Source organism: Heptranchias perlo, chromosome 25 (assembly GCF_035084215.1).
Source record: "Heptranchias perlo isolate sHepPer1 chromosome 25, sHepPer1.hap1, whole genome shotgun sequence".
Classification (NCBI taxonomy): Eukaryota; Metazoa; Chordata; class Chondrichthyes; order Hexanchiformes; family Hexanchidae; genus Heptranchias; species Heptranchias perlo.
Genome location: NC_090349.1, coordinates 39,947,289 through 40,091,467, shown reverse-complemented (window position 1 = coordinate 40,091,467; position 144,179 = coordinate 39,947,289). Strand labels below are relative to the sequence as shown.

Genomic DNA, 144,179 nt, shown 5'->3' with positions numbered 1-144,179 from the left:
CTGCTCAGCAGGGGTGTAGTCGAGGGCATATATAGATGCGTGTACCTCCTTTAAATTTTTGGAGGCAAGGACATGCTAACATTCTGGCTGTTATAATCACAGTTATTTGCCTGTCACAAAGTCCTTTGTCTTCTATTCCTAATCAGTGCTGAGTTAGCTGCTCTCAGATGGGCAGCAAGACAGCTGGCCTCAGTGTCCCCATGCTAAGGAAAAGAATCAGCCAAGATTCACACCGTACTTGATCACAGACCGCAGGGGAGGACAAGATCAGGTTTGGCCGAGATAACCCCCCCATGGTCAAGTATCCTGCCAGCATTGTTAAGGTTTGAATATAATTCCAACCGTCCTCTCATTGAAACATACAAAATTCTTACAGGGCTCGACAGGGTAGATGCAAGGAGGATGTTTCCCCTGGCTGGGGAGTCGAGAACCAAGGGTCACAGTCTCAGAATAAAGGGTAGGCCATCTAGGACTGAGATGAGGAGAAATTTCCTCACTCAGAGGGTGGTGAATCTTTGGAATGCTCTACCCCAGAGGGCCGTGGAGGGTCAGTCGTTGAGTACATTCAAAACAGCGATCGATAGATTTCTAGATATTAAAGGCATCAAGGGATATGGGGATGGTGCGTTGAGGTAGAAGATCAGCCCTGATCTTGTCGAATGGCGGAGCAGGCTCGAGGGGCCGGATGGCCTACTCCTGCTCCTATTTCTTATGTTCTTATGTCCTATGTCCTGAATGCGACACAACGGAAACCTGACAATGAACAAAGTTAAAGCTAAGAGCGTCTCAAAAAACGAAACACATCTTGTCATTAGAAGGTACAGATGTTTCCTGAATATAGCTGCCACATAGCTAACGGAAACACCTTATTCAGTAAGTTCAGTTGACACCACATCAGAAACTGTAGTGGAGCGAATTCAAAAACAGCTGAGCCTAATGGCTTCACACTGTTGCAGTTTCCTCTGCACCTTTGCATGCTACATACATGGATGCACATAGACACATGCATGTACATATACATACATGCACACATGCATGCGCAGTCAAAATAATAATGGAGGTGCATAACAAGTTTGCATATATTAAGTACAGTATGTCAGTGGTAATGCTTTTTACAATTTTGAACCAATGTGGGACCCATGGGACCGATATTCAGCTGACGTCCACTCTATTCCTGAGATTGTTGTGGCCCCTCAGTTCCCTGCTTGTAGCATGCTGGGAAACTGTCCACCCCATCCTGCATTAAAATTAGTGGTGAGAAAGTCACATCCCAGTGGGCAGGTCGGGGGGGGGCAGGGGGCGCTGAGCAGGGAAGTCTCGGCGACTTTCGGGCCGGGTAAAGGCAGGTCGAGGGGACGAAGAGTGCTCCTGCTCCTCGTGGCCCCACAAGGAAAATCGCGGCCTCCCCTTCCCCAGAGTCCCCACCCCCCTCCCCCTTCACTCCTATGAGATCGTCCTGAAACCCCCTCCCCTTAACTTACCTGCTTGATGGCGAGTTTGCCTTGGGTGTCCGTAGGGCAGGCTCTGGCCAACCAAACTTACACTCCCGCCCGACGGCCGGCTGCCCCTTTCCAGCTGTTTCGGGCGGGCAGTTGACCAGCAGCATGTAGATGAGGAGTTAAAATACCCCTGGCCTCAAACTGCCAGCGCCTTTTCCACTCGACCCCCGGGTCCCCCCACCTGCCTGAAACCTGTTGAGGGGGTTAAAATCCCCCCCCCCCTCATTGTAAAGAAATTTCCCCATGTCCCTCTCCTTGTTCCCTCAGTGACAACGTTAAATTGATGACCCTCGACGCTCACTTCCCATCCAGATGTGATAGTCTTTCCCTATCCACTCTCATCAAATTCCTTCCTAATTTTATTTTCAAAAAGCGTATTAAACCAGATGTCAGCCTTGGCTCACAGGCAGCAGTCTTTCCCCTGAGATAACTGGTCAGGGGTTCCAGTCCCACCCCAGACGCAATGAAACGGGCACAGGTTTGGCGGAGTTGGACGTGCTGCCCGCCCAAAGCCCGCGTCAAGAAGCCCGAGCCATTATGTGCCAAGCGACAGCCCTGATGCAGCTCGCTGGTAGTGGGAGGGCAGGAAACCGCCTGGCTCTCACGCTGAGCTGAGGAGAGTGTGAAGCCTGGTTATGAATATATATTTAAGAAGGAGCTGGATAGATTTCTGGACGCAAAAGGCATCAAGGGGTATGGGGAGAGAGCGGGAATATGGGATTGAGATAGAGGATCAGCCTTGATCATATTGAATGGCGGAGCAGGCTCGAAGGGCCGAATGGCCTACTCCTGCTCCTATTTTCTAAGTTTCTATGGGCTGGGGTTATTTTGTTGGAGCAGGAGGAATACTCTTGCTCCTCCTGGCCCGACAAAAATAAAAAATAAAAAATAAAAATTCCCTGGGCCTGACTTTTGAGCAGCCTCTGCCCATTTGCACCTGGAAATTGCAAACGGAACAGGACCCCGATTTGCATATTTAAACAGCCTTCCACCGGAAACAGGCATGGGGGGGCTGCTCGCCCACTTACTGGCCCCCCCTGAAAATGCAATCAGGCTGGCCTTGGGCATCAATGGAGTATCTGAGATGCCCCCCACCACCCCTCCCGTTTAGACTGGCGCCCACAAAAGGGGGCGGGATTCTCATGGAGAAAGGCGGTTCCAATGATACAGCATAATGGAACCATTTAAAGATGCACTTGGGAAATCTCCCGATTTCCCATTTGCCCCTGCACCTCCACCCCCCACTTCCCCCACCCCCCCGCCCCGATTTTCAACAGCTGGCCGCCCATTTATCAGGAGAGAAACGAGAGGCTGGCAGTTGAAAATCTCCTCCATAATCTCAGATGACACCTCAGTGCAGTAGTGAGGGAGTGCAGCACTGTCAGAGGTGCCGTCTTTAGGATGAGCCGTTTAACCGAGGCCCCATCTGCCCTCTCGGCTGGACGTAAAACATCCCATAGCACTATTTCAAGAAGAGCAGGAGAGCTCTCCCCGGTGTCCTGGCCAATATTTATCCCTCAAACAGTATCACTAAAACAGATTATCTGGTCATTATCACATTGCTGTTCGTGGGACTTTGCTGTGTGCAAATTGGCTGCCACACTTCCCGACATTACAACAGTGACTGCACTTCAAAAAATACTTTATTGGCTGTAGAGTGCTTTGGGACATCCTAAGGTCATGAAAGGTGCTATATAAATCCAAGTGCTTTCTTTAAATCTTCTCAGAGTTTTCTGTTCCAGAGGAACATCAATGACCTTCCCTCTATCATAAGGTCAGAAATGGGGATGTTCGCTGATGATTGCACAGTGTTCAGTTCCATTCGCAACCCCTCAGATAATGAAGCAGTCCGTACCCACATGCAGCAAGACCTGGACAACATCCAGCCTTGGGATGATAAGTGGCAAGTAACATTCGCGCCAGGCAAGTGCCAGGCAATGACCATCTCCAACAAGAGAGAGTCTAACCACCTCCCCTTGACATTCAACAGCATTACCATCGCCGAATCCCCCACCATCAACATTCTGGAGGTCACCATTGACCAGAAACTTAACTGGACCAGCCATAAAAATAATGCGGTTACAAGAGCAGGTCAGAGGCTGGGTATTCTGCGGCGAGTGGCTTACCTCTTGAATCCCCAAAGCCTTTCCACCATCAACAAGGCACAAGTCAGGAGTGTGATGGAATACTTTCCACTTGCCTGGATGTGTGCAGCTCCAACAACACTCAAGATGCTCGACACCATTCACGACAAAGCAGCCCGCTTGATTGGCACCCCATCCACCACCCTAAACATTCACTCCCTTCACCACCCGCTGTGGCTGCAGTGTGTACCATCCACAGGATGCACTGCAGCAAATCGCCAAGGCTTCTTCGACAGCACCTCCCAAACCCACGACCTCTACCACCTAGAAAGACAAGAGCAGCAGGCACATGGGAACAACACCACCTGCATGTTCCCCTCCAAGTCACACACTATCCCGACCTGGAATTATATCGCTGTTCCTTCATCGTCGCTGGGTCAAAATCCTGGATCTCCCCTCCTAACAGCACTGTGGGAGAACCTTCACCACACGGACTGCAGCAGTTCAAGAAGGCGGCTCACCACTACCTTCTCAAGGGCAATTAGGGATGGGCAATAAATGCTGGCCTTGCCAGCGACGCCCACATCCCATGAACGAATAAAAAAAAATTCCTAGGATCGCAAATGAAATCCCAGTATCTCAGGACTAATCTGCCCTCATGGCTTTCCCTCACTGTGGGAAAGTACTGAATTTCCACTTGGCGTTTCCCCGCAAAACACTTGCCAGTGGGGAATCATGCTGGCAGAGTGGCATCCTACCTCTCCATGCAAGGCATGCTGGAACTCCAGCGAGCTGTGCCATTGTGTCACTCACTATTACTTTTCTGAAATGTAATTTTCCGAGCAGACTGCATATGCAAACATCTGGAGATAATAAATAAGCCTCAAGGTGATAAACGAGTTGTGACAAGGGTTCATTTGTATTATCAATAATCAATTTGCTTGCTGTTCATGTATAAGCAGTATCCAAGTGCAAGGTTAGACTATTACAAACTGATAACAGTGAAACAACAGAATTGTCAAGGTGCAATTTTCAAAGGTTTATCAATCAAATTAGTTGATGCTGTTCTGAAGGTATAGTTATACAAACACTGAATAACATGGGTAAAAACGACTGTAGTTTGACCACAGGATTAGATCTCACGCACATTTCAAATGCCTCGAATTTAAAATTCTCAGCCTTGTTTTCAAATCCCTCCATGGCCTCGCGCCTCCCTATTTCTGAAACCACCCCCCGCCCCCCACCAGCCCTACAACCCTCTGAGATCTTTGCGTTCCCCCAACTCTGGCCTCTTGCGCATCCCCGATTTCCTTCACTCCGTGTCTTCAGCGGTCTGGGGCCTAAGCTCTGGAATTCCCTCCCTAAACCTCTCTACCTCTCTCTTCTCCATTTAAGGCGCTCCTTAAAACCTACCTCTTTGACCAAGTTTTGGTCACATGTCCTAATAAACTAAAAGTGCTATCTAAATGCAAGTTGTTGTTTGAGCACAAGCCAATATATAATAGTTTAAGCACGAGCTTTGATGTGACATGATGCTCTTTGACCAAATTCTACGCTTACTGTGTGCAGCTCGACATGCTGCCCAAGTATTGCAATTCTGCATTACAAGCTCCCAGAGGCAGTGAAGATACCAGTTGACTGGGACTCAGCAACAGCAAATCACTCGCCCTAGCGGTAGTGTGCCAGACTTGGATCGTTCTGAAGTAATTGGAAACAGATATCAGCAACATTTTGCTAACAGTCTTCACAATGTTGTGGGGGGTCCCTGAGGAACGCATCATGATTTGAAACTATTCTGTCGTGAAGTTACAATGAGTTAAGAGTTCAGTGTCAAAGTGGCTCGATACTTGTTTAAGGATGGAACGTAAAGCTGTTTGCAAATTATAATCTAGTGACTCACAGTTACGTCATCGTTCCTGTGTGCATGGTAAAGCAGGACAACAATGTTGCTTCTGCTGCTCATCGATGATTTACAGACTTAAGGGAACAGTGTATCAGCATCCTGTTTGTATCCCACACACAGATGGGGTGATGCTGTCATCATGACTCGTTATGTGATTAACAAGAAAAACTGAGTGTTTTTTCTGTTCAGAGAATCAAACTGTTCAGCTCCTTATATGTTTAATATGCAATAGAACTGAAGGGATTTTCCCCTCCTGTTGTTCTGTGGACTCCTGGCTTAGTGAGTGTGCAGTAAATCCTTAGATTCAAATTCCTCCATGGCCTCGCCCCTCTTTATTTCTGCAATCTCCTCCAGCCCTACAACCCTCTGAGATCTCTGTGTTCCTCCAACTCTGGCCTCTTGCGCTCGCCCCTCTTCCCTCGCCCCACCATTGGAGACCATGCTTTCTGCTGACTGGGTCCTAAGCTCTGGAATTTCCTCCATAAACCTCTCCACCTCTCTCTCCTCCTTAAAGATATTCCTTATAACCTTAAAAATTCTTAAAGACCTCGATCAGGTCAACCCTCAGTCTTCTCTTTTCTATAGAGAAAAGCCCCAGCCTGCTCAATCTTTCCTGATAGATAAAATCTTTCAGTTCTGGTATCACCCTGGTAAAGCATCTTTTCACCTTTTGCACCAACTGTGTGTTACAATAAACAACCTTATTCAGCTAAACTTCCAAAAGCTATGTTAAACTTGTACGAACCTTGGTTAGACCACACTTCAAGAGTACCTTGCACAGCTCTGGTCTCCACATTATAGAAAGGATATAGAGGCACTGGCGAAGGTGCAAAAAAGATTTACAAGGATGATACCAGAACTGAGAGGCTATGACTTTCAGGAAAGATTGAACAGGCTGGGGCTCCTTTCTCTAGAAAAGAGAAATCTTTAAGATTATGAAAGGCTTTGATAGAGTTGATGTCGAGAAGATGTTTCCACTTGTGGGGGAGAACAAAACTAGGGGTCATAAATGTAAGATAGTCACTAATAAATCCAATAGGGAATTCAGGAGAAACTTCTCTACCCAGAAAATGGTTAAATGTGGAACGCCATGTCACACGGAGTAGCTGAGGCGACTAGCACAGATGCATATAAGGGGAAACTACATATGTACACGAGGGAGAAAGGAATAAAAGGTTCTGCTGATAGGGTTAAATGAAGAGGGGAGGGAGGAGGCTCGTGTGGAGCATAAACACTGGCACGGACCAGTTGGGCCGAATGGCCTGTTTCTGTGCTGTACATTCGATGTAATTCTATGAAATTTTTGCTTTTAATAGTTTTGAATATGGTTCAACTTTAATCTGACAGTTAAAGACATAAATTCCTTGGTTATAGCTTCTTGATCCTTCCTGCAAGTGCTGGAAACTGTTCTGCTTTCTGCTCATGTTCAACAACTTTTGAGTAATGTGACTGAAGAGACGGAGCTCGAGGCTGCCCCCTTGTGTACAGTATGTTCATTACACATTGTCTTGTCTGGAAATCTACAGAATCCAAACATATGTATCAAATTATTCAGAATAAGTTTTTTTCTGTCTTTCAGAGTTAGATTGTCATATCTAAACCGTTGGGCCTGGTTGTCAAATTGCAGATAGAAGTTGCTGTTGCTGTAAGTGTCTCAGCGACAGTATTACCAGTGTCATTATTATAGGTGGAATATTATGCAGCACTGGGGGAGCGCTGCACGGTCGGAGGTGCTGTCTTTCGGATGAGATGTTAAACCAAGACTCGTCTGCCCTCTCAGGTGGACGTAAAACATCCAATGACACTATTCGAAGAAGAGCAGGGGAGTTCTCCCCAGTGTCCTGGCCAATATTTATCCCTCAACCAACATCACTAAAACAGATGATCTGGTCATTATCACATTGCTGTTTGTGGGACCTTGCTGCATGAAAATTGGCTGCCGCATTTCCCTCATTGCAACATAAGCAAAAATACTGTGGATGCTGGAAATCTGAACTAAAAACAGAAAATGCTGGAAACGCTCATTTGGTCAGGCAGCATCGGTGGAGAGAGCAACAAGGGGAAACATTTCAGGTCGATGGTCTTTCATTAGAACTCAAATAAAAAAGAGTTCTGATGTGAGAGAGCGGGATTGACTGGAGTTGCCAACCCTCCCAGGTTGTCGGGGAGTCTCCCGGAATGGAAGATGCACCTGTCGGGCATTGCTGCTAGTGATCGAGGAGAAAAATAGAGCTTCTTTGCACCCTTGCACTTTCTTTGCCTGCTCGCCAGCGGCCATGTGGTTCTCTGAACTTCTTGCTCGACAGCTGCTGGCAAAGAAACCACGAGCAAAGACATCCGACTGCAGGGGAACCTGATTGGACATCACGTGATCGGACGTCACGTGATCGGACCTCACATGGTCAGATGGCATGTGATCAGACCTCCAGGAACACGTTCAACGAAAGTTGGCAACCCTAGGGTCAGATGCCGGGATTATCCTGGGCATAATCCTGATGGGATCGGAAACAGCGTTTTGTAAAACTGTAGTAAATTAAGAGTAAGAAATTACAAACAGTAACAATAACAAATTGCATTTATATAGCGTCTTTAACAGAGTAAAACTTCCCAAGGCGCCTCACAGGAGTGATTATTTGACACCGAGCCGCATAAGGAGATATTAGGGCAGGTGACCAAAGGTTTGATCAAAGAGGTAGGTTTTAAGGAGCATCTTATAGGTGGGCCTCCATGCATGTGTGACAAGTGAAGTGTTCTCATTGTTTAATGTCCATACATTTTGTAAGGTTTGATAAATGGCTGCAGCAGTTGCTTTGTACATGCAAAATCAAAAGCAAAATACTGTGGACGCTGGAAATCTGAAATATTTCATTGTAATTGCTTTAGACGTGCGTGTGGGTATCTGAAAGGGAAGAGGAAAGCAACCTAGAAACAGGGTTAATGGAAAATTAGCAAATTCTGGAAGTCCTGAATGTTAGTGCATTCCTTTAAGCAGAAACTTCGAGTTAAACTAAGGACTATTGCAAAAATATTCAGAGAAGAAAGATCGTACTATATATATATATTTTTAACGTTTTATCTTTCTTGGTCTTCACTATAAAGAAAAAAGGAAGACTTGCATTTATACAGCGCCTTTCATGACCTTAGGATGTCCCAAAACGCTTTACAGCCAATAAAGTACTTTTGAAGTGCAGTCACTGTTGTAATGTAGGAAATGTAGCGGCCAATTTGCGCACAGCAAGATCCCACAAACAGCAACGTGATTACGACCAGACAATCAAAAATCCAAACCCTAAATGAAAGAGAAATTACACCCATCTGATATTCTAGGGATGAGCTGTGTTCAGTCTCCACTGAAAACTTTTGAGAGGAAATTATTCTGCATTGTTTTTGCTCAGAGCATTGTATTATACAACTCTAATCATGAGGAACAGGAAGGAGAAATATTCACATTTGAAACTGTATTTGAACTTGAAAGAAAAACTGTTGATTTAGAGAGAGCTGTAACATGGTTTGCATATTTTAGTTTGGCCGACACAAGTCAGATAAATTGTAGATTTTTGTCTTCAATTTGTGATTTCCTGAGAAAACATTTATATTCTGAATGTGACAGCTGCTTGTTGTTTATTCTAGATGATGATGTTTACCTGTGGTTGAATAAAGTAATTGCCATGATCATACCTAGCTGACTTCTGATCTTGATGGAGAGGGAGAGAGTGAGAGATGCACTTGTGTGCTAAAAAATAATGACAGAGTTGCCAAATAGTCTAGACCCTGAGCATGTGGAGGGAGTAGCCCCCTGATTTCATAGAATTACATAGAATTAGAGTATAGAATCAGGCCATTCGGCCCAACTGGTCTATGCTGGTGTTTATGCTCCACACGAGCCTCCTCCCTCCCTTCTTCATCTAACCCCATCAGCATATCCTTCTATTCCTTTCTCCCTCATGTACCTATCCAGCTTCCCCTTAAATGCATCTATGCTATTCGCCTCAACTACTCCATGTGGTAGTGAGTTCCACATTCTAACCATTCTCTGAGTAAAGAAGTTTCTCCTAAATTCCTTATGGGATTTATTAGTGACGATGTTATATTTTTTGCCCGTAGTTTTGGTCTCCCCCACAAGTGGGAACATTTTCTCTACGTCAACCCTATCAAACCCCTTCAGAATTTTAAAAATCTCTATCAGGTCACCCCACAGCCTTCTCTTTTCTAGGGAAAAGAGCCTCAGCCTGTTCAGTCTTTTCTTATGGTTATAGCCTCTCAGTTCTGGTATCGTTCTTAGAAGTTCCATAACAGGATGGAGTGCTGCCTCCTCCACGTGACACATTCATCAATGTGCAACAAAGTACTGCATTTACCGCTGGGCATTCTATGACACTACAGTGAGAATGAGCCAGCTAGTGTAGACAGATATACTACACACAGTGCAAGAGCCTCTGTGTTCTGGCTCCAGATATCTGGATTTTATTAAAAGATGTTGGGTAAAGGTTCTTAATTTCTGTTTGGATAAGAACAATTTTCATTTTTGAGAGTTGCTTCCTCCCGTTTTAATTACTGCATAGAATCATACAGCACAGAAGGAAGCCATTCGGCCCATTGTGCCTGTGCTGGCTCTTTGAAAGAGCTATCCAATTAGTCCAACTCCCCTGATCTTTCCCCATAGCTCTGCAAATTTTTCCTTTCCAAGTATATATCCAATTCCTTTTTGAAAGTTACGATTGAATCTGCTTCCACCTCCCTTTCAGGCAGTGCATTCCAGATAATAACAACTCACTGCATAAAAAAATGTCTTCTCATATCCCCTCTGGTTCTTTTGCCAATTATCTTAAATCTGTGTCCTCCGGTTGTCGACCCTCCTGCCAGTCGAAACTGTTTCTCCTAACTTAGTTCATCAAACCCTTTCACAATTTTGAACGCCTCTATTAAATCTTCCCTTAACCTTCTCTGATCTAAGGAGAACAATCCTAGCTTCTCCAGTCTCTCCACATAACTGGAGTCCTTCATCCCTGGTACCATTCCTGCAAATCTCCTCTGCACCCTCTCCAAGACCGATAGTCAAGGGGAAAAAAATGTATTTTTCTGAATCTTTAATATTTTTGAAGTAGTGATCCGTGGGAAAACAAAGCAACATTTAAATTATAAATGAAACAAACATAAAAATCCTGACAGAATCGATACACTGCTCACCGCATAGCTTCATGTTATGTTATTGTTTCGACACATAAAGATCACAAAATTCAAAGTGTGTCTATTTTTTTATTTGTTCATGGGATGTGGGCATCGCTGGTGAGGCCAACATTTATTGCCCATCCCTAATTGCCCTTGAGAAGGTGGTGGTGAGCCGCCTTCTTGAACCGCTGCAGTCTGTGTGGTGAAGGTTCTCCCACAGTGCTGTTAGGAAGGGAGTTCCAGGATTTTGACCCAGCGACGATGAAGGAATGGCGATATATTTCCAAGTCGGGATGGTATTTGACTTGGAGGTGGTGTTGTTCCCATGTACCTGCTGCTTTTGTCCTTCTAGGTGGTAGAGGTCGTGGGTTTGGGAGGTGCTGTCGAAGAAGCCTTGGCGAGTTGCTGCAGTGCATCCTGTGGATGGTTCACACTGCAGCCACAATGCGCCGGTGGTGAAGGAAGTGAATATTTAGGATGGTGGATGGGGAGCTAATCAAGCGGGCTGCTTTGTCCTGGATGGTGTCGAGCTTCTTGAGTGTTGTTGGAGCTGCACTCATCCAGGTAAGCGAAGAGTATTCCATCACACTCCTGACTTGTGCCTCGTAGATGGTGGAAAGGCTTTGGGGAGTCAGGAGGTGAGTCACTCGCTGCAGAATACCCAGCCTCTGACCTGCTCTTGTAGCCACAGTATTTATGTGGCTGTCCAGTTAAGTTTCTGGTCAATGGTGACCCCCAGGATGTTGATGGTGGGGGATTCGGCGATGGTAATGCCTTTGAACGTCAAGGTGAGGTGGTTAGACTCTCTCTTGTTGGAGATGGTCATTGCCTGGCACTTGTCTGGCGCAAATGTTACTTGCCACTTATAAGCCCAAGCCTGGATGTTGTCCAAGTCTTGCTGCATGTGGGCACGGACTGCTTCATTATCTGAGCAATTGCGAATGGAACTGAACACTGTGCAATCATCAGCGAACATCCCCATTTCTGACCTTATGATGGAGGGAAGGTCATTGATGAAGCAGCTGAAGATGGTTGGGCCTCGGACACTGCCCTGAGGAACTCCTGCAGCAATGTCCTGGGGCTGAGATGATTGGCCTCCAACAACCACTACCATCTTCCTTTGTGCTAGGTATGACTCCAGCCACTGGAGAATTTTCCCCCTGATTCCCATTGACTTCAATTTTACTAGGGCTCCTTGGTGCCGCACTCAGTCAAATGCTGCCTTGATATCAAGGGCAGTCACTCTCACCCCACCTCTGGAATTCAGCTCTTTTGTCCATGTTTGGACCAAGGCTGTAATGAGGTCTGGAGCCGAGTGGTCCTGGCGGAACCCAAACTGAGCATCGGTGAGCAGGTTATTTGTGAGTAAGTGTCGCTTGATAGCACTGTCGACGACAACTTCCATCACTTTGCTGATGATTGAGATAGACTGATGGGGCAGTAATTGGCCGGATTGGATTTGTCCTGCTTTTTGTGGACAGGACATATCTGGGCAATTTTCCACATTGTCGGGTAGATGCCAGTGTTGTAGCTGTACTGGAACAGTTTGGCTGGAGGCACGGCTAGTTCTGGAGCACAAGTCTTCAGCACTACAGCCGGGATGTTGTCAGGGCCCATAGCCTTTGCTCTATCCAGTGCACTCAGCTGTTTCTTGATATCACATGGAGTGAATCAAATTGGCCGAAGACTGGCTTCTGTGTTGGTGGGGATATCGGGAGGAGGCCGAGATGGATCATCTACTCGGCACTTCTGGCTGAAGATGGTTGCAAACGCTTCAGCCTTGTCTTTTACACTCACATGCTGGACTCCGCCATCATTGAGGATGGGGATGTTTACGGAGCATCCTCCTCCCGTTAAATTGTTTAATTGTCCACCACCATTCATGACTGGATGTGGCAGGACTGCAGAGTTTTGATTTGATCCGTTGGTTGTGGAATCTCTTAGCTCTGTCTATAGCATGTTGCTTCCGCTGTTTAGCATGCATGTAGTCCTGAGTTGTAGCTTCACCAGATTGGCACCTCATTTCTAGGTACGCCTGGTGCTGCTCCTGGCATGCTCTTCTACACTCCTCATTGAACCAGGGTTGATCCCCTGGCTTGTTGGTAATGGTAGAGTGAGGAATATTCCAGGCCATGAGGTTACAGATCGTGCTGGAATATAATTCTGCTGCTGCTGATGGCTCACAGCACCTCATGGATGCCCAGTTTTGAGCTGCGAGATATGTTTTGAATCTATCCCATTTAGCACGGTGATAGTGCCACACAACACGTTGGATGGTGTGAGGACGGGACTTCATTTCCACGAGGACTGTGCGGTGGTCACTCCTACCAATACTGTCATGGACAGATGCATCTGCGACAGGTAGATTGGTGAGGATGAGGTCAAGCAGGTTTTTCCCTCGTGTTGGTTCGCTCACCACCTGCCGCAGGCCCAGTCTGGCAGCTATGTCCTTCAGGACTCGGCCAGCTCGGTCAGTAGTGGTGCTACTGATGGACATTGAAGTCCCCCACCCAGAGTACATTCTGTGCCCTTGCTACCTCTCAGTGCTTCCTCCAAGTGATGTTCAACATGGAGGAGGACTGATTCATTAGCTGAGGTAGGGCAGTAGGTGGTAATCAGCAGGAGGTTTCCTTGCCCATGTTTGACCTGATGCCATGAGATTTTATGGGGTCCAGAGTCAATGTTGAGGACTCCCAGGGCCACTCCCTCCTGACTGTATATCACTGTACCGCCACCTCTGGTGGGTCTGTCCTGCTGGTGGGACAAGACATACCCAGGGATGGTGATGGAAGAGTCTGGGACGTTGGCTGAAAGGCATGATTCTGTGAGTATCGCTATGTCAGGCTGTTGCTTGACTCATCTGTGGGACAGCTCTCCCAATTTTGGCACAAGTCCCCAGATGTTTGTGAGGAGGACTTTGCAGGGTCGAATGGGCTTGGTTTGCCTTCGTCGTGTCCGGTGCCTGGTGGTCCGTCCGGTTTTATTCTTATTATGACTTTTTCGAAGTGAGATTTTACAACTGAGTGGTTTGCTGGACCATTTCAGAGGGCAATTAAGAATCAACCACATTGCTGTGGGTCTGGAGTCACATGTCGGCCAGACCGGGTCAGGGCGGCAGGTTTCCTTCCCTAAAGGGCATTAGTGAACCAGATGGGTTTTTATGACAATCCGGTCGTTTCATGGCCACCATTACTGACACTAATTTTTTTAATTCCAGATTTTATTTAATTAATTGAATTTAAATTCCCCAGCTGCCATGGCAGGATTTGAACTCATGACTCCGAATTATTAGTTTGGGCTTCATGGATTACTAGTCCAGTAACATAACCACCATGCTACCATACCCATAAGTATCACAAAGGTCAAAGTGTATCTATTGTAGCCAGGCTGGAGTCAGCAACCTTACTTGGAACACAGTTGCTTCATTCACCATTTAGGGGAACTGTGGAGATAAACTGTTGATAGCTGAAATACACAGAGGGAAACACAAAAAATCCAGGGAACACCAGTAAATTATTGGAATAGCGCCATGGTCTGAAATCCAGTTAGACCCACAAATCGCAAACCAACTGTGATAAGGGTTAGTGAATATTGTCGAATGCAAGCTGCAAGCTTTTCATTTCTGTGTGTTCCTAAACCATGCCACAAAGAACCATTGTTTCTTCATATTCAAGGCATAGATCAGATTAAACAACCAATGCAAAATTAGCCACCAAAATAGGACACTCTGCTGATTATTGCCTCCCAAATACAACTGGAGTTTTCAGGTTCAGTCTATCAGTCATAAAAAAAAGAGAAAAAGAACAGCTAATAATTATTTATTATTTATAATTATAATGATTTAATAATTACCTGATTCCAATATGACAGGACATATGTTGCAGTATTTTTTTATTATAAATTTCTACATCCTGTATTTTAAACATGTTTGCTCAAGTTTCTATGTTTAGCACCTGTCAGATAAAACACCTTAGATAGGGACTACCAGTAATGTACATACCAGCTAATATATAGTCTGATGTTACTGTTACACTCAATGGGTAACACTTGCGCCTACACGCATATTCTGAAGTGTTTTACTCATAAGCAGGAAATGAACAAAGGGAAAATTTCATTCACTCAGTTAATATTTACACTGAGAAGCTTAGACTCTAATAATAAATTGTTTCAGCCTAAAAACCTGTGATGATAATCTTAGTGCAGCAGTGTAAATTGCAACCAAATCAGTGCCAACCTGTTAGCTCCCAGACTCCGTGCGTAACAATGGCAAAATACACCGATGGCAATGAAGTGGATTTTTCAACCCTGCTTTCTGGTTGTTATTTAAAACAGGCGGGAAAAAGCCAAACAAACTACCAAAGTTAACACACATATGCACGAGATTGGACATTGTTAAAATTCCCGTTATAAGTGCCGGGAGATGGGCTTATCCTGTTGACTAACAGAATGAACTGGGAGAAATACATGAGCTGCATTGTAATGGTGAGTGTTACTGCTGGTCAGTGACACAATAGGTTTATTACTGGAAGCCAGTGGGGGTTGGGATGTAGTCAATGCCCAGCTGCTACACATTGGCTCCTCTGCCCATACAATGGGTTTGGAGGCAGGAGATTTCCTTCGGTCACTGTGTGTGTGTGTTAGCAGAGACTTGAACACTGTGGGAAGATTTCCTTCGATGACAATTTCATTGCCAAATGACAAACCCCATTCTTTCAGAATTTAGCTAGAAATGGGGAAACAAAGGAACTCTCCCCGCACTAGTTTGATGATATTCAACATCTATAGGGAGCAGTGGAAATCCAAACCTTCAGACAGACTCCAATTGCACTAGGCAAATATTCCCAAAAATGACAGGGACCAAGGCAATTTAAATAACTGTTCAACTAAACAAAAAAAGTTACCAAAAATAATTGAAATCAATCCCACAGGATGTTTGTATTTGAATTGATTGGCTTGCCCCCCCCCCTCCTTCAAAAACCTGGCTAAGACAAAATGACTAATTGTTAAAACTATTGTATGAAAAATAAATGAGGGGGTGTGTTTTGTGAGTGAAACTGGTTTTGAGACCTCTTATGTAATATGACAGAAAGAAAAAAGTCAACACCATGATATGTGCACAACAAGATCCCACAAACAGAAATTAAATGAATGACTAGCTAATCTGGTGGCCTTGCTTGAGGGAAGAATGTTGGCTGGGAAACTGGGAGAACTTCCAGCTCTTCTCTGACTTTGCCATGGAATCTTTAATATCCAATGGAACCCCAGGAACAGGCAGATGGGACCTTAGTTTAACATCTTACCCAAAGGACGGGCAATACAGGATTCCCTCGGTAATGCATTGTAGTACCAGCCTAGGCTATGTGCTCAAGTCCTAGACTGGGGCGTGAACCCACCAACGTCTGATTCAAGTAGCTCTTGAACTATTATTTCTATCCAAATGGCTAGGGTAGGCATCCTCTGGAGATGAATTGACCTATAATACAATGTTTGGAGAGTAGGAACGGTGGAGAATATGGGGAAGGGAATGTGCGGCGAAATCCTAAACCCATTCTTTATAAACAAATTTATGGTTTTGCGAAACGTGGCGCACAGAGCAAATCTTCCCCCAAAGTGACAAAAGCCTTCTATGGCCATATTTAAAGCTGAAGCACACAACTATAATTGCCCCATTGAGATTATTTCAAGTCACCGACAGTCTCACGTAAGGATGTTCACTAATTATTAATTCCACTGACACCAAAGTGCAGCAAATTTGATTAAAAATAGATCAGAATGTGTATAAGACCTGGGAACATTGGAGAGCACTTGTTCCACACTTAGTTGACGAAATGCCTGTTGCATTAATACTCAAGTTTGGGGGTGTGGGCTACATCGTTCTCTTCGTATTCCACATCAGTTTAGCCACAACCATTGTGGTGCTCAATGCATCTGTCCTGCTGGGTCTCTCGATAAGGAAGTTTTTCCTGAAGGAAAACAGGTTCTTGTTCATGCTGAGTACATGTATAAGTGATTTTGGGACAGGCGTTTCCTGGTACTACTCTGGCCTTTTCGATGCATTGGATGCGTTCCCTCCAAGGAACGGGACTTATTACATCGGGCCCACTTTCATGGGACTCTCCTACCTGGTCACCTTGGCAGCCCAAGCCGACCGTTACCACGCCATCAGCTCGCCCTTCCGATACTCCCAGAGAATGACCCGCACCAAAACAGGGATTGTCATTGGCTGTCTATGGGCCTACGCCTACACGGTCACTGGTGCACAGAACCTGGTCACTTCTGCAATTGGCATCAAAATCAGTGGGATCGGTTCACTCATCTGCAACCTGATTACATACTTCATTATGATAGGACTGAACATCAAGCTCTACCTGATCGCCAAGTATCAGCTGGAAAGAGAACCCCCCTCACCAGAGAGAGAGGTCAAGAGGACCTCGCTCTACCTCATTATAGTTGTGGCGAGTTGTTTCCTCGCCTTTTGGTTGCCCATCTTTATCAACGTTGTGGCCTGTTCGTTTTCGCGAAACTTCTGCCTGAGGTTTGAAGCAGATGCGTTAGATCCTCTGAAAATCCTGCCCAGAATTAATGCAGCAGTCACCCCTGCCTTGTACGTCCGAGGTTGCGCCCCTTTGAAAGAGACTGTAATGACCAGAGTGTGGAAATGCTGCAGAATCGGCGGTCGGTGAGTAAATGGTTAATCGTGGGCTCAGTGTACTTCTGAACCAATAAAAAAAAGTGACGACGAAACACGGACAGAAAAGTATTTTGTATCAGCGGGGTTATTTTTCACTGTCCACAGCATTGATGCGTTTGTCAAGATAACTTCTGTTTGTTATTTCTAACGGAATTGTAAAACAAAGGGACCAAAGGAAGTTTTCCTAAACGCATTTGGGATGTAGCTACACACCAGTGAGCAGAGAGATCCTTACCTCATTATCTCTGGCCCTGAAATGATATTGTGGGATCCTAGTGTACTAACATTTAATCTGTTCACCTCAAATTCACTGCTGGACTTTTTCACCTGAAATAATTTAATCCCCCCACAAGAATAGAAGAGGAATTTCAAATGAGTGCTTGTTAATATTCCAGAGTCTAATTTCATAGCCAATGCTTTTACCAAGACATTGGAAGATAGAAAGTAAAATACAGCAGATTCTGGAAATCTGAAATAAAAACAGAACATGCTGGAAATACACTCAGTCGGTCAGGCAGCATCATCGGAGAGAGAAACAAGTGTTAACGTTTCAGGTCAATGACCTTTCATCAGAACCGATCGGAAGACGGATATTTGCACCCAAAAGCTGCGTAACACCAATAATCTCCATTGTTTGTGAACAACTATTTTCCCTCTCTAATGCCTGCGTTACAAAGAGCACAGCAGAGAATCATAGGATGTTACAGCAGAGAAACAGACTGTGTGCCCTGTCACAGGTGTTTTTCTCTACCTGAGACCCCCCGAGTCTGACCCCACCCTCCTGCTCACCTCCCCAGCCCTTCATCTTTTTTAAGCAGATTATCTAACTTCCCTTTAAAAGAATTTATGATGTGGAGATGCCGGTGATGGACTGGGGTGGACAAATGTAAGGAATCTTACGACACCAGGTTATAGTCCAACAATTTTATTTTAAAATCACAAGCTTTCGGAGATTATCCCCTTCGTCGGGTTTCACCTGACGAAGGGGATAATCTCCGAAAGCTTGTGATTTTAAAATAAAATTGTTGGACTATAACCTGGTGTTGTAAGATTCTTTACATTAAAAGAATTTAAGTTTTTAAAGGGTTGGAACAGGTTGTGAAATTTGGCCCTATAAGAGCATTAAACTGAAAATCAAGGGCTAAAAGGAAGCTATTTGACCTCCTGAAGCTTATTTTTCATGTAACCGAACTCTCCCATATAGCACCTAGTTCCATTTTAAATGTCCCTAACCATTCTCATTTTATTACCCTGCCTGGCAGATTATTCCAAACGTTTATTATTCTTTGAGCAGAAAAAGTTCTGCCTAAGTTTACTATTCACACATTTAAATTTATGTTTCCTGGCTCTGCTCCCCTGGCTTGCTTTAAAATCATATTCTAGCTTTATATTGTTTATAACCAATTGACATTTTCCATACTGCGGTGAGATGTTCCCTCCTCCACCGCCTTCTCCCTAAGCTGCAGAGCTCGAGTTTTTCGAGTATTTCCTCATTGCTCAGTCACATTACAATTGAGATCAGTCTTGTTGTTCTTTTCCGAACCCTCTCCAATGATTGTATACGTCTTTTGTAATATTGTGACTAGCGTTGAATATAGTTTTAGAAGTGGAGTCTGACTAGTGTACCCTAAAGCCATAGGATAACCTCTGGAGACTCATACTCTACTGTTCCAACTATATAGCCCATCATTCTATTTGCTCTTCAAGTGCTCCTCTCCATTATCTACATATTGAAACTAATGGAGATAATTTTGACTTTTGGACAATAGTTTAAAACGGGTGATATCAGACCAGCTGCCAGTACACATCTCTCCCGATTTTAATTTACATTGACTTTGGTGGAGATGTGTATCGAGCAGCTGATCCAATACAACCCGTTTTACACGATCATCCCAAGTCAAAATTACCCCCAATGAGTCTACCAGTACGTCCATATCCCTTTGTACTTCTCTATCTGCCAATTCAATTCCATTCATTCTATGTTTATCAGGCACATTTTTGGACAATGTGTAAAACTCTACATTTATCAGTGTTAAATTTAATTTGCCATTTGTCTACTCTTCGTACACAGCTGATCAAAATCCTTCTGCAGATCTTCTGCTGCATCCTCCATCTCTAACATTAGCCCTGTTTCATGGTCCAGTAACCCGTGGACACTCACTGTGTAGGCTCACACATGGAGAGTGGCCACTTTGAGTGAGAGGCAGTGCAGCAGACATCATATCACGAGGCGCCGTTTCCAGGAGAGGTGGGAAGAATGTAGAAAATTGTCAGGTTTGTTTTACCTTTCCCATTCCCTTGTGCATCAACACAGCGAGAGTTCCTATGTACAAGGTGGCAGCAATCAGTTTGGCGTCCATCAGAAAGAGTATTGACCTCTATGAAAACTGATGGTACTTTACCTATATTTTATCTGTTTGTGGTCCACTGTGCTTATTTATCACATTTGATAATTTGGCATATTTCAAAATGAAAAAGAGGCACTACTATGCCTTATTATAAAACTCTGCTGCCCATATCCTAGCTCACTCTAAGTCCCGTTCATCCATCACCTCATGCTCACTGACCTATATTGGATCCGGGTCGACCAATGCCTCAATTTTAAAATTCTCATTCAAATTCCTCCATGGCCTCGCCCCTCCATATCTCTATAACCTCCTCTAGCCCTAGAAACCTCCAACGACTCTGCATTCCTCCAAGTCTGGCCTCCTGTGCACCCCCACTCCCTTCACTCCACCGTTGGCGGCCGTGCCTTCAGCCGTCTAGGCCCTCGGCTCTGGAATTCCTTCCCCAAACCTCTCCACCTCTCCACCACTCTCCCCTCCTTTAAAGCCCTCGCTAAGGCCTACCTCTTTCGCCAAGCTTTTGGTCACCTCTCCTAACGTCTCCTTCTTTATGTCGGTGTCAATTTTTGTCCGATTACAATCCTGTGAAGAGGCTTGGGGCGTTTTACTGGGTTAAAGGCACTATATAATTACAAGTTCTTCTTATTGTTATATCCTTTGGAATTGTGCCATGTCTCTGTTGAAACTCAGGTTCTCACAGTTAATATTTTGTGTCTCTTGCAATCTGTCAATAGAATCAATCCTGATGCAGCAGAACGCATTGAGAAGAATGAGGAAAGTGTGACACCAGAAATTACAGGATAAGGACTTGAAAAAAAATTCACCTCAACAAACTCACTTTCATTTTATTGCTCTTTATTAAATTACGTTCATTTTTTAACTTTTCAAGTATGTTATTTACAAAAAATGTAAACCTTGTTTGAAAAGGCAGAAAACCTGTGTGAGAAGGTTGTAGGTTAGATGTTTTGGATTGTATTATTGCAAAAGTATGAGTGACTGGATTGGAAAATGCTTATCGCTAGCTGAGGGCAAATACAAATTTGATATCCCAATGATTGCATTTCAAAAGTATTTTATTGTAAAGCACTTTGAAACAAGCTGAGGATGTGATATGGTGCGATATAAATGCAAGTTCATTCTTTCTTTCTCTCATTCTTTCTAGTAAGTCAGGTTGAAAGTTAGCAAATATATGTAAACGCACAATAAAGTTAGGTCTAATTCTGCATCAACTAATGCTATTTAATGAATAATAATTTTAAATTGTTAAAAAACTAACCAACAACAGTAGTCACTTTTAAAAGACCATTTACAGTAATTTATAAAATAATAAATGGGAATAGAATAATTGGTTTGAGAGTTTATACCAATTTGCCTGAAAAGAAAGAAACTGAGTGGGTATTTTTTTCTGCTCTTTTAACACCCAAGAAAGTTCATGTTTAAACCATTGGAAAACTAGGAAAACAGCACTAGTCACATCAGGTGGCAGTTTTAGGGCTATCCGAGTTTTCTATTCGGTGAAAAAAGAACTTACTCGCACTAAAGTCCTGTCATTATTTTAACACAACGGGCCAGAATTTGTCGTCAAAATAACAGGAAGGCTAATGGCACTCGCCGTTACTTATGCGCAAATCGTACAGCAACTTCAAGTGAGGGGCAGATGCGCGGTTCAACGAGGAAATCCGGAAGCTGCTGTCCGAGGTGCGCCGTCTGCCGTTAGCTTCGCGGAAACAGCATCTCACTGTCTGACTCACCATTGACATGCACTGAATGGCGTGAAGTTGCTGTATTTGTGCGGTAGATATGATCTAAACTCACCACAGAAAGTTAAGTCTTGTCCCTTCCAGCCTAAGTACCCTTTTAACGACATGATCATTGTTAATAACTGCCAATGAACCTCTCTGGCACTTAAAATTAACTATTACAAGTGTGGAGTCTCATTCCTTCAGGTATTAATTGTCGTTGTAGATTTTTTAAATGTTAAATTTAAATTTTTTTTTTACTTTTCCTTTCTGTCTCTTTTTTCTCTCTCTCATAACCCAATCTTTCTTTCCTTCTCTTTATTTCTCTTTCTGAAACTTCTTTACTCAGAGAGCGGTTAAAATGTGGAACTCGTTACCACAAGGAGTAGTTGAGGCGACCAGCACAGATGCATTTAAGGGGAAGCTAGATAAACACATGAGGGAGAAAGGAATAGAAGGGTATGTTGATGGGGTTAGTGGGGTAGGAGGAGCATAAAGACTGGCATGGACCTGTTGGGCCAAATGGCCTGTTTCTGTGCTGTACATTCTATGTAATTCTATGTAATGAAGATGGACAGGATGAAGTGCCATTTTTACTGGGCTACCTCTCGATGACGTCAGACAGGCGGGTGTAATACCAGGCAGCCCTCATGCAGAAGTCGCTGGCACTCATGTTCAACACATACAGGAAATGCTTGTCCTTCCAGAGAGTCCTGGTGGCCACAGTAGAAACGAGGAATGAGGAGTTGAGCACCACGATGGCCGTGGCAAGAAAGACGTGGAACAGGAGGTGGGCGATGTTGGCGGTGCTGTTCAACTCCACGAACAGTCAGACAGAAATTGGATGGTTTTTGTTTTGCCCCTTCCTGTGCCCGAGAAGTTCTCTTGGTTGAACCTTCAAGCTATTTATATGTAAAGTTGTTAAGGGAGGCACCACGTGGAGAGGTTCACTTAACTCTCAGCGTAACTAAATGTCATGGTTAAAATGCTGATTTCAGCTGAAGGTCCCATGGCAAATTCTTGTATAGCGTTGTCCCTGGACCTGAATGAGTCAGCGATATATATACATTATATATCTAATAATTAGTCTCAAGGAGCACATGATGCCAGGGAGCAGAAAGCCACTGCAATCGTGGCCTAACGATATGTAGGGGGAGGGGGAGAATCACAATTGTTGGCCAACCGTTCCAGCAGCAAATTCCCCAACTCGGTCCCTTAATTTAAACAGGGTCCTTAATTTAGAAACTCGTCCAGAAGCTACTTGTCGTTATTCTAATCCCAAAGAGACTCTTTCACCCACAACTGCATGTGCTAATCAGTGCTAGTCAATGCAAAAACAAATGTGACATCCTCGGCTTCTGGTGGGAACTGCACGAGTGGAGACAATCAGCAACACCTTTCCCCAATTTATTTTTTGTCAAACGTCTGATCACGAATGGAGAGCTTCCCTAAGATCTAACACATTGCCAGCAACATCAGAAGGAAGAGCAAAGGCATGGACAGTCATTCATCGAAAATGGGGAGCAGAGCGTTCCTGCTTTCTTGAACTGCACAAGATGATGGGAAAAATCAACTGTCTGAAACAACTTGGGAGAGGCACAATTAAGTTCAATGTTGAAAGAACAAATCTTTGCGGCGTCATGCCACTGATGAGAGTCTAATTTAGCGCGTGAAACAGATTACACAAATCTTCAACTTTGTTCATGACATGGAGACACCCAAATGTCTGGCAAGACATTTCAAATCTCTCCTTCAAATCAATCTCCCAATACAGTTTGGACAGTTGACAAAGCATAAATATAATGAAATATGGTGCCAATATGTGGTCAGTTGGGGATAATTAGTGGGCCCAGCGATTTCCTCCTCTTGGACACTCAGTGGAACAGAACACTTGTCGGTAAGACATACCTTGAAAGGGGAGATTTGATAGAGGTATTCAAAATCATGAATGATATGATGGAGTAAATAGGGAGAAACTGTTTCCACTGGCAGGAGGGTTGGTAACCAGAGGACACAGATTTAAGGTGATTGGCAATAGAACCAGAGGGGAGATGAAGAGAATTTTTTTTATGCAGCGAGTTGTTATGATCTGGAATGCGCTGTCTAAACGGGTGGTGGAAGCAGATTCAACAGTAACTTTCAAAAAGGAATTGGATAAATATTTGAAAAGGAAAAATTTGCAGGGCTATGGGGGAAGAGCACGGGGAGTGGGATTAATTGGATAGTTCTTTCAAAGAGCTGGCACAGGCACGATGGGCCGAATGGCCTCCTTCTGTGCTGTATGATTCTATGACTCTACCCGGGGCAGCCTTCCCATCTCAAACTGCATGAATTAGCATCTCTGGTGCTTGGTCGTCAAAGCCTTGTCGTTCTCACTTTCTCGGCCAGCGTTGTGCAGAACAAACAGTTTGATGCTGAGCTGCCTCCATCGCAGTGGCAGGTTATGAGAGTACACTTTGTGGCATGCATTCCTGGGCAGGCCTTGGCTGTGAATGCTGCACTTTAACCTTTAACCCTAGCACCTTTCTTCAGGTTCGCCATCCTGCACACAACAGACAGCAGTCTGCCCCTGAGCTGGCTGGACGAATCCGCCTGGAATTTCCGCAGGGGATTCTCCCAATCCTCTGCCGTAACCCTGGAAAGAGAGACGGCACAACATAACACTTACACTGTCTCTCTGAGATTACCGTTAATTGTCCGCCGAAATTGCGGTGGGAAATTGAGGAATCCGCCACAGAAATTCTAACCCTGCTTGATTTAAGAAGGGAGCACTGGAAGTGGACTTCCTGGAATCAATTTGATGCTCCAATACAGGAACTATATGTCAGTGTCAGCTGTGGCTCAGTGGTCTCACTCATGTCTCTGAGTTCGAAGGTTGTGGGTTCAAGGCCCACTCTAGTGATTTGAGCACCTAATCCAGCCTGACACTCCCAGTGCAGTACTGTGGGAGTGCTGCACTGTTGGAGGTGCTGTCTTTCAGATGAGATGCTAAATTGAGTCCCCCTCAGTTAGGCCTAAAAAATTACACGGCACTATTTCAAAGAAGAGCATGGGAGTTCTCCCAGTTTCCTGGGCCAATATTTGTCCCTCAACCAACATCACTGAATCTGGTTATTCTCACATTGCTGTTTGTGGGATCTTGCTGTGTGTAAATTGGCTGCTGCATTTTCTGACATTACAACAGTGACTGCACTCCAAAAGTACTTCATTGGTTGTAAAACACTGTGGGTACATTCTGAGGTCATGAAAGGCACTGTATAAATGCAAGCCTTTCATTTTTTCTTTTTTTTTCTGGATGGAAGGACTGAGATCTTGAGATTATATATGTGGCCACTGCCTTGAGTTAAAACATATTGAAGCCCATTTGTGAGCAGCAACAGCTAAATGCTGCCGAACCCAGAACAGAAGAAAATGAAAATGCTTTCAACTTGGACATGAAATTATAGTTTTAATTCACTCAAAATCACACGTTAGTTAAGGCCCAGAGTTCAAACGTTGGACGAGCTAATCTGAATTGCAAGTAAACATGCCTTTACTTGGCTATATTTTGTGATGTTTATCGGATTGTAGTTAATTGGGACAGTATGGGGGCGAGCACACACTCTGAGGTCCAAAGCTCCGTTCTCCCTCAGAGCTTCTCCTGATCTATTCATGTTACCAGCGCGCCACCTTGTGGTCAAACTTCGAGCCACCTGCCACCTGGCGAAGAGCTTGATTTCTGAACGGGACCATCTGTACCTCGTTTTTATCTCGATGTAATTCCATGACCCCAAATAACAAGTTGGTTAAAACTCATAGTTGTGAAGCCAAGGGAATCCATTCAAATTGGGGTCAAACCGGAACCTTTCAAATGTAACTTTATAAAAATCATACTGTGAATATTTAATTTTTCTTCAGCACTCAGCTATTTTTAAGATATTTGTCATTTTGAAACATTGAAGGAAGAGATATTTTCAGTTGCTCCTGCTGGTAAATATTTTGCTTTCACAGGATTTTGGATGAAATTCTTCCATTTTTTAAACTTTATTTTGTGAAAAACACATTGAAGCAGAGCTTTCAAAACTCCCGAGTGAAGAATGGTTTTATCTTCATGTCTGAAATTCTTATCCTTGTGTTCAAATCCCTCCATGGCCTTGCACCTCCCTATCTCTGTAACTTCCTCCAGCCCTACAACCCTCCGAGATCTCTGAGCTCCTCCAATTCTGGCCTCTTGCGCATCCCCGATTTTAATCACTCCACCATTGGCGGCCGTGCCTTCAGCTGCCTGGGCCCTAAGCTCTGGAATTCCCTCCCTTTCTGCCTCTCTACCTCTCTGTCCTTTAAGGTGCTCCTTAAAATCTACCTCGTTGACCAAGCTTTCGGTCACCTGTCTTAAAATCTCCTTATGTGCCTTAGCGTCAAATTTTGTTTGATAATCGTTCTTGTGAAGCGCCTTGGAATGTTTTACTACGTTAAAGGTGCAATATAAATGCAAGATGTTGTTGTATTATTAACTGCAGCTTGCATATCTTCAGATGGGACCTCCAATTGTTGACTCTTCTCTATAATTAATTTGCTCTCTATGCTGTTGTATAACACCCTGGGGCCACCAAAATATATCAAAATTAAACATGAATTCTGGTGCATTAAAACTTCAACTTTATCACTGCTGTAAAATCAGTTTCTGTTTGACAGTGCACCAAAGTGATAGTGTAACTCCAGATCAGGATTGGGATCTGACTCCAGAGAGAAGCAGTGTGAACCCCATAGAGGTGGCAGTCCCACACCACTTGGGTTTGATTCCACAAAGGGAGTGCAAAATGGCTGCCACGTTGGCCTACATAACAGCAGTCACAGCAATTCACAGAGCCCGATCATCCCGAGAGCAGAGATAAGATGCAAATCTTCTTCAGATTATTTTCTTTTTGGGGTACCTAAAATAGACTGCTTCGAAATACCCCTCCCTTTCTCTTGAAGGCAATGACTCTGCAAGGGGAAGAGTTCCAGTGACTCAGCCATGGTTGAGTGGGTAGCACTTTTGCCTCTGAGTCAGAAGGTTGTAGGTTCAAGTCCCATTCTAGAGACTTAAGCACATAATCTAGGCTGACACTCCAGGGCAGTACTGAAGGAGTGCACTGGAGTGCCAGCCGAGAGACGTCTGCCCTCTCAGGTGGACGTGAAAGATCCCATGTCGCTATTCGAGCATGGGAGTTCTCCCCGGTGTCCTGGCTAATATTTAAGCCTCAACCACCATCACTAAAAAAACAGATTATCTGGTCATTGCTGCTTGTGGGATCTTGCTGTGCTCAAAGTGGCAGCTGTGTTTCCTGCATTACAACAGTGACTACACTAAAGTGCCGTGGGAAGTCCTGAGGTTGTGCAAGGTGCCATATTAATGCAAGGTCTTTCTTTCAGTGGTGCCAGGAATTCTCTGGCAACTTACCCAAGTGCTCATCCTTCCTATGATTGCCTAGATAGTGAAGGTTAGCAGTCGGACTGGACCCGTGGTGGATATCAGGTTTGAACCTGGTCTTGTCCTCACCTGAGGTGCACATGATTGTACTTTCACTGATAGCAAACAGGAGCAGAAAACCTTCTCCTCATTTTTTAATGTACATGCTGCTTCTTAAAAGGAACCGGAGAACCACCCTAGACCATCAGAACTGCTCTCTAAAGCAAGTCTAAAAGATTTCCATATATATTATGATTTTGTTCGGGTTAAAATATGCAGAAGATTTTGCAGGCGACATGCATTTCCACTTCAAAATATTTTTCAGCTGTTGTCCTAGGATCCCTTCCCAGGGGGAAACCAGACCCAACCAAAGCAATGACCCTAGCGTACAGCTATTGTAAACCTACCAGTCCAAGAGGAGTATGTGTTTGAGTATGCACTGGTTGGATGGACCAGAGTTATACTGTCTCCGTGCTGAGTCTGAAAGGTGCTGCTGGCTTCCTGGATATGCGCTTATCATTAACATCAGCATGATGATCCATGGACGAGTTAATGTTCATACACATCGCAAACTTTATAGAATCATAGAATCATACAGCACAGAAGGAGGCCATTCAAATCATCATGCCTATTGGTAAAATGCAGGCTATAAACAAAAAGAGAAAAACAAAATAGAGACTTCTATGAATATGCAAGATGTACAATGCAGCAACACAGAAATGCCAGGCCCCAAAAACGGCTCAAAAATTTGACAATCACAATCAGAGTACAACCTGGCTTTAAGAACGTGTATAAAGCAGGCTGGGCCCATTTCTCTCATATGGGCGTGAGCCTCCCCGACCATGAGAAATTTAATGTGGGACCTCATTCGAACAATCGTACTATAGACATTGGAGTGAGATTTTCTTTTGCTTTCCTAAAACTACCCGTCAGGAAATTACACGTGGTAAGAATGCGGTAACACATGGTCAGAGGATCCATTTCCTGGCCCATGCCCGCTGCCAACGGACTGGGAAATTTGAGACTACGCAGTCTGCCAGCTGCCAGCTTCACCCGACTTACGCTGGCACACGGACAATCCCCTGCTAATCCGTTACTAACTCATTTCCATGCTGAATTGAGGTGTGCTCATCATAGGATCACCACCTTATCCTGTTATATCCCAACTGTTCAGGAATAATGTGATGAGACCATTGACGTATCAGAGAATCCATTACCAAAAAAAACGTGGGGACTGAAACCTATAAGTCCTTTCTCACTTTTATATATACTCATATGTGCTCATACTCATATTCCGGCATATTTTATATAAACAGTGAAACCCGTGAGTTACAGACACCTAGAGGACTGTCTTCAGCTTGCTATTTTTTGCAGGTGTCCGTATTTTCCAGATGGTCATTGTTCTGTGTGTAGTTTCAGCCAGGTTGTGCGTAGATAGTCATCAGGAGATGAATTTTACCCGGTAAATACTCACATATTCCTGCAAACAAATCGCTTATTAAATGGTATTTCTATTATACTAAAAATCAGCAATTAATAAGCGCAATCAATTACCCATTCATACAAATAAAAGACATTGGGCCGGAAATTGCTTTCAAAATAACAGTGAGCCTAACGGCGCTCACCGTTATCAGTGGCGAAATCGAAGAGCTAGTTCCGACGACTGCGCATGCGCAATCAAACACGGAAATCCAGAAGTTGCTCTTCCTGGTTTGCCGGCGATCTGACAGCTTCACCTTAAAGGGACATCGCCAGCTGCAATCAATAGAATCAATGGACCAGCACCAACTTACTCTCCTGCCCAGCTGGAAACTAACTAATATCGCCACGAAACAGGTGCGCTCAGTTTTTTAAGTCCAAGCTAAGTTTTAACAGCGTGGTGAGTCTTAATGACTGCCAAACAACCACTCTGGCACTAAAAATTAACTTTTAAAAATGTGGAGTCTCATTACTCCTGATTTTAATCGTTTTTGAACATTTAAAAAAAAATTTAAAATAAAAAATTACATTTTTAAAAAAGTTTTCCCTTCTGTCTCTTTTACCTGAGTCTTTTAATCTGATCCTCCCTGTATTTCACTCTCTGTATGTCATTTTATAATAACTTATCAAAACTAGAAGGTGTAAAGCGATTAACCCAGCTGCTGGTCAGGCTCGGGTGTGTGGCCCAACTAAGAGTTCTATATACAAATGCACGGAGTATAAGGAATAAATTAAATGAACTACAGGTTCAAATTCAAATTGGAGGGTATGATATGTTAGCTATTACTGAGACATGGCTGCAAGATGGCCAGGATTGGGAACTAAATATACCGGGTTATAAGGTCTACAGGAGAGATGGGGAAAATGGAAGATGGGGAGGAGTAGCCTTCATGATTAGAGATGAAATCACTTCAATGATAAAGGAGGATATAACGAGGGGTAAGCAGCCAGAGACCTTATGGGTTGAATTGAGAAATAGGAAAGGATCTAAGACTATAGTGGGAGTTGTGTATAGGACCCCTGGCAGCAGCTCTGAAGTGCTTGATTGTATCAATGCAGAGATTAGACAAGCGTGTAACAAAGGCATAGTGGTCTTAATGGGGGACTTTAACCTTCACATAGATTGGGAAAAGCAGACTAGCAACTGTCAGAAAGGTAGTGAATTTCTTGAGTGTGTCCGGGATAGTTTTCTACAGCAGTATGTCCAAGAGGCAACAAGGGGGCAAGCCATACTAGATTTAGTAATGAGTAATGAACTAGATTTAGTTAACAGCTTAACTGTGCGTGAACATCTATCCAAGAGCGATCATAACATGATCGAGTTCAAGGTAATGTTTGAAAGGGAAAAAAGTGAATCAGCTGCTAAGATTCTAGACTTGGGCAAGGCCGACTTCAATGGGATGAGACAGAGACTGTCCACAGTAAACTGGGTAAATCTGTTAATGGGTAAAACGACTGATGATCAGTGGGAAATGTTTAAAGAAACATTTAACGTGATACAGAATCGGTTTATACCCCTGAGGGGCAAAAACTCTACTTGCCAAAAAAAACAGCCATGGACAACTAAAGAGGTAAGGGACAGTATAAGACATAAGGAAAGGGTATACAAAAAGGCAAAAAATGGCACAGATCCTGGCGAATGGGAAAGATACAAAGATCAACAAAGGGTCACAAAACAGGTAGTAAGAGCTACAAAAAGAGAGTATGAAAAGAAACTTGCAAGGGATATCAAAACCAATACGAAGAACTTCTATAGTTATATTAGGAAAAAGAGAGTGGTCAGGAGCAGTATTGGCCCCTTAAAAACTGAAAGTGGGGATATTGTCTTTGACAATGGGGAAATGGCGGATATGTTGAACGATTACTTTGCGTCAGTATTTACAGTAGAAAAAGAGGATAGAATGCCGGAAATCCCAAGAAAACTTATATTGAATCGGGGACAGGGACTTGATAAAATTAACATAAGTAAAGCAACAGTAATGAAGAAAATAATAGCACTAAAGAGTGACAAATCCCCAGGACCAGATGGTTTCCATCCCAGGGTTTTAAAGGAAGTAGGTGAGCAGATTGCAGATGCCCTAACTATAATCTTTCAAAGTTCTCTAGATTCAGGAACTGACCCTCTGGATTGGAAAATTGCACATGTCACTCTGCTTTTTAAGAAAGGAGAGAGAGAGAAACCAAGGAATTATAGACCAGTTAGTCTAACATCTGTTGTGGGGAAAGTGCTGGAGTCTATAATTAAGGATAGGGTGACTGAACACCTCGAGAATTTTCAGTTAATCAGAGAGAGCCAGCATGGATTTGTGAAAGGTAGGTCGTGCCTGACAAACCTGATTGAATTTTTTGAAGAGGTGACTAAAGTAGTGGACAGGGGAATGTCAATGGATGTTATTTATATGGACTTCCAGAAGGCATTTGATAAGGTCCCACATAAGAGACTGTTAGCTAAGATAGAAGCCCATGGAATCGAGGGAAAAGTACGGACTTGGTTAGGAAGTTGTCTGAGCGAAAGGCGACAGAAAGTAGGGATAATGGGTAGGTACTCACATTGGCAGGATGTGACTAGTGGAGTCCCGCAGGGATCTGTCTTGGGGCCTCAATTATTCACAATACTTATTAACGACTTAGATGAAGGCATAGAAAGTCTCATATCTAAGTTTGCCGATGACACAAAGATTGGTGGCATTGTAAGCAGTGTAGATGAAAACATAAAATTACAAAGCGATATTGATAGATTAGGTGAATGGGCAAAACTGTGGCAAATGGAATTCAATGTAGACAAATGTGAGGTCATCCACTTTGGATCAAAAAAGGATAGAACAGGGTACTTTCTAAATGGTAAAAAGTTAAAAACAGTGGATGTCCAAAGGGACTTAGGGGTACAGGTACATAGATCATTGAAGTGTCATGAACAGGTGCAGAAAATAATCAATAAGGCCAATGGAATGCTGGCCTTTATATCTAGAGGTCTGGAGTACAAGGGGGCAGAAGTTATGCTGCAGCTATACAAAACCCTGGTTAGACCGCACCTGGAGTACTGTGAGCAGTTCTGGGCACCGCACCTTTGGAAGGACATATTGGCCTTGGAGGGAGTGCAGCTAGAATGATACCCGGACTTCAAGGGTTAAGTTACGAGGAGAGATTACACAAATTGGGGTTGTATTCTCTAGAGTTTAGAAGGTTAAAGGGTGATCTGATCGAAGTTTATAAGATATTAAGGGGAACAGATAGGGTGGATAGAGAGAAACTATTTCCGCTGGTTGGGGATTTTAGGAGTAGGGGGCACAGTCTAAAAATTAGAGCCAGACCTTTCAGGAGTGAGATTAGAAAACATTTCTACACACAAAGGGTGGTAGCAATTTGGAACTCTCTTCCGCAAACGGCAATTGATACTAGCTCAATTGCTAAATTTAAATCTGAGATAGATCGTTTTTTGGCAACCAAAGGTATTAAGGGATATGGGCCAAAGGCAGGTATATGGAGTTAGATCACAGATCAGCCATGATCTTATCAAATGACGGAGCAGGCACAAGGGGCTGAATGGCCTACTCCTGTTCCTATATTCCTATATTCCTACATCCGGGATTTTAGTCTGCGCAGTTTGTGAATGAACTGCACTTCCTGGTTCTCACAGCGTGGCTTGCTTCAAGCTGATTGGTTGAGGGGGCCTTAATGATCCTTTCCCTGCTCACACAGTTCAAGGAAGTTGCCGCCAAAAGGAACGCAGTAACCCAGTGGGTGAATTTAAATCTAACCAGCGGTGAGTACTGCTGGTTCACTGCTCAGAGAAATCCATTCCTCAGTAGTATAGCAACCATTTTCCCAAATCTTTCCGGAAATTGACTTAAAACATATGCCTTACGTTCCGTGGTCATCAGACACGGGGAAACTTAATTGCAAACAGCCACTGGTGACATCGCTCGTGAAAATCTTTACAGGGGCCCGTGTATTAAGGTGTAAAGTAAGCAATTAGGGCTTTTTCTATTGAAGGCTGTCTGTGGTCCGTAACTTGCGAGTGTCTGTCGTTTCAGAGTGCCTCTTGTATCTTTCATATAACCGATCTGAGCACCTGCGTGTCACAGACACCCGCATTCCTCATTGTGCAAAAATAAAATCAAACCTCAAATATGCAACTAATGTGCGTATTAAAAAGAAAGGACCTAACAAGATAATAGGGTCCAAAGGGCCAATTTTCCCCCTGCCCTGCTCCTAAATGGCACCCGAAAAACTGGTGCAATGCAGTGGAAAAAAATGGGTGCTAATCCTTGATGCTGCCATTCTGCTCCTGCATCAAACTTCCTCTGTAGCTTCTCTGGAGTACCTGGCCGTGCCTGAAGAGGGAGCAGCAGTGTAACCCACCTGCCAATTAATGACAGAGGGCTTTGATCCAGAGCCCATGTAATCACGTCGGGTGCAGTTCAGTGGCAAACTGCCCGCATTAAAAAAAAACTGGCGTTACTGATTCCTGAGCTGCTGCTTATCAGCTGCTGTTGCCAGGTTAGGTTTTTATTTTTCACTTTTTGACTACAAACTGGGACTGCTGCCTCTACCACAAGCCCCTTTCTTGACAGCTGCTGAAGTCATTTACCTGGGTCTCTCCAATGCCACTCACTACTGTTTCCCTGCACAAAGTAGAAAGCCCCTTACAACCAACCGTTCACCTGCTCCATGCCACCTGGAATGAAATGAGAAGCCTTATAGTTAAACCAGCTCCCTCCTCCTCGCCCCACACCGCCATTCTTCACACCCGGACTCGATTGCTCCTGTCTCCTCCACCTACTGCTTGGCGTCACAGTGCCACCTTCTCGCCAGTCCCCTCTGGGGCACTATGCAGGGGTGCCAGAGCTGCGGCTTGGCCACTGTTGCCACGCCAACCATAAATAAAGAGGAAGTTCGCTGACATGCAATTCACAACTTACTGGCATGCATTCGTTAATTTAAAAAACTTGAACGTAAGTTGTCCAGATAATAATCCTGCCCCATTACCCCCCTCCCCAAAATCCTTCTGGATCTTCCACGGAGCTTAAACTAGGCCTGCCCCTTTAATGGTGCTGGTGCCTTTAAGGCCCATGAAATGCCCAGACTTCATACTGTCTTCGTGGTTGCAACCAATGGTGTGCCTGTAAGTGTGTCTTCCTGGAGCTTCCTTTATCTTAATTAGGGGTGAGAGCAAGTACAGAAAGAAAGAAAGAAAGACTTGCATTTATATAGCACCTTTCATAACCTCAGGACATCCCAAAGCGCTTTACAGCCAATGAAGTACTTTTTGAAGTGTAGTCACTGTTCGAATGTAGGAAATACAGCAGCTAGTTTGCGCACAGCAAGATCCCACAAACAGCACTGTGATAATGATCAGGCAATCTGCTTAAATGGTGGTGTTGGTTGAGGGATAAATATTGGCCAGGACACCAGGGACAAATCCCCTGCTCTTCTTCAAAATAGTGCCATGGAATCTTTTATGTCCACCTGCGGGAGGAGACGGTATAATGTCTCATCCGAAAGACGGCACCTCCAGCTGTACCGCACTCTCTCAGTACTGCACTGGAGTGTCAGCCTGGATTACGTGCTCAAGACTCTGGAGTGGGAAAAAGCAACAATGCTACCAACTGAGTCACGGCTGCTAACTTTCACTTTCCATTGTGTGATTAGCTGGGGACTCAGGGAATTTTGTTTTTTTAATTCTTGCTTGGCTGATTCAAGGACAAGTCAAGTCACCTGAGCAAAACATCTTTGTCGCCTTTAAATTGCTTTCAGCACAATAACTTATGCCAGTGGCAGATGTGGGTAGCAATTAACCAAGTTACTTTTATTGCAGAGAGTTGTTATGATCTGGAATTCACTGCCTGCAGGGCTATGGGGAAAGAACAGGGGAGTGGGACTAATTGGATGGCTCTTTCAAAGAGCCGGTACAGGCACGATGGGCCGAATGGTCTCCCTCCATGCTGTATGATTCTATGATACTAGTCTAATGCACTTCCCGCCTACTGATTACCAATGCACATCCACTCAGTATTGGTACTTAAGGGAGCGTGAATTAAACTGCAGTGCGTTAATCTCAACTTTTTGAAATTTGCATTAGAGGCCTTCCAGGTTCTTACCTGTTGGTAACCCTAAACTAAACAGCAATTTGTTTTTTCTGACAGATACATTACAGTTATGGGATCTGCTTTCAGTGCTTCCCTGTCTCCTGATTTAATGAAGGAGGGTGATCAGAACTAAAGAAGGGACAGCAGGGGTGTCAGACGACACCAAAAGCGGACTCACCAATATGCCACTCACCATATCCATAGGCCCAGGCACAGCTATTACCGAGGAGCACTGCGTCTGGAGGCTTAGATATAGTGGGGGGTGGAGGGGGGGAGGTGCAATTACAGAACTGTGTCTTTTTTTTGGCAATCCAGCCCACTTTTAACAAGGTAATGTAGGGGACATCTGCAGTATCAGGCAATTTGCTGTCCACAGATGTATCAAACAGGTGACTGATGCTGCATTCAGCAGAAACCAACACCTTCATATCCTTTCCCACATCAGCAGCATTTCGGGAATGCCCAATTTCACTGGACCGCTGGATTTTTCAATGAACAGGAGATGATTGACGGTGACCATAAGGCCATCTAGTCCCCCAAGGCACAATGCAATGGCCTACCTGAACAGAAAAGGGCTCCACTCTATCAATCTACAACTGGTCATTGATCACCAACACTATGACATGCAAGTCAATGTCCATTTGCTGGGCATCGCCCACAGTGCTTTCACATTGCAACAATCATCTGTGTCATGTATGACGGGAGGTGGGAGGCGGGAAGCATGGCTCCTCAAAAACCATGGCTAGCCTCTCCATCCCTGGCTAATGAAAACCCTTGTCACAGCCACCGATAGAGTCAGAGCTTGGATACGAGGCCCGTGCAACCTCCAGGACCGTCGTTGAGCATTCCGTTGGCTTCGTATGTCTGGACAGATTAGCTGTTTAGGTGGCTGCTAAAACCGTTTAAATTTTCCTCAGCTGCTTGAGAAATGCAATTGCTGCATTGGCCAGTTTGCTACGCAGGAAGGAGCTTGTCCAAATGGTAGCTCATCAGAATTAGGGGATACTGCGGGGATGCAAAAAAGCAATCAAAAGGCTAATGGAATGTTGGCCTTGACCTCAGGGGAGCTGGATTACAAAGGGGAAGGGAGTAATGCTTCATTTGTATAGAGCCTTGGTCAGACCCCATCTGGAGATACTGCGTTCAGTTTTAGGCACCGCACCTCAGGAAAAAGCATAGAAAATAGGAGCAAGAGTAGGCCATTCGGCCCTTCGGGCCTGCTCCGCCATTCAAAATGATCATGGCTGCTCGTCTAACTCAGTACCCTGTTCCCGCTTTTTCCCCATATCCCTTGATCCCTTTTAGCATTAAGAAATATATCTATCTCCTTCTTGAATACATCTAATGACTTGGCCTCCACTGCCTTCTGTGGTAGAGAATTCCACAGGTTCACCACCCTCTGAGTGAAGAAAAGGGAAGGATATATTGTCCTTGGAGGGGGTGCAGCGCAGATTCACCAGAATGAGACTGGGGCTTAGAGGGTTAAATTATGTTGCATAAACTTGGGTTGTATTCCCTTGAGTTTAGAAGACTGAGGGGCGACCTGATCGAGGTGTTTGAAAGGATTCGATAGGGTGGATACAGAGAAACTATATCCTCCGGTGGGAGAATCCAGAACGAGGGGACATAGATCTTAAAATTGGAGCTAGGCCTTTTAGGGCGGAAATCAGGAAACACATTTTCATACCAAGTGTAGTGGAAATCTGGAATTCTCTCTTCCAAAAGGCTGTGGTTGCTAGCGGGACATTTGGAACTTTCAGTACCGAGATCAGTAGATTTTTCGTCAGGTAAGAACATCAAAAGATATGGAGCTCAGGCGGGTGAATGGTGTTGAAGTGCAGATCAGCCATGACCTAATTGATAGCAGAGCAGGCTCGAGGGGCTGAATGGCCTTCTCCTGTCCCTATGTTAACAGTCGGGCACAGCTACTGCTGACTTGGGAAGCTACATCAATTCCCAGGCTCATGTTACCAGACTGGCTGCCACCAGCTGCTGTCCAGTGTCTGGCCAAACTCACTCCATGTGGCCTGGAATTTCTGAGGCACTGGCAGCGTTCTAAAATGTTTCTCATGAAATCTTTCCTCCTGCCAGGATTCCAAATGACCTTTGCTGAAACTTTGATTTAAGTTAGCCCAGACTGCACCATGATAATGTAACACTGTGTCCCGTTAAACGAACCTGATATGAAGCTGAAGGCCAAAAAAGCCATTAACAGCTGGTTGGAAGTAAGCCTTCAGCCCATCGGGCCAGAAATTTGTTGCGGCCTGGTTTTCGAGGCGATTCCAAGCGTGAGCCTGAACCAGCAGGCCCGCAGGCACGACAGAAAAGGGGGACCTCGCTGTGATAAGCAGGCGAGCTGCGGGTCACCTGTTCCCCCTTCCAGCTCGCCCGCGGAGCCAAAGTAGGCTGATTGCCTTGCCGGGAGTGGCCCTCAGGTAAGTCCTGAGGTGAGGAGGGGAAGAGGAGAACGGGAGGGCTGGGGGGGGTGGGGTCCAAGCCCACTGTCGTGTTGTGAAGCCAGGAGGAGCCCTCTTGCTCCTCAGGAAGGTAGGTTAAAGAAAACCCAGAAAATGCTGGAAATACTCAGCAAGTCAGGCAGCATCCGCGGAGAAAGAAACAGAGTTAACGTTTCAGGTCGTTGACCTTTCATCAGGGGCCGAACAAGATTTTCGTTTTTAAGCAAGTACAGAGTCAGGGAAAAGAGTGGGGAGGAAGGGGAGGGAAGAACAAAGGGGGAAGGTCCGTGATAGGGTGGCGGGCAGGAGTGATTAAATGACAAGAGGGATGATGGTGCAAGACAAGGAGGGTGGTAACGGGACAAGTAAAGAAACAAAAGATGGGTCCAGAGGAGCTGTAAATGGCAACATCAGAACCATTACCAGCACCTACTGTCCGAAAAAACGGGAGCAATGGTTGTAATCCGAAAAAGTTTACCTACCTTTAATTTGGCCACCTCCAGTGGTCCATTTAGGTACTGGTGGTTAGGCCGCTGTGGAACTGGAAAATCGAGTCGGAGCTTGCACGGCCCATGCTCTGCCTAGTTTTTAACCAATCTCCAGGAGGGGTCTAAAACAGGCTTTCGGCCCCTGATTTGCAGATGCAAGGTGCTTAACATCTGTTTCAGGCTGACGGCACAGAAGCCTGGGATGCAGTCTTTAACAACATGGCGGCGTCTGTACCCCAGACGCCTGTACCCCAGGGACATTGCTCCCCCAAAATTGTTCCTCGTTGCCCCCATTTTATGCCCAGAAAACAAGTGTAATGAGGACAAATTCCCCCCCCCCCCCCCCCCCGCCCCATTCTCTTAGTCAGGGAAGGTGAAGAGATCTACAAAGAGGAGACGGTGAAATAAATGGGGCAAATTATTTATTGTGGCACGTGATTTGTTGTTGCTCAGATCTGTTCAGAAATTTGCAGTTTTGGTCCAATAAGTCAAAGGGAGAGATTAATTCATGGATCTACGGGACCCATGCCCATGGGCCCAGCCAAACATGGGACCCCCTCCCCGCCAGTAAAACTCACCATAAGGCAGAAAAATTGCACGCAACCACTAAATCAAAATATGCGGGCATTTAAAAATACTGTCAGAAGGGGGAGTGCAGTCTGTGGGCCTATTTCTTCATGCGTTTTACTGCAGGTTTTATGTTTTAATAAGGAAAGAAAAGAAAGAACTTGCATTTATATAGTTACTTTCACAACCTCAGGACGTCCCAAAGCACTTTACAGCCAATGAAGTACTTTTGAAGTGCAGTCACTGTTGTAATGGATCAGAGGGGGTTTGAGTGGAGGGTTTGGAGAGGCCCCTTGGTGCCTGGGACCCCAAGGCTTCTTAATCCAGCTCTGATGAATCATCTGGGAACTGTTTAAATTTGAATACCAATTAGGCAGATGTCCCGTGGACAAAAGCAAAATCCTGCAGATGCTGGAAATCTGAAATAAAAACAGAAAACACTGGAAACACTCAGCAGGTCAGGCAGCATCTGCGGAGAGAGAAACAGAGTTAACGTTTCAGGTCGATGACCTTTCATCAGAACTGGAAAGAAGTTAGAGATTTAATATGTGATTAAACTCCTGTGGAGTTGCTCACAGTAAATTGGATGATATACCGTTTTATAAGGACAGGAATGCTGCACTAGTGCACATGCATAAAGTGTTTCTTGTGGCACTTGTTTGATGCATTGGTGCACAGAGGACTGGCTGATTTGGCAGATATCTCCGGTTTTGGCTTAGAAAGATCCAATAGCGTAGAAGTTTAATGCTGTGGTGACCTTCACAGTGACAGGCAGGGCTATTCCTGTGTGGAACTTCTCTAGAGGTTGTGTAGGAGGAGATTACATAACTTGGTGACAGCCTCCTTATGAAGCGTAGATGATGAAGACAGGTCCTTTGAGATAGATCCAGATAGGACTTGATCTAAATACGTAGAGGGGGATGAGGGATGAGTGAGCACCAAATTCCTCTGGTGCAATCGTCCTTGTCTTTCTTCCCTCTAAATAAACTTCTCTTTCTCCTCACAAATCTAGAATCGTTGCATGGAATTCTGATGCTGAACAATTTGCTTGCTGCAAGTGAAATGGCAGCTGCCAGTAAGACTGTCACGGGAAAACAATTCTGGAAAAACAGCCCTGCAGTGCAAAAAATACAGCAGCAGCAGACAGGAGCAGAAAGTAATGCACCAAGAACAATGCAGATAGAAATACCCAAAAAGTGAAAAGAAAAAGAAGCAGAATTATCAGATGCAAGAATAAACAGTCAATTAAACCTTTAAGGAGGAAACTTCCAGAGGCCAGAACAATAAATCCCTGCAGCACTCATTTGGTGAAGGAGTGTGAAAAAAATCTTTGACTTCAGCGTGAGATCAATTATGAGAGTGAATGCAATTAAGAGCTATAATGAGGTTGTCGCACATTCCTTGTGAGTCCTTAAAAAAGTAGAGACATTTATCTCTGCAGCTGAATACGGCACCTCATGAATCTTGCACTCAGGCCTATTGACTAAATTTAGCAAGGCACACTCTTTAAATGTGTGGGTGTGGTCACAGAGTGCAGCATCACTGAATCAGCCCTCACATTTCAAACATTTACCTGACGAAGGAGGAAGCCTCCGAAAGCTTGTGAATTTAAAATAAAATTGCTGGACTATAACTTGGTGTTGTAAAATTGTTTACAATTGTCAACCCCAGTCCATCACCGGCATCTCCACATCATTTCAAACATAAGTCAACTACAGTGGAAGATTTGATGCATTAAATCTGCATCCTCTGGCTCCCGACCCTTCTGTCACTGGAAACATTTTCTCCTTATTTACTCTAGCAATACCGTTCATGATTTTGAACACATCTATCAAATCTCCCCTTAACCTTCTCTGCTCTAAGGGGAACAACCACAGACTCTCCACATAACTGAAGTCACATCCTTGGTACCATTCCAGTAAATCTCTTCTGTATCCTCTCTAAGGCCTTGACATCTTTCCTAAAGTGTGGTGCCCAGAAATGGCCACAATACTCCAACTGGGGCCTAACCATTTATGCATAAATGCTATATATTCATATTTGCATATTATATATACATACATATTATATACACATACAACTCATACATACATATATATACACATATACATTTATATATATATATACAAATATGTACACATATATATGCATATGTATATATACACATGTTATATGTACATACACATACACATACATATATAGATTATACATACATATCATACATGCACGTACACTATGTATGCACATATATATTGTATACATATACACATATAGACATACATATATATATATACACATATATACACATAAACATACATATTATATACACATACATGTATAGACATACATATTATATATGCACATACATATTATATACACTTACATGTATAGACATACATATTATATACACATATGAAGGTTTAGCATAACTCCCTTGCTATTGTACTCTATGCCTCTATTTATAAAGCCAACTATCCCATATGCCCTTTTAACAGCATTCTCAACTTGTCCTGCCACCTTCAAAGATTTGTGTAGGTACACCCCCAAGTCTCCCTGTTCCTGCACCCCCTTTAAAATTGTACCATTTTATATATTATATTATATTTACACACATGCATATTTTATATATATATATATACACAATTATCTACACATTATATATATACACACATTTATGCATAAATGCTATATATTCATATTTGCATATTATATATACATACATATTATATACACATACAACTCATACATACATATATACACATATACATTTTTATATATATACAAATATGCACATGTATAAATGCATATGTATATATATACATGTTATATGTACATACACATACATATATAGATTATACATACATATCATACATACACATACACTATGTATGCACATATATATTGTATACATATACACATATAGACATACATCTACACTATGTATGCACATATATATTGTATACATTTACACATATAGACATACATATATATATATATATACATACATATATACACATATATACACATAAACATACATATTATATACACATACATGTATAGACATACATATATATGCACATACATATTATATACACATACATGTATAGACATACATATAAACGCATACATATTGTATACACATACATGTATAGACATACATATTATATACACATACATGTATAGACATACATATTATATACACATACATGTATAGACATACATACATATTGTATACACATACATGTATAGACATACATATTATATACACATACATGTATAGACATACATACTATATACGCACATACATATTATATACACATACATGTATAGACATGCATACTATAGATGCACATACATATTATATGCACATACACGTATAGACATACATATTATATACACACACATGTATATATATATAGGATATATTTATTTAGTTGTTCATTAACAGGACCAATCGATCAGCCCTGTGGGTGTGTGCAGACGCCTGGCTGCGCGCGCCGCTGGCGGTGCGGAGCCTGTCATTGGTTTGCTCTTGGCCGGGGTGCAGGAAGCGCGGTGGTTGCCGGTCAGTCTAACGGCGGTCATTGTGGGAAGTGAGGATAATCAAGATGGCGGGCAGCAGGCGGCTTATGAAGGTAAACTCGCGGCTTCCATTTGTTCCTTGTGGTGTGGAGGAGACTGATGGAATAAACCCGGCTTTACAACCGAAAAATAAATAAATAATTTACCCCCCCGAGGGGTTGGGAAAATTTAAGTGGGGCGGGGGGGGGGAAATGAGTGAAAGTGGGGTGGGGGTGTGAGGTGGGAGGCGGGCGGGGGGAGAGACCCGGTGTGTCGGGGGCGGGCGGGCTGGTGGGGGGGGGGGGATAGCGGTCTCGCCGGGACTGTGCGGGGAGGGGAATCGAACGGTTGATTACGGGGGAGGGGGGGGAGAGAAAGAAAAGCCTTCGGGGCGTTGGGGAGGGGGCGGCGGCGGCGGCGGCGGCTCGATTAAAAAGAAAAAAAAAAGGGGTGAAGAAGAAGATGCGTCAAAATAATCCGGCGCGGCCTCCTCCTCTTCCTCACCCAGAGGCCTTGAACCGTTCGCCCTCCTCCCAACCGAATTCTCCGCCTGTTTGTATTTAATTTATAACGGTGATGTGGTGTTTTATTTAAGATTTTTCCACCTCCCGTTGATGAGGAGCGCGCTTCAGGCGCCGGGCCTACACGGCACCGCGATCGGGTTCCCCCCGCCCCCCCCCCCGTCCTCAATCACCCCTCCCTTAACCCCCTTTGGGGGGGGGGGGTGGGGGAATTTTTTTTTGGCTGCTGTTGCTGGTTTTATTTTAAGTTGGAAATCCCCCCCTTTTTTTTTCTAGCGGAAGTCTGTCGATATGTTGAAAGAATTAAGGAAAAAAAACGTGGTTTCTCTTGACTCAGCAGTTTGGGGCACCTGGTTCACTGCATCGAGGGGACAAGACATTTGTTTCTCACTCCTCCCATCTCGGTCTTTACCCCATCTTTTTCCAAATTAATAAGAAGTCTCCATTCTTGCCCAGCCGAATTATTTTTAAGAAAAAGAATCCGATATTTGTAGGAATGGATGTGGGTGTGCAATGTTGGATTTTTATTTTGGTGTTAAATTCCACCCCCCTCTCCATAATCTATTTGAATAACTCGATTAAAACTAGTTTTCTGTCTCTCAAAATATAAATACATTTCTGGAGATGTGGGCGTCGCCAGCATGGAAAGGCCCTCCAGCGTTACATTGGCTTGGAAATTGCTCATAAAATAACGACATTGCTAACAGCGCTCACTGTTATTTCGGGGCAAATGGAAGAGCAGGTCAAATGTGGAAATCTGGAACTTGCTCTACCGTTTGCCCCGCTCCTCCCAAAGCTGCGTGGGAAGGACAGCTCGCGGGCTGAATGAATGGGCGAGTGAGTGCGAACTTGCTGTCCTGCCTAGCTGGAAATGAACTAACCTCTCCATTTTAAAAAAGATACACTTTCTTTCGGTCTAAACCAACTTTTAACAGCGTGGTAAGTCTTAATGACTGTCAAACCACCTCTCTGGCACTGAAAATTAACTTTTAAAAATGTGGAGTCTCGTTATTTCTGATTTTAATTGTTTGACATTTATACTTTAAAAAAAATTGTTTTACATTTTCTATCTAATCTCTTAATTGGATATTTCTTATCCTCTTTATTTCGCTTTCTCTAACTGATTTTACATGGAATATACTGTTGTAGCTTACACTTCCTGGTTCTGATTGTGCGGCTTGTCAAGGATGCTTCAAGCTGATTGGTTGAGGGGACGGAGCGATCCTTTCCTCACTCACAGCTCACAGAAGCCCGGGGGACTTTCTTCAGCTCCTCACTGAAGCAAGTTTCTGCCCAAAAGCCTGCAACTAGTTTGTGGGTGAGTTTATAACCAACGAGCAATGGGTGACATTTGTTTGCCACTCAGCGCAATTTCCAGGCCATTATGTTTTATTCATTCTGGCGATGTGGGCGTCACTGGCAAGGAAAGTCCCACCAACGTTTTATTGCCCATCCCTAGTTTCCCATAGAAGATACCGTCAGCCACCTTTTTGAACAACTGCAGTTCTTTGGAGAGGTTTTGATGCAGCCCCTTGCTAGGCCACTTCAGAGGGCAAAAAGCAGAATACTTTTTTGTATTTTTATTTCAAAGTCTGAAATAAACACGCAAATGCTGGAACCGCTGAGCAGGTTAGACAGCATCACTTCAGAGGGCAGTCAGTTGGCAACCATGTTGGTGTGGGGCTGGAGTCGCAAGGGTAAGGAGGACAGGTTTCCTCTAAAGGACATTAATAAACCAGCTTTACTACAATCAGACAGCTTTGTAGCCAGTTTTGCTGACACAAGCTTTTGATTTCCAGATTTTTAAAAAGTGGAATTCAAAATCTCAAATTGCCACGTGTAACTGTTATTTTTTATCGCTGCAGTATTACCTGCTGATTTATGACCCTGTATAATTAATTAACTAATATGTAGTTCCGATTCTGTGTTTGCAAATCCTCCTAGTTGACTATTACTTTCTATCAATAGCAATTCTGGTTCTTGTACTCCATATGCATGTGTGCCTGATTAGATGCATATTCAAATGTTCAATTCTTGTGTTTAGAATAATTTCTTAAATCAAACGTATCCTGGAGGAGTCTTGATGTGTAAGTAAAATGGTGCTGCAACTTTTTACCCGATGATTTGTCTTGTGGTCCAAATCATGTATGTAGCAAAACTAGGAAATGAATATGCTGTAGTAGTGAGGTTAAAATGTAAGAAATGTATCACCTAAGCATGGGATCTAAGCAGAGCTTTTTATCCATTATTAAATAAGCTGAACTCATACTTTTTAAACTAATTTGTTCCACACTTGCTGAGTCATTTCATTTTAGAGAAAATCAATGGTGACTCGGCGTGTTCCTCACTGATCACCCCACCAAATGTCAGCAGTGTGCGTTTGATTCACCATCTCATGATTACAATAGCTGTTCTGGGCTATGTGACTATAATACCCTCATATTTCTGTAAGAATGTAGTGGAGTACAAAAATAAGTGATTATAGATTACAAGCATTCTGAAGTTTGTAGGCAAGTTTTAACCTCCATCTTGGTTTTTAAAAAAATCAGTTTAATCCTAAGACACTGTATAATAAGAAAAACTTTTTCACAACTACAGATTTAAGAAACAGGTGTGATGCGGTCTAAAACACAGCTTACTTTGCTTTGAGTGGTGTGGCACACTACCATAGTTAAACCTTTCAAAATGGATGTCGTCACTATATCACATGTTAATATCAGATGATAGCTTAGTAAATCTGTGGACTTGAACTAAAATAGTTTCTAAATATGCTATTTTAACCACTCTTTAAAATCCGATGCTTAATTCCCAAGAAGAATGAAAAGCAGCTGTAAAACAGAAAATTGCCTGTAGCGAGTGAAATCTACTAGTAGTGAAATATTTAATGTTCAAAATAATTGAGTTCTAATTAAAGGTATATATTTATCATTTTATAATTTCAGATTTTATTTGGAAATAGCATCTAAAAACATTTTTAGCAACTGAAATAAAAAATGGCTCCCTAGAAATAACCTATCTTTGTTCTACTTGGAATTGTAATAAAATTAGGATATATCATCAATTGAAGTATTTACTTATGCATAAAGCAGTTTTTTTCACTTTCCTACCCTCCTCGTGAAGGTAACGATTCCTGCTCGGTATGGTTCCAAGAATGCTGGAGGCTCGCTGGAATCTTGGCCCTGTGGCCATTCTACACATGAATCTAGACAGTGAATATTGGGTGTGCTATTTCACTTGAGTAAAGTGTGGGGGTTGGCAGAAGGAGGAGGGAAGAGAAAAACAGTCGAGTCCTGCCTTGTTCTCGCCTGATGTCCCCACGTATACATTTTCTAGCAGGGATCAGGAGCAGGAACCCAGGCTAATTGTTCTTAGCCGAGTGCATTGAGGTTAATTGTAGCACCCATACTGGTATCTCGGCTGAAATCATCTAACTAAGCACAGAGTGGGAGTCAAAGCAGGGACCTGGGGAAAGGTTCCTGCTGACTTTATCAACTGAGCCAAAAGTATAGAATTATACACCAATGTAATTTTCTATTAATGTGGCTCTTGTAGAATGTTTCAAAATCGACCTTGTGTACTCTTGCTGTATTTAGAAAAATTGTCTTAATTAAACTGACATTACCATGTATAATTTTAACAGTGCCTCTGCCAGTGGTGATTCCACTGAAACTGTGCAAGTATACATGACGTTACCAGTTGTGAATTACTATTAGAAACTTCCATGACCAGTGACCATACAATGGCAGCTTCAATTCATCTTTCACAACCTTCACACAATGTCATCTGGTGGTTGGTGCCTAATACTGCTACCTCCATAAAATTTGTGCTAACGGTACTATAAATCAGTACCAGTTTTAATTATGTGAAGTTCTAACTGAAGAGCGAAGTGTATGGATTCTTAGGGTAGATATCTCCATAAATAAAACTGGCAATCCATGAAAACTGTTCAGTCATGCACTCTCCACTACCAAGGGCCAGCTACTAAAAATGCGAGTGGCCAAAGAGTAATGAGGATGAGGTAGTACAAATGTCAGTGTTCACAATGGAATAATTTTGAGAAGGAAATATACCCATCTGTCTGTCAAACTTAATTTCAATCATAAGCCTGTCAAAAGCATAAAATTCCAGTTTACGTTGATTGTTAAATTTGATCTGGAATCATGAAATGGACAGATTGGCACCCTGTTTCATTACAATTTGTGTGCTCTTTTGATATAATTGGGTGGACTGTTCTAAAAATACATGGTTAGATTTCAGTGGGGAAACAAGTATACAACAGGCTGTTTTTAACTAAAGCTTGATTTTTGATTGATCATGCCATGCTCCAGTGCCTCTCCTCTGTTGTCTATCTCCATGGGATAGCGCTCTCATTCCATTTCTGTCTGTCCGAATGCAGTTGGTGCATCCCCACCTTTGCAGTTTCCTAAGCATTAATCCCCGGCCTCCTCTTCCTGATCTGTATGCTGATGACACCCAACTCTACCCCTCTGCTACATTCCTTGACCCTTCGATTACCTCCGTTCTCCGATTGCTTGTCTGACATCAGATCCTGGATGTGCCATAATTCCAGCTCACTATTAAGATGACCAAAGCCATTGTCTCCACTATGGACTCCACTCTCTTGATACTATCATTCTCTCTGGCCATCTCTCAGGCTGAACCGGACTGTCGTTCATTGTTTCTTGATATTTTTTCTGAGCTTTAAAACCCCACAGCCTGTCCGTCACCAAGATCGTTTACTTCTACCGTTGCAACTTTGCCGCTGCCAAAGATCTTGTACGTGCTTCGTCACTTCCAGACTTGATTATTCAAATACCCCCTCTTCATTTCTCAGACTTGTCCAAGCCGCCACTGCCGGTGTCTTGTTCTGCAATAAGTCTTATTCATCCATCGCCCCTTTCCGTGTTGACCTACACTGGCTCCCCGTTTCTTTTTTTTATTAGTTCATGGGATGTGGGCGTCGCTGGCAAGGCCAGCATTTATTACCCATCCCTAATTGCCCTTGAGAAGGTAGTGGTGAGCCACCTTCTCGAACCGCTGTAGTCCGTGTGGTGAAGGTTCTCCCACATGTATTAATGTATTAAATTTCAAATCACAGTAAGGCCATACTCCACCTTAGCTCCTCCCTTCCTTACATCCCAGTATGGAACACAACAGCTGAACTCAGTGCCATTAGATTAGGGAGAGAAAGATTGGCCTGGGACTTTGATCCCAATCTGGTGAGTCCTACCACGTGTGGATGTCAGCTGAGAATAGGGTGGTGGTAGAGCCATCAGTGATGTTTGCCATGCTGTCTGGAGCTCTCCTTGCACCTCTTCACTTCTCCATTTCTCCACCATTTTTTAATTTAAAAAATTTCCTCAAAATTCATTTTTAACTAATTACCTAACATCTACCTTTTTTCAGTTGCCACCTGTAAAGTGCCATGGGGTGTTTTTTAACCCTCATTAGAGGTGTTATATAAATTTACTATCTATAAGACTGAATTATTGAGGGTAATGCCTTTATGAAACAACAATTTAGGACTCCAATTTTTTAGTAGAAATCTTTGTTACAGGTGCAATATGATCTGTCCTAAGTTAGCTGATCTCAGTTGGGACTTCAGTATGGAACACAACAGCTGAACTCAGTGCCATTAGGTTAGGGAGAGAAAGATCGGCCTGGGACCTTGATCCCAATCTGGTGAGTCCTACCGCGTGTGGATGTCATCTGAGAATAGGGTGGTCAAAAGAGACTGCTATCTCTTGTAAAGAGGGCCTACATGTGAATAATAGCCACTTGAGCAAGATACCTGTGGAGTCATTAGTCATACAGCACAGAAGGAGGCCATTCAGCCCATCGTGCCTGCGCTGCCCCTTTGAAAGAGCTGTCCAATTAGTCCCATAGCCCTGCAAATTTTTCTTTGGCAAGTATATACTAATTCCCCATTGAAAGTTACTATTAAATCTGCTTCCACCACCCTTTCAGGCAGTACATTCCAGATCATCATAACCCGCAGCATTAAAAAAAATTCTCAGCTCCCCTTTGGTTCTTTTGCCAATTACCGTAAATCTGTCCTCTGGTTACCAAACCACATGCTGGTGGAAACGGTTTCTCCTTACTCTTAAAAACCCGTCATAATTTTGAACACCTCTTAAATCGCCCCTCAACCTGAGCAATCCCAGCTTTTCTTGTCTCTCCACGTAACTGAAGTCCCTCATCCCTGGTACCATTCTAGTAAATCTCCTCTGTACTTCTCCAAGATCTTGACATCCTTCTTAAAGTGTGGTGCCCAGAATTGCCACAATACACCAGCTGAGGCCTATATTGTAAAGATTTGTGAAGGTTTAGCATAAGAAGCAAGAAAATTTGTGATGGATAAAAGTCTGGGTTTTGTTGTTTGTAAAATACAGCTGTGATTTTGTTGGTTTAAGTGGTGGGAGAAAAAAATCTGAGTATAATATATAAAAGCTTTTTTTTCATTTAATTCTTTTCAGTATAAAATGAAATCCATCAAATGTATTGTTTGGCTCATTAAACATGGTGGCTAGTGTACATGCTTGCGAATGTTAATGTATCTTCGCCATAATGTTGGGGTAACAACAGGATGCTGTGAGGATTCAGTTTTGGGTCTTCAGATAAAAATTCAGACAAGTTTGGCCAATGTGCTGCTCTTAAAAGAAGTCTATTTTGAATTTCCATTCTCATGTGTCACCTCAAATTCTGATTCTCTGGTGTACCCTGATAATTACACCATTATAAATCCACAAATATGACTGCATATGTAACCAAAAGTTGATGTTTGGAAAATTATTGATACATGTAGGACGTTTTACATCAAATTCTGTAACTTAGCAGATGTACCATGTAACATCACGTGCCATCAGCATCTGTTGGCCACTTGAATTCAGCCACATTGTTGAAGTGCACTATTTTGCCACCCCCAGTACCCAACTGAAGGAAATATTTCAAAAATGGAGTTGCAGCAAAGTAGTTAGTCCAATGGCAAACTTTTTTATTCAAAACACAGTCTAAGAAATCTTGGAGTTTGTGTAGCAGCCGGTACTTCTCTGTATTAATCATCCTTTTTATTCAGTGTATCGCAGCTATCTTTAATACATGATAACGCAAGCTTGAGACTTGGAGTTTTTGGGTTCTTGCTTGGTAAGTTGGAGTATTTGCTTGCTGGACTCCCTGCTTCTCCACACACCTCTATTTGAAATTGCATGTAAACAGGAAATTACAGAACAACTTGCATTTATATAGCACTTTTAATGTAGTAAAACGTCCCATGGCACTTGACAGGAGCATTATCAAACCAAATTTGATACTAAGCCTCATGAGATATTGGGACAGGTGACCAAAAGCTTGGGCAAAGAGGTAAAGAGCATCTTAAAGGAGTATGGAGAGGCGGGGAGATTTAGGGGGAGAACTCCAGAGCTTGGCACCGAGGCAGCTGAAGGCATGGCCACCAATGGTGGAGTGATTAAAATCGGGGATGCGCAAGAGGCCAGAATTGGAGGAAGGCCGAGATCCCGAAGGGTTGCAGGGCTGGAGGAGGTTAGAGATGGAGCGGCAAGGCCATGGAGTAATTTGAAAACGAGGGGTGATGGGTGAACGGGACTTGGATCATTGAGTCTATTGATTCTTCTTGGAACCGAAGAAGTCTGCACCTGGAATGGCGTTGGTCAAATATGGATATGACTGTGTATTTAAGCGATTTTGTGCCTTCACAGTGCCAGCACAATATTTATGAAAACTAGGTTTTAATGCGCAGTGCTAGTTTATATTACATGTTATGTCATCTGTTTAAAATAAGTTCTATATTTGACAAAATATCAACATTGAGAGGGATGACATTTAAAGTTTTACAGTGACATTTGCAGACAATATGCAGTTTGTATGTCAATTTAGGTCTCATTTACATGAGTTTTACACAGAATGCACACAGCTATAGAACCTGATTTGTAACCCACTTGTGCTGACCATAATTCACTTGTGACTTCACTGAGTTATTAGGTTAACTCACTTGTCTGATAGCTGGGCCATGGGACACAATTTCTATCATCTTTATATCTGGTCTGACTACATTTTGAAATTATTTTGTGAAATTCCAGTTGTGACTTTTATAGAGTTTTATCAGGTTGTATTCTGGCATGTGAGCTGTTGTTAGATGAAATATGCAAAGAAGCTGTTTTGGGTACTTACACAGAAAAATTGTTCCTTCCCAGCAGTACAGTCCTGCACATTTTAGTGGCTGGAAAAATATTTTTAATGAAATCTCAAAAAACAAAATCTCAGGTTGGCAATTCTGGCTTTCCTTGTATTTCAGCTACTGAGTGGCAGAGTGGTTGCCACGTGGAAAATGTTCACCATGAAACATACTTTTACTGTTAATCCAATATTGGTTTGCAATAGAAAGTGGGAATCATGTAGTGGAGGATTGCTCCATTATAAAATAGAAATAGTTTTGAGTATGTACCATCCTTGCCTTTGCCTACAAGTGCAGGATCCATTGTTTAAGTTATTTGCATATTTGATGAGGTTCAGAGTTCTTGTATTTTGTGCGACAGCGAAGATAAGGAAACCAATCACCCTATATAAATTAAAGTTCACCTTCCCCAGTAGGTGGGGTAAACAAATTGGTTAGTGGTGTGCCTATCCAAATAGCAACAGATGTTAACCATCCTTCGCAGCAACTACAATGTCACCGCTGTTGAGCATTGATGAACATCCAGAATTGGAGCTTTTTTTGAGTACTAAGACCGATTGCTTGAAGTCCCTATTGATTGTTGACAAAACTTCAGTTGTAAATGATTGAACTGCTTGACAGATGGAAGCCAATTCTGAACTTTCAAGGGCTACATCATGTCATAAGTATTCAACCATCAAGACCACTTCCTTTCATTTGATTTCTGTTCACTTGTGTGTGAATTTTATTTTAAAGCATTTCACATAAAATCAGAGAGTAGATCTTTTCTCATTGATTCACAATTCAGAGTTGCATTAATGTACAACTGCGAACAAACCAGATTTTTAAAAAATTGAGAAACAAAAGCCTGTCAAATGTTGCATCCATTCCTGCACCTTGTGCAATGCAAGCATAATGAGAATATGACTGTACCTGTTGCCATCAGTAATGCAGGAATTGTTGTTTTTGGAAACCAGTAATAAAAAATTGAATGCTAACTGGATATTTGTTATAACTCTACTCAACAAAAAAGTATTCAATTTGCTACTCTGAAAATATCCATAATGGTATGGCTAGTAATTTTTTTAATTGGAGGCACTTTTTCTATAAGTGCCATGGACAGTTGATGGTGATTCTCTGGTTGACGGCACTCCTGAATATAAATGGTGCAACCTTCGTAGAGCTGATGACACAGCTTTCCAAGGTTCTGAGTTGTAACGTAAAAGGGCCTGAATATTTATGATTTTTTTTCCACGGACACAATTTTCTTTTTCTTAAGACGTTAAACCGAGGTCCTATCTGGTGGATATTAAAGATCTTGTGACATAATTCAAAGAACAGGGAGTTCTTTGTGTCTTGGCAAACATTCTTCTTTCAATGGCACCACCAAAAACATAGATTTAACTGGCCATTCACTTAATTGCTGTTTGTGTGAATTTGATTATAAATTTGGCTGCTGTATTTGCCCACAAGAGTGACTGCACTTTAAAGTAACTTATTGTATGTGAAATGCTTTAGGGACGTCTTCAGATTTTTTTTTTGAATCGATTAGGTGCTGAATAATGTTTGTTCTTTAGAGCAGAGAAGGTTGAGAGGAGATTTGATAGAAGTGTTCGAATTCATGAAGGACTTGGATAAAGTAAATAAAGAGAAACGGTTCCCATTGGCGGAAGGGTCGAGCACCAGAGGGGACAGATTTAACGTGATTGGTAAAAGAACCAAAGGCGACATGGGGAAAAACTTTTTTACGCAGCGAGTGGTTGTGATCTGGAATGCGCTGCCTGAAAGGATGGTGGAAACAGATTCAATCAGGGCTTCCAGAAACGTGGGAATGGGACTAACTGGATTGCTCTTATGAAGAGCTGGCATGACTGGCCTCCTGTGCTGTAACCATTCTATGATTCTAAATGCAACTTGTTCTTGTTTTGTATCAATAGGCTATCATTTGTTAGGGTTAAGATGAAAAGCAGGAAGTACAAAATTTAAAGGAATTAATTGAAAACTTTTCTGACTACATCTGCAGTATAACTTGATGTAACTAAAGGTTCTGCTTAAATAATGTGGTTATATTAAGGACTTTTATTCAGAACATTCCTTCGGATGTGCATAATGCTGCACTTCTTTCAGAATTATACTCCTTTTATACTAGCTCGTTTTCTTTTTTTGGTTGCATTTGAGTTTTCTTTCAGGTACACACAAAATACAAGCAGCTGCTCCACCCATATATAATACATTAAAAAAAATCTGTACATTTACCAATGACAAAATTTCACTTAATGTGTTGAGACTTGAATAGCAGGAGGGCAGGCTGAGCTGAACAAAAACTCCAGGAATGTAGGAAAAGTGAAGCCACTTATTTCTGAGAGGTTAATCCTCTGAGGGGAAAAATATATTCGATGGATTCCAAGAGGGCATGTTCAATTATATGGAGAAATTTGAAGATTTAAAAAAAAAAGATTTTTGTGTTATATACTCACCTTATTTTTGATGCTGCATCCTTGGGTACTAACAAAACAACATGGTGGCCAAAAGAATTTTCCAAAATTTCATTCATTGCCCCTCTCCCTCGATAGCATTTTAATTTTTATTGCTAGTTTTTATACCAGGTTGCCACTATTCCACAAGTACCCTAACAGTTCAGTGTGCCCGATGTGATTTTATTTTTATGAATATTTGAGCCAATTTAATGCAAGTGTGGCATACGTTTTGCATGAAAATAACCTCATATTGGAATTTTTTTTTTTACAAATTAGACTTGTGTAGTTTTGTCACCTGCTAAATTGAATCTCGGGTGGATCAAGCAGGTGAGCTGTGACCAAAAGGTCAATAGCCTGTGATTTATTTTCTTTCCAATCGAGGTTTCAGGCAAGTGCAAGCAGAGACCAAGCACTTCTCATAGAGAAGAATAATTTTTTTATTCGTTCATGTGATGTGGGCAAGGCCAGCATTTATTGCCCATCCCTTGTTGCCCTTGAGAAGGTGGTGGTGAGCTGCCTTCTTGAACCATGCGGTGAAGGTTCTCACACTGTGATGTTAGGTAGGGAGTTCCAGGATTTTGACCCAGCAACGATGAAGGAACAGCGATATATTTCCAAGTTGTGCCTGCTGCCTTTGTGCTTCTAGGTGGTAGAGGTCACTGGTTTGGGAGGTGCTGTCGAAGAAGCCTTGGCAAGTTGCTGCAGTGCATCCTGTGGATGGTACACACTGCAGCCGGCGATGAAGGGAGTGAATGTTTAGGGTGGTGGATGGGGTGCCAATCAAGCGGACTGCTTTGTCCTGGATGGTGTCGAGCTTCTTGAGTGTTGTTGGAGCTGCACTCATCCAGGCAAGTGGAGAGTATTCCATCACACTCCTGACTTGTGCCTTGTAGATGGTGGAAAGGCTTTGGGGAGTCAGGAGGTGAGTCACTCGTTGCAGAATACCCAGCCTCTGACCTGCTCTTTTAGCCACAGTATTTATGTGGCTGGTCCAGTTAAGTTTCTGGTCAATGGTGACCCCCAGGATGTTGATGGTGGGGGATTCGGTGATGGTAATGCCATTGAATGTAAAGGGGAGGTGGTTGGACTCTTGTCGGAGATGGTCATTGCCTGGCACTTGTCTCGCGTGAATGTTGCTTGCCACTTATCAGCCCAAGCCTGGATGTTGTCCAGGTCTCTCGTGCGGGCACAGACTGCTTCATTATCTGAGAGGTTGCGAATGGAACTGAACACTGTGCAAACATCCCCATTTCTGACCTTATGATGGAGGGAAGGTCATTGATGAAGCAGCTGAAGATGGTGGGGCCTAGGACACTGCTCTGAGGAACTCCTGCAGCAATGTCCTAGGGCTGAGATGATTGGCCTCCAACCACCACCACCTTTGTGCTAGGTATGACTCCAGCCACTGGAGAGTTTTCCCCCTGATTCCCATTGACTTCAATTTTCCTAGGGCTGCTTGGTGCTATACTCTGTCAAATGCTGCCTTGATGTCAAGTGCAGTTATTCTCACCTCACCTCTGGACTTCAGTTCTTTTGTCCATGTTTGGACCAAGGCTGGAATGAGGTCTGGAGCCGAGTGGTCCTGGCGGAATCCAAACTGAGTATCGGTGAGCGGGTTGTTGGTGAGTAAGTGCTGCTTGATAGCACTGTCGACGACACCTTCCATCACTTTGATGATTGAGGGGCGGTACTTAGCCGGATTGGATTTGTCCTTTTTGTGGCCAGGACATACCTGGGCAATTTTCCACGTTGTAAGGTAGATGCCAGTTTTGTAGCTGTACTCGAACAGTTTAGCATGAGGCGTGATACTTGAATGGATACTTGCCCAGGATTTCTTTTCCAAGCCTTCAAGTCATCACAGAGTGGCAGAGAGAAGGTGGGAAGGTGGAAGTTGCTTCTTCATCGCAAGAGTTTACGTTGCAAGAATAGGCCTGGTCTGACCTCTGACTGCAGACCTATAGCAATGTGGTTGATTCGTAACTGCCCTCTGAAGTGGCCCAGCAAGCCACTCAGTTGTACAATCCTGCTAGAAAACGACATAAGAATGAAACCGGAAGGACCACTAGGCACCGGACACGACAAAATCAAACCAAGCCCAGCTGATCATGCAAATTTCTCCTCGCTAACATCTGGGAACTTGTTCCAAAATTGGGAGAGCTGTCCCACAGACAAGCAACAGCCTGACATAGCCATATTCACAGAATCATACCTTTCAGCCAACGTCCCAGACTCCTCCATCACCATTCCTGGGGATGTCCTGTCCCACCAGCAGGACAGACCCACCAGAGATGGTGTCAAAGTGGTATACGGTCAGGAGGGAGTGGCTCTGAGAGTCCTCAACATTGACTCTGAACCCCATGACTTCTCATGGCATCAGGTCAAACATGGGCAAGGAAACCTCCTGCTGAGCACCACTTCCTCCCCTCCCTCAGCTGATGAATCTGTACTCATCCATGTTGCGCACCACTTGGAGGAAGCAATGAGGGTAGCAAGGGCACAGAACATACTCCGGATGGGGGACTTCAATGTCCATCACCAAAAGTGGCTCGGTAGCACCACTACTGACCAAGCTGACTGAGTCATGAAGGACATAGCTGCCAGACTGGGCCTGTGGCAGATAGTGAGGGAGAAACCTGCTTGACCACGCCCTCACCCATCTACCTATCGCAGATACATCTGTCCATGACAGTATTGGTAGGAGTGACCACCGCACAGTCCTTGTGGAGACGAAGTCCCGTCTTCACACTGAGGACACTTGCCATTGTGTTGTGTGGCACTACCACCGTGCTAAATGGGATAGATTCAGTACAGATCTAGCAGCTCAAAACTAGGCATCCATGAGGCACTGTGGGCCATCAGCAGCAGCAGAATTGTGTTCCATCACAATCTGTAACCTCATGGCCTGGCATATCCCTCACTCTACCTTTACCATCAGGCCAGGAGATCAACCCTGGTTCAATGAGGATCGTAGAAGAGCTTGCCAGGAGCAGCACCAGGCGTACCTAAAAATGAGGTGCCAACCTGGTGAAGCTACAACTCAGGACTACATGCATGCTATAGACAGAGCTAAGTGATCCCAAAACCAATGGATCAGATCAAAGCACTACAGTCCTTCCACACCCAGTTGTGAAGAATGGTGGACAATTAAATGACTAATGGGAGGAGGAGGCTCTGTGAACATCCCCATCCTCAATGATGACAGAGCCCAGCACGAGTGCAAAAGACAAGGCTGAAGCATTTGCAACCATCTTCTGTAAGAAGTGCCAAGTGCGTGATCTATCTCAGCCTCCTCCCGATATCCCCACCATCACAGAAGCCAGCCTTCAGCCAGTTCAATTCACTCCACTCCACGTGATATCAAGAAACGGCTGAGTGCACTGGATACAGCAAAGGCTATGGGCCCCGACAACATCCTGGCTGTAATGCTGAAGACTTGTGCTCCAGAACTAGCCACACCTCCAGCTGAGCACCATCTGCACATTCCCCTCCAAGTCACACACCATCCTGACTTGGAAATATATCATCGCTGGGTCAAAATCTTGGAACTCCCTACGTAACACCACTTTGGGAGTATATTCACATGGACTGCGGCGGCTCACCACCACCTTCTCAAGGGCAATTAGGGATGGGCAATAAATGCTGGCCTTGCCAGTGATGCCCACATCCCATGAATGAATTTTTTTTTAAAAAGTACGTGCCAGTTGGTATCAGCTAACTTGTGAGCAAGCTGCAATGCAAAAGTAAACTTGCTGGGCTTGATCACTGGCATTGTGGATTTTGGCATAAAATGAAAGTAGCTTTTAGTGTCAGTTGATATTTGCAAGAAGGTGGACAATATAAGTATCTTCCATTGGACTTCTGTTGGTGTCCTGAAGGTGTAAAGAACAAGAGGATTGAAAAGTTAACTTGCTTTTGCCTATACAGAAATCATCCATGTCAAATGTACCATTCTTTAGCATCTGTCTTTTGCTGCCTGCAGAAGTCAACCTTTGTGCATATGTCAGAAGTGGATTATAGGATAGCACCTGAGTAAATGGATCTTATTTTTCTAAATAAAAAAAATTAAATTCTAAAAGCATTGTCAATCTCTCATGGTGCTGCATATGGGAGTCAAGACCAAATGTGGTCTACAGATGAAGCAGCGGCTAACTGGACTGGGGAGCAAATGTAATTCAGTGCTCATGTTCTACCCTTTTTACAATACTTCAATAAAATATTATTTATAGTCAAATAGCAAAGCCTATGGAAATTTGTGCAAGTAGCGTTGGTTGCTGCGGAGGTGTTTCTCTGCACTACAGGCTGAGGAGCTGGCATGTGACAGCGCCACCACTAGCAGGAGGCTGTAATTAGTGTTTACATAGGCAGTTTCCATCATAAATGTGGGCATAGGAATTTTTTTATTGAAAAAGTTGACAGAAGTGTGACAAGTCTTGGTGACATTTATTAAAAATACTTAACTATAGAATGTTCAGTACAGGTACTTAAGTGTAGTGGAGAGGATGAAACTGATAAATCTATCTAAAGTATCAGTTTGACTCAACTGGTTGCACTCTCACCTCTTAGTCAGAAGGCCTGAGGTTCAAGCCCCACAATCCAGGTTGACAGATCAGTGCAATACTGACTTGAGTGCTGAATGTTGGAAGAGACGTTAAACCAATCTAATAGGCCCCATGGTATGATTTGAAGAGGAGCGGCGGAGGGGTCAACTGGTGTTTTGGCCAACACTCATTCCTCAACGAGCATCACCTGAAACATACATAGCTGGGAATTTGCTGTTTGTGGGACCTTGCTGTGTGCAAATTGGCTGCCATATTTGCCTGTGCAATGACAACATTTCTAAAGTCATTAATTGTTCGAGTCTTGTGACATTACGAGGATGAGAGGCACTATATAAATGCAAGTTTTTAGAAGATAGAGATGTGTTATTGCTCTGAAGGAACAATTGCAATGTTTGATTTGTTGATGTACTTTACCCACTGGTTGAGTATTAATGCACATGAATCTGGTCCAGAGGCCTCTATCCTGAAATGTTTTTTTAAATTTTTTTTTAAACCATCCATTACACCTTTTCTGTGAAGGAAGGGTACTATGATTTGATTTATTCAGCTACTTTTCACGAGTTGGCTCCTGGACTGTGTGGTGACTGATCGAGGGAAAGGAATTAACAAACTCTATCCTGCCATAGCACAATTTTCAGTATTTACCTGTTTTTTTGCAGGAACTTGAAGAAATCCGCAAGTCTGGAATGAAGAATTTCCGTAATATCCTAGTGGATGACACAAATGTATTCTATTGGCAAGGACTTATTGTTCCTGTAAGTAGGCTGCACACAAATTATCCAATAATAGTTTTGTAATTGATAATGATTAGGTTCTTTATCATGCTGATGCTTTTCAAATCTCTATCCACTATTAATTTGAAGTCAGTATTTTAATGCACAGAACAATTTGTCAACTTCCAGAAATTAAATACCCACTTCGATGTTGGCATTTTTTCCCAAGAAGTGAGTCTGCTGGAACTTTGAAAGAACATTCATCTCTTAATTTGGTTTACTGCATTTAGCTGAATAATGAGATTGTTAAATTGCTTTGATGTACAAACAGTGATATAATGCCAAGAAGTGTGAGCTGGCCCTGTGTTGCATTCTATAGTTACTGGCCTGAAAGCCATATGTGAAGGGGAGCTAGTCCCTTTTTCAGAACTTCACAAAGAAACTGCAGATGACCAACTTGGCTCCACTGTTTATTGCATGTAGCTGTTAGCATTCCAAGGTTAAATCTGTAATGTTGCATATGCTGCAGGGATGAAATTATTATCCAATTGTACAGTACAATTTTTTACATGTGCAAGCTGTTTAGTTTGGCAAACGTGTTGAGGCCTCGAATAGCCATGGGCTTGTGTTTTAGAGGTAGCCATGTTTAAAGTCTTCAGACACAGTAAGCGGGCTCGTAATATGCTTTTATGTTGCAAATGACTTGTTAGTGGAATTGTTGAATAGAGTAGTAACTTGCAGTAATTTTGATAAGTACCAATCAAATGTTTTGTTTGGTTTCATAAAATGTGTGAACAGTATTGTTTATCATGTGTGGAAAAATAAATTAAGCATCATATTTAGATATACCAGCTGCCTATCACAATGTACTAGGAATTGCTTGGTTTTAGATTTCTGTCCCTATCCAAGTTTCCCCGTTTGTTCAATCCTGTCCTGATTGTAGTAACTTGTATGAAGTTGAGATTCCATGCCACCACCAAACTGAAGTGGTTGTCCTTCTTGTATGAGTTTGCCCAGTGAATGTTGGCAGTCAATTCAACTGTAGGATATCACAGCTTAACCCGTTCTATTCTTCACTCAGCACCCAAGTGTGCACTATTGAGTTGGGATCACTGGGGTCCCTGGCTGCTTTTTGTTGGGGTATTATGTTGACCGGGACTATCTTTGAATGGTGCCATGGGATCTTAAACATCTATCTGAAGAGCTGACACTGGCTCGATGGGCCGAATGGCTTCCTCCTTTGCTGTATCATTCTATGATTCTAAATCAGTGAACAGGTAGGTTAGGCCTCTGTTTAATATCCTAGTCAAAGGACTGCAGCACTGTCAATGCAGCATTCACTCATTACTGCTTTGGAGTATCGGCTTAATTTACAAGGTCAGGCTTCTGCTGTTTGGCTCAGTCATAATCTTCTGACCCAAATGCGACAGTGCTGCAAGCTGAGTCAAGATGGTTCTCTCTCTCTCTCTCTCTCTCTCTCTCTCTCTCCCCTTGATTTTAGGAAAGAGAATGCTATTGACTCAATTACTTTGGTTCCTCTTCCACCCCCTCTCATTTTTGGTACATTAGTTGTTCTTTCACTTGGATCTGAATTTTAGTTCTGCCTATCTATACCTGCTGGAAATAATCTCCTGTCAGTAAGATTCCTACTGAATGAATCCAGAGTAATCTAATCTCTGTGCATGTGTATCCAGAGCACAGAACTTCCACCAAATGGACACACATTGGCAACCTTGCTCAGGATGGCATGTGGAAAAAAACATGTGGTTGTATAGAGGCTGCTATTTTGTTTAAAGCCCACTTTTAGAGAATAATGGAGAGAATATTTTGCATCTGACTCAGGCTGTACCTGAACTGCATGTGCTTGATGCCGAGAATATCATACTGACGTTCCTCAGCTTGAGTTCTTTTTTTAAAAAAAACTTCCTCCCAAAATTGTGTAAGTCAGAGCTTCCATAATCTTTATACATTATTATGAGTTCATATTTTTAGACATTCAAACTGTTTGGCATCCTAGCCGACAGATCCATTATCACTCTGTCCTTGCCAGCCTCTGGTGGCTCTGTGTTGCAATTAATTGAATTCAGAATCCTTGCCCTTGTTTGCAAGTTCCACTACGGCCTCACCCCTCTATCCCTCTGCAACCTCCTCCAGCCTTTGGTGCCAGCACATAGCCTTTGTTCTTCCGTCTCTGGCCCCCTTTGCTTTTCCCCTCGTCCACCTTTTGGTGGCAAAGCATTCAGCTGTCATGATCCCACACTCTGGAACATTTCTTGAGCCTTCTCAAAATTTGCCTCCTTCACTGCACCTTCGGTCAACTTCTGTTTATGCATCTATGAAGTAGTGGTACATTTTGCTATATTAAAGGCTCTATATATAAATGCAAACTGTCTCACTTTCAGTTGATGATTCTGTGGAACTGATGAAACTTGGCAGTGATGATTTGAGAAGCAGAGCTGTTTCTAATGACATTGTATAACTTCAGGTAAAATTTGCTGTTCTTCTGAACATTCTGGACTCTCATGACCTAAGATGTTTGAATATGCAAATAGAACTGTATTGATCAAGCAAAATCACTTTAATGTACTTGAAAAGCAGAAGTTTAACTTGAATTTGCAAAGTGGCGGAAGGACTTTCGAATAACTACATTGCATCTGTGCTTTCAGTATTCTGTATTTTCATTACTTTTGATTTGATATCATCGTATAATGTAGGTTTGGTTTCTGAAAGTATGCAAAATAGGGCAAGCTCTGATGGAAAACCAAAGGAAGATCAACTTTGTTGCATAGTTGACAAATTAATTTCAGCCTTGAGTTTCATTAGATTTTCGTACTAAGTGTACATACACAGTATTTTACAGTCTATTGTAAACAATTTTACAACACCAAGTTATAGTCCAACGATTTTATTTGAAATTTACAAGCTTTTGGAGGCTTCCTCCTTCCTCAGGTAAATGTGAGTCTATGTAGGGGCTATTCACTGTCATCCTGGAGTGTCTCATGAGTCATCAAGAAATTGTTCTTGATCACTCCTGTGGTATACAAGCTTTTTGGGATGCTCCTAGATTTTACCTAAACAATCAAAATTTGGGACTATAATTGTCTAGGCTGTGCTGGAACTGAAGAAAATAATCAGTCAAATGTTTTCACCAGACTATCTCTCCATTCCCCCCTTGTGCAATAAATATTCCATAACAATTTTGTTTACGGTACTTTAATGCACCCGAATATATTGATTTAGTTTGCATAAAAACCTAAAGCATTCATAGTGAACAGGGTAACTCAAAGCCTTTAACGGTGGTATTCATCAATTTGAGAAGTCTGCTTTCAGTTTCCAAAATTATTTTGTTGAATGGATGTGCGAGTACTTCAGAGTCTAAATTTTGATGGACTGGATAGCACTGATGAAATCTAGAATGAGATGAAATAAACCAACTTGCAGGTGGAAAGTACTGTTCTCTGAATTAGTTTCTCTTTCAGTTTTCAGTTTCACCAAAACCTACCAGGATAATTCAATTCCTTAACTGCTCTAAATAGCTTACCAGAGAGCATGCAGTTTGCTTCAGTACATTTAATATTTGTGGAGCAATGTAATTAAAATGCCTGTTGGTTTTCTATGCTCTCAACCACGTAACTGGAATTTTCAGACTTGAGTGTTCTCAAGCAAATTTTCAGTTTAAAAAAAAAAGTAACTTTTGAGATTATATACTTAAGGATTGAGTGCAGCAAGTGCTTCTGTGACCTACTTGAGGTGCTGAGGTATATCGATCTTTTTATTAAAAATTGCAGTCTGTTTAATCTTTTTGGTATTACTGATTTGTTTCAGTACTTGGAATTTTTTTAACTTGGATGACTTTGTCCTAGCCGCAGTTTAAACTAAATCTTTGTTGTCTCATTAAAAATAGTGTTTAAGTTCCCATCTAGTTGCCCTGTTCTCCAGTGCGTTCATTGTGGAAGGATAGGAGGGAAAGTATTATCATTAGTAGCTATTTCTTGTGCACTTCTGTCATTTGATTGGACATTAGTAAGATATTGTTAGAGAAGTCAGAGCCCATGGGTTTTGCTGTTAGGATCTTGCTCATTGGGCATCCGAGCACTCTGCCCTGGTCCATGCTGCACTCCAATGCATCCCAACAAAGCCTTATTGATAGTCTCCTTCCACTTCCAGCATAGAGCAACATACATGCAAGATGTGCAGTATTAACAAAAGGTGCTTAGTTCTCAAAAACCAACAACCAGCTGACTGGGAGTAAAATAAACCAGTAACACGGCAAGCACATTGAGTAGGAGTGCACGTAGCTTGCATTTGCCTCCTGTTTCCAGCAGCTCTCCTCTCCCAGCTGGTCTGGACTGCTTCAGGAGTCCACAGTACTGCTGATTTTGACTTCCTTTGCAACTGACCGTCAAACAGTACTTGCTAACATCCCTGCCTCCATGGAACACTACCAACTAGAAAACTCTTACACCTGTCTCCTCCTCCTCAAAACTTGCAATCAGCAGATGTAGACTTTTCATGTGATAAAGCAACATTGTGTCTTGCCTTGAGTATCTGCTACCTAGCCTATTCTTAAATGTTAACACGGTCTCTGCATCAGTCATTAACTCTGGCACAGCCATGCAACCCTCCGAAGGAGTTTCTCCTCTTTGTCCTAAATCTCTTGTAATCTTGTGTGTATCTGTGTCCCTTTGTTCTAGGTACTTCAACCACTGGAAACAGTCTGTTTCTATCTGTCCCGCCTCTTCATAATTTTAAACGCCTCTTTCAAATCACTCCATAAATCTCCTATCATTGAACACTTCTGTCAGATCTTCTCTTAACCTTTGTTAAATTGAAATTAGCCCCAGTTTCTCTAGTTTTGCCTCATAATTAAATCTTCTCATTCCCAGTATCATCACAGTGAACCATCTCTGCACCCTCTCAGTAGCATTGGCATCCTTCCTAAAATAGGTCATCCAAAACTGAACACAGTATTTTAACTGTGGCCTAACCAATGAATTGTATAGATTTAGGTAATACCTTTTGTGTTCTATGCCGCTATTTATAAAATCTGGAATCCCATTTTTCAACTTCATACCTCTTACAGGTTTATGCATCTGACCCCTAGGTGTCTCTGCTCCCTCTTTCCCTCCTCCCCCCTCCCCCGCCCCCCACAAAGTTTTATCATTTAGTCTAAAGGTCCTCCCAAAATGTATCTGTTCACATTTCTCCGCATCTGTGCAATCTACCAACCTGTGTGTTCTCCTGAAGTAACAGTTTTCACAGTAGACTAGTTAACCACAGTCCCCTTTTTGATGTGCCCCTCTACCAGAAACTATATCATTTTTATATAATTGAAAAGAGCAATGATCCTAACACTAGCCCCTAGGGAACACCACTGTTTACATCTCTCCGGTCTTAAAAACATCCATTAATTGCTGCATTCTCTATTGTATTGTTCAGCCAACTTCCCACCCACACTACATTCTCTTTTAATTTTAACAAACCTCCTTATCAAATGCCTTTTTAAAAATCCATATAAATGATCCCCTGTATTTCCTTTATCAGTATAGCCAGTTATTTCCTCAAAGAACTCAATTAAATTAAACTTGCATTTTACAAATCAGTGCTAGCTGTTAATTTAAGCCATGACTTTCTATGTCTTACTGCATCCTGAACTATGAGCCCTAAAAATATATGCACTATTGAAGTGAGACTGACTGTTCTACAGTTACCAGGTTGATTGCTTTTTTTTAAACAGATGTGTTAAATTGACAGTCTTCCAGTCCTCTGGCACAACCCCCATAATCCAAGGATAGTTCAAATATTGCAGTCATAGTTTCTGCAATTTCCTCTTCTGTACCTTTTCATACCCGCATTCTCACTCTCGTGATAATGGAGGCAAAACTCGTATAGCAAATAAGCCTTCCCTTCATTCGTCATAAGATTTTCTTTTTGTTCTCTGATCAGCTTTACTCTTTTTAATTGTGCTTTTGTGTGTTTATAATGTCCTTTACTATTTCCTTTGTTACCTGCCAGTTTTTCTTCATGCCCCCTCTTAGTCTTTCTGATCTTTTTGGTGCCACTCTATTTTCTATATTTGATTTTATTTTGAATTGTTAGTCTAAGATTTACCAAATGTCTAATTTCACTATTCATCCAAGGAACTTGAGCTCTTGCTGTACCCCCTGTACTTGTGACAATGTTTTGTTTGTACCATAATCATCTATTTGAAAATTTCCCATTGCTTGTCTTCTTATCATTTTTCTTTTTGATTTGCCTGAGCTAGTTCCCATTTCATAGTTTTTAAATAGCCCAGTGCAATACTTAGCTTTTGTGAAGTTAATTGTTACCAACGGATATATTAAACACATCTTACAACATAGAGGATTGGTTCTTGCATGTTATTGGTACTCCTGATGTGGCCCAGTGGTGACTGCGACAAAAATAGGCACTTATTAGTTTAGTGTAACTTAAATGGCTAATGTTTAAAATGGAGGTGCTCTTTCATTAAATACAAAATGGTGGACGCTGCATCTGTGAGAACCAAAAGGGTGGTTGATAAATTAGAAGAGATGATTCCCTTTGAGGGGAAGCAGTGATTTTTAAATTGTAACTATATGCAGCTTCAACAGATTAATGTGATTTCCAACTGTTGTCCTGTGCTAACTCAATCTGGTTGAAATGCAGGAAAGGAAATGCAACTGTAACAGATCATTATCCCATTGCCGATCAAGATGTGAAGACCGGTGACATTTTGTTTCAAAAGCAAAATACTGCGGATGCTGGAAATCTGAAATAAAAACAGAAAACACTGGAAATACTCAGCAAGTCAGGCAGCATCTGTGGAGAATGAAACAGTTAACGTTTCAGGCCGATGACCTTTTGTCAGAACGTCTGACTTCAAAGAAATTGCTGTGCTTCAAAGGAGGTCAGAGGAGTAAATCCTTGTTCTGGCTGCTAGTTTTCATTTCTGGCGCAGATGCGTCAGTCTGTGGGTGTCCGAGGCTCGTGGTCCCCGTGCAAGATCTCGTTCTGAAAGATACACTGAGACTGCATATTGTGTACCATGGAACTCGAGAAGGCACACCTAATTCATCCAAAGAAACTGTTTCATTTTAAGAAACAAAGAAAAACTGAAAGCATTTTTAACAGGGTAGATTAACCCTTGTGGATTTTTTCCAATTCTCTAATATAAGTACCATGCTCTGTTTTATTTTGCCTTTGTTTTTGGCTCTGTAAATCATTTTTAATCATAATTAAATTTAAGCAGTCGTTTAGCCTGTGTCGCGTTTTCTACCATTGCTATTTTCCACCATCCAAATTGAAAGGAGGTGTAATTTGCATCCTACATGCTCAATAGTGAGCAGTTTACTGAGATTTAGGTTCTTAATTAGACCTGGGTGATGTTAACTCATTGTACAGAGAATAAAATAGAGGTTTCAGTTCATAGGAAACAGTCTACTTAAGGAAACTCGCCAAACTGTTCATACAAGAACTGTAACAGTCGTTTGTGGCTTATCTCCCAATAACCTGTGGTCTTTTTCAAACCCCACATGCTTGAGGGTCTCCATTCATGTCTTGTGGTGAAATGTTGACATAGCTGACATACATAGCTGAAATTCAGAACCATTCTCTCCTGCTTTTGTGACTCCTACAAGGAAATACTGATAGGCAGGGTTATCCCATCATCCTTGCAGTAGCGAAAGGGCTGCATTAGAATAGACTCCTATTCCATGAATAATTGGCACACTGTTGGAGCGTTATTGAAACTGGCCCCTTTACAAGGCATTGTTTGGCAACTCAACAAAAAGTTAGTAACATTGTATACTATCTTGCTAATTAGTAACTTTTGTTCCAAAAATAAATCATCCAATAATTTCAATTAAGCAAAGGCAATAACAGCAAAGTGGGAAGTTAGTGCTTTAATAAATTTGATCAGATAATTTGAATTAAGTGACTTTGAATTAAGACAGTAAACTGTACAGGTTGAGTGCTCACTTCAAAATGATGTTTTTATATATCTAATTTTTGGCTAGACATAGTTATTTGAAGTACATGAAAGCAATATGGATATTCCAAGATTTTAGTATTTTTGTGTAAACCTTGCTAAAATCAGACACTTGCTGCTCATATTACAAAATGTGAAAATGCTATGTAAGTTATCAAAAAAAATGGATTTTTTTCCCCCCTAATTTTAACAAAGCAGAAATAAATGAAGACAAGGCCTTACTTTAGAAATCTGGTTTTAGAACGGTCGTTGATTCTTGAGCAGTAACAAGATAGCTTCTGAACATTTTGAAAAATGTGAATGTAAACCCTTGCATAAGATGGAGTGGGCGTGCGAGAGACTTGTCAGTCTGAAGCTGAGGTTGCGTAACTCGTTCTTAAATGCTAGCAAGTAGCTTTTTCAAGATGCCACTATAAAGATGGTTCTTTTTGATAATGCCATATGTTTGCTTCTGGATTGTATTGAAGTGAAATCTAGTATGTGGAAGTAACTTTTATAAAGCTACTAAGGAAAAATGTAAGCCTAGTTCTTAGTGAATAAAGTAGTCCTACCCACGTTTCCTCTGGGCGCGACACTGACCTTGAACGTGCACTGTAGCAGACTAATGTTATACTGGGTGGCTGTTGTAAGTTTTCAAGATTCTTGGACAAAGTAAGCTCTTGACCAGTGGAGGATGGACCAATCTTAATAGTAAAAGGTTTTGCTAAAAATATTGTTAAAAGCCTCCATATTGCTCAAGTACTGCTGAAAGAATATGACGAGGTGATGCACAACAGTGAGGGAATTCTTCAGATAAACCTGCTTCATATTCGTTAAAGTGGCTTAAGTGAACATAACTTGCATTTATAGGGCGCTTGTATGTAAACTTCCCAAGGCACTGATCAATCTTTGAGCAATCATGTCAATACAGTACACTGCAGAAAAGTGACATTTAGGTGCAACATTTTTGACTTGCACCAGTAGTCACACCACAGCAGATTCAGAAATAGATTCTTTTGCAACAGTCTGGCCTGAAATGCAAATTTAGATAAGCAGAAGGTGGAGGAATTCTTCAAGTAGAGATGATACCTGACACTCTTTAAAAGAAAACAAATGAACCAAGCCATAAAATTTCAGAAATGGTGGAACCTGTAGAATAAAAGTACTGCTTAATAGTGAGACAAACATTGCAATAACCTGAACAATATCTGCAGCTTGTGTCTGGCCTGCTGAAGAGAGATACTTTTTTTCTCCATTTGAAAAACAAAATGCTGCTGAAATCATTTGCTTAAAGTTTTCTGTATCTGATTGGATCTTAACTGTAGAAATACCAAACCTTAAAATTAGGATTATATGCATGTATGTGTGTACTAAAAAATAAAACTGTCCTTTATCCTACCAGTCTACCTTCCCTAATACCACTTTCCATAATCTTCATGGCCCTCCTCTATAGTACCTCTGCACCCTGGAAAGCAGCTCCATGATTCTACTTCGTGTGACCCTTTGCCCCCCTCCCCCCAATCCTAATACTACTAGACTCTGCCACCCCTCACTCGAAAATCCTAGAACTGCTTGCAGTACTTCCATCTTGAACACACCCTCTGCCAAAGCCCACATCTACTCTCATTACTGGTGATCCAGCATTCCTCTTCCACTGCTGGCGCATGGACCACTTCTCAGTGCAGAAACACTGACCCAGGCCCTCCCCAAGCCCCTACACTTCAGGACCCCACACTCACTACTATCATACCCCAGCACCCAACTCACCAGCATCATACCCTGACACACCACTCCCAACATTGGTTGCAGCCAAAGAGATTTTGGAAAAAGAAACTTGAGCGATTTGATTGGTCAAGTTCTGCTTTGTTTATTTGTTAGCAATGGAGTTGACTTTTTCAATCGCTCAAATTTGTATGATGTGATGTGACAAACAGGAAGTACAAGCTATCCTACCGTTTCTATAATATTACCAGTGAACCTTCCCTGGTGTCGTTCAGCGAATCATCGCATGTGTAGTATAACATGGCTGTAATACCAAGCAACACAATGTGTTATCAGGGCCACTGAACAAGTCAGATTTTGTTATCAAGGAGGATTCTAGGATTTTTACCAATATCTTGGGGGACAAATTCCACATCTTGGCGAGTTTTCTGTGAATCCTATAAAAGAATTATCTTGATTATATTTCTTTACTTATATTTTTAATCTCTTTTTAAAGTCTAGGATACACAGGAAGATGGTATGTAACACGTAGAAGACTGGAGATAGATGACATGGGTTTGGTTCTTAGCTCTGCCGTGAGGGTGGGTGGTCCTAGAATTTAGAAGCGGTTGGGATGGGGCAGGTTATGACAACACTGGGTAAGCAGGGGTGTAATGATCAGAGAACATTAGAGAAAGATGGGGTAACGAGGAGGATCTCAGATTAACTTTTTCTTTCACTCTGCTCGTGAGTGTCTCCTGCTGTTTCAGTCTCTGTCTCTCACTGGTTTTCTCTTTCTTTAGTAGTCTCTCTACTTTTGCTGCCTCTTTCCTGTTTCTCTGTTCTGCTGCCCTTCCCATTCTGATGAAGGGCTACACACCTGAAATGTAACGTCTTTTCTCGTTACAAGTGCTGACTGAATTGTATTTTCAGTATTTTCTGTTTTTATTTCAGATTTCCACTTTTTTCTTTTTTCTCCCCTTAATTTTTCTGTCCTCTTTGGCTTGTGGGGAGAAGAGGGATCCAGCCTTGGCCACAGGCTGGAGATGTTGAACGTGGGCAATAAGAGGTAAGAGAGAATTGGGGGATCCGAAGTGGCCATGGACACTTTCAATTTTATGCCTCTTTAAAGTCAAAAACAATTCTAAAAATGTATTGAAAAGCTATGAAAACTGGATGCTGAGCAGATTCTGGAGGGAGAGGTCTAATTTCAGTAAAGCTCAGGTGCTGTGGAGTAGATGGTCACATATCTTGCAGATGTTCTCGATCAAAAGTAGGTCTAAATTGGTACAGTTCATGCATGACAGGCGGGATTGTTAGAAATGGCATGACAGGAAGTAACTAAGGGTGTTAAACAGGATGTGGCTGCATATGCAAGACTTTTAATATATTACTGGTCAATTACAAGCTGCATTGCCCACTGAGTCGGAAGATAAAGCCGCTGCTTTCAACAAAGTGTGATGGGGGAAAATATGTATGCACTTAACAGGAGTGCAGATGTGACCTTTAATATTGCTGATGGATCGCCTGTTGTATTAATATTAACTCCATGTGTGTTGGGGTTCTCTCCCTCCCTTTCACACACCCTATCTCCCGCCTTGCCTTTGACTCTCTCTAATCTGCTTGTTTGTGCTTTTCCCCCATCTCCTTTGTGTGCAGGGTGCTACATTGCATGGAGGGAAAGGGAGCCAGTGAGGGCCGTAGCTTGCATTTGCCATTGATGGGGCTCCGGTCATGGTAGGAATCTGGCAGGCAGGTGGGGGCAGCAATCCAGACAGGACTGCATGCATACTTGGCATGCAGACCAGAAGGTGACATTTGGGGAGGATCCGCCTAAGGCCACAGAGCAATTTCAGGATGTGGGGGTGGGGGGTGGATGTGAGCAGAGCTGCAGCCATTGCAAGGGGGATTATAGGTGGTCAGGATCTGGCCAGAGCAGCAGTGGAAAGGAATGAAAGGGGGTTAGTGCTGGAGTCCCCTTGCCAGCTGTCTGCTCCCCTAGTCTCATGTGCAGTCTTGGCTGCCATGAAAGAGCGGGTCAGTCATCAGCTGCAGAACCAGAGAAAAAGATGGTGATTTAAAGTAGCAGTCACTTTTTTTAATAAAAAGTGCACAGGAAGTGTTAGCTCCTGGGGAACTGTGGCAGCAGGCTCTTTGGCTGTGGAGCTCGAGGGCGTACAGTGGGGGAAAAAGACCAGGCAAGGAGGTGTTTTGGGCAACACCTATTTATTTTAATTCAGAGCAGACTTGGTCGAAATGGAAAAGTAAAAGTTGTTTTCTTTGAATCTGATGTGCTCTGTGGTGGGTATACAAGTGTACCGTAGGTTGTAGAGCAGATGGGAGGTGCAACATCACCACATAGTGGTGGGAAGTCTGCAGTTATAGTAGGATAGATAAATGTGGACGGGGTTTTCACATTGCAAATATTGAGAAGCATTACGCAAGGTAATGTAGACTAGAAGTCTGTTATAGTTTTTGTACTTTTAGAAAAAGATTATTTTTTACTATTTTGTCGAAGATTTGGATATAAATACAGTTGTGTTTTCCTTGTTTTGAAGTTCTGAAAAACTTTGAAATGTTACGATTTAATTCACTTCTGCAAGCTGCTGTAGTATGCCGTTTATAAAATGGAAGCAGTCTTTTTTGTAATTCTGGCAATCAAAATAATGACTGCTTTGTTATCTTTTGTAGTTGTGCATGCTTCAAATTTATTATAGAAAAGAATAATCCATTTTTGTGAAGTCCCTCCAGTTGAAAATTTTTTTTTGCTGCCTTTTTTTTCAACTCTCATTGAGAAAACAGTTACTATTGAGAAATGTTTGTAGAGCTAATCAAATCATTGAGAAGACTCCATCCCAAAAAGGAGCTGCTTAAACATAACAGAGCAATGATTAAAACATTATCAATTCAGTGACTTCTATACAATACAGAATATTTTGCCATTTGGAGTTCTTGTTGAACTTTGCGCCATCCCTGTCTGGCGCAAAAATAAAACAGGAAAGGTGGCTCAACCGTGGCTTACAAAAGAAATTAGGGATAGTATTAGATCCAAAGAGGAGACATATAAAATTGCCAGAAAAAGTGGCAAGCCTGAGGATTGGGAGCAGTTCAGAATTCAGCAAAGGAGGACAAAGAGATTGATTAAGAGGGGAAAAAGAATATGAGAGTAAACTAGCAGGAAACAAAAACTGACTGTAAAAGCTTCTATAAATATGTCAAGAGAAAAAGATTAGTGAAGACAAATGTTAGGTCCCTTACAGTCAGAAATGGGGGAAATTATAATGGGGAACAAAGAAATGGCAGAACAATTAAACACATCCTTTGGTTCTGTCTTCACAAAGGAAGAAACAAATAACCTACCAGAAATGTTAGGGAACCAAGGGTCGACTGAAAGGGAGGAACAGAAGGAAATTAGCATTGGTAAAAAAATGGTGCTAGGGAAATGAATGGGGCTAAAGGCTGACAAATCCCCAGGGCTTGATAATCGACATCCCAGAGTACTAAAGGAAGTGGCCCTGGAAATAGTGCATGCATTGGTGGTGATCTTCCAAAATACTATAGAGTCTGGAACATTTCCTACAGATTGGAGGGTGGCAAATGTAACCCCACTATTTATAAAAGGAGGGAGAGAAAAAACGGAATTACAGGCCAGTTAGCCTAACATCAGTAGTGGGGAAAAATGCTAGTCGATGATAAAATATGTGATAACAGAACACTTGGAGGGCATTAACTGGATTGGACGAAGTCAGCATGGGTTTATGAAAGGGAAATCATGCTTAACAAATCTACTTGAATTTTTTGAGGATGTAACTCGTAGAATAGATAGGGGAGAACCAGTGGATGTGGTGTATTTGGATTTTCAGAAGGCTTTTGATAAGGTTCCACACAAGAGGTTAGTGTGCAAAATTAAAGCACATGGGATTGGGGGGAATATACTGGCATGGATTGAGAATTGGTTGACAGAAAGGAAACAGAGTAGGAATAAACGGGTCTTTTTCCGGGTGGCAGGCAGTGATTAGTGGGGTACCACAGGGATCAGTGCTTGGGCCCCAGCTATTCACAATATATATCAATGATTTGGATGAGGGAACTAGATGTAACATTTCCAAGTTTGCAGGCAACACAAAGCTAGGGTGGAATGTGAGCTGTGAGGAGGATGCAAAGAGGATCCAATGTAATTTTGACAAGTTGGGTGAGTGGGCAAGAACATGGCAGATGCAGTATAACTTGGATAAATGTGAGGTTATCCACTTTGGTTGTAAAACAGAAAGGCAGATTATTATCTGAATGGTGATAGATTGGGAAAAGGGGAGGTGCAACGAGACCTGGGTGTCCTTGTACACCAGTCGCTGAAAGCGAGCATTCAGGTGCAGCAAGCAGTTAGGAAGGCGAATGGTATGTTGGCCTTCATTGCAAGAGGATTTGAGTACAGGAGCAGGGATGTCTTACTGCAGTTATACAGGGCCTTGGTGAGACCACACCTGGAGTATTGTGTGCAGTTTTGGTGTCCTTATCTGAGGAAGGATGTCCTTGCCATGGAGGGAGTGCAACAAAGGTTTACCAGACTGATTCCTGGGATGGCAGGACTGACGTATGAGGAGAGATTGGGTCAACTAGGCTTATATTCACGAGTTTAGAATGAAAGGTGATCTCATCGAAACATATAATATTCTAGCAGGACTAGACGGACTAGATGCAGGGAGGATGGCTGGGGAGTCCAGAACCAGGGGTCACAGTCTCAGGATACGGGGTATGCCATTTAGAACCGAGATGAGGAGAAATTTCTTCACTCAGAGGGTGGTGAACCTGTGGAATTCTCTACCACAGAAGGCAGTGGAGGCCAAGTCATTAGATGTATTCAAAGAGGAGATAGATATATTTCTTAATGCTAAAGGGATCAAGGGATATGGGGAAAAAGCGGGAACAGGGTATTGAGTTAGACGATCAGCCATGATCGTTTTGAATGGCAGAGTAGGCCCGAAGGGCTGAATGGCCTACTCTTGCTCCTATTTTCTATGTTTCTATTTGTGTGTTTAAGATGGAATGAACTGTTGCTGAAATTGTAAATGCTGTTCGTTGACTAAATTTGTAAAGTAAGATTGTGATAATGCAGAATATCCAAATACATCCATACTGTAAATTTCTTTATTCTGGTATTGCACTATTTCTGTAATGTGCATAGAAAGCTCAGTCTCTTCTAATAAGACTAAGTACTATACTTTCAACTTGCACCGTCTGTTGTGAAGAATTAAAGAACCCAAAATATATCGTGGATAAAAATGTGTCTTGGTGATAGCACCATTAAATCGGCCTTGCTTGAAATTTTGTTAAAAATAGTTTTTGAATGACTTCCAGTTCCTTGCGATTGCTTCTGGTGCTAGTTAGAGTAACTTTTCTTTTGGGATTGATAGTAAACCAGATGCGGCTGTGACAGATCAGAGATTGGTTTGGTTTCATTTTGTAGAGATTTGCAGTCTTGCTGATGGTGACAAATGACGGAATTGATCTTATGTGGGGATAGGGAAATTGGATAGCTAGCAATTCCACCCAGTCACACTGAAGGCATGCCCCGAGTATGTTTCCATTCTAGCTGTATATCTAAGTAATTCACCCCCACTGAGTGGAAGCCTCCTTAATTATGCAGCATAAATGCAAATAATAGTCATTAGCAGGCCCTTCAATATTCCTGATGTTCAGTTGGAAGTTCCACCCAGCAGAACTGCCTCCAATGAAAAGCAGGAATAAAAAAAACAAAATCCTAGTTTAAAAGGACAGAAGCAACCAATTTTTGATGGAATTTTAGAATATATTTTAAATGTAATTGTTTTTATCCTGTATAAAGCATATTGATGTGTTGTATTGAAGAGTACAGATAATTTGAAGTACATTTATAATTTGGATTTTATAGGAAGTGTCAAAATGCATTAATTTCTTTGTTTTTGCACCTAGAGTTTCATGTATTTTTATATTGATTTTTAGATCAATATGGTGGTATGATCAATATCATGGTGGGATTGAGTGTTGCAGCAGAATGTTTGTTGCCAATACCACACAGCACCTGATTATGCAGAAACTATTTGTAAGAGTTCTGCTAGTCAGGAACATCCTTAAAGAAGTGGGAATCTGTCGAATATATCCCACAATACTAATACTGCAACTGACATTGCACCAATGTGCCTAACTAGACTAAGTGTACTGCCCTTGAGAAGTCACCGTTAACTTAATATTTGGGTTTGCTTTGAAAGCACCCCAGATATAAAATTTAAGGAGGCTAATTGAAAGAAGGCATGTGATGCGATCAGCAGGCATCAGAGCTTTTGCCATTATTCCATCAACCATATTTATGATCGACACCGGGAACTAAATATTACGGAAAGCTTAGAGGAGTATACAAAGTGCAGGGGTGAAGTTAAAAAGGAAATTAGGAAAGCAAAGAGAGGGCATGAAAAAATATTAGCAGGTAAGATCAAAGAAAACCCAAAGATGTTTTATAAATACATTAAGAGCAAGAGGATAACTAAGGAAAGAGTAGGGTCTATTAGAGACCAAAAAGGTGAACTATGTGTGGAGGTGGAAGATGGGGGTATGGTTCTTAATGAATACTTTGCATCTGTCTTCACAAAGGAGAGGGATGATGCAGGGATTGAAGTTAAGGAGGAGTGTGAAATATTAGATGGGATAAACATAGTGAGAGAGGAAGTATTAAGGGATTAGCATCTTTGAAAGTGGATAAATCACCAGGGCCAGATGAAATGGATCCCAGGCTGTTATAGGAGCCAGGGAGGAAATAGCGGAGGCTTTAGCAATCATTTTCCAAACTTTACTGGATACAGGCGTAGTGCCGGAGGATTGGCGGACTGCTAACGTTGTACTGTTGTTTAAAAAGGGAGCAAAGGATAGACCGAGTAATTACAGGCCAGTCAGCCTAACCTCGGTGGTGGGCAAATTATTGGAATCAATTCTGATGGACAGGATAAACTGTCACTTAGAAAGGCACGGACTAATCAAGGACAGTCAGCATGGATTTGTTAAGGGATGTCGTGTCTGACTAACTTGATTGAATTTTTCGGGGAGGTGACTAGGAGGATCGATGAGGGGAGTGCAATTGATGTCGTCTACATGGATTTTAGCAAGGCTTTTGACAAGGTCCCACATGGCAGATTGATCAAAAAAGTAAAGGCCCATGGGATCCAAGGGAATGTGGCAAATTGGATCCAAAATTGGCTCAGTGGCAGGAAGCAAAGGGTAATGGTTGATGGGTGTTTTTGCGACTGGAAGGCTGTTTCCAGTGGGGTGCCGCAGGGCTCGGTACTAGGTCCTTTGCTTTTTGTGGTATACATTAATGATTTGGACTTAAACGTAGGGGACATGATTAAGAAATTTGCAGATGACAAAAAGATAGGCTGCTTGGTTGATAGGAGGAAAGCTGCAGACTACAGGAAGATATCAATAGACTGGTCAGATGGGCAGAAAAGTGACAAATGGAGTTCAATCCAGAGAAGTGTGAGGTGTTGCATTTGGGGACAGCAAACAAGGCAAGGGAATACACAATAAATGGGAGGATACTGAGGGGTAGAGGAAGTGAGGGACCTTGGAGTGCATGTCCACAGATCCCTGAAGGTAACAGGACAGGTAGATAAGGTGGTTAAGAAAGCATATGGAATGCTTTCCTTTATTAGCTGAGGCATAGAATATAAAAGCAGGGATGTTATGCTGGAACTGTATAAAACACTAGTTATGCCACAGCTTGAGTACTGTGCGCAGTTCTGGTCACCACATTACAGGAAGGATATAATTGCACTAAAGAGGGTGCAGAGGAGATTTATGAGGATGTTGCCAGGACTGGAGAATTTTAGCTATGATGACACATTGAATAGGTTGGGGTTGTTTTCCTTGGAACAGAGGAGGCTGAGGGGTGATTTGATTGAGGTGTACAAAATTATGAGGGGCCTAGATAGTGGATAGGAAGGACCTATTTCCCTTAGAGGAGGAGTCAATAACCAGGGGGCATAGATTTAAAGTGATTGGTAGAAGGATTAGAGTGGAAATGAAAGTTTTTTTCACCGAGGGTGGTGAGGGTCTGGAACTCTGCCTGAAAGGGTGGTAGAGGCAGAAACCCTCAACTCATTTTAAAAAAAACCTGGATGTGCAACTGAAGAGCCGTGACCTGCATGGCTAAGGACCAAATGCGGGAAAGTGGGATTTGGCTGGGTGGCTTGTTTCTCAGCTGGCGCGGACATGATGGGCCGAATGGCCTCCTGTGCCATAAATTTTCTATGATTCTATATTTGCTTGCATTGATACTTCTATTTGGCAGTGACTGTGGGGTTCTGGGTCAGCATGGAGCCATGAGCAGTTTTGCTCCACCTGCACCACAGAGGTAGCACTGTCAGTAAGTTACCAGTGCACTCAACATTTTTGTCCTCCACCCCTTCTAGCCTATTAGAGGGATTATCAGCCAATGTGCTGGCCACAGCTGTATGAAGAAAATATGATTTATCACTTCACAATAACCAGCTGTTCCATCTCCTTTGCTATCGACGTACCAGGAGTGTAATATGGCAGCATTTCCCAAAGTGCTGGGCCTTTCCTGGAACACACACTGTTCCTGCTCCTATTGTCACCAGCAATTGCTCCCCATCACCTGTTCCCTGTGTCTCATCCACTACTACCACCTCATGTTCACCAAAGATATCCTCTTGTGCGTAGCTGTGCTTGCAAACTTGGTGAGAGGGATGCAGGTTACTGTTGGCTGCAGTCTTTTCCTGGTCTTCTGGCAGCTTCTAGTTGGCTGCTGTTCCAGGGCTACAATGACAAATGTTAGTGCTGCCTCCAAGGGACATCATCCATCGCAGCTCATGTTACAATACACTAAATGTGTGTATAGATTGTGTATATGCTGGTTGTGTGCATGCCTGTGTTCAAAGTAAGTGAGAATCATTATGGAAATTATAGCATGGAAGGAGACTATTTGACCTGTGATGTTGGCTCTTCACCTGGAGCTGTCTACTCCAATCCCCTTTTCCTGTATCCTTTTTATATTTCTCCTTTTCAAATACTTAGCTCCTTTTTAAATGATGTTGCCTCAGCCCCAGTGGCCACTGGTGGTAAAGCATTGTGTTCAATAACCTACTGAGAAATTCCTTTAATGTTCCAATGATAATCCTGAGTCTATTGCCCTTTTTGTTACCAATTTCCCACCTACTAGAAGAGATCTTTCACTCTTCTTCCTTTCAAAACCTTTCATAGTTTTGAAAATCTCTTTTAGATGCCCCCTCAACCATTTCTTCCAGTGAAAAACCCAATTTTTTATACATCTTCGTGACTATAAGCTTTCATTTCTGGTGGTATTCTACTGAATCTTCGCACCCTTTCCATAGCCCTGATATCCTCTCTATAATGGGGTGTCCAGAATTGCATGCAGTATTCCAAATGTGGGCTAACCAACATCTTGTACAAATTCAACATCACTGTTGCTTTTATATTGTGTATAAAACCCAGAATTCCATTTGCCTTTTTGAGATCCTTTTCTGCCTGTATTTCCATCTTTAAAGGGGGAAATATTTAAAAACTGGATAATGCTAGACTCCGACTTCACCATTCACGTTCTCCTCACACCATGTGGGCTGATGACCCAGCATGGTATTTCAAAGTCAGCCAAGGAATGGATGTTACATTTCCTACCTGTTATCTGCAGCCCTGTCCTGCAAATTGGAAAGAACAGCTGAAGTTCAAATTATCAGGAGGATTTGAAATGGTAGCCAAATGCCACTTTGCATCCTGCAATGGATGACATTACGCACATTTGCAGCTACATTTGGATGAAAGGATTGGTGTCGGGTGAATTCTTGTAATGATATTTGTGAAGGAAGAGTTTTCGGCACAAGTTGCTGGTCTGGTGTACTCTGTTGCTTAATAACCATACATGGTGACAATTTTGAAGTATTGCAAGTTAGTGAGATGGGAGGAAACACTACGTATCGTGCATGCTTTGAGGCACCTACTTAAGATGGTGAGTAGAGTCCTGGCATGGCTGACCAGATAAATTGTCAATGTTTTTTTCTGACTCAGCCATTTTTTCTGTCAAGCATCCTGTGCTGCTATCTTGTGAGCTCAGTGATCTAGGGTCACCTTATTTGACTCATTTGCCATAATAACACTCCCACAGAAGCATCTGAGCATATACGAGTACATGGTGTAACACAACTTCTCTCCTTCACGTGAAGATGTGTTGAAATAGTCTTTTCCTCATAAAACAGCTTCCCCTGTAGAGAAATCCTGTCCCAGGAGTAATGAGCAACTAAAATTAGACTGGCCCTTATTCAGTCAGCAGCCTTGGTACCTGTGACTGCAGACCACTGCCCAGTCCATGCAATAACTACTTGCATTTATATAGTGCCTTTAACGTAGTAAAACGTCCCAAGGCGCTTCAAGAACAAGAAAATCTTCACTCCTATGTTTTGATATTTCTTTATGGGAATTTATAGCTTGCCAGTATTGTAGCCAGTTTAAGTTGGTTACTGCTTGCTGATCGAGGTTATCTGCTGTCCATTTGTCTGCATCAGGAGGTTAGAATACACCATTACGCCTGCAGGACAATTACTACTAGACATATACATTCAGTAAACAGTTGGTGAATCCACCCAGATAAGACTCATTTAGGATTCATTATCTAGCCATTAATTGTTTACATCTGTCTGTTTACATCTGTCCATGGCCTTTGCAATTGTCACACCAGGGGTTTCTGTGAGGTCACACCAGGGGTTTCTGTGAGCAAGACTTTCACAGTCTAGCTATGCTCTGAAGAGGTGTGCAGTACTTGGCTGGCATCTGTTGGGCAGCCCGTGTGCTTTTGAAATCCGTGATTGATGGTTTTATGCAGTTGTGAAGCTTTTTGATCTTGCTTTGTTTGTGAAGACTTCAAAGCAAAGAGAGATCTGTAGCTGGTAGCAATGATTGTTTAGTATATTTCTATTTCATAAGGCAGTGAACGAGTCAGGATTTATTAGATAATTCTGTGAGCATCCCAACTTGCTGAAAACGGTATGGTTATAAACACCTGGTCTTAACTAAGAGTGTTGCTTCAAATATTTACTAAAGTGTGGAGACATGTTGGAACCAAGACTAAGTTAAGTAAAGCTTTGCAAACTAATCAAATCTCTTGTTTCTGTTTAGTTTTACTTAATAAATTTGTTTGTTGTTGTAGCCTGAGATAGGCTGTTTGATAAAATGTTACTTATCCATCATTCGGAGAGATTGAAATCATATGCTAGTAACGTTTGCCTCATTGGTAAAATGGTTCACTTGCTCTGCAGCTTGATATGCTGGATTACTTTCTGCATTCGGCAGTGCTTCAGATCATAGAGAGCTTGGGGTTGCCTTAGTTTTGCACTGGGTACAAGAAAAAAAGTATCTGGAGCATGTCCAGATTGGAACAATGGTGTCCTGCTAGCTTGAACCTACACGCTGCTGTATGAAAAATGATGAATTGGTATGCATGCTGAACTCTTCTTTCTTTTCATCTTAAGAATTTCCCCATGTTCTACACTGTGTATTCTGCAACAAAGAGCCCACCCTTTTTGTTGAAGGAAATTTTCTATCAGAATTGCCCGTTCCTGTGGGGGAAAAAATGTTTAAAACCTACTATAGTTATACAGCAGAAATGTAAATTATTTGGCAACGAACTAATTATTTGGAAAGATTATCTGTAATCACCAGGTATTGTTCTCTGACTATATATGCTGTGCTTTTATGGAACCCTGCACTCACCTGACGAAGGAGCAAAGCTCCGAAAGCTTGTGATTTAAAATAAAGCTGTTGGATTATAACCTGGTGGTGTACGACTCCTTACAACTAAAAATAAGAGAGTTGAAATTTGTGTGATACCTGTTACCTGGAATTAGTTTTGAATATTATGGTAGCAAGAATTGTTGTAGATGTTTGGAGAGCAACCTTGCTTTGTACGGTAAGACCTAAATGAAGGCACTTAATTTAGGTCTGCTGTTTGTAACAGCTAGCTATGTACTGAGGATGACTGGTCTCTTAAATGCCATTTTTCAATGATTTTGCTAAGCATATTAAAATCCTTTCTCTTGTTCTAGGATAACCCTCCATATGACAAAGGGGCTTTCAGGATTGAAATAAACTTTCCATCAGAATATCCTTTCAAACCACCTAAGATTACATTCAAGACAAAGATCTATCATCCCAACATTGATGAAAAAGGACAAGTTTGCCTTCCAGTCATTAGTGCTGAAAACTGGAAACCAGCAACCAAAACTGACCAAGGTAAGAGGGGGTTAGCAGGGAAAATGAATCCAGTTTCAAAATCACTGACAACTTTGTTTTTCTTAATTTTGCATAACTTCAGGTGCAGGATGTTTGGCAATGCTGCTTACTACTTTTGTGTCTTAGTTTTGAAGTAGTGATTACTTTCAATGAAGAATGCAAAAATATAAATGATGCACTTTCAAACCTACATTGCTCTATTTAAAATAAATGAGTTTTATCCCTAATAGTATCAGGCTACTTCATAGGCTTTCAAACTGTGATCTCCAGATCCTACGGTCATCAGCTTTATGTCCCTGTCATCAGATTTGTGAACTTATTACACCTTATTTCAACAATAACTTGCATTTGTATTACACTTTTAAGGTGGAAGAATATCCTAACATGTTCCAGAGATACATCAAAAAAATGGGTGCTGAACCAAAGGAAGAGATAATTAGGGGTTACCAGAAGCTTACCAGAGCTGTGTTTTAAGCAGGGTCATGAGGAGGGAGAGGTGGAGGAATTTAGGGAGGGAACTCCAGAGCATGGGTAGGCAGTTGCCAGGTATGGGGAACATAAAAAATAGGAGCAGGTGTAGGCCAAACGGCCCCTCAAGCCTGCTCCGCCATTCCATAAAATCATGGCTGATCTTCGACCTCAACTCCACTTTCCCATCCAATCCCCATCTCCCTTGATTCCCCTAGAGTCCAAAAATCTATCTATCTCAGCCTTGAATGCACTCAATGACTCAGCATCCACAGTCCTCTGGGATAGAGAATTCCAAAGATTCACAGCCCTCTGAGTGAAAATTCCTCTTCATCTCAGTCTTAAATGACTGACCCCCTATCCTGAGTCTATGCTGCCTAGTTCTAGACTCTCTAGCCAGGGGAAACAATCTCTCAGCATCTACCTTGTCAAGCCCCCTCAGAATCTTATGTTTCAGTGAGATCACCCCTCATTCTTCTAAACTGCAGAGAGTATAGGCCCATTCTACTCAATCTCTTCTCATAGGACAACCCTCTCATCCCAGGAATTAATCCAGTGCACCTTCGTTGCACCGCCTCTAAGGCAAGTATATCCTTCCTTAGGGAGACCGAAACTGTACACAGTATTCCAGGTGAGGTCCTACCAAAGCCCTGTACAATTGTAGCAAGACTTCCTCACTCTTGTACTTCAATCCCCTTGCAATAAAGGCCGACATGCTATTTGCCTTCCTAATTGCTTGTTGTACTTGCATGTTAACTTTGTGTTTCATGTACAGGGGTACTCGGATCTCTCTGAACAACATTTAATCGGTTCTCACCATTTAAAAATATTCTGTTGTTCTATTCTTCCTACCAAAATGAATAACCTCATTTCCCCATATTATACTTCATCCGCTATCTTCTTGCCCACTCATTTAACCGTCTATATCCCTTTGCAGACTCTGTCCGCCACACAGCTTACTTTGCCACCTAACTTTGGATTGTCAGCAAACTTGGATACATTACTCTCTGTCCTTTCATCTAAGTCATTAACATAGATTGTAAATAGCTGAGGCCCAAGCACTGATCCTTGCAGCACCCCACTAGTTACAGCCTGCCACCCTGAACTGTTTATTTCTACTCTCTTTTCTGTCCGTTAATCAATCCTCTATCCATGCTAAAATATTACCCCAACCCCATGAGCCCTTATCTTGTGTAACAACCTTTTATGTGGTACCTTACCGAATGCCTTTTGAAAATCCAAATATACTGTATCCACTGATTCCCCTTTATCTACCCTGCTAGTTACATCCTCAAAAAACTCTAATAGGCTTGTCAAACACTATTTCCTTTTCATAAAACCATGTTGACTCTGCCTAATATTTTCTAAATGCCCTGTTACCACTTCCTTAATAATGGATTCCAGCATTTTCACGATGACTGATGTCAGGCTAACTGGAATCATAGAATGATACAGCACAGAGGGAATCCATTCAGCCCATTGTGCCTGTGCCGATCTTTGAAAGCTATCCAATTAGTCCCACACCCCTGCTCTTTCCCCATAGCCTGCAAATTGTTTCCTTCAAGTCTTTGTCCAATTCCCTTTTGAAAATTATTGAATCTGCTTCCACTACTCTTTCAGGCAGTGCATTCCAAATCATAACTCGCTGCATAATGTTTTTTCCTTCACGTCGCCTCTGGCTCTTTTGCCAAATACCTTAAATCTGTGCCTTCTGGTTACCGACCCTTCTGCCACTGGAAACATTTTCTCTTTATTTACTCTATCAAAACCCTTCATGATTTTGAACACCTCTATCAAATCTCCTCTTAACCTTCTCTGCTCCAAGGAGAACAATCACATCTTCTCCAGTCTCTCCACGTAACTGAAGTCCCTCAACCCTGGTACCATTCTAGTAAATCTCCTCTACACCCTCTCTAATGCCGTGACATCCTTCCTAAAGTGTGGTGCCCAGAATTGGACACAACACTCCAGCTGGAGCCTAATCAATGTTTTATAAAGATTTAGCATAACTTCCTTGCTTTTATACACTGTGCCTCTATAAAGCCAAGGATCCCGTATGCTTTTTTTACACTCTTCTCAACTTGTCCTGCCACCTTCAAAGATTTGTGTACATACACCTCCTTGAAAATTGTACCATTTAGCTTATATTGCCTCTCCTCATTCTTGCTACAAAAGCCGAGGGAATATACAAGATGCCGGAGTTGGGAACTGTGGGTTCAGGGGGATTGTGGAGCTGGAGATGTTTATAGAGATAGGGGAGCTAGTCCATGAATGGATTTGAACATAAGGGTGAGAATTTGAAATTTGTGGTGTTGGGGATCTTCCAGCATTTTAGAAATTGATTTATAGGATAAATTTCATGATCCTGCACTCCTAGCAGGGAGCCTCATTTGCTTAGAGAGTGGCTCAGAGAATTGGGACTATGTTCTCCAATTTCTGACCCACAACCCCTGCGGTATCGTGGAATTTACCATTATATGTCCTAATGACTGAGCAGTGCGTCAGAGATTTTGCACCATCTTGCTGATCGTCTGTTTAATGAATTAACTCAAATCTGAGTAGTTTTATTACTGTTTGTTTCAACATTTGTGTGAGCTGAAAACTAAATGGTTGGCCCAGGGAGAATGGAATTTCTCTGGACCCGTCAACAATCTAAGTTACTACTTAGGACTGGATGATTGCAAATGTTACACCCCTGTTCAAAAAAAGGGAGGGGGATAAACCCGGCAATTACATGCTAGTTAGTGTAAAGGTGGTGGGGAAACTTTGAGACAATAATCTGGGACAAAATCATTTGGCATTTGGAAAAGTATGGGCTAATAAATGAAAGTCAGCATGGATTTGTTAAAGGAAAATAGTGTTTGACTAACTTGTTTGAGTTCTTTGAAGTAATGGAGAGGGTTGATGCATATATGGACTTTCAAAAGGCATTTGATAAAGTACCACATTAGACTTATTAGCAAAATTACAGCCCAAGGGATTAAAGGGACAGTGGCAGTGTGGATACAAAATTGGCTAGGGGACAGAAAGCAGAGTGTAGTGGTGAATGGTTGTTTTTCAGACTGGAGGGAAGTATACAGTGGTGTTCCCCAGAGGTCAGTGTTGGGACTGCTACTCTTTTTGATATATTAATCACCTGGACTTGGATATCGAGGGTATAATTTCAAAGTTTGCAGATGACATAAAATTCAGAACTGTACTAAACAATGAGGAGGATAGTAATGGGCAGACAATGTGGAGAAGTGTGAAGTAATGCATTTTGGTAGGAAGAATGAGAGGCAACATAAACTAAATGGTATAATTTTAAAGGGGGCCCAGGAACAGAGACACCTGGGGGTGCACATATACAAATCTTTGAAGGTGGCAGAACAAGTTGAGAAGGCTGTTTTTAAAAAAAAAAGTATATGGGATCCTGGGCTTTGTGAATAGAGTCATAGAATAGCAAGGAAGTTATGCTCAACCTTTACAAAACACTGGTTAGGCTTCAGCTGGAGTATTGTGTTCAATTCTGGGCAGCACACTTTAGGAAGGATGTCAAGGCCTTAGGATGCAGAAGAGATTCCCTAGAATGGTACCAGGGATGAGTGATTTCAATTATGTGGAGAGGCTGGGGTTGTTCTCCTTGGAACAGAGAAAATTAAGGGGCTATTTGATTGAGGTGTTCAAAATCATGAATGGTTTTGACAGAGTAAATAAGGAGAAACTGTTTCCAGTGGCAAGAGGGAGATGCAGCTTTAAGGTGATTGCCAAAAGAGCCAGAGGCAAAACTAGGAAACATTTTTTTTATGCAGCGAGTTATGATGATCTGGAATGCACTGCCTGAAAGGGCGGTAAAAGCAGATTCAATAGTAACTTTCAAAAGGGAATTGGATAAATGCTTGAAGGGAAAAAATTTACAGGGTCATTTGGAAGAGCAGGGGAGTGGGACTAATTGGATAGCTCTTTCAAAGAACCGGCACAGGCACGATGGGCTGAATGGCTGCCTCCTTTGCTGTACCTACTATGATTTTTTTTTTAAAGAGAATAAGGGAAATTAAACTGTTCTGTGGGGGAAAATAAAATATTAAATGAAGGAAAGTCAATGGCTGCACCAGAGGCAGGTTTATTTAGATGATCGTGTCTTCCCCTTTCTCCATAAATCAGTTGCAGCTGATTAATGGAGATGGTGTCGGGTGCTGATGCAGTATTTGCCTGAGACTGGTGTCATGACCAGTTAACACCTGTACTACAATTCGTATAAAATGTGAAAACCTATTAACTTTACATTTTAGGAAACCTGTAAAATATATATTAGTTGTAAATCCTACATCTGACTGGAATATTAACTTTGTAGAGTGTGATTGCATTTTTCTCTCCTCAATAGTTCCTCATTACCCCATGGCTGTACAGATTCAGTGGGGGGGCTGCTGGTGCTTGTTTTGCTCTAGTTTGTTCGCTACAAAGATTTGTGGTGACTTCTCATTTGACCTCCCTCCATCTTGCAAACAAACCATTCTAACTAACTATATTAAACCTGCAGCATTTGTGAAATTGGCTCAATGCTTTACATGCTTTCTTCTACCTATATGGCACTTCAGAAGAGCTGAATCTGCTTCCTGGAAAGCAGATTAAAATTTTGTTTTGGTTATTCAGTACTTTTGATGAAACTACAGCTTTGAAGCTTGAGGGCATGTTTGGAAAAGAGATAATAAGCTCGACTTTTATTCTTTTAAAGTTAGCTGGTGTCTATCATAAAATTCCCTTTAGTCTAAGTGAGAAGAAGAAAGGTTGAAAGAGTAGTGGGAAATTGTTCGAAACTCCGCTGTAGGATTGTAAGAAACAAGGAGCCAATTCACTATGTACGGGATATTTAAACCCAAGGACATGCAGAATGTTACTCGAATGTGATGCTTTGACTGCATTCAAAATTCAAATGGTGGCAAAAGAAAAGGCCAGGCGTAAGGGCATTTTATATAGAAATAGTGACGCTAATCCTAACTTAGCACCTGTATATAAAACACCTTCCATTAAAGATTTAATCATTTATTCCCTTTGTAGCAATCTTCACAACACTAGCTCCAAGAATAATGCATGGGAGCCGATTTGAATATGTTCCAGGAGTGGACCATTGCTTGCTGGGAGTGCATGTTGGGAAATGGCAAGCTCACCCATCATTTCCCATCTGTGGTCCCTGTGATTGCCCCATCATGGGGACCACGCCCACAATTTTCTGATATGTGGTCCAGGTGGGCAAGGCTCTCTGGGAGCGCACATTTACAAAATACATCCTTTGGTCTTCAATGTTCATCTTTTTTCATTACCACTGCGATCAGTTTATAGCTCATTACTTCAGTATTATTTCCTATTTGATGGGAAATTTCAAAAAAGTCTCTTGCGCAGCACCGTTATGATTCAGGTTCAGTCTAGAAACTTTTTTGCCTTGTCTAACAGTCTGCTTCCATCGGCAAGCTCTCCCTCCCTACGAAGTGAAATGTTCCTGTAAGTGCCAAATAACCTGGGATAGCATGCCGGATGAACATTGAATGTTATTGTTAGCAGATATTTTATAGGAATTCTACTAAGTTTCATGTCACTTCAGAAAGTGGATAATATTCACTATAAAGTGGATAATTATGTAATATAGTCGAGAGAATTTTGTGTATGGATCTAATGGTCTAATAGCTAAATGGTCTCAGTCTACCGTGAAACATGTTTTCTTTGGATGCTTGGTCAGTTTGCATTATAGCTTGTAACTCAAATTTTGACACGGCTACTCTTTGTGGAACTATTTTGTTGGTTCCCAAAAGTTTGGAAGAAAGGTAATGCTGGCTGTGTTTATACTACATCAATGAAGAAAGCAACTGAAGTAGCAGCCTATAGGAAGCTGTCCTCAATTCTGTCATGGCTGCGTATTGAAGGGGAAACTAGGAAGCTTAATTTTTAATAGATGTAACAACTTCTGATTATCTCAGGACTGTCCAAGCAAAGGAAATCCTGAATGCTAGGGCTTGGAGGTTATTTAGAGAGAGATGTCAGGTTTTTTTAATTCACTTTTTCTGTGTCTACAATTTGAGATAATTTCCAAATCTATAATATTTAATCGGTTTTAATATTAACCCTCAATTTTGTTTTGTTTTCAGTTATCCAGTCACTCATTGCACTTGTGAATGACCCACAACCCGAGCATCCTCTAAGAGCTGACCTAGCTGAAGAATACTCTAAGGACCGTAAAAAATTCTTTAAGAATGCTGAAGAGTTTACAAAGAAATATGGAGAAAAGCGACCAGTGGAATAAGACTTCTGTCGTGCTGCCTTACTGATTCCAGATTCTGGGCAGTACATTTCAAACACACCATCCAGCAGGACTCTGATGAACACATACAAGTGTCACCTTTGGTGTTTACTTGTGGCTGTTACTAACTTTCTACAGTTTTCATATAATCAGAAATGGTTTAGATAATGACTGTTCAGATGGGATTAAAACTTTAAATAAGACAGTCTAGTTCTGCTTTCTAGTTTAAAAACACAAAATCACTGCTTTAGTAAACAGCTTTTCTCACACAATTCCACGAGTTCTTTTAACAGATGGTATTCTACCCTTGAGCTCAACAAGTAGGTTGTGTTTTTTTGTTTCCCCTCCTCCCTTTATTTTCTCTGATTTTTATAAAGTTATTTTTCCAAACTGATGTCTTAGTGAAAAATGACAAAATCCTGAAGGAGATTGGTGAATGTTGAAGTGATTTGTTTACTTTTCTCTTAATGTTGCACTGTTTTGTGTGGAACTTGGATGCAAGTAGACCTGGCCTACAATGTGCTTAAAACATTGGAAGGGGAAAAACACTAATGTTGCTGGAAAAAAATCCCAGCCTAGTTCCTGTGTAATTTAGCTCATGTTACTATATAGTGATGTTGACTAAATAGGAAGCCCATGGTTTTGCATGTGATTAAATGTTATAACAGGGATTGGTTTTTTTAATTTTTTACGTGTTTCTTATATTCCCTTTCCTTAGTTACCTCTGAATTAATTGACTAACTTATAGAGGATACATACTTATTACGTTGTTAGGCTTGTGACCCTAAACACTGATATTGCACCACTTTTCATCTGCCATGAGCCCCACGTCCACGCAAACACACATAAGTTAAAAGTAATGCAAGGGATCTCACAATGGGAATTGGTCACATTTTAAACCAGTATCAAGTTTTTTTTGAGCTGTTTGTGGCTAGGTGGTCTGTTTAATCGTACAGGAATTTAAAATTAGCGATAGGAATTTAAGTTCAATGAAGTGACTGCATGAGCAGATCGATACACCTGTATTCTCCTTCTGGCTGCTGTTCAGAGCTTTGTGCTATGACTGACATTTGTTCTTTCTACAGTTCCCTTATGATTTATTTTACTAATTTAATTTTAACGAGATTCAGAAACTCCCTGCACTCCTGTGGAATAGATCCTGTGCATTCTGCTTCACTAGTTTAGGTATGGTGGTTACTTCACATTAGCATTTGTAGAAATGGTTGGATTTTTAAAAAAATTTTGCATCCAGCTTGGCTAAGTTTTGGAAAATTTGAGCCAAATCAACTTGCTTTTATGCAAATTTACATTGGCCGATCCGACTTCTGAAAAGTGTTCACATTTAGCTCATTCAGTAGAGAGCCAAAAAAGTAATTGACATCATAGCTTAGTTAAACAAGTAAAGGTCAGGGTGTTTAATTTCTGGACATTGTCACACTTAATGAAGAGTATTCAATCATCTTTAAATTAGGAAACAGGAAATGAGTTGAAAATGTCTATTTCTGTCCAGTCTTGGACAATAACCTGACTACTGGCGAAACTACTGCTAGTATAAGGTCTCATTAGGGCAGTGTTGCCCAAAGAAAGTGTTCACATGCTAATTATCCTGGATGGTTTTTTTTTCTTATCCATATTTCCATGTTTTAATATAGGAAGGAATAGAAAATAGAATGGAATTTGAGCATTAAGATAAAGGTATTTGGAAGAGTATTTACACTGCTGAAATGTCAGTTGATTTTGAGGTTAGTCAAAATACATATTTTGGGCTATATTTTAACCATTTAAAGTGGATTATTAGCTCTGAAATTGTATCCTATTTTGACTCGTGTACATTTTAACACTGTTAATCTACAGTACTGTCTGTAAAACGGGAACAACTACCCTTTCTTTAAACTTAAGTACCCAAAATCATTTTTTTAAGCAGTCAACATTAAAATTAGTCTGGATAAAGCTTAATTGTCTCAATTGGGTTTGTAAAGAAAATTGTGAATGATGCTGGATTTGACAAACTTTCAGGCACTTTGGGATTCAAATAAAACTTCATGCAGTGTATTACTGAACATCTGAGCGCTCTCTCTTTTCTCACCTCTCTCTTCCCTCCCCAGTCTATTCATCCTCCCCAAAACAAGATGGTCTTTTAATAGGTCCACCATTCTTAGAAAATGGAGCCATTCAGGAAATCCAATTTGGATGATGTTTCCAGAAAACATAATCCTAAACTTTTTAGTGGTACCACAAAATTCAAAAATACTCTAGCAGGAGAGAAAATAAGTGCTTAGTAGAGTCTAAGTATTGGTATGTGCAAAAACTTATATACTGTAGTTCTGAACCAGGCCAGCTCATGTCGCTTGCAAATTTTTTTTTCAGATAACCCACTCCAACATCCAGATATTGAAAGTAAGCATGTGGCAAAAGAATATAGCAGTAATTTCTGTAGCCATATTAAAATACTGTTTTAAAAAGGATAGTATTTAGTTTGAATTTTAACCTTCTGTTCTATTCTACATGAAATGAAAATGCCACAACCCCCTTCTTAAATTGGCGAAAAGCATAATTTTTGGATGTTTTCTTTTTGGGGCTATCATAAGAATCAACTATTTAGGAAAACAAGATTATAGCAACCGTAATCACCCCATGTGTGATGATTTTAAATGGCAAGGTTTTCACTTTGTACTGTAAACTTGCAGTGAAATCCAGAGCTGGGACCTGATTCTAGAAAGAGGAAGTCTCACACTGCATGGAGTGTTAATACAGAACTTAAAACTGGTTTACAGAATGATTAAGGGGGTATGTTAGACCTCCTGGACACTTTTCAAACCTATCTGACTTTAAATGTCGTATTCTCCCCACGTAATTCTCTGAACATTTACTTTTTTAACTGTTGGGGGAGAGATCTATTAGTGCACGAGGTCTCTCCCTGGACAGCACAATTAAGTCTGGCAGCCAGGCAGGAAACAAGCAATGTCAACAGGATATTCCCTGGCTGAAACTTGAACTGAAGCTACCAGTCTCTGACCAGTAGCTTGGGTAAAGATGCAGCCTAGAGGACCAAGTATCAGTGCTAAAGCATTTAAACTGTGAAGCCATGAAATCTTTTGTCCACAGTGCCAGTTAACTTGTAACTGGATTTTAATGTTTCCATCATATGGCATTTTAAAAGGATACAGTGCAAACTGGATTTGTTTTGTGTTTCAATGCATTTGATTTCCTTTTTCACATGAAAACCTTTGACATCGCTGTGCTTTGATGTGACCTTTTATATAAATTATGGTACCATCTATATTAACCTGATTTGATTTCCCCATTGGTGGTAATGCCACCATCGGGTGAAGCATTAAGTCATACCGATCCGGGTCGATCCTGGTATGTGCTAACATCTCTGGTGCTCAACAGTTGAGGATGTTAAAATTGGCCTCTGCATCCCTTGGCTAAAGAGAAGAGGCACAAGTCCCGGTCTTTTCTCCTGAAAGTGCTTTTGTGTAGATGTTCGGTAAGAGCACTGGGCTCAGCTGTGATGCCTTTCACAGTAAAATGCCCTGCTGTCACACCCAGTGCTTGTGGATCTATGCCCCATAAGTCAATTCCTTCAGGAGAAAAGGAGAGAAACCTGGAAAACACAAAAACCCCACTGTTGACTTTGTGTAGAAAGCGTTGCTCGAGGAAGTTCTTGTTTGTGTGCATGGCTAATTAAAAGCTTCATTTTACAAACATGATACTGTGGATAGAATGCTTACGTGTAATTAACATTACTTTAGATGTTCTATAACTACATATAGCTCTGCACTGTGTTTAAATCAAATTTTGTAAGCATTTTGAAATTCTCTCCAGAAAGTATTAACTTAATACTGCTTATTGATTTTGAAAGTACTTGTGGTTTAGTTGCAGCACCTTACAGCACCCCTAGATGGCACCTTTTTAAATAGACCAAGTACACGTATCAAAGAAAAAAACTGCAAATGCTGGAAATCTGAAATAAAACCAGAGGAGATCAGTCACCATCTGTAGAGGAAAGACAGGTTATTGTGTTTCAGGAATGTATCCTTCATCAAAGGATATCATACCAGAAATATAACCTGTTTTTACAGATGCAAAGTTGTAGCATCAATAAGATTTTAATCTGTAAGAAATGATGGTGGGTACAAAACTAAATCTTCCTATTAAAAATGGTTGTCGTGCCGTATTTGGTACTTTCATTGAATGCAGCATTGCTTATTCTGAAGGTTCAATTTTTAACTGTTCCCTAAAATGTAATTATTTGCTCAACCTGACATGCAGAGGTTTTCCAGAGATAACCACGCTTGTATTGGAGACCAAACTCTTTCAGGAGGGGGAAGTTCACCTGGTGGGAGGAATGGGTGTAATGCATTTCAGGTGAAACTAAAAACATGAAAACAAGTGCACACTCTGAATGATGCTGCTCAAAGCACAAACCTACTCAATCTGTCTTGCCTTTTCCCACATTTGCCAGTTTGCAAGTATTAACACCCTAGATGCAGCATTTAATATTAACAGAATAATTACATTTTATTTGCCAATTCTATTAATTTACATTTGAATATTCTATAACTATATAACAGTCTTGCATTGTTTTTAAGTCAAAAGTCATACACATTAGTATCTTTTTAATATAAAAATATATATACTTTTGAGTACAATCATTCATTTAAAAAAAATGTAAATCAGCAACCTTGTCGACCCAAGGTACTCTACAGTTCATTTCACATTTGTGAAATAACCTCATGGTCAGCAAAAGTGTAATGTTTCAAGAATTTACTTATGCTTCCACTGGAAGTCTCCTACCCATAAATCTTACCAATGACTTCCAGGATGGGGTACTACAGTACTTTACATCAAGAAACTTGAGACACATACTCCAGTTCACACAAGTGCATACTGTAAACAAATACTCAGTTTTGAGTAATTTCAATCACCAGTTTTTATTTATAACCTAGCACTTAAGTGATGACCAAACACTGATTTAAGGCTTTTTTAAAATCATCCTTAATGATTTCTACCTTGTCTTCATATTGAATTTCAACAGGTTATTGCACAATGCTGTTAATTTTCTCTACACACAGTACAGATACAGTTATTATACTTGTTCAAATGGGTATAAATGTTTAATGCTTTCTAAATAAGCTTTTTCTGTATGAGGCATTAATTTCACCAACTTTGGTAACCTTGTTACTTAATTTTCTTTGATTCTGTGGATAGACTGCTTGTGAAATACTTGGAACACAATACTGTGAACCTAAATTTCATTTGCTAGAAGGACCAGGCAGAATGGAACTATATTACCACTGGTGACCATCTCAAGAATTCTTTGAATACTGGCACTGACACCTGCCCCAACCGGGACCAGGAGTAATCAAAGGGGTTTTGTTATGGTTGCACAACAGTAGAACTGTAGTTTAACTCTGTTAAAGGTGGCACATTTTGCTGCCTTTCCCAATGAAATATTGGATTATTTTCAGTTCAGCTCCTATAATGACCTGTCTTTTTCTGTAATGCATGTCAATTGATTTGCATGGGTTTCTAGAAGGCACTACCTTTCCATATCTTTTTTTAAAAAAAACTTCAAAACTGTATTCTCTTCTCCCCAAGCCCTCCAAAGCATTATTTGCCCAGCTCCTATTTCCTTTATAAATCTTTAAAAGCACACAGTAGTATATTTTTGTCCTCATAATATTTTAGTAGCTTTGGCTCCTTGAGGGTTTCCAGTTCATGAAACCGGTCTGCAGACTGTGAAAAGTCATCGGGTCCTTCACCACATCCACCCTCTTCCGGAACGCTGGAATAACCAGGATGCACCATTAGTTCCATTGTCAATATTGTATCATCTTGTATAGGTCGGAATTTTTTCCCACAGGAGATGTCCAAAGGATGTTGCTTTACTTTCCTTGTTGCTATGGCGTTCTCAATGATTGTCTGGATATTTGGCACGGACATATTTTTCCCCATTGTTGTTAAGCCAATGTAGATATCAGGCCACCTGTTGGGAGCAATAAAAGCTTGCTTCAGTAACACCTAAGCCTGTTTTGGAAGAAGGATTCATAGCTAACTTTTAGCTCATTATTAAAACAATTACTCTACAAATGAATAGGTTCAACTCTTTGTACAATTGTAGTTCATTGCAAAATAAATATAAAATGGAATATGCGAAAGCAGTTATAACTATTCACATAGGATAACATAATAAAGGCAGCCTGTATTGGGCTAGGATTGCACAATGAAGGAAATAAGTGTCAAAAGTAATGTCCAGGTGCTCTGAATCAGATAGAAGTAGTGAGGATGGTGGGTTGGAGTAAAGTATTTGGATTACATTCAAAGAATGAAGACCATCATAAAAGAACAGTAACTTTTTTGACCCCTCCTGGGCATTTCAGGATCTATCATAGTGCCAAAACAAATGTTAAGCAATCTGATAATGAAGTCTGCCTTGAAAGCAACATCTTTGGATGATCGGTCCAAATAATACCATTTAGTAAAGGTTTGGCTGACATAGAAATTGCAATAAGCAATACATTAAGTCCAAGGTGAGAGGGGAGAGTCTTTTGTGTAGGAAATCAAGCCTGTAAAAAGAACTCAGTGGTCACTGAGTTTAAGGAGAATAAATTGGCAGAACCAGGGGGAAATGAGAATTTTTTTTAACGCAGCGAGTTATGATCTGGGATGCACTGCCTGAACGAGTGGTGGAAGCAGATTCACTGGTAACTTTCAAAAGTATATTGTGTATTACTTGAAGGGGAAAAATTTACTGGACTATTGGGACAGAGCAGGGGAATGGGACTAATTAAATAGCTCTTTCAAAGAGCCGGCAGAGGCACTATGGGCCGAATGGCTGCCTCCTATGCTATATTAGCCAATGATTCTTTGATCTGATCCCATGGTGAGTTAAGGATTGAAAAGAAAGGCCCAGGATAGTGTACCTGTGAGAAGGCACTGAAGGTATTGGGTGTTTTGATAAATTTTACATTAATCCAAGAGCAAAATACTGTGCATGCTGGAAATCTGAAATAAAAAGATTTTCAACAGTTTCTATTTTTATTTTAGATTAATTCATGGATCTGTTATCCAGTTGAGGATTTGATTTTAAAAGGATGAAGTCTGTGCTTTCTAAATCGATCCAGGATAGAGTTGTATACCACTGAGGAAAATAAACAGTGACTGTAAAATGATCAGTAAATTACTCCCTTTAAAACACTCCTGAGATGAAGTCAAACTTTTGTTGTCATAGGAAATATTCTAATTAGAGATGTTAATATGGAGTTCAGTCCTAAAGGATGACTGGTAATGGGTTCTGACTAGGACTTGAGAGTCTTAACATCCTGGATGCTGGAACCAGAGTGGCAGATAGTGTCCCATATTGGGTCACTGTACATGGTCCTTCAGAATATTTGGTGTGTGGATCTTGGACGTGTATAAATACTAGACAACTAGTTTTGTGGCATTAGGGATACATCATTGCTTTAGTGATCATCAGTTACTATCCAGGATAGGCTTACAATCTATCACCATTGATAGTTACAAAATAACAAAAGTAAAATATAGCTAGCACTTTCAGTTGGGCGAGTAATGAAATTATTACCTTCAAAAACAAGAACTACTTAGTTCACAGTTTACATATTGTACACCTGTAGAAATGTATTATGTCCTATGAGGGTTTGGGCTATACTATATATTAGATCTGAACCTCTTGCAGTTAAATTTTATATAATAAACCTGATGTGTAGTCACCTTTACTTGTATAGTGTCCTAGTACTTCTAATCCTATTAAAAAAAAAGGGTGTTTCTTGTGCTCTGAACACCATGAGGGACTCCGTGACTAGGAAAGTAAAAGTGACTTCCTCCATGGTTACTGTGGCTATAGGTATATAAAAAGGAAAAGACTGGCAATGGCAAATGTGGGTCCCTTACAGACAGATGGGAGAATTTATAATGGAGAATAAGGAAATGGCAGAGAAATTAAACATACATTCTGTCTGTCTTCACTGAGGTTTTTTGTGTCGTCTTCCCAGAAATACTAGAGAACCAAGGGTCAGGCAAGAATGAGGAACTGAAAGAAATTAGTAAACAAAATAGTACTAGAGAAATTAATGGGATTGAAAGTCGATAAATCCCAAGGACCCGATGATCTATGTCCCAGGGTTTTGAAAGAGGTGGCTATAGAGTTAGTGCATGCATTGGTTGTCATCTTCCAAAATTCTGTAGATTCTGGAATGGTTCCTGCAGATTGGAGGGTAGCAAATGTAACTCCACTATTTAAGAAAGGAAGGAGAGAGAAAACAGGGAACTACAGACCTGTTGGCCTGACATCAGTAGTAGAGATAATGCTAGAATCTATTATAAAGGATGTGATAACAAGACACTTAAAAAAAATAATAGGATTTGGCAGAGTCAACATGGATTTATGAAAGTGAAATCATGTTTGACAAACCTATTGGAGTTCTTTGAGGATGTAACTGGTAGAATAGATAAGGGGGAAACCATTGGATGTGGTGTATTTGCATTTTCAGAAGGCTTTCGATAAGGTCCCACACAGGAGGTTGGTGAACAAAGTTAGAGCTTATGGAATTGGGGGTAATATACTGGCATGGATTGAGAATTGGTTAACAGACAAATCAGAGTAGGACTAAACGGGTCTTTTTCAGATTGGCAGACGTGACTAGTGGGGTACTGCAGGGATCGGTGCTTGGGCCCCAACTATCCACAACTGAATGTAATATTTCCAAGTTTGCTGATGACACAAAACTGGGTGGGAATGTGAGTTGTGAGGAGGATGCAAAGAGGCTTCAAGGGGATATAGACAGGCTAAGTGAATGGACAAGAACATGGCAGATGGAATATAATGTGGAAAAATGTGAAGTTATTCACTTTAGTAGGAAAAACAAATGCAGAGTATTTTTTAAATGGTGAGATTGGGAAATGTTGTTCAAAGGGACCTCTATGTCCTTGTACATGAGTCACAAAGCTAACATGCAGGTGCAGCAAGCAATTAGGAAGGCAAATAGTATGTTGGCCTTTATTACAAGAGGATTTGAGTACTGGAGTACTGCAATTAAATAGGGCCTTGGTGAGACTGCACCTGGAGTATAGTGTACAATTTTGGTCTCCTTACCTAAGAAAAGATACTTGCCATAGTGTGCAACGAAGGTTCACCAGACTGATTCCTGGGATGGCAGGATTGTCTTATGAGGAGAGATTGAGTAGACTAGGCCTGTATTCTCTAGAGTTTAGAAGAATGAGAGGTGATCTCATTGAAACATACAAAATTCTTACAGGGCTCGACAGGGTAGATGCAGGGAGGATGATTCCCCTGGCTGGGGAGTCTAGAACCAGGGGTCACAGTCTCAGAATAAGGGGTAAGCCATTTAGGACCGAGATGAGAAATTTCTTCACTTAGAGGGTGGTGAATCTTTGGAATTCTCTACCCCAGAGGGCTGTGGAGGCTCGATCATTGAATACCTTCAAAACAGAGATCGATAGATTTCTAGATATTAAAGCAGCAAGGGATATGGGGATAGTGGAGGAAAATGGCATAGAGGTCGATCAGCCATGATCTTGTTGAATGGCGGAGCAGGCTCGAGGGGCCGGATGGCCTACTCCTATTTATTTATGTTCTCCACAGTTTCTCTTTCCTGAGTTCTAACAGAGTTAACTGACTTTATACTCTTGGAAACCAAAATGGAAAGGGCCAAGCCAGGAACCCCCATAGACATGGAAGGTGCATTTAGAATTGAGCTCTGAAACCTCAGGATCAGTCAGCATACATTCAAAACTGATGACCTTTGGGATTAAACTAATGATTAAATCCACCCAGGAAGTGTTAAACTCCAAATATAAAAGCAGTATGCCTTCCTTTTTTTTTCTTTTCCCCCCCAACCAGAGTAAATCCACTTAAACAGACTAAACCAGCATATGCAGACCAGCAAGCCAAAAGGTTGTGGAGCAATTGTGGACTAATGATCCTTCTGAAGCAGAGGATATAATCAAGGCATATACTGGACACAGCAAAGCAACAACGGGATGCCCGATTCTTTGTAACTGCTTACAACTGGTCAATCCTTCGGAGATAAAGGATTTGTATTGGGGGCGATGTTATCCTCTGAGCTAATTGTGGTAGCCCCAGTTGAGAGACTCGTTAGCAAGAGGGAACCTGCGCTTCTATTGGAAACCTTATATGCTGCTTCTAGCCCATTTCTACAGCTACAAAGCAGAGGTATTAACTTATGAGTCATAGGCTTGTTTACAACCATAATTGCTGGTCCAAAGGTTCTTTTCTGTTTGTGGTGGTGGTTGGAATGACAGTCATCCAAATGACACCACCAGCAGCTGCTGTGCAGAAAATTTTGAGCTAGATAGTTTGTCATTACATGATGCTAGGGATTCTGCTGATATTTAAGGTTTTAGGCTGTTAGCAAGTCTGACATGTCTTGGAACAGACTAATGCTCCCTGGTAACATAAGCTGACATGAAGCCTACTTGAACTAGTGCTCTTGAAACACTGGTTCAGAGACGTAGAACAGTGTCCTGTGGCAGATGAGTCACTTTCTGCTGGGGCGCCTGTGCTTATTACATGTGGAATTGTAGTCTTTTGAGTTGAAGTCTGTTGAATAAGTACCTCCTACATTCAAGCAGAAAAATCCAACAGTATATCATTCAAAATTGAATTCTGGTGCTGGTTTGCATCAGAACACAACGGGATCAAGGGATTTGGGGAAAAAGCGGGAACAGGGTACTGAGTTAGACAATCAGCCATGATAATTTTGAATGGCGGAGAAGGGCCGACTGGCCTACTCTTGCTCCTAATTTCTATGTTTCTAGAACACTAGAACTTTTTTTTTTCCAAAACTGCAAGTGAGAGACACACATCAGCACCAAAACTACTTCTACATAGATCAATTGAAAATTTCAAAACTGAGTGATTATTGTTAGGCAAGGTATTAAGGGTTATGGAACCAAGACAGGTAGATGGAGTTAAGATACAGATCAGCCATAATCTAACTGAATGGCGGAACAGGCTCGAGGGACTGAATGGCCTACTCCTGTTCCTATGTTCCCATAGCGAGGCAAAACTGGGTGCAGATGCTTCATCAGTTCAAAACTGGCCAGTTGTGGTGCAGAAAACAAATCAACAGGAGGATAATGAAAACAGCTTTTATACGAGGTTGGTGAAAAATCACACTTGTCATGTAATTTCTGGGAATTTTTTTTTCCTTCCAGTTGGATAAATGGGCCTATTTGATGAAGTGGAGGAAAAAAAACACAAAGGATAATTCTGCACATATGGCCTAGGGGAGGTGGTGAATCAGCATCTGAACGCTGATTGCAAATGTGGAGAAGTATCTGCTTTGGCGGTGGCAGCAATGTGGGCCTAAAATAGATAAAATTTTAACTTAATTCAATTAAAAATATAAGAGTTGAGTGTCTTACACCCGCCTCCAGAGTAGGTTTTGGTATTTGATAGGAGCTCTGTTGTCATTTACCTAATTCCATGTCTTCTAAATACATCTATTGAATTGAATGCATCTTTTTCCACCCCCAGGTAAAAGTCCATTAGCTGCTGTCCTATCCAATCGCAGTCATGCAGGCCTGGTTCTATAGGAACACGAGTATACTTGATTCCATAATCTGAAAGCACTTGTGCAAATACTTCTCGAATACCTGTGTACCAGAAAATAAATATACATAAATAAATACAATAGCTCCATGTTAATTTTCATGCAACATCTAATTTTGGTACATTGAGTCTTCACAAAAATTTATAATTAGATGTTAACATTTGGTACTTTTAATTATACTTTGACAGTTTTAGTTCTGAGTTTGCTTTTAAACACTAAGTACTTTCAAACATGACATCCACTGAACGTTGCAGTTATCCCAATTTTGTGCTAATGTGAGGTGGTGTCAGAGGCACTTTAATGTGAAAGTGGGTGATCGGATTCCTGAACACAAACAAGGGCTGCAACCTGCTCTAGAAGTCTTGCACAGCTTGGATTTCTCACCAGTCTGGTGTGAAGCTATCTGCGATTTAGGTTGTAGCCTTAGCTCAGTGGTAGCACTCTTTCCTCTGAGCCAGAAGATTGTAAGATCAAGCCCCACGGCAGAGATTTGAGCACATATTCTAGGCTGACAACGTAGTGCAGCGCTGCATTGTCAGAGGTGCTGTTTTTCGGATGCGATGTTAAACTGAGGCCCCATCTGCCCCCTCGGGTGGATGTAAAAGATCCCATGGGCACTATTTGAAGGACAGTGGGGTTCTCCCGGTATCTTGATCAACGTTCATCCATTGACCAACATCACTAAAAACAGATTATTTGGTCATTTAGCGCCAGCCTATGTGCAAATTGGCTACTGCATTTCCTTACGTTAAGACAGTGCCTATACTTCATTGGTTGTGAAGTGCTTTGGGACAGCCTGAGATTGTGAAAGGCGTTATAGAAATGAGAGTTCTTTAGAAACTTACCTCGACTCTTTTTTTAAAATGTTGAGAGTGGCTGCTTCCCCCTGCTGTTGTAACACAGAAAATCATCTGACCAGGAAGTAGAACTCAGTGCAAATCCAAGCATGCACAAGAAAACTCACTTCACAGCTTAAAGCAAGGTATAGCCACCAATACAACTTGGGTACGCCATCAGCGTCACAATGGAAAAGGTGTCAGTCTGAAACCAGTAGCTGTCATATAACTATAATGTTAATGTGCTTAAAAAGGTCTTTGATTTGTACAATTATTTTGGGGGTTTAGAAACATTTTCCCCATATTCTATCTTTATTTTTAGCTATCTAAAAATAATGAGATCTTAAAGTACTTCCTCGCTCGACACCCTCTCTCTCTGCTCAGGTAGTCACCGAGGAGAATTAACCAGGGATCCTTCACGAAGGGTTGGACATCAGTCACGTATGATAGCACATACACAACACCCTTCCTATTCTGCATATATTCCCGGGGTAATAGTGCTTTCCTCTCATTGTTGATTCGTGGTGTTTCATTGCAAGGAAAGTTAGTGGGGCTGAAATTAGACCTAATGCCTGTTTTTTTTTTTAAAAAAGGAGGAAAATAGCTACAAAGAGGTCCAATTTAGGGGCCAATCTCTTGTGCCTGAATATACTAATAAGGTGCCTACAGAGAATATTTGCAGCACAGAAACAGGCCAATGCTTCACAGAAGCCCTCTGCATCTTCATTTCACCTGATCACCATATCCTTCTATTCCTTTCTCCCTTGTGTACTTATCTAGCTTCTCTTTAAATGTGTCTGCTTTTTTCCTCAACTACTTTTATAACCAAGTTTCACATTCTAACCACTCTCTTAGTAAAGAAGTTTCTCCTGAATTCCCTATTGTATTTATTAGGGACTATCTAATATATTCATGGCCCCCTAGTTTTGGACTCCCCCACAAGTGGAAACATCATCTCTACATCTACCCTATCAACCCCCTTTGTAATTTTAAAGATCTCTATCAGGTCACCCCTCAATCTTCTGTTTTCCAGAGAAAAGAGCACCAGCCTGTTCAGTCTTTCCTGATAGGTTATAACCTCTCAGTTCTAGTATCGTCCTTGTAAATCTAACAGGCCCAACACCCATACGAATTAAGAGCAGGAGTAGGCCATTCGGCCCCTCTAGCCTGCTCTGCCATTTGATAAGATCATGGCTGATCTGATTGTGACCACAACCCTACTTTCCCGTCTACCTACTATAACCTTTGACTCCCTTGTTAATCAGGAATCTATCTAACTCAGTCTTAAAAATATTCAATGACCCTGCCTCCTCTGCTCTCTGGGGAAGGGAGTTCCACAGACTCACAACCCTCAGAAAAAAATTCTTCTCATCTCCGTCTTAAATGGGAGATCCCTTATTTTTAAACTGTGGCCCTTAGTTCTAGTCTCTCCCACAAGGGGAAACATCCCCTCGGCATCTACCCCTTCTAGTCCCCTCAGGATGTAGTGAAATGTCCTAAAAGGTGCTTCACAAAGGAAAGGGTGAACTTGGACCCCAAGCAGGAGTTAGAACAATTAGGGTGGTGATGGTTAAAGAAATTGGTTGCAAGGAGGCTTTTGACAGCTTAAGACCAGAATCGGACCTGCTGTGTTCAGGATTAGCAGGTGTGGTCTTACCAGCAGTAAGTTTAAAAAGAAAACATCTTCCTGTGGAGCTGGGAAGAGCAGGAGGAGCGACTCCAGCACGCCCCTTGCACGCACCCCCCCCCCCAATTGTCTGACCACCACCCTTGTTTATTTTCATATTATCTCCATCGTCCTCTCTCCTCCCCTTGTATGTGTAACAGTTACTCATTTTTAAAAATTATATGCACAAAATTTCATGTTCAGCATCACTGACATCTACTCCATTTTCAGTTCTTCCTGTCTAGAACAATATGGCTTCCTGCAAAAATATGCTTGAGATTGAACACCAGTGAGGTGTTATCTAAAGAGATTGAAAGCTGTCCATTAGGACCAGGTTAACTCGTTTCAGGGCCTGCCACACAAACATCTGACATGAACGGATTTTACAAACGCACGCTGCCGCCAGCGAGCCTCGCACACGAGCAGCGCGCGTGGGGAAATTGCAGGCTACGACCCCGTAATTTCGGTCCATCAATTTTAATTTTAAGGTTATGAAAGGGTTTCATAGGGTAGATGTAGAGAAGACTTTTCCACTTGTAGGGGAGACCAAAACTAGGGGGCCATAAATAAGAAAGTCACTAATAAATTCAATAGGGAATTTGGGAGAAACCTCTTCACCTAGAAAGTGGAACTCGCTACCACAAGGAGTAGTTGAGGCAAATAGCATTTATGCATTTAACAACAACTTGCATTTATATAGCATCTTTAACGCAGTAAAACATCCCAAGGCGCCTCACAGGAGTGTCAAACAAAATTTGACAACGAGCCACAGAAGGAGATATTAGGGCAGGTAATCAAAACTTTGGTCAAAGAGGTAGATTTTAAGGAGCATCTTAAAAGGAGGAGAGTGAGGGAGGCGGAGAGATTTAGGGAGGGAATTTAAGGGGAAGCTAGATAAACACATGAGGGAGAATGGAATAGAAGGTTATGCTGATAGGGTTAGATGAAGAGGGGTGGGAGAAGGTTCATGTGGAGCATAAAATACAGCATAGACTAGTTGGGCTGAATGGCCTGTTTCTGTGCTGCACATTCTATGTGAAAAACCTGGTAAATGAACACATGCCTAGGCGAGGCTCCCCACTGATGACACAATTTTGTAAAATTGACCCCGTGGTGTCACGCCTACCATTTTCTAGCTTACCTTCATCAGCATTGCCTTGTTAGGGAAATCAGAGGATCAGCGCTGGTAGGGGGTTCTTTTATTGAGAGATCTTTGGCAGCTTTCAAATTTTTCAAAGCTTGGATTGAATTGTTGAGTCATCACTAACTGGCGTTAGCAAGCACTTAGAACAGGTCAGTGGTACCAGAAGTTTAGCAGCGCTGAGACTGAAATGCTTCATACCATATGGGGTCATATGAGCAGCTTTAGCACTGATAAGAGATAAGGGACTTTTTGCTCTATGCCAGCTAAAATGTATTTTGGCTTCTATTCCAGTATCAAATATTAACGAGCCTCACCTTGGTCCCCCCCCCCCGCGAGGATGACCTAAGCAGCACCCAGGAAGTGGGTTAGTCTTCAGTATTGTCCCCTACCCCCTAGTCCTAACTGTTTTTGAAATTGCATCCCACTCTGAGTTGGTAGGCTGACTCTCAGTATAATAAGGAGATGTGGAGAACAAAGATGGCAGTAGTTAGTTAACAGATGTCAAGTATCTGCAGATCTGATTTGTGCCTTTGATCAATTATTAAAAAGGAGTTTGTTATCTCGAATCGAACACCATTGTACCTTTGAAAGAAAGGATAACTTTTTGAAAGAAAGGTCCGCCTCATGCAGGATTTTCTGCATCACTGTAGTTTGCGTAATTCACTAAAAGGTGTCGTGCAGGCTTCTGCTGGATACGTGATCAATGAACGAGACCATTGTTGGTCTTTGTGGAAACACTCATTAAGGTTTGTTGAAAACCTGCATCAGTGAGGTTTAGGTGACAAGCTCTGCCCCCTTGCTGCAGTTTTCCAGTTCTTACTGAGTTTTGCAATACTTTGGCCCAGACAAAAAGGACTCACTGAACGAGCAGCAAACCTAAAATCCCTACTTGCTATAGCTTGAGATGTTAATCTAGCATTGAAAGTGGCACAAAATTTTATATCTGTGCAATAGTTCGCCTCTCTGCATATCTCTTCCTTCTCCATCTCTGCACATCATATGCATCTAATGTACAGCTTGGCGGTTCATAGCGGTTTAGTTTGTGGCAAATCAGAAATTTCCCACTAAGATACTTTTAAGGTAAATGTATCCTGGCAGTGCTCCTTTAACACCAAGTGCACAACCTCAGAAGGAGGCAAACAATTGTATTCCTTGCTTTGTGTTAACACTTTTAAAAAAAAAAACACAGGTTAATAGAAGTTCCATTAGTTCTTACCTGGTAAAACATGGACATGCTGATGTCCATCCATATGATGAGGTAAATGTCCTGTCAGTTCACAAAACAGATCCACTTGTCCCCTGAGCTCCTGATCTACCTGGCAGGCAAAAGTTTTAGAAAACCAGAGAATAAATCGGATTACTGCGATATAACAACAGTTAGATTGAATACTTTAGTAATGGAAAACACAGGGTACATGACGAAGAATCTTGGGATATGCAAGTGGACTATTTCGATAACACCTTGAAGTTGTTAAACGTTGGCTCCGTCTGCCTGTTCTAGCGGTTCAAGTGGGTGTTAAAGATCCATTGCACTATTCAAAGAACAGCAAGGCATCCTCCTGGCCAACATTCATTCCCCTTACAACCTATACCACCTTTTCAGATAGTGCATTCCAGATCATAACACACCGCATAAAAAGAATTCTCCTCATCTCCCCTCTGGTTCTTTGGCCAATTACCTTCAATCCAAGTTTCTCCTTCTTTACTCTATCTAAACCCTTTACAGATTCAAAACAAAAGTGAAGAGGCAGGTATTGGATTCTGGGTTCTTGTGACCGGGAGCCTGAAATTTACATGCAATTTGTTGACCTCTAATTAATCTCAGGAATTTAGAACCAGCTCCAACTATGTGAATTCTCACATCAGCTTTCAAATGCTGTGATTAAATCATTCTCGTGCTGTTAATTTTGCCACTAATCAGTTATGGAGAGCATAAACTTCTAAGTGATCATATCTACTTAGAAAAGTGATAAACAAAATTTCTTTGATAGCAATTAACTGTAACTCTAATATTCACCTGAATTTCTCCCCATCCCTTCAAATTTTCAGTTTAGAGAATGGGTTATTATATGTAGAGACATATTAATGAACCTGCTCTTAAATATGGGAAAAAATATACATTGGAGTTAAATGATATCTGAAGTTCTATATTGTTCATGTATTCAGTTTTTAAAAAAAAATCAGCTCCATGGAATAATCTGAAAAAAACTAATTCCATTCACTGTCTTCACATGTAAATACGATCATTGCTTCGTGTTAGATCTAAAGTTTGGGGGTGAGGGGTGGGAATTACACATGACCATGTAGAAGGAGCACAGAAATTACAGTACTGTAAGGCAGATTACATAGAGCGTACAGCACAGAAACAGGCCATTCGGCCCAATTGGTCTATGCCAGTGTTTATGTAACCCTATCAGCATATCCTTGAATTCCTTTCTTGCTCATGTGTTTATCTAGCTTCCCCTTAAATGAATCTATGCAATTTGCCTCAACCACTAAATGTGGTAGCGAATTCTACATTCTCAACACTCTTTGGGTAAAGATGTTTCTTCTGAATTCCCTATTGGATTTATTGGTGACTATTTTATATTTATGGTCCCTAGTTGGCATGTGCCCAGTGAATGTCGGCATGAAGTCAAGCTGTGAAATGCATATGGTTTACACCATGATCTGAATGGCAGAAGGCAGATAGTGGCTCATTTTGGCACTGATCTGGTGTTCACATGCCAGTACAGCCAAGGCACAGTGTACTTGTGCTGGGTTCAGTCCAGTCTCATTTTTTAACCTTGATGACTATATCAGCCATTCATCATACTGGAGTGTGAATGTGAAGCAGCCAGCTGTCTGTAATCAAAGGCCATCTGTAGGGAATCATGTGCTTCTTGGATTCCAGGTCCAGCTTGATCCTCAAGGTTAAAGTTATATTAAAAAGACTGCCAGTTGGTGAGTGCCTCCATCTACGCTCATATATCAGACACAAAAGGTAAATTTCTGTTCTGGAATTTCGCAGTCGATGCTTATATTAGGGTTCGGAACGTGCTGAACTGTGGGCAGTTGCTAGAAAGCTTTCACTTAAACAGGACGACCCACATTTATTGTTTCAGAGCGTGAGGGGTATTTGTTTATTTACTGTGCAGTACTTCATTTTTGGGCTACTTTACCCCTTTGTAACAAATGTGATTCTTTTTCCTGAAAATGCTAGAGATTTCCAAGATAAAAAATGTCAACTCGCTGCTCTAAAACCTTAGTTAATTGGAAGTCCATGTGAACAGCCTCTTTTGGATTTAGTTTCTGTACACCAAGTCCACTAGATGGCAGAAATAGAATTGTGTATAGCGATGGACTGACTGGCAGTATATCTTGTTACAGATGAAATCACCACATTCTGGGATGTCCAGCGTAAGGAACAAACCTTGCTCTGGGACAGTCAGTCATTCACAAAGTACGTTAACAGTGCAGCCTCTGTATAACGCGCATTTACCAAATGTACAGTATTGCATGAAAACTTCTTAGGGGAGAAATAAATATTTGTTTTCTTTGGTTTACTCAAGAAGTAATGAATGATAAAATATTGAGGTGAGGGTTTGATTTCAGGTCCTGTCAGTGTCACCGGTGACCTAAATTCCCTGACCTTTGATCCTCAAGATTGAGTTATCTCCAATGGTGCAGGGTGTGGTCTGCGAGCAGTCAATCAAGCAAAGCAAACATTGCAAATAATAGCAACTGTAAAGTTCACGCTCACTCTGGGCCCAAAATACAGTTAGACTTTCCCTGCAGTACTCTGCACATTATTGCTGCATTCTCCCCTTATATTGTTGCTCTTTCCTCTACGATATCAGCGAATCGCCGCAGTTCACCCACTCCACCTCATCCAACAACGCGTCCCCCGTGCGCTTCCTCTCATCGATGCTGTCAGCCAACCTGTCCCCCTCGTGCCCCCGCTAACCTCCAGTGCACCCACCCTCTCCTCCCCGTGTTTGGGAAGCTCTGGCTTAATGCAAACCACTGTCACTGACTGGGGAGGGCCGATTGGAATTTGCTGCTGGCTATTCTTTCTTCTGGTAGAGCCAGTGAGAGGAGGCTCCTCATATCGCTGCTGCGGGACTTGCAATCCACAGTGGCATTACTGCAAAATTGGATAGTCTGCCAAAAGGCATCAACAACACCTGATGACTGAGATTACCACAGAAACACTGCACACCAATGGCAAACAAGAAAGTGATACAATAGTTCTATCACCATCAATAGACAAAGTAACCCTCACAGGAGACCTCAATGCAACCTGGGATACTGCTTTTCTTTATTCGTGTAATATTTGAAAGGCCACCTTTATTGACCTTGCCTGGTTTTCCTGAGAAGGCCTTCTAATGAGAGGCGATATATCCAGAGTCAGTGGAACAAAAGATTACAAGGGAAGGGGTTGTAGGGCAGGAGGAGGATTACAGAGGCTGGGCTGAGCAAGGTAATGGAGCGATTTGAACACAAGGATAGGAATTTTAAATACCCCCTGGGGGTCTGGGAGCCAATGTAAGTCAGCAAGGAGGGATGTGATGGCCGAACGTGACTTGGTGTGGGAAAGGATATTCCAAAAGTACAACCATCAAATGATCCAGACCATTTACTTAATGGTAGTTGAGGTAAGTGGAAGGAATAATTTTGTCACACTAAAGTCTCAAATGCTTATGAGATAGCCACTGAAAAAAACAAGAACATTTCACCAGAGGGACATCAGCCAGAACAGATACAAACAGGACATGCACGGTGAGATTGCAACTGTGCATATAGAAGATTTTAGTCCTGGCACAAATGGTAGATATCACTTAAGTATTGTGCAAAAAAACTGGACCAGGGACAGCTCTGGGAGCAGCTGTAAGTACAGGTGGTGCTCTGTGGGGGAAAGAGCCTCTGGTGTTATGGGAACAATTTTACAATATTTAGTAATTTCATTAAGAAATCCAAACACAGCCCAATGATGCAGCTGTGCTGCAGGTGATAGAGGTGGGTTTACATATGCAGTTTTCCACAGAAGAGTCCCAAGTCTCAGATGATGGATCACATGAGGGAAGGAAGGCATGCCTGTAGTACAAGATAATCACTTGCCTACGGGCCAACCGTAGCTACTTTGTGCATGTCATAATGGAGCTTAAAAATGTTTGCTTTAAAGGGAGGGAGCATGAGTTTGCGTGTGAGAATTTTGAGATGTTTCCTCAATGTTTCAACTCAGCACAACTGGTTCGAACTAGACTAGAGAAGTAGGTCAATATGTAAGGTAGAGGTTGTAGGGAAAGGTCGAGCCTCTTTTTGTAAAGTTGTTTTCCATCATAATAAATATAGTGGTTGTCCCTTTATGATTTGATGTTAGATTATTATTAGGAACCCTAACACCAATCTAAATGCAAAAAAAAAAAGTTGAATAGATGGGAGAATGAAAAAAAATAAATTTACCCAGAGAGGACAGAATATTATAGATACCGAGAATGACAAGTCTAGGGATTAAAATAAAGTCATAAACTGCAAGAGCAAGGATGTAGTGTTTTATATTGGTACTTTGTAACCCTGGATTAGATTAGTCTTTTTTAAAGCCTTTTAATCACTTCCTGATATGATATTTACAATACTCTCATTTTTACATTGGGGCTGTTTTTTTGTGGACAATTTTTTTTGCCATTGTATTCCATGTCTCTGGTTGTGTCATCACTCCTGCAGCTTTAGAGAAATGATTATGCGTTTAATTACTGTGGCGTTCTGCATTGAGTTCATATATTCAGTTACCCAGTTACAAAAGCTCATTGCTACCAGGAAGCATAACATTTATTGCAGGCATCTAAAACGTGTGCAGTTAACATTTAAATGTTACTGTTTTGTACTTTGTACCGTGGGTCAACAGATTTCCACTATTGAGATGTACCTCGGACAGGTTGATATGACCGCTCCGCAGCACCTCCCTAATTCCCATTTTTCCGTGGAAAAAGCCATCCTTGTTGACGAGGGAAGAACCCATTCGGAGTTGTTCACAGACAGGTAAACCCTCAGAAAGGTTTGCGTGAAGACCAAGAGGCACCTTGTTTCTGTTTGAGAGAGAGAGAGAGAGAGAGAGACATTTACAAAATAAAAACACCTAGCACAATTTTATTCAATTAGACTGCTGGAATATCAGTTTCTCATAATTCAAAGATAAACTATGTACATCCCATAGGTTCCTTTTGAGAAGGACTGCAATCGCAATTGGATTTTTTTTTAGAATTTGCAATTAATGCTAGTATAAAAAAAAAGACTACTGCAGCACTTAAAGATTTTTTTTTGCATTATGTAGAGTAGTTATCTATATGTGATGTCCCAGATAACCACAAGTACATGAATCATCTCCAGACAGAGTTGATTGAGCTCAAAGTATTGAGCTTGAAAAACACTTAAGATAATCAAGTAACTTCCCTCATAACTGCCGTCTATATCTCACAAATCTCATCCCCTGTCTCTCTTACTAATCTGACATTAATACCATTTATTTTGGGGGATTTTTTTGTTTTGAACCTGTTTAGCCGGTCTTGAAAAAAGGCAAGTGATAGAATTCTCTAAAACATTAAGGGGATAGATCACCTTTTCTGCAGCCGCAACCAGAAAATTGTTTTCTCTCAGGTACTAGGGCAAGGAACATAAATGTATTTCCGTCCTCATTCCTTTAATTTCAAGGATATAAAAAAAGTGTTCAGAAAAGACAGAGGACAGACACGGAGATGGTATAGCCCTAGATGCCAGAGACATCTGGGAGGTAAGTGAGTCTGATCCTGAGAGAGGGGGTAACCTACAAAAGAGTTAAGAGTGTCATCTGTTTTTGTATCTCCATTATATTGGTATACACTCCACACAGTGGTTACGAGAAAAATAAAAATTTTAGCAGCAGTCAAGGGGGCGGCCATTCAAGACTGAGATGAGGAGGAATTTCTACACTCAGAGGGTTATGAATCTTTGGAATTCTCTACCCCAGTGGGCTTTGGATGCTGAGTCATGGAGTATATTCAAGGCTGAGATGGATAGATTTTTAGACTCTGGGGGGGGGGGGGGGGGGGGGGAGAGAATCAAAAGGATATGGGGATCAGGCGGGAAAGTGGAGTTGAGGTTGAAGATCAGCCATGATCTGATTGAATGGTGGAGCAGGCTCGAGGGGCAGTATGGCCTACTCCTATTTCTTATGTTCTAGTTCTGTAATTCCCACCATCAGAGTAACCTGGCTGCACTTTACAAGCAGTCATGTGCCTTTTGTTTTATCATTTCCCTTATTTAAAAAAAAATGGATTAATCGCCACATTGTGCATTATTTTCTTTGATCAGTAGGTGGTATATTCAGAACAGCTATTTTGATTTTACTTTACTTTTAAAAATGTGATTTTTTTTTAAAAATCTCAATGTTATTCTGCTAAGTAAGTTAAGAAACTTTACACTACACAAATATACTTGTTTGCACTGCATCAGTCAAATTTCATAATACGGAGTTGAGTTTTATTTAATCCTATTTTGATCTGGTTTTGTGTCTCACGTTGTGGACCATCAGTTATTAAGGCGATAAATTAATTTATCATCAACAACAAAGCAAATATCGGAACTCAAGTGATGATCTCATTCCCTGCCCTACCTACACAGTGACCTCTTTCAGGATTTGCACTTGACAAAAGGCTCATATTGCAATGTCATTTAATTACAGGCATGTACATAGGAATGATTATATACTTTGGGGTTAGACACAAAGTATTTCTAATCTGATCATTTTTGCAGTTAAAAATGGACATCTAAAAATAAAATGGATGAAGGTCATTCTGCTCGTCTCAAATCATCCATCCAAAAAATCCTAAAGTCCCTCCCGAGTTGTTTCTTAAACAATTCCAGGGTTTTCATTTTCATTGCTCTCTATGGTGGTCTATTCCACATGCTGCTAACTCTTTGTATGAAGAAAGGTTTGCTGGTATCAGTCCTAAATTTACCTTTTACCATTGTTCTGCTCCCATAGTTTAAAGAAATATTCTGGGTTTACTTTTTTCATTCCCTTAATCTATAAGATCACTTCTCAAATTGCCTTCCTTTGTAGGCTGGAAAGCACATGTTTCTCCAGATTTTCCTCACAACTCAGAACCCCCCCACCGCTAGAGATCAGCCTTGCGGCTCTTCTCTGCACTGCCTCTAGTGCTAGAATGCCTCCCTCGTTTCTTGGCAACCCAACTGGATACAGTCTGACCAGACCATCGTAATGTTGATCACCAGCTCCACTAACTTATATTCTACTGTTTTGATTATGTAGTTCAACATTGTATTAGCTTCGTTGATTGCTAACCTGCATTGGTTGGACTACTGAGATTTTTTTAAGCTTCACCCTTAGCTATTTCAACACCATTCATGGATTAGGTGGGTCACCTATTGTCCTTTCCATGTGCAGCACCTTATACTGGTCTACTGAATTTCCTCTGCTATTGTTCTGACTTTTTACATAATTTGTAATTTCTGAGCTACTTCTGATTTCACTGCCCCTCCTAGTTTGGTATCATCTGCAAATACAGCCACTTTGCATTGAGTTTTGTTTTCCAAAAGTGGTCCTGACAGAGACCTGGGCCACTCCACTCAACTTCCCCTCACTCTGACATAACTATTCTAATAAGTTCTCATTGTTTCCTGCTCTTCGACCGATTTCTTATCCAGACCCAAGGTTCACCCTGAATCTCCACCATTTTGAGTTTAAATAGTAGCCTTAAGTGCGGAGCCTTGTCAAAAGCCCTGTGTAAGTCAAGGTAAACCATGTCATAAGGCCACAGTCCACTTTGGATGTTACTTCCTCAAAGAAGTTGAGGAGGTTGGTCTGACAAGTCCATCACCTCCTGAATTCACTGTCCCCCACGGGCACTACGAAATGTCAAAAAAAAAACACTTAACACACCTTTCAGAAATGGCTTAAAGCACTTCACATACAATGAATTAACTATGAAGCACAGTGGCTATTAGCAAGTGCAGGAGCCACTTGACACACAGCAAGATCCCACAATCAGCAACAGGATGAATGATCAGTTACTGTTTTTAAGTGGGTGTTGGGTTAAGGCAGGAACTTCCTGTTTTTCTCCGAGTGGTGCCATGGGATCTTTCCAATACTACAGATTATAACAGTCTAGCTGGTTTCAAAGACAAAGTAATGTATAAAATCTACACAGTGAGACTTACAGGCTAAAGTTGATCCAGAGAGTATATGTTCTATAATTACAGGCTTAAGGCTGTGAGAGGCAACTACTCAGTTTGGCTGTAAATCACTTATGAGAAAGAACCATCATTCAGTGTGCACATTGAACAAATATACATGATGTGCTGCCACACCTTGATTTGAACTTATTCCAATATGGGACTCTTAAAATTATGCATCTCTGGCCAACCAGGTTTGAAACAGATTCATAATCTTACTACTATTACTACTAGTTTATTTTGGTACCACTGTACAAAAAAAATCTTACTAAATGGCAAGGTTTAAGACATTTATAAACTAAGTAGAATCTCATTTACCTATTCAGTAAAACCAGTCTTTAGGACTGGCCAGTGATCTTTAAAAATGGTTGATCACAGATTCAAGTTTGATTCAATTTTTTGTTGTTTGGACGGAGATTAAGTAGTTGTTTGAGCGTATGGTTATTCTACAGGTACTTGTTTGAGACTGGTGGCTGGCAGTTCCAAATTATATTGGCTTCGATCCGGAGAAAGCAGAGCCTTGTACATGCCTGCACGTACAGATATAACCCGCTGCCAATATTTGAATGCTGATTATTGTTAAAGATTTTACAACACCAAGTTATAGTCCAACAATTTTATTTGAAATTCACAAGCTTTCGGAGGCTTCCTCCTTCCTCCACAACATTCACCTGAGGAAGGAGGAAGCCTCCGAAAGCTTGTGAATTTCAAATAAAATTGTTGGACTATAACTTGGTGTTGTAAAATCTTTAACAATTGTCAACCCCAGTCCATCACCGGTATCTCCACATTATTGTTAAAGAGGCAATAGAATATAGCTGCTGGCTAATATTAGAATGATTCAAACAGGAAATTTAGAAGTTTCATTTAAAAAGTTCCTGGGCGATCCAAAGCAGCTTCCAATGGACCATCCAAGAACATTTTGAACATCACTCCATAACTGATACGAATGCAAGACTTCCACAGTGGCAAAATTCAAATTGACCGATTTTGCATTCCAGGTTACAGTACAGATTGTATCAATAGTCAGAATTGCTTTGCATCAACAGAAAGGGTGCAGCATTTAGCTTTAAGACTGGATCCACTGTACTTTCAGTGTCAGCCTTGGTTCCTTGGTTCATTCGCGCCAGACAATGACCATCTCCAACAAGAGAGCGTCTAACCACCTCCCCTTGACATTCAACAGCATTACCATTGCCGAATCCCCCACCATCAACATCCTGGGGGTCACCATTGACCAGAAACTTAACTGGACCAGCCACAAATACTGTGACTACAAAAGCAGGTTAGAGGCTGGGTATTCTGCAGCGAGTGACTCACCTCCTGACTCCCCAAAGCCTTTCCACCATCTGCAAGGCACAAGTCAGGAGTGTGATGGAATACTCTCCACTTACCTGGATGAATGCAGCTCCAACACCACAAGAAGCTCGACACCATCCAGGACAAAGCAACCCGCTTGATTGGCACCCCATCCACCTCCCTAAACATTCACTCCCTTCACCACCGGCACACAGTGGCTGCAGTGTGTACCATCCACAGGATGCACCGCAGCAACTCACCAAGGCTTCTTCAACAGCACCTCCCAAACCCACGACCTCTACCACCTAGAAGGATAAGTGCAGCAGGCACATGGGAACACCACCGCCTGCACGTTCCCCTCCAAGTCACACACCATCCCGACTTGGAAATATATCGCCATTCCTTCATCGTCGCTGGGTCAAAATCCTGGAACTCCCTTCCTAACTGTGGGAGAACCTTCACCACACTGACTGCAGCGGTTCAAGAAGACAGCTCACCACCACCTTCTCAAGGGCAATTAGGGATGGGCAATAAATGCTGGCCTCATCAGCGACACCCACATCCCATGAACGAATAAAAAAAAAATCTTGCTACTGAGTCAGAAGGTTGTGGGTTCAAACCCCACTCCAGCATTTGAGCACATAATCAAGGCTGACCCTTCAGTGCAGTACTGAGGGAGTGCTGCACTGTCGGAGGTGCCATCTTTCAGATGAGACGGTAAACCGAGGCCCTATCTACCCTCTTGTAGATGTAAAAGATCCCATGGCGCTAGTCGAAAAAGAGCAGGGCCAGGGCAGTTCCCCAATGTCTTGGCCAATATTTATCCCTCAATCAACATCATTAAAACAGATTAACTGGTCCTTTTTCTCATTGCTGTGTATGGGACCTTGCTGTGTGCAAATTGTCTGCTGCGTTTACCTACAAAACAACAGTGACCACACTTCAAACTATTTCACTTGGTGTAAAGCACTTTGGGACATTGTGAGGTCAGGAAAGGCGCTATAAAAATGAGAGTTTTTTTTTTCTTTTGTTGTAACTCATCAACTTTCATCCCACTAGTTTTTTTTAAAAAGTCGTTTGCTTCTGCTTGAATGAATTGCAAGGCTTATTTACATAAATTACACACAAAGCAATTTTAATAAAAAATGTCAGAAAAATATATTCCTGCACTGTTGAAGGAGTAAACCCACCTTGTAGCTAATGCAGCAGCATCTTTAGCTGCAGTGCCATTTACCAGCAAGGAAACATTGGAAATTGCTCTTGCGTTGAAGCATTCCATAATGCCTCGATTCCTCCTTGGACAGTATCCAAAGTCATCGCCAGTCACTATTAACCTCACTCTAGGCTGCGGCATTCTCAAGCGTCAGGGCTAAAGAGAGAAAGAGGCAGAAATAGTGAAAGCTCAACATAAGGCATTATTGAATACAAAATGCTAATGTGGGACAACCATGTCCCACCAGTTACTTTATTTGCCACAATACAGAACAACAACAGTTACAGCTAGAGGTGCAATAGATTTTGACCCATTGTAAAATAACAAATTTAGGTGGGCACAATGCTTTCTTATGCGTTTATTTAGTATATAACAAATAAGCTGCCAAAGCTTTTAATTTTCCTCAAAAAGAAACTTTCAGAGGCATGCTTGACTGTTTCTTATGTAAAGGTTTATTTTCAGCTGCTTTTTAGATAAGGATCACACTTCCTGGTGAATACATTAACTGGCTTTATGTGAGGATTCCTTGACTGCACTTGATGAATTGCCAAAGTTTGGAAATAAGATAGTAGGATTTGAATGGTGATGAGTTTTGGTTAATATGCGAGTACAGCGCCTAGTCATGTTCTAGTGGTGTCAATCTTTGTCTGATTACGCTCCTATGAAGCGCCTAATATTTTACTACATTAAAGGCACTATATAAATGCAAGTTGTTGTTACTTTGTTTATACACTCATGGTGGTGGTCACTTTGCTACCATGCAGCAACCAGAGGAGAACATCTAGAGGGAAATGTGAGGAATTAGATTAATAAATCAACGAGAATAATACTGAAAATGGCAAACTGGAGACAGTCAGCCAGCTCCCTTGCCTATTTCTGTAAACCAAATTTTGTGCACTTTTTAAAAAAAAGATTGTAATGTGTAATGATTTTTATTTCCAATAAAACTAACATTTTTTAAAAAAACAGGGTCATAAGAATAGCATAGACAAGAAATAACCGTTGGTGGTTATAGTGGGTGGAAGTTTAATGCATTCTCGTGACGTTCCTCTCTGCCTGCCCAGACTAAACTAGATGGCTCACAACCTCAGTGTCCTGCTTGATCCTGATTCAACCCCTAGTTCTGGTTTATCGCCAAGATTGCTTACTTCCACTTCAGGAGTGTCCACTGCCTACCCCATTAGGCTGAAACTCTCATTCATGCCTTCATCACCTCAAGGCTTGATTTCTGCAATGCTCTCTTCACCAATCTACCCTGTCCCATCCAATACAAACTCCAACTCATCCAGAACTCTGTGGCCTGTACCCTGTCCTGCACGAAGTCCAGCACAGCCATCACCGCTGTCCTCGACAATCTCGGGGGACTACCTGGAGCATCAATTTTAAAATCCTCAGCTTAATCTTAAGATCTCGCCACAGTTTTCCTCCACTCCACTCCTGCGATTTTCCTCTTGCCAGCATGAAAATACATTCCTGATCACCTTTTCTCTTGCCAACATGCATCCTGTGTTCTTTCCACCAGGTGTAAAATATGTTCCTGCACTGCCAAACTCTCTCCCTAAACCTCTCCGAATTGTTACCTGTCTCCTCTATTGGCTTTGTCAGTAGTAGACTGTAGTCAGTAGAGTAGCAAGGGAAGCTTCTCGGAGTCTGTTAGCTTCCCTTTGTTAGAAGATGATTCTCTCGTTTTCTTCTGCATCCGCTAGGTAAAGTTTACTACAGAAGGTATCTTTACAAGTACAAATGTTCAGGACAGAGAGCCGGAGGTTACAGAAGTTTAAGTGCATGGCGACACTATCCAGTTACAGACAAAGATAAGCGTGTTATTTGAGTGTCCAAGTGCCTGATATCAGGGATGATGAGGGCTCAGACATAGTCGCTTGTGCATAAGGTGGGTTCAGCCGGAACCGAAGATCCCCGCCGCCGATGGGGCTCATCGACTCAACACTCTAGAAGGTAACGCCTGCATCCCAGGGAAGGAAGGAGATCGACTCAACCAAGCTGCTCACAAGGACAAGGTCGTAAACGCTCTGGAACATTTCTAATCACGCACATAGACTCTGAGCTAATCGATAGACTGGCTACCTGATGCTGTTAACCTGTCAGCTATCTAGGGATTTAATCTCAAAATAACCTCACTAGTTATAATAACCTCAGACTTTGATCACTGCATAATTAATATTCAGCACCAGTTAATGCTGATTTACAGGGATACACTGAATTGCTGGTGCAACTTCATTTTGTTAAGTAGCTCTGTCCATTAATTTCTGCTATTCAAATTGCTTCGTAACCGTGCTATCGTCTCCACTCCCAAAGGTTCTGTTTCCCCTCTTTCTCTGTACACATTTTACTTCTGCCCTACAAAGCCCTCCTAGATGATTATCTCTATGTGTGAGGCGCACTTTAGAAATTTAATAAAAACAGAAAATGCACAACAGGTCAGTCAGCATCTGTAAAGGAGAAAAAAAAAGACGTCCTTCATCAGAACTCGGTTTGTCTCAGATTTCCAGTTCTTCCTTTTTATTTCACTTTACAGAAGACACATTGGCTGGGAAGGCAGAAAATGCATATTTTCTGCATAAACAATAACAGACGATTTATGATTAAAAGAGTGGCTTTTGTGAGAAGCAAACAGATTTGAATTCAGCTTCAGACACATTTTGAATTGGAAACCTTATTGTTTTAACTTGCTAAAATTGAACTCCAGATTTCAGATCAGTAGGAAAAACCCGAAGCAACTGGATTTGGCCGCTGACATTGTTGTCCATAATTGGGCATGAAATCCTTATGTATAACCCTGCGGCATCGTGGGGAAGCGTACAGTAAAGAAATAAAATTGCATGTGGAATAATTTTAATCAATCAATCCAGTTCCATTTCTCAAATTCCAGATTATATAAAAAGTACTGTTTGGAAGCCTTCTTGTATAAGCAGCTTCACTATTATTTTTGGAAGACTACAGCAGGAACATTTAGTTAATTTAATTGGATTGTGAAATTGCCATAGCAAGATAGTGTAACAGCTTGAATGGCTATCACAGGGCACCATATAACAGGTAATCTAAAGTGGCACGCAAAGCAGCAAGTTAACCAACACCCCTTTCAAATGATCCAACTGCAACGTTGAACAGGTGCAACAGATTGTTGAATGAGACTACCACCTGGGCTCAGTCCAGCAAAACTGCGTTTGGCTGCAAGTTACTGAAATAACATCTGTCAGTCTGTAAGGTTTTTAAGAGAACGTTCTGACGGACATATTGGACGGGTGCATCTGTGAATTTGTCTGCTTATTCTTGAGGGCTCTATTTTTTAAATTAAAGATAATTAAATCACAGAGCTGGATTCTATTGGTATTTTCTTCTACCATTGAAAGGAATTAGGCTAAAAATCATCCTGGGCAAGATCACTTAATCAATGGCAGGATGTGTAGAGTTGTCTTACTATTGAGGATTCTATTCCCTACCAGTTACATCGGCAGGGAGGCATTGGTGTCAAAATACTATCAAATCAGCTGAAAAATACATTCTCCTTTAAATAGGAAAGTACTTGTATTTAAATTGCACCCCATCATATATCAGTCAGGATGGCCCAAAGCGCTTTGTGTCCAATTAATTAATTCTGGAAGTGCAGTCACTGTTACATGGGTAAATGCAGCAGCCTATTTGTGCATATCTATATTAATAGCAAGTGAGTTGAATTCACAGTTAATTTGTTTTCGATGGTATTAGTGAGAAAGGATTATTGCCCAGGATACCAGGAGAATTCTTCAGAGCCACAGGACATTTAGGGCCTTTTATATTGGTCGCTTTTTAAGTTGGATAAAGTGAAACTGATTTTACAAGTCAGCCAATTATCTATGGAAACTAGAGTTAATAGCATAAACACTGGGAGCTAACTCCTGGATGCTGGATGCCCATGTTCTGACTTAAAAGACCAACCTTTAAAAAGCAACTTTAAATGTCCGCCTGAGCCACTGGACCAGGCCGAACAGGCCTTGGTTTAGACCCTCATCCAAATGACCTCCAATAAATATACTTCCTCAGTACTGTAGTGATGTGTTCAAGTCCTGGACTGGGGCTTGAACCCAGAATCTATAGTAATATTCTAAAGCTGTCCCACCTTTCTGTTCAGAGTGCTACCACGCTCTGACCTGGATGATGCACAGTATGCTGAATCCAACTTTAGCACTTCAGCTCTATAAAATATTACAATATTATACGGTCCTCCCAGTGGGCAGAATCTTTAGACTTTCACTTCATAACAAGTCTAAAAGTACTGCCCCTACCAGGAATGAAGGTTACTAGTATAATAACATTTTATTGCAAGTCAACAAGTACTGGTCACAGAGTCCAGCACTCCCATATCAAGTGTATAATGTCAAATATGTAAGTCCTTTCTTTACATTACTATGCGTCATTCTGGAATTTCATAGAGCTCTAAACATGAGGACACGGAGGAACATGAGTAGGCCATTTAACCCCTCGAGCTTGTTCCGCGATTTAATTAGATCATGGCTGATTGGTACCTCAACTCCATTTACCTGCCTTTTGCTCCATGTCCCTTGAAACCTTTAACAAAAAATTCTATGATTCTCAGTTTTAAAATTTTCAATTGACATCCAGCTTCAATAGCTTTTTGGGACAGAGAGGTCCAGATTTACACCACCCTTTGCGTGAAGAAGTACTTCCTGATTTCACTCCAAATGGCTTAGCTCTAATTTTAAGATTATGCCCCCTTATTCTGGATTCCCCCATCGGTTTCTCTGTATCTACTCTTATCAAATCCCTTGATCATGTTAAACACCTCGATTAGATCATCCCTCAACCTTCTAAACTCGAGAATACTGAGGAATTCCTGCAGCCACTAGCTCTTGGCAGCTCAGCTCAGCGCTAGCACTCTCATCCGAGTCAGAAGCTTGTGAGGTGAAGCTTCACTGCAGGAGTGGAGCACATAATCTAGGCTGACACGACAGTGCAGGACTGAGGGAGTGCTGCATTGTCAAAAGTGCCCTCTTTCAGATGAGACGTTAAACCAAGGATCTGTTTTTCTGTTCAGGTGAACACAAGAGATCCAATGGCACTATTTGAAGGAGAGCTGGGGAGTTCTCCCCGTGTCCCGGCCAATATTCATCCCTTAGCCAACACCACCAAAACAAAACTGATTAACTTGTCATTTATCTCATTGCTTTTTGTGGGACAGATTGTGTGTAAATTGGCGTTTGCCTATATACTTCAAAAAAGTGTCCAGAGGATGTGAAAGGCACTATATAAATGCAAGTTCCTTCTTTCTGGCAGAGAGCGTAGTTTACAGTTCACAACAATATTACAGTGCTGGTGGTTATGAAATTGCATTCTGCAGCTAGCAGTCTCAGATCAGTCTTGCACTAAACCTGCCCAAGAATTAAAGCACAAAGAAAAAGTTCTATTCAGGAGTAAAATATATATATATATATATATATATATATATATATATATATATATCCTTACTCTTGCTATGGTCTAGTGCTCTGAACTTTGAGTTCAATTATTCATTGACATTAAAGCCTTTTTTCATGCTCTGTTACATATAAGTAGATGGGTGCGACAACTACATAAAGAGTAGAACACCATGTATTTTTTCATTACATGTTAACCGTTATGTTTTATTGAGGAAAGGAAACGATCAGCTTTTGGATTAGTGCACATCTTAGCTGAAATGGGCATCAGTGCTGCTTTTATATTTATAAAAAAAAACTAATCAGCTGGCTGTGTGTTAATTCTAGTATCTGTCCTTTTGCTGTCAAAATAAATCTTGTTAAATGGTTCAGCCACTTCAGGGTTAGAACGTCCATCACTGACAATTATACACAAATGGCATAGTTTACCTCCAGGCTGTAACATTTCAGAAATATGTTTTGTTATCATTTGTCATAGAAAAAAATATAAATAGGTGAGTCACTATATAATCGGAGAACGCAGAATCATAGAAATCATACAGCACAAAAGGAGGCCATTTAGCCCATTGTGCCTGAGCCGATGAACAAACCATTATATCCTCAATGAGTGCAGCCAGTGTTAAATTCCATTGTTACACAAAGCTTCAGAGTACTGCAGTCAAATCGTGCATTCATTGCACAACTTGAGAACAATGGCAGTTCAGACTGATCGGTCAGATTAATTCCGTCTCAAAGAGTCTCACCTTCCGTCTCCATCTCACCTACACTGAACTAGCAGCAGTTTAACCTCCACTGTTGTGAATTCACAGTGCTCCAACTTCTAGAATATGGTAGCCAGAGATCAGTCTTTCTGCATGAACTTTTACTTTTGAATGAAGGCCCACTATGCCACTATAAACCAATCGTTCACCTCAGAACTCTAGGACCTAGTGTTATTGAAAGGTCTGGAGGAGGCATCTGAATAGCGAGTATGAAGCAATGAGCAGGTTATCCTGGACTTGGCTGCTAAACAACTACCAACTGGTTATGTATGCTTCAAAAGGCAGCACCGTAAAATAAATTAAGTAGTGCCAAGGTCTCCAGCAGCCAGAATAACAGGATAATGTTTTGGGCAGACCACCACTGGTCTAACTAGTCTATCCTGCCAAATATCACATTAGGTTCTAGACCAAATACTGCTGTTTCCCCTTTCGTAACAGGAACTCATCCAATCATTTTTTTAAAAAAAAACTTACACCGTCCCTACTGGTAATCTGTTCCAGAATTCTGTTGCCCTCTTACTGAAAAAGTGTAGCCTAAATTTCATTTTAATCTGTCTAAATCTGTCTTTCCAGACGATCCCTTATGTTATCCCACAATCATGGCAAGGCTCACAGGTTTATAATTTGAGGGTTCAACCCTTAGCCCCTTTATAAAATCGAAAAAAAGAAATACTTTCATTTATATAGCGCCTTTCACGACCTCAGGACATCCCATAGCACTTTGAAACCAATGAGGTGCACTGAAGTGTAGTCACTGTTGTAGTGTAGGAAACGCAGCAGCTAATTTGCACACAGCAAGATCCCACAAACAGAAATTAAATAAATGACCAGATAATCTGTTTTAGGTATTGGTCAAGGGATCCATATTGGCTAGGACACCTGGGAGAACTCCCCTGCTCTTTTTAGAATAGTGCTGTAGGATCTTTTACACCCACCTGAGAGGGCAGACGGGTCCTCGGTTTAACATCTCATCCGAAAGACGGCACCTCCAACAGTACAGCACTCCCTCAGTATTGCTCTGGAGTATCCGCCTAGATTATATGCTCAAGTCTCTAGAGTGGGGCTCAAACCCATGATCTTCTGACTCAGAGGCGAGAGTGCTACCAACTAAGCCATGGCTGACATCCTAGATGGGATCACATTTTCTACTTTCTAATCCATTGGGGTGTTACCCAATTTCAATGCTCTTTGAAAAGCACCAGTGAACAGATTTGCAGTCTCCTCAGCCAACTCCTCCTTATTTTGTGATGGCATACAACATATTCCTACCACTAACTTTCCCCCCCCCCCCCTCCTCTCTATCTATGATGTGGAGATGCCGGTGATGGACTGGGGTGGACAAATGTAAGGAATCTTACAACACCAGGTTATAGTCCAACAAATTTATTTTAAAATCACAAGCTTTCGGAGATTATCTCCTTCGTCAGATGAAGGAGATAATCTCCGAAAGCTTGTGATTTTAAAATAAATTTGTTGGACTATAACCTGGTGTTGTAAGATTCCTTATACCTCTCTATCTACCCAAGGAGATTGGGGACAGAGTCCTGAGGTCATAAACCACGGCTTTTTGTGACACAGAAAAGGTTGAACACTTAATTTACTCATACAGACCAGCAGTGTTTGTGTTGCTGGCACCTGTGCACCTTTCTCTGACATCAGGGAAGATGTGCAGGCAAAAAAAATGACATCACAACTTGGACTTTTAAACAAGTGCATTGTTGGTTTGGTATTGCCTTGCTCTATAATCTGCTGGATCATGTCATTGGGGTAGAATTTAGATCACTAGGCATATCAAGGCATTACAGAGCTGAAGTAAGAGAGATGAGGTAGTGCTCGAGCTTCTAGTGGCATCAAATGCAAACTCAGAAGTGGTTCTGCCATATAAATGGACCATTAATTAGTCCTTACAGTCAACAAGTTATTAGGAGAAGGATTAAAAAGGGTTGAATATGACTTCTGTCTAACAGTGTCCAGATCTTAGCCAGGAAAAAAAAAAATCTGGTGCTCATTTGAGACAGTGGAGCAAGTGTTATTCTATACAGCACCTCATTCAACTGTACCTAATGGGAGTGCTCCATGTTGACAGAATGGAAGAACTGGGAAAATATTCCAATACAAAAATTCCCACAGAAAATACATGTACAGGTTTACACAATCCTGTACTTCGGTCTCCACATTTTGGGAGACCTGTAGATATATATCCACACGTGTACATGTCCTAATACACAAAGTGATAGATAGTTGACAGAGTGGAATTTTCTGTGTGAATGCTGAAGCTGTGTTGCAGCAAGGGAACCAATTAATGATTAGTGGCACATTACAACGTGAGCTGGACATTTGTTGAAATAATCCAATGCGATGAAAAGGTTCCACATAATTTCTGTTCAAATATGGTTTCACCAGTGAGAATGTGATTGCTTTAACAATTACTTTCCCAGATCCTGGACTGATGATGTGATGACCTAATAGTAAGTAAAGATCATAAGTGAGTCACATTCACAAAGCAGATTACTCTAATTGCATTGTGTTCTTCAGATAAAGTGTTTCACTCCCCCTTCTCAAAGTCCAAGCAAACCAAACATTTAAGCAGTCTATTTGTATGTGAAAATAACACAGCATTTAGGCAAAATAGGCAACAGCAACCGTAGAATCATGGAATTTTATAATTAAAGCCTTTCATCCCTTGTATCATCTTTGGGAATTTTTTCTGCACTCCCTCCAACAGCCTGGATATATTTCCTAAAAGAGACCCAAAACTAGGCACAATATTCTAACTGTAGCCTAATCAATGGGGCGGATTTTAACTCAATGCGTTTATGGCGGGAAACCGCTCGGGCGAGTTGATGTCCTGCCCAGTGAGGCAGAAGGAGCCCAAGACGGTTTTATCCACTGAGCCTTATTTAAATGTCACTGGTCCGCTTCCCGCCTAGAATGGGTGTGAAGAGAGTGCAAAGCAGTTGCCCTGAGGATTAGCATGTGTGCGTTGGGGGTGGGTGGGTGCCTTGGCCGCTCTCCGGCTTTCAGGAGGGTCACGAGGGCGAAATTGGGGCTGGGGAAGTCACGACTTTTCTTGTGGGACCCTAGGGTCGCCAACCCTCTGGGATTGCCCTGGAGCCTCCAGGAATTAAAGACTAAATCTCCAGGACACTGCTGCAAGCAAACCCAGGAGAGAAATCATAGGATCGTTAAAAAGTGTGTATTTTTCATTTTCTTTGAATACTTTTGTTTATTAGTTATAAAAATATTGGCGAAGGATAAAAAAAAGGCTGAAGGTTGTGGGTTCAAGCCCCTTGAGCACATAATCCAGGCTGACACTCCAGTGCAATCATAGAATCACAGCAGTTTACAACATGGAAACAGGGCCTTCGGCCCAACATGTCCATGTCGCCCAGTTTATACCACTAAGCTAGTCCCAATTGCCTGCACTTGGCCCATATCCCTCTATACCCATCTTACCCATGTAACTGTCCAAATGCTTTTTAAAAGACAAAATTGTACCCGCCTCTACCACTGCCTCTGGCAGCTCGTTCCAGACACTCACCACCCTTTGAGTGAAAAAATTGCCCCTCTGGACCCTTTTGTATCTCTCCCCTCTCACCTTAAATCTATGTCCCCTTGTTATAGACTCCCCTACCTTTGGGAAAAGATTTGGACTATCTACCTTATCTATGCCCCTCATTATTTTATAGACTTCTATAAGATCACCCCTAAACCTCCTACTCTCCAGGGAAAAAAGTCCCAGTCTATCTAACCTCTCCCTATAAGTCAAACCATCAAGTCCCGGTAGCATCCTAGTAAATCTTTTCTGCACTCTTTCTAGTTTAATAATATCCTGTCTATAATAGGGTGACCAGAACTGTACACAGTATTCCAAGTGTGGCCTTACTAATGTCTTGTACAACTTCAACAAGACATCCCAACTCCTGTATTCAATGTTCTGACCAATGAAACCAAGCATGCCGAATGCCTTCTTCACCACCCTATCCACCTGTGACTCCACTTTCAAGGAGCTATGAACCTGTACTCCTAGATCTCTTTGTTCTATAACTCTCCCCAACGCCCTACCATTAACGGAGTAGGTCCTGGCCCGATTCGATCTACCAAAATGCATCACCTCACATTTATCTAAATTAAACTCCATCTGCCATTCATCGGCCCACTGGCCCAATTTATCAAGATCCCGTTGCAATACTGAGGGAGAATGAGACGTTAAACTGAGGCCCTGTCTGCCCTCTCGGGTGGGTGTAAAATATTGCATGGCCACTATTTCAAAGAGCAGGAGAGTTCTCCCCAGGGTCCTGACCAATATTTATCCCTCAACCAACATCACCTAAGACAGACTTTCTGGTCATTATCACATTGCTGTTTGTGGGATCTTGCTGTGTACAAATTGGGTGCCACGTTTCCTACATCACAACAGTCGCTACACTTCAAAAGTACTTCACTGGCTGTAAAGCACTTTGGCATGTCTTGAGGTCACACATAGATACAAGTTCTTTCTTTCGTGACCTAATAGACCCCAATTTGCATAAATGGATGAGGCTCCGGCCCACTTTAGACTGGCTTCTCATTTAAAACCCTGCAGGTTAACAGCGTAAACAGTCAGGATCTAAGCAGGTAAGTAACCCCCTCGTTTCTAATTCACCCCCCCCCCCCCACTCCTCCAGTGAGTTGGGTTAAAATTGATCCCAATAACATATGTATGGATTTAACATTACACTGAATGAAACACCAACAGCACCTTGAAGGTAACGTACAGAATAGGGAGAAATGCCAAGGTGCACGTCCTACTACAGAACTTAGTCCTCAACCTGATACAACCTGTATTGTATTTTTAAACCAGCATTTCTCCTCCCCAGCATTGGAAAACCATAATTATCTCCCAATACATGAAATGTCAGCAGTCAGAACTCTTGGTGGTGGTGGGGAGGGTATAGACCCATATCACACTCTTGTGATCACACATCACTCCTCTCCCCCATCAGTTATAAGCGTCAAAATTCTTATTCATACCAAAAAGGTGCTCTCTTCTCCCCCCAACAAAAATGACACATTAACTGCCTTTGTCCTTAATACTCTACTTCATAAAAAACATATGTCCAACTCAAGTACGTTTAGTCTTTACTGGTCGGCAGCATTAAATGCAAACTACAAAGTGTGACTCCCACAGGTTGTAAGGAGTATTAAGCTTTCCTGAAGCCGAGCAAACACACCTGCACACAGCTGGAAGCTGCAAATTCTTTTCTCGAGTGGAAAGTGGGTGAGGCTGCCCCTTCATCTCTGGAATTAACAAACCACTGAACAGGGAAACGGGGAACTAACGAGAGAAGGCTCCTAATGGGATCACATCCTCCTTCAAATCTGTGGTTTCCCACGATTCGAGTAGCCGTTTGTTGATTTTGGTGTAAAATAATGGGCATTTTTCCTTAAAAGAGAAATCCCACACACACACACACACAAGTCACTCTTTAAATAAGGCACGTTGTTGCTTTCCTGGGAATCTTTTACATTTCACAAGTCCTAAACTTGTTGCATTTTAAATAGCATTTCAGTATCAAGAAGTACCCAAACGTTCGTGTAGAAAGAGGGAATTTCTGAACTGATTCAGTTCTGGAAAGTTTAAACACAGTTAGTTCTCCCATCAGTTCTCGGTCCAAATTGGCAGCTCCTATTCAGAATGAAGATACTGGGGAAAACTAACAAGAACATTTCTCAGTATCAAGGTTACCTTTTAAGAGGAAGTCCCCTGTAACATTTAATATTAGACACGTGTACCTGTTCGAGTCCAACTACTCAAAACACACGTCGCGGGTGAACTCGGTCTTGATCCTCGGGTTTGCTGCAAAAAAACGCACCGGACTCGGATTATGGGGCACGAACCTTGTCCGGTATTTACATCGGCCAAAGACCCAATATTGGGAGCCTGTGCTCGGCTCCTTTAAATGTCTTGCCAATTAAATGCTGGCGGCTCAGGAGGATGTTACGTGCGTTAGGGAGACATCAGAAGAGGCTAAGGCCGGGCAAATAAGAAAACAAAAACCCCCAAAACCAACCGCATCCGTGCCGGGGGGGGGGGGGAAACTTCACATCAAATGAACTGCGCCCCAGAACCGAGCCGCCGTCTCCCGGCTTTATTCATTAAATTGCATTTACTGGAAACAGTCATTGCAGCATCATCGGAATTCACTTCCGCACAACGAACCAGGAAAAATGCATCGTAAAGACCGCCCTGGAACCATGCCTTTGGCAAACAGTCTGCTCCATCTGCTATAAATTACACGCAGCCCTTGACCAAAGTATTTCGGTCTCACCCATAATGAAGATTCAATGGCCGTTCACCCGAGCAGGGAGGAGGTGGGGACTCCGCACAGAGAGACACGTTGGAATCTTGCTGCTAGGTTTTGCGCCCTCTAAAGAACTAAATAAAAAAGGCACTGTGTGTGTGTGTGTGTGTGGTGTGTGTTTAAGACACTGAAATAGGGACACTTATTCCATCAGATCCGTGAACCCAGCCACAAATATCAAGTGGGAATGCTCAGCAGGTCAGTCAGAGAGAAAAAGATGCGTGATGAGGTTTTTGGGTGCTCACCCCTTCACCAAAACACTCAAGAAGGCGGCTCACCACCACCTTCTCAAGGGCAATTAGGGATGGGCAATAAATGCCGGCCTTGCCAGCGACGCCCACGTCCCATGAACGAATATAAAAAAAATTCGTGCCATCTCATAAGACAAGAATCTGTATGGCGCCTTTCACAGCCTCAGGGCCCAAAGGGCTTTACAGCCAATTAAAGTACTATTGCAATGTGATCACGGTTGTAATGTGGGAAACCCGGCGGCCAATTTGCGCACAGCAAGCTCCCACCAGATAATGTGTTTCCAGTGAAGAAGGAGCAAAGCTCCGAAAGCTTGTGATTTCAAATAAAGCTGTTGGACGATAACCTGGTGTTGTGCGAGTCCTTACATTTGTCCAGTGATGTTGGTTGAGATAATAAGAGCATCCCATTTTAACTGCGTTATCAGGCAGTCACCGGGGGGCAATTTTAACCTAACCTGTACACCAGGAAGCTGACGGGATCGGATGCAACACTGGTTTCACGGCCCGCCCGATATTACTCCCCAATGAAGCCAATGGGGAGTGATATTGGGCGGGGTTTAAAACCGACATTCCACCTGATCCCGTGGGTTCACACCGGAAGAGTCGGGTTAAAATTACCCCCATTGTCCACATCGTCTCACCGGCAAAGATTAATTAGACAAGTTAGTCGAGGAAGCAATTTGAGATGTTCGATGATACTGTGATGTCATTGCGTCTCCAATCACATCCGTGCTAAAAAAAAAACTGCGAGGGTGAACCCGGTTCGAACTTCAACTACTGGAGAGGATGAGGGGGACGTGGGCTTGGATTTTAATGGAGCTGGGAAGAGAGCGGGGGGAAGTTTATCGGATGCGAAACCCGGAAGTGAAGTTGGCGGGTCGGAATCTGTGATCACAACTTAGTTGAAGGATAAAAATTTTACTTCTGGTTTCGCGCCCGGCAGCCAGTCAGATTGACAGGGGGAGGGGTTCAGGGAGAGATCGGATTCTCCGGGGTTTATACGAGGTTCAGGGATAGATCGGGATCTTTTGGGGGTTAGATGGGGCGGGGGGGGGGGGGCGTTGGGAGAGATCGGGATTTTTGGGGTTTGGATGGGGGAGTCGATCATGGGGGTGGGGGGAGGAGGCGAGAAGTCGGACATCAAGGTGGGGGGGGGGGAGTGTCCCGGACAGCAGTGGCGGGGGGGGGGGGGGGAAGAGTGTCCCGGACAGCGGGGGGGCCTCGGACACCGGAGGTTTCTCAGACAGCGGAGGTCTCGGAAATTGGGGGCTTTTGGACATGGGGGAGTCTTGGAACTCGGGGGGGTCTCGGACAGCATGGGGGGTCAGGCATTGGGGGTCTCGGACATTTGGGGGGCTTGGAAATTGGAGGGTCTCGGACATCGGGGGTCATAATTCGGGGGTGTTGGACATGGGGGAAGTCAGACATCGGGGGTCTCGGACAGAAGGGGATCTTGGAATTCAGGGGTCTCAGGCATTGGGGGAGTCAAACATCGGGGGTACAGACATCGGGGCGGGGCCTTGGACATCGGGGGGGGGGGGGTCGACCGATGGCGAGTGTCCGATTGTGATAGTTAAGCTTGTTGGGCCTGGAGGGAACACTCCCATTCCTCCTGGCCCACAAGCAGATGGATTGGCCCTTCTCATCTCTTTTTCACTGGTGAGATTCACGAGACCCGGGAAACGCGCACTGGAGGCGTTAAATTTAAAGTTAAGTGAAATTCAATTTAAAAAGAATTACTTAACGTCTCACAAGGACAGTAATCGATGCCATAAATAAGTGCCCGCCTGAACTATTAAGATCCCGCCTGTGGCAAGTAGGTTACTAGCACGTATCCAAACTCATCGCCTTTAAACCCGGAAATGGGTGCACTGGAGCCGGCTTGCAGTCGGGCTCCGAATATCAAATATTTTAACTACCCACCAGCCCCCAATCCACCCGTTCTTGGAAGTTAGAAATCCCCCCCATGTTCTCTCCCCCCAAAAAAACTTATTTTTTTCACCATGGGTTACTTCCTTCTCTACCCTCGCTGCAAATCCCAGTTGCCCCTGACGTCCTCCTCCCTCAACTTTTTATAAATGGCTGGTTGGGACTAACAGAACGGTGCAATTTTGCTTTATGCTCCTGATTTCACCCGTGCACTGACTGTCTGCACTGAGCTGTAGCACAGTTACAAGCCTCAGAGCAGTGCTGTGGAGTCGGAAGGTGTGGGCGATGGATACAGTAGATTTACTCCAGTAGTACGTCAGGAGCGACAGGGAAATCAATCGGAGGGATTTGAACGTTGCTTGTTCTCATGCGAGTGATGGCATCTTGTTTTTTATTTTGACTCTGAGGATAGCAACAAAAGCAACAACTTGCATTTATATAGCGCCTTTAACGTGGAAAAATGTCGCACAGGCGTAGTCGAAAAATAAATGGATGCCGAGCCAAAGAATGGGAGGCTGGCCAGGAGAATTCAAATATGGAGTTGTGGGAAAGATGGGCATGGATTTGGGCGGTGACTTCACACTCAAGGAGAGAAAAGGGAGGTTGGAGATGGGGTGGTAGTTTGCAAGGATGGAGGGTGGGGGGGTCAAGGATGGTTTTAGGAGCAGGGGACGTAATGAGAGAAGTTTTGAAAGGAAGTGGGGCAGTACCTGAGTAAGGAGTCATACAACACCAGGTTATAGTCCAACAGCTGTGGGACTATAACCTGGTGTTGTGCGACTCCTTACATTTGTCCACCCCAGTCCATCACCGGCATCTCCACATCACAGTACCTGAGGACAGGGAACCATTTACAATGTTAGCTAGCATGGGGGCCAGAGAGAGACATTGGTTGGGCAGCAGTGGGAAATTGGTCAAGGGTGTTAAAATTACGTTGCGGCGCCAATGGAACTTTTGCATCTTAAGGAGGCCTCCACCTGCTTTTAGCCGGAGCCTTGTTGAGGGTCAGAATCACCGCCATTAACCGGGTGGCCGGGAACGCGGCCGAATTTCGAATGTCAAGATTTTAACCCCTCACCCAACTTGCTGTAAAGTTTTGCTATTGAACTATAAATTATAATATAAATTCAAAATATTCTATAAAATATAAGGACAGGATGTATGACTTGAAAATGGGGACTGAATGCTGTCTGTGTACTCTGGTCCAATTATCCCCACTCTTTAACCCCGCTTTCACCTGAAGACTGCACTTGATCTTGATTCCCATGTGCAATTGACTAGTGTTCAATAAAATTATTTGCACTCCCAACTTACTAATCCAGCTTGTCCAAAATAGCCAGACGAACTTTCGTGCATGTTATATATTGTAATTTAGTAAAGCAGCAAATAGCGGGAAAGATAAGCTCTTTTACTTCATTGATCAGCACTGGATAAAGAAACCTATGCATCAAATGGACCTTTTCTAGTGTGTTGCTAATAGTGATTACATAAAATAGGCTCTGTTATACTTGCTACCCTAATGCCAAGAAGGTTGATCGATTACTTTTGCTATTGTACACATCATGTCTGAAAGCCTGCTACTTTTCTCAAAAGGAGGTAGGGAATAGAGGCGGGTTATTCAAATCAAATCTTTAACTGAGATGGCAGCGAAAGCAGAATCCAATCAAATCCAAAGAAAGTACATTAAATATACCACTTTACCATATATACGGATGCATAAAACACTCCCTACTTTCCAGCCAAACATCCCGAAAATAAATCTATGACACACATGTAAGATCCCACTTCCATTATTATCAATCACCATGGTTCCCAGAGAACATGAAATCTGATTTCAATGTTCCACACTCTGCCTGTTCCACACACTACCACCGTCCGTCCGACAGAATCAAGCAGGAGGCCAGGAGTCTGAAGGAAAAGATCAGGAGACTTGGAGCCTAAGAAAGGCAAGCAATGCTGGCGAGTCCAGAATGGAAAGAAAAGTAGAGCTGAACCAGCAGGGCACTCCTCAGGGTAAGCAACGGTATTATTCATCACAATCAGTCACTTATAAGATATCACCCCAGCCCATTTTTAACCCCAAACATTGACCTACATTTCTAGTCATGTGCAAATATATCCAAAGTGTAATTTTCAAAATCCTTTCATTCCAAAATAGGTCAGCCGTAGCTCATTGGTAGCACTTCCGTCTCTGAGTCAAAAGCTCAGGGATTTGAGCAAAAATCTAGGCTAACAGTTCAGTGCAGCACTGAGGGAATATTGTCAGAGGTCCCATCTTTCAGATGAGATATTAAACTGAGGCCCCGTCTACCTACTCAAGTGGATATAAAAGATCCCATGGCATTATTTGAAGAAAAGCAGGTAATGTGACCTGACCAACATCTATTCCTCAACTGAAATTACCAAAGCACATTAACTGGTCAGCAGCTTATTGCTGCTTGTGGGAATTTGCTGAGCGCAAATTGGCTGCTGAGTTTGCCTACATTACAACAGTGACTACACTTCAAAAATAATTCATTGGCTGTAAGGTGCTTTGGGATAATCGAAGGACATGAAAAGGACTATATAAATGCAAGTTCTTTCTTCCTTCTCCCCAACTCTTCAAAAATTTGGAAAATGAATAGAAGCTAAATAGCCCAAAGCCTTTAATAATACAAGACATAAATTTTGTGCATAACCTTACATATCTTGACGTTACAAATCTTACATATATTGATATAATACCACACTTCAACAGTTTTAAAAATGTCTTTTTGAAATATGAAATTCAGAAGTACATGCAGAATATTCAATGCATGTACTCTGTGCATTAACTATTAGATGGATGCGCTGTGTGTGCCTTTAAAAAAACCTGAAGAAACCATGATGAATTATGACATGAAACTACTTTAACCAATTGCAACACACAGAATACATCAGATGATTAACAATCCAATTGTGATGACACAGTGTTAAGTAGTGTTGATTTTATTTATGGAATCATAATAGTAAGATACTGCATGCTTCGATGGTTGGATTTTGATTGGATGATGTACAAGCAGTGGCATAACATTACCAATATTTATTAGTGATTTCACATTAACACCCGAATGATCCCCATCAGGTCACTCAACTGTCTCGTTTAAATCATTATTTGCAATGTTCCAAACAATTGATGAGTAATTAATGACCTGGACTAATTGCAGACATTTATAACACTGGAGTTCTTGCTTCCAGTATTAATATTCACTGGAACTTTAATCAACCTATGGACATTCAGAGCATGTCAGAAGTGGTGTTTATGCAATATTTATTTAGTACCCCAAAATATAAAAATGGGACCGGAGATAAAGTTTTTTGTTGGCTGCTATTACCTCTTAGTCTCAGTGAACAATAATGTAGGCTAACTGGTTGCAATTTGTAATACACAAGTCAATGTTATGAATTACAAAAGCTCATTATAGAGCTCGGTGCATAAAGAGCCAGTAACATCTAGAAAACAGGCTGTAACAGACAGTTCGCAACCTCGGCATCCTAATTGACCCTGAGCTAAGCTTCCGATCCCATATCCTCTTCATCACAAAGACCACCCACTTCCACCTCCACAATATTGCCCGTTTCAGCCCTTGCCTCAGTCCATCTGCTGTTGAAAGCCTCATTCTCGCCTTTGTCACTTCCAGACTCGACTATTCCAATGCTCTCCTGGCTGGCCTCCCATCTTCCATACTCAATATACTTGAGCTCGTCCAAAACGCTGCTGCCCTGTATCCTAACTCGCAGCAAATCTCGTTCACCCACGTGCTCGCTGACCCACATTGGCTCCCGGTGCACCAACACCTTGATTTTAAAATTCTCCGCCATGTTGAAATCCATCCATGGCCTCACCCCTTCCTATCTGAACTCGGCAGTGTTAGCGCTGTGCGTTCTCTGAACTCGGCAGTGTTAGCGCTGTGCGTTCTCTGAACTCGGCAGTGTTAGTGCTGTGCGTTCTCTGAACTCGGCAGTGTTAGTGCTGTGCGTTCTCTGAACTCGGCAGTGTTAGTGCTGTGCGTTCTCTGAACTCGGCAGTGTTAGCGCTGTGCGTTCTCTGAACTCGGTAGTGTTAGTGCTGTGCGTTCTCTGAACTCGGCAGTGTTAGTGCTGTGCGTTCTCTGAACTCGGCAGTGTTAGTGCTGTGCATTCTCTGAACTCGGTAGTGTTAGCGCTGTGCGTTCTCTGAACTCGGCAGTGTCAGCGCTGCGCGTTCTCTGAACTCGGTAGTGTTAGCGCTGTGCGTTCTCTGAACTCGGTAGTGTTAGTGCTGTGCGTTCTCTGAACTCGGCAGTGTTAGTGCTGTTTGTTCTCTGAACTTGGTAGTGTTAGTGCTGTGCGTTCCCAGAACTCAGTAGTGTTAGTGCTGTTTGTTCTCTGAACTTGGTAGTGTTAGTGCTGTGCGTTCCCAGAACTCAGTAGTGTTAGTGCTGTGCGTTCCCTGAACTCGGCAGTGTTAGTGCTGTGCGTTCCCTGAACTCGGCAGTGTTAGTGCTGTGCGTTCTCTGAACTCAGTAGTGTTAGTGCTGTGCGTTCCCTGAACTCGGTAGTGTTAGTGCTGTGCATTCCCTGAACTCAGTAGTGTTAGTGCTGTGCGTTCCCAGAACTCGGTAGTGTTAGTGCTGTGCGTTCCCAGAACTCGGTAGTGTTAGTGCTGTGCGTTCCCAGAACTCGGTCGTGTTAGTGCTGTGCGTTCCCTGAACTCGGTAGTGTTAGTGCTGTGCGTTCTCTGAACTCGGCAGTGTTAGTGCTGTGCATTCCCTGAACTCGGTAGTGTTAGCGCTGTGCGTTCTCTGAACTCGGTAGTGTTAGTGCTGTGCGTTCTCTGAACTCGGCAGTGTTAGTGCTGTGCATTCCCTGAACTCGGTCGTGTTAGCGCTGTGCGTTCTCTGAACTCGGCAGTGTTAGTGCTGTGCGTTCTCTGAACTCGGTAGTGTTAGTGCTGTGCGTTCCCAGAACTCGGTCGTGTTAGTGCTGTGCGTTCTCTGAACTCGGCAGTGTTAGTGCTGTGCATTCCCTGAACTCGGTCGTGTTAGCGCTGTGCGTTCTCTGAACTCGGCAGTGTTAGTGCTGTGCGTTCTCTGAACTCGGTAGTGTTAGTGCTGTGCGTTCCCAGAACTCGGTAGTGTTAGTGCTGTGCGTTCCCAGAACTCGGTAGTGTTAGTGCTGTGCGTTCCCAGAACTCGGTCGTGTTAGTGCTGTGCGTTCCCTGAACTCGGTAGTGTTAGTGCTGTGCGTTCTCTGAACTCGGCAGTGTTAGTGCTGTGCATTCCCTGAACTCGGTAGTGTTAGCGCTGTGCGTTCTCTGAACTCGGTAGTGTTAGTGCTGTGCGTTCTCTGAACTCGGCAGTGTTAGTGCTGTGCATTCCCTGAACTCGGTCGTGTTAGCGCTGTGCGTTCTCTGAACTCGGCAGTGTTAGTGCTGTGCGTTCTCTGAACTCGGTAGTGTTAGTGCTGTGCGTTCCCAGAACTCGGTCGTGTTAGTGCTGTGCGTTCTCTGAACTCGGCAGTGTTAGTGCTGTGCGTTCTCTGAACTCGGCAGTGTTAGTGCTGTGCGTTCTCTGAACTCGGCAGTGTTAGTGCTGTGCGTTCTCTGAACTCGGCAGTGTTAGTGCTGTGCATTCCCAGAACTCGGTAGTGTTAGCGCTGTGCGTTCTCTGAACTCGGCAGTGTTAGTGCTGTGCGTTCTCTGAACTCGGCAGTGTTAGTGCTGTGCGTTCCCAGAACTCGGTCGTGTTAGTGCTGTGCGTTCCCAGAACTTGGTAGTGTTAGTGCTGTGCGTTCTCTGAACTCGGCAGTGTTAGTGCTGTGCGTTCTCTGAACTCGGCAGTGTTAGTGCTGTGCGTTCTCTGAACTCGGCAGTGTTAGTGCTGTGCGTTCTCTGAACTCGGCAGTGTTAGTGCTGTGCGTTCTCTGAACTCGGTAGTGTTAGTGCTGTGCATTCTCTGAACTCAGCAGTGTTAGTGCTGTGCGTTCTCTGAACTCGGCAGTGTTAGTGCTGTGCGTTCTCTGAACTCGGCAATGTTAGTGCTGTGCATTCTCTGAACTCGGCAGTGTTAGTGCTGTGCGTTCTCTGAACTCGGTAGTGTTAGCGCTGTGCGTTCTCTGAACTCGGCAGTGTCAGCGCTGCGCGTTCTCTGAACTCGGTAGTGTTAGCGCTGTGCGTTCTCTGAACTCGGTAGTGTTAGTGCTGTGCGTTCTCTGAACTCGGCAGTGTTAGTGCTGTTTGTTCTCTGAACTTGGTAGTGTTAGTGCTGTGCGTTCCCAGAACTCAGTAGTGTTAGTGCTGTTTGTTCTCTGAACTTGGTAGTGTTAGTGCTGTGCATTCCCAGAACTCAGTAGTGTTAGTGCTGTGCGTTCCCTGAACTCGGCAGTGTTAGTGCTGTGCGTTCCCTGAACTCGGCAGTGTTAGTGCTGTGCGTTCTCTGAACTCAATAGTGTTAGTGCTGTGCGTTCCCTGAACTCGGTAGTGTTAGTGCTGTGCATTCCCTGAACTCAGTAGTGTTAGTGCTGTGCGTTCCCAGAACTCGGTAGTGTTAGTGCTGTGCGTTCCCAGAACTCGGTAGTGTTAGTGCTGTGCGTTCCCAGAACTCGGTCGTGTTAGTGCTGTGCGTTCCCTGAACTCGGTAGTGTTAGTGCTGTGCGTTCTCTGAACTCGGCAGTGTTAGTGCTGTGCATTCCCTGAACTCGGTAGTGTTAGCGCTGTGCGTTCTCTGAACTCGGTAGTGTTAGTGCTGTGCGTTCCCTGAACTCGGTAGTGTTAGTGCTGTGCATTCCCTGAACTCGGTCGTGTTAGCGCTGTGCGTTCTCTGAACTCGGCAGTGTTAGTGCTGTGCGTTCTCTGAACTCGGTAGTGTTAGTGCTGTGCGTTCCCAGAACTCGGTCGTGTTAGTGCTGTGCGTTCTCTGAACTCGGCAGTGTTAGTGCTGTGCGTTCTCTGAACTCGGCAGTGTTAGTGCTGTGCGTTCTCTGAACTCGGCAGTGTTAGTGCTGTGCGTTCTCTGAACTCGGCAGTGTTAGTGCTGTGCATTCCCAGAACTCGGTAGTGTTAGCGCTGTGCGTTCTCTGAACTCGGCAGTGTTAGTGCTGTGCGTTCTCTGAACTCGGCAGTGTTAGTGCTGTGCGTTCCCAGAACTCGGTCGTGTTAGTGCTGTGCGTTCCCAGAACTTGGTAGTGTTAGTGCTGTGCGTTCTCTGAACTCGGCAGTGTTAGTGCTGTGCGTTCTCTGAACTCGGCAGTGTTAGTGCTGTGCGTTCTCTGAACTCGGCAGTGTTAGTGCTGTGCGTTCTCTGAACTCGGCAGTGTTAGTGCTGTGCGTTCTCTGAACTCGGTAGTGTTAGTGCTGTGCATTCTCTGAACTCAGCAGTGTTAGTGCTGTGCGTTCTCTGAACTCGGCAGTGTTAGTGCTGTGCGTTCTCTGAACTCGGCAATGTTAGTGCTGTGCATTCTCTGAACTCGGCAGTGTTAGTGCTGTGCGTTCTCTGAACTCGGCTCCCCACTGGCCACGCAGGATGACTGGATTTACCCTCGATTTTTTTCCTCCCTGTTTCTCACCTGCTGCCCTGAAGGCGCTGACCTTTACTGGAGTGCAGTTCCATGGGTATCTCTCCAAAGAGACCATTCTAGATCGTGAGTTTCCTCACAGGTGAGTACAATCCTCTGCTTGCCTGGCATCTTCACTTGAACACTTTCTACAGGAGTCACTGAATAGTAATTAGGAGGGGGAACCCTGGCTGATTTTTCTCCCCTTCCCTAGCCTGGGGGTACTGATATCATCACCCCCCCCACTCCCACCCCAATCACTGGTCTGGCTGACATCTAATTAATTCCGTACAGTCCGAGGACTGAGGTGGAAAATTTTTTCAATGGGCAGGAATTCAACCCACGGCCATGTTTTCCTCCTGACTCTCCAAAAATACTGCGGGCTGCTGGCAGCCCAGGCTCGGCCCCCACTCTGCTTCACCTCCGCACCCCCACCACTCCCAGGACCTACCTGTGGGTCGGCTTGGTGATCAGTGCCATGAGGCTATAGCAAAAGCAAATAGAGTATTAGGTTGCATTGCTAGGACAATCCAATGCAAAACTAAAAGCACTATACTATTCTAGTGTAAGTCCTTGGTTGGGTCTCATCCAGAATATTGTGTCTGGTTTTAGTCCCCTCTCGTGGTAGGAGATATGGAGGCTGTAGAATAGATTCAGGGGAGGGCCACAGGGCTGATAACTTGCTTAAAGGCCCTTGGTTACCACGCTAGGCTTAGAGAGCTGGGTATTTTTACTTTAGAGAAGCGTAGACTGCAAGAAGAATTGATTGCAGCCTTTAAAATAATGAAGGGATTTGCGTGTGGCCATATGGCTAGACTATTTGAGTTAGATAGGTCAGGTAGGACATGGGAACGCATATATAAGTAACACAAGCATAGAACTGGGTTAGAAGTCACGGAGCTTTTGTTTTTGTAGAGGGTAATTGACCTCTGTATCAAGTTGCCGGCTCATGCAGTGAGTACGGATTTGGGGCAAGTGTTCAAAAAGGAGCTGGATGGGTTCCTAACTGTGGCCAATATCGCAACTGACAAAAGGCAGGTGGGGGTCATTGGGAGATGTGTCTCACGGTCACTTGGTCTGCTGGCACTTGTTTTGTTCATCTTCTGGGGTCGGAGAGGAACGTCCCAGATTTCTTCCTCCTTAAATGGCCTGGGGTTTTCTCTCTGGTTTTTAGCTTCTCCCAGGTGATGGTGTGGCCGCTGGTGAGTGGGGGGTGATGGAGGTCCTGATGCTCAGTTGCACCATGACAATATGAGACAGGCTCGATGGACCAGCCAGTCTTTACCTGTCTTCCATTTACATATGTCTGTGTGCATGGCCCAACAAGTGAGGTAGAGAGAGTGCATGACTGTAAAGGAGAATACTTAAATAGCCATTATGCCATAGGCATTTGCAATGCTGATTTTTCTCTCCTCTAATCTGCTGATCTTGTACATGTGCAGCAGACATGGGCAGACAACAGTCAGTACTGTGTATAATGATGAAGGAAACTCAGTACTTGCATGCAAACCTCCTGCAACCTTACTGATTTCAAAACAGTGATAAATTTAGCAGCGTCATACAACAATGGCTTGTCATTTAGTGGGAACAGGGAGTTTTGTTAACATGAGCAACCTCATTAAACAAGCAAAAGCAATTTTACCAAATATGCTGCATAGTCAAGTTTTTCCATAGCATACAACAGAAATGCCTCTAATTAAAAGGGTAAAAAAATTTCGGGGGGGCATCAACTGTATTTTTTCAAGCATATTATATAAATTCATTCGAGCATTTTTAATCCTTTCTTTCACATAAACTATTCATTTCTTTTTCAACTCAAACTCCAACTTACTCTAATTTGATGCAAGGTCCACAGCATAATTCAATGGCTGCCAGGGCAGTGGTTGGTTGTAATGAAACAAAAACTGTTAGCAAGCTTCCCTCTTGGCCTTGCTGGCAAAGCCACTGTTCAACTGAGCCATACTAGATGAGAAAGGTCCCAGTTCAATCCTCAGAATGGGCTGATGTAGCTGGGCTGAGCTGGGGTGTCAGATGGCCTCAGTGCCCCCGGGCTTGGCAGGGGAGAAATTAGCCAGCATTTCCAACCCTGGTTGCTATCCAGTGAGCCCTGCCGGATAGTGTGGATGTTGATGCCCTCCGATAGCTGAATAACCTGCCCATGCTGACTGTCTATATTCACGCATTAAGAATAGCCATGTGGGTGGTGTACCAGAAGGCCAATGGTACTCATGTAATTGTGCCCCTTCACAAGTTAATGCCTTAGAAAGAATGAGATTGGAGGGGGACAGAAGGCAATAATGGAAGATATGACTATGAATAGCAACATTCATGAAGTTAAACTCATAAAAACAGAAGACTATTTATTATCTTTTTTTTTATTGGTGGCTGAGTATTCGTAATGGGCAGCAATTCCAGCTTGGGGGCCTAAAATACTCAAAATACATAGAAGTTACAATACGGAAACAGGCCATTTGGCCCAGTGAGTCTGTGTTGGCCTTTACCCTCCATGCAAGCATAATTGAAACTGTAGCAACGGACAAGGAGCGGTCCCAGTACTGGGGGTGGCTATATCATGAAATTGACAATGGATTTCACGGAGTGTTTAAAGGATTCTCGATGGTTGAGGTAATCTGTTGTCCCTGACGATGTGTTTAAATGGCTAGGACTCAAGAAATAGCTCTTGGTCTTTCAGGACAAGAGCCTCACAGTAACACCATCACTATTGTGTTCTTCCCGTTGGGCATAATCCAGCACCTTAAATTTCAGACAGAAAACTCTGATGAAACAGTGCTCGTGGATTTGCTGTTTGAAGTTTCAGCAGCAAACAGAAATATCGCACTTCAACACTTTCAGCACTGGTTTGATGAAAGCATCACTTCAGCGTTCTCCATCATTATGGGGTTAATACCAGTTGAATTGACAATAAATCACAGAATCACAAAATGGAGGTGTTAACTTAAGAACGTATATTAATGATTATAAACACTGCTGTAGCTTTAGTTAATTCTCCAATTAGGTAAATAAAAACTGAAACATGACACAAATCACAAATCACGTTGCATTATGTATTTTTGTAAATTCTAGGACAATGGGTCCATACGAGGGTCCCTCACACAGAATGGTTTCAAACCCATCGATATAAACCATTTAAGAAAGAAACATGCATTTGTATAGCTCCTTATTGGATTTCACATATAAATGAATTACTTCTGAATACAATGATGGTTGTTCGGTAGGCAAAGATGGCAGCCATTTTGTGCCTATAAATGAGACAAATGACTAGTTAATTCACGTGGAGAACTCGCTGGGGATAATTTTCACCCTCAGGTGGTAAACAGGCTGAGCGGATCACTCGGCCATTATAGAACCCGCCCGATTCTCATTTCAATGGAAATCGGATTGTATAATGAGCAGGTGATCCGCTCCGCCTGCTTATCACACAAACGGCGAAGGTGAAATGACCCCTCCCCTGCTCTTCTTCAAATCGCACAGTCCACCTGAATTGGACCTCAGGTTTAGCATCTCATCTGAAGGACGGCGCCTGGGACAATGCAGCGTTCCAGTGCAATACTGAACCAAGACCCCTGATATGGGGCTTGAACCCATTACTTACTTAGCAAGAGGTGAGAATGCTGCTAATTGAGCCAATCTGACATGCAAGCACTGATTGAGCTTCGCTTCTGATGAAGTGATGAGAACACCTTTAATTCCCTTTGTTACATAATAACAGCCACTACACTTCCAAGTGATTCACTGTATGTGAAAGAACTGATAGGACATTAAATAAATGCGAGTCATTTTTTCTGATGAATTTTCAAGATTTTATCTGTTGCTATCTTTAATTTTAGTTGTTGAATAATATCATAAGGGAAAGTGTCTGTAGACTGTATTCCTCAGGGATTTATCTGCTCTGCCCTGTCAATTACCCTACGTTGTACACTCCTTGTCCCATACCTCTGAACACTGTGCCACTCTGGAATATATTGACATCATTTAAACGCAGCAGGATCATTTTTTTGTTGTCTATAAGCCCCAGGCTGACTATTCTTTTCCATTTCTCCCTGTGCTGTAGCCTGAACATTCTCAGTGGAGCGAGACACCAGACAGAACCCGAATGGTCCCACTTTCATTCACATTTTACGTGCCTGATTGATGCCTTGAATGGAGAAGTGATAGCGGCCAATTGCATTGATTAGGCCAGTGCAAAATCTGAACCCATCCCTATACTTGCTGAATATCTGCCCGGGTGATCTCTGGGCTGGCACCAGCTAGTATTGCACCGAACTTACATTAAAGATAATGAGCCGTCAAGAAACTGAACTTTCAAGATCCTGTATAAGCTGATGGGGGAGGCTTTTCTGCACATCCTGGCAGCAAAGGTTGACCGTTATGTAACAGTAATTAAACCTTTCTGTTACTCCCGGACAATCACTCCAGCAAAAACTACTCTTGTTTTACTATTTACCTGGTTTTACTCCTACCTATTTCTGTTTATATCCCACACAGTACAGACTGAGATCGCTTCTACAGTCAGTGGCGTTGGTATTGTCACTGCCAATCTTACCACCCTTTTAATTATGATAACTCTCAATATCAAACTGTACTCGGTCACCAAATACCAGTTTCAGAGAGACCTGCTGATTGCTCAAAGAGTCGCCAAAATCGCATCCCTTCGAGTGGCCATAATGGTGACTGGCACCTCCTTTCTCTTTTGGTTGCCCTCCTTGATTTTCCATGCCCTTTGACGTTTTGGTCCATGTGTCTAGCAGAGGTACATCCATGCAGTTCATGGCACAGCCCAAAATCAATGCAGCCTTCACCCTGGTCCTATACATCAGAGGGAGTCATACACTGAACGGTGCTATTGTAGGAACAATGTGTAACGTGTGCTGTAAACATGTGCAGGTCACCATCACAGCTTCTTATTGAGTTTTAGCAAAGTACAATAGGCTTTCTTGAGTTTTGGTATGTTACAGGTTACAGTATATATCTCAGGTCAATGAATGAGACTAAACAGTTAGTGCCAGCAGGGCATGCAACAGAGGCGTCACAACTGAGCCCTGTCCTCAGCCAATATCTCATATGCACACTTACAGCGATCTGTAAATGGTGTTATTACCAAGGAAACATTTATGCACGCAGCAAACAGGAAGCAGACAGAAGTATAATTAACACATGCAAACTGAACTAAATTTTCTATTCAGTGAAAAACAGACACTACATCACTGTGTTGGAAACTGAGGCATTTGTTCAGATGATGCAAATGTCCAAATTTTGATTTATTTTTTCCGACCACTGACAAGAACACCTCCTGGATCCAATCAAACATCAAATGAAGAAAATACAACCACCCAGTAATATCCGAACCCTGCTTGGGAGAATCACAGCTTGTGTTGTCAGTAACATTTATACAGTAAAATGTGAGCATTTTGTACTAGCACAACTAATAATGAGAACACTGTATAGAAGAAAAGCAGGACTTTAACAGAACTTTAGTTGTTAAATGTCATTTTGTGATTTATAAATGTTGATGCTCGCTAAAAGAAGTAAATCATTAAACTGACTTCAGCTGGGGCAATGGTAGACTGTGACCTGCAACTGATACGACATAGATTTAAGGTTAATTTATGGATTTGTTTATTATAATTTCTTTTAAGAAAAGAATTTGATATACATAGCATCTTTCATAACCTCAGCATGTCTCAAATCACTTTACAGTCAATAAAGTACATTTTTGAAGTGTAGTCACTGTTGTACTGTAGGAAACGCGGAAGCCAATTTGTGCACAGCAAGATCCCACAAACAGCAATGAAATAATGACCAGATAATGTTTGTGTGGTTTGTTGAGGGATACATATTGGCCAGGATACCAGGACTCCACTGCTCTTCGAATAGTGCCATGGGGTCTTTTACGTCCACCTGAGAAGGCAGACGGGGCCTCAGTTTAACGTCTCATCCAAAAGACGGCACCTCCGACAGTGTAGCACTCCCTCAGTACTGCACTGAAGTGCCAATCTAGATTAATGTGCTCAAATCTCTGGAGTGGGACTTGAACCCATGACCTTCTAACTCAGAAGCCACAGAGCTACCCATTGAGCCAGTAATGCGGGTCAGTTTTAGGTCCTGGGCAGGAACGTGGCCTGGTGAGCGGGAGTGGCAGCAGCGAGGCCTAGCCGAGCTTAGCGGCCAGGTCTCATTATCATCCCGCTGGCCGACCTCCCGACCAAAACCGCCTGGAAGTTGGTGGGAAGTGGCGGCCGGTGTGGACCAGAGGGAACTGTCCCTGACACTAAGGTAATTCTTCAGGAGGGGAGTCCGATAAGCATCGCGGTCAGGGGTGGGGGAAAGCCCGGGGCTGGGGAGGCCCAAGGTTTCCTTGTGTGGCCCGGGGGAGCATTCCTGCTCCTTCTGGCCCACAGGGAAACTTATTTTTTATTTTTAAACTTATTTAAAAAAAAAAATCTTTCTGGACCTCTTCTGGCCCTGGACCCACTTCCCAACAGCTTTGGCCTCATGAGGAAGCCACTACTGCTTCCCCGCTCTGGCGCCAGATTTAGGGTTGCCAACTCTGGTTGGATGAATTCCAGGAGGCTTCATCACATGACCTCCTGCCCTGCACCCCCCCCACCCCCCCCACCCATAGGTGACCCGACACGACCATACTCAGTGCACTAACTAGAAAGGAACCAACCTCTTGGTTACCCCATTGGATGATTCTTGACCGTTAGTCAAACAGCCTTTTATCCCATCCCCAATATTTTTAGAACTAATAATGAAAGTGTTCAAAGAAAATGAAAAGGAAACACTTAAATGTCTCCTAGTTTACTTGCAGCAGTGTCCTGGAGATTAATCCTTAATTCCCGGAGAGGTTGGTAACCCTAGTCCGATGATGGAATCGGAGCCCGATCTACGTGTTTAGAGGACCCCGATGGGTTTGGGCGGGAAGCCAGTGGACAAGTTATCGCTCAATTTCCGCTGGGTGGGTGAGGGGGAAGGGTTTAAGACTCCCCCTCACAGTGTTAACATTTGAACACGCCAGTTACTCAAATCCTCAGCAATCTGTCCAATGCTGGCTCATCAACTGCCATCAAGCGCAGGCAATCTGTTCCAGGGCGCAGTCTTTATTTGTTGTTTTGCTTCCTTTCTACACCTGCTGTTTTGATATAAAATGTAAGACTTTTAGATAATTGTGGTGCCATAACACTGTATGCTACGTGTGGGCCCTAGAACACAGCCACTCTTTTTGCTTGTCACTGTTCTCCTTTCCCCTCACCTCTCCTTGAAGCTGTTGACTCCTTGTTGGATGATGGCTTAGTGAGTGCCTGGTGCCCCCTAGTGCCTCACACAAGTGACCATTATTCATGTTATGAGCCGTACAACGAATGCCAGGAGGATTGACTGTAGGAGGGGGGCATTGCTGCCAAGTCTGATTCTTTCTCACCTGATATGCACGTGCGTTTACTTCCAGCAGAGTTGCCAAGGTAATGATCAGGAGCCGGAGCCCTGGCTAATTTTCCCCTCTCTCACTTGAGATGCTGAAGCCAACTGAGACATTACCACCACCACTGCCCGTGCTGAGGCTGACTAACAGCACAGATTAGGGAAACGATCAAACCCGTGACCTTCCCGGTCTGTATGGCTCGACTAAAGACTGGATAATCTCCGAGCCATTGGGGATCGCAAGAAAGATTGATTTCAAAGATGTATGAACACAGAACATTGATAAGCTTCTTGCTAAGTGTCAGTTGTGGCTCAGTGGGCTGCACTCTTGACTCTAAGTCAGACAGTTATGAGTTCCTGTCCCACTCCAGAGACCTAAGCATGTAATCTAGGCTGATACTTCAGTGCAGTACCGAGGGAGTGCTGCACTGTCGGAGGTGGTAAACCAAGGCCCTGTCTACCCTCGTGGGCGGACGTAAAAGATCCCATGGCACTATTCGAAGAAGAGCAGGGGAGTTCTTCCTGGTGACCTGGCCAATATTTATCCCTCAACCAACATTGATAAAAAACAGAATATCTGATTAATATCTCATTGCTGTTTGTGGGACCTTGCTGTCCGCAAATTGGCTGCTGCGTTTCCTACATTACAACAGTGACTACACTTCTTTGGCTGTAAAGCACTTTGGGACATCCTGAGGTTATGAAAGGCGCTATATAAATGCAAGTTCTTTTTTTCTTTTTGCTTGTCTAACTAGGATCACTCTACCCGTTAGGACATTGACTTGAAGGGTTATTTGAAGTTGAGTAGCAAGAACCCCAATCTCCAAAGACAAATCCATCCTTT

The 144,179-nt window shown here is 42.4% G+C and overlaps 2 protein-coding genes across 4 annotated transcripts; one reads left to right on the top strand and one right to left on the bottom strand.

The window, feature by feature from the left end:
- The first annotated feature begins 41,467 nt into the window (after positions 1-41,467).
- ube2l3b (ubiquitin-conjugating enzyme E2L 3b) lies at positions 41,468-88,695 on the top strand. Its single transcript, XM_068006091.1, has 4 exons — positions 41,468-41,575; positions 57,888-57,983; positions 79,710-79,896; positions 86,484-88,695. The coding sequence occupies exons 1-4, from the start codon at positions 41,549-41,551 to the stop codon at positions 86,636-86,638; spliced, it is 465 nt and encodes a 154-aa protein (XP_067862192.1). The 5' UTR covers positions 41,468-41,548; the 3' UTR covers positions 86,639-88,695.
- A 2,475-nt stretch (positions 88,696-91,170) lies between these two features.
- Positions 91,171-126,205, bottom strand: ydjc (YdjC chitooligosaccharide deacetylase homolog). Of its 3 annotated transcripts, none has more exons than XM_068006088.1 (6): positions 126,132-126,205; positions 113,605-113,783; positions 107,811-107,970; positions 103,119-103,218; positions 98,122-98,299; positions 91,171-92,627 (listed from the first exon to the last, which is right to left on the bottom strand). In XM_068006088.1, the coding sequence occupies exons 2-6, from the start codon at positions 113,766-113,768 to the stop codon at positions 92,276-92,278; spliced, it is 954 nt and encodes a 317-aa protein (XP_067862189.1). In that variant the 5' UTR covers positions 113,769-113,783; positions 126,132-126,205; the 3' UTR covers positions 91,171-92,275. The 3 variants fall into 3 exon arrangements, with proteins under 3 accessions (XP_067862189.1, XP_067862191.1, XP_067862190.1); XM_068006090.1 differs by lacking the exon at positions 126,132-126,205 and adding an exon at positions 125,701-126,117; XM_068006089.1 differs by lacking the exon at positions 126,132-126,205 and adding an exon at positions 125,596-125,689.
- Positions 126,206-144,179: the final 17,974 nt, after the last annotated feature.

Excerpts from the sequence above, each read along its gene's own strand:
- ube2l3b (XM_068006091.1), top strand. The coding sequence starts at position 41,549 with ATGGCGGGCAGCAGGCGGCTTATGAAG. Across the intron at positions 41,576-57,887 it reads GCAGCAGGCGGCTTATGAAG|GAACTTGAAGAAATCCGCAA; the intron begins GTAAACTCGCGG and ends GTTTTTTTGCAG. Across the intron at positions 79,897-86,483 it reads AGCAACCAAAACTGACCAAG|TTATCCAGTCACTCATTGCA; the intron begins GTAAGAGGGGGT and ends TTTTGTTTTCAG.
- ydjc (XM_068006088.1), bottom strand. The coding sequence starts at position 113,768 with ATGCCGCAGCCTAGAGTGAGGTTAATAGTGACTGGCGATGACTTTGGA. Across the intron at positions 103,219-107,810 it reads GTCATATCAACCTGTCCGAG|GTAGATCAGGAGCTCAGGGG; the intron begins GTACATCTCAAT and ends TTTGCCTGCCAG. Across the intron at positions 98,300-103,118 it reads GCATGTCCATGTTTTACCAG|GTATTCGAGAAGTATTTGCA; the intron begins GTAAGAACTAAT and ends TCTGGTACACAG.